Source organism: Bufo bufo, chromosome 10 (assembly GCF_905171765.1).
Source record: "Bufo bufo chromosome 10, aBufBuf1.1, whole genome shotgun sequence".
Classification (NCBI taxonomy): Eukaryota; Metazoa; Chordata; class Amphibia; order Anura; family Bufonidae; genus Bufo; species Bufo bufo.
The window spans coordinates 144,357,571-144,501,749 of NC_053398.1; the positions used below are offsets into that span (position 1 = coordinate 144,357,571).

General features: G+C 48.2%; 5 protein-coding genes across 7 annotated transcripts; 1 reads left to right on the forward strand and 4 right to left on the reverse strand.

Moving 5' to 3' along the window:
• The first annotated feature begins 2,699 nt into the window (after window positions 1-2,699).
• DBNDD1 (dysbindin domain containing 1) lies at window positions 2,700-16,119 on the forward strand. Of its 2 annotated transcripts, XM_040409534.1 has the most exons (4): window positions 2,700-2,864; window positions 12,106-12,258; window positions 14,051-14,191; window positions 14,938-16,101. In XM_040409534.1, the coding sequence occupies exons 1-4, from the start codon at window positions 2,834-2,836 to the stop codon at window positions 15,093-15,095; spliced, it is 483 nt and encodes a 160-aa protein (XP_040265468.1). In that variant the 5' UTR covers window positions 2,700-2,833; the 3' UTR covers window positions 15,096-16,101. The 2 variants fall into 2 exon arrangements, with proteins under 2 accessions (XP_040265468.1, XP_040265469.1); XM_040409535.1 differs by lacking the exon at window positions 12,106-12,258 and having other exon boundaries at window positions 14,938-16,119.
• Window positions 16,120-30,819: 14,700 nt separating this feature from the next.
• LOC120980426 (AFG3-like protein 1) lies at window positions 30,820-58,780 on the reverse strand. The gene is made up of 16 exons (XM_040409533.1): window positions 58,563-58,780; window positions 55,973-56,060; window positions 54,050-54,150; window positions 53,623-53,772; window positions 51,812-51,880; window positions 51,583-51,707; window positions 46,553-46,823; window positions 44,684-44,821; window positions 44,423-44,576; window positions 43,493-43,600; window positions 41,652-41,777; window positions 41,436-41,546; window positions 40,998-41,113; window positions 33,180-33,380; window positions 32,895-33,089; window positions 30,820-31,695 (listed from the first exon to the last, which is right to left on the reverse strand). Exons 1-16 carry the CDS (start codon window positions 58,659-58,661, stop codon window positions 31,498-31,500), a joined length of 2,250 nt encoding a protein of 749 aa, XP_040265467.1. The 5' UTR covers window positions 58,662-58,780; the 3' UTR covers window positions 30,820-31,497.
• Window positions 58,781-63,302: 4,522 nt separating this feature from the next.
• On the reverse strand, window positions 63,303-89,705 carry DEF8 (differentially expressed in FDCP 8 homolog). Its single transcript, XM_040409339.1, has 12 exons — window positions 89,547-89,705; window positions 86,661-86,786; window positions 86,361-86,452; window positions 75,952-76,101; window positions 74,465-74,606; window positions 69,190-69,354; window positions 67,818-67,945; window positions 67,177-67,290; window positions 66,996-67,076; window positions 66,762-66,902; window positions 65,158-65,267; window positions 63,303-64,466 (listed from the first exon to the last, which is right to left on the reverse strand). Exons 2-12 carry the CDS (start codon window positions 86,773-86,775, stop codon window positions 64,367-64,369), a joined length of 1,338 nt encoding a protein of 445 aa, XP_040265273.1. The 5' UTR covers window positions 86,776-86,786; window positions 89,547-89,705; the 3' UTR covers window positions 63,303-64,366.
• Window positions 89,706-101,124: 11,419 nt separating this feature from the next.
• On the reverse strand, window positions 101,125-110,142 carry TUBB3 (tubulin beta 3 class III). 2 transcript variants are annotated; one of them, XM_040410089.1, is made up of 4 exons: window positions 110,051-110,142; window positions 105,165-105,273; window positions 103,893-104,003; window positions 101,125-102,762 (listed from the first exon to the last, which is right to left on the reverse strand). In XM_040410089.1, exons 1-4 carry the CDS (start codon window positions 110,105-110,107, stop codon window positions 101,690-101,692), a joined length of 1,350 nt encoding a protein of 449 aa, XP_040266023.1. In that variant the 5' UTR covers window positions 110,108-110,142; the 3' UTR covers window positions 101,125-101,689. The 2 variants fall into 2 exon arrangements, with proteins under 2 accessions (XP_040266023.1, XP_040266024.1); XM_040410090.1 differs by lacking the exon at window positions 110,051-110,142 and adding an exon at window positions 108,992-109,132.
• A 13,417-nt stretch (window positions 110,143-123,559) lies between these two features.
• Window positions 123,560-133,342, reverse strand: MC1R (melanocortin 1 receptor). The gene is made up of 2 exons (XM_040410091.1): window positions 132,891-133,342; window positions 123,560-124,971 (listed from the first exon to the last, which is right to left on the reverse strand). Exon 2 carries the CDS (start codon window positions 124,956-124,958, stop codon window positions 124,002-124,004), a length of 957 nt encoding a protein of 318 aa, XP_040266025.1. The 5' UTR covers window positions 124,959-124,971; window positions 132,891-133,342; the 3' UTR covers window positions 123,560-124,001.
• Window positions 133,343-144,179: the final 10,837 nt, after the last annotated feature.

Sequence of the window (144,179 nt, forward strand, 5' to 3'; positions counted from 1 at the left end):
CATGGGCAGACCTTTAAAAATGTGAAAAAGATAAATACCGGATCCGTTTTTTCCGGATGACAACCAGAGAGACGGATCCGGTATTGCAATGCAAGTATCTGTTTGCATACGGATTGCCGGGTCCGGCAGGCAGTTCCGGCGACGGAATCCAGCAATGCAAGTGTGAAAGTACCCTTAGCTGTGTATTTTCCAGCTGCCTGGTCTCTGTGGTCCCAACCTGGCTTCTCAACAGGATGCAAGAGGTTAGGAAGTAAGAGCCGGCTGCTCGTGCTGCAGGCGCTCCCTCTCCATGCGGCTGCTTCGCGTCCCTATCGATGCCCTGACACGTTGGACCTCGCACCTCTACTACTAGCTGGCTGCATACAGGAGTATTGCTGGATCTGTCTCCAGCAGCTGCAGAAGTCAGTCACATGCTCCTGGCATTCAAACATGCATGGTGCCTGCAATAAACACATAAGGGCTCATTCACATGACCGTATGGTCGCCGTGCGCAAATTGCGGTCCGCAAACTCTGTGCTGCGGATGATGACCCATTGACTTGAATGGGTCCACGATCCGCAAGGTACAGCAAAAGATAGGACAGGTCCGATCTTTTGCGGTGCGGAGGCACGGACCCGAAAACCCATGGAAGGGCTTCCTCCGCTCTGCAACAGATAGGACATGTCCTGTACCTTGCGGATCGTGGACCCATTCAAGTCGATGGGTCTGCACTGCAGCGCGGAGTTCGCACGGCTGCTGCCCGTGTATTGCGGACCTGCTTTTTACGGCGTCGTGTGAATGAGCCCTAAGACACACATTGCTGGCATATACTACAGTGATTTCACATGCTGTAGTCACATGAGGTCAGATGCAGAGGTGGTTGCGTATGTACGAACGGGACTTCCGAAAATAGCTAAAAGCACCGCGTTTTAGTGTTATCTATTTCCGGGAAAACTTCTCCGACCAGTATGGCTGCCGCTGCACCTCCCCCGGGGGTTCTTAGCTATTCACACCCCTGAATAGAGGTGTCACCACAGCAGGACCTCCAAACGCTGGGCGGTGACCTCCACAATCACCCAGCTTTCCCAGACCCTTGGCTCCCTAAGTTGTTATAAAGCAGTGATGCCCAACCTGCAACCCTCCGGCTGTTGTAAAACTACAACTCCCTCCATGCCCTGCTGCAGGCTGTCCAGGCATAGTGGGAGTTGTAGTTTTGTGTATCCCTGTAAGGCCTCCTGCACGCGACCGTATGGCTTTTTCAGTATTTTGCGGTCCGTTTTTCACAGATCCGTTTTTTTGTTTCAGTAGTATTTCCACTTCCGTTCGGTTTTTCTGTTTGGTTTCCGTTTGTGATCCGTTTTTTGCAGATCTCAAACGGAAACGGAAGCATACAATAATTAACAGAAAGTACATAAAAAAATTGGGCCGGGCAATAAAATTTTTAATAGATGGTTCCGCAAAAACGGAACGGATACGGAAGACATATGGATGCATTCAGTTTTTTTTGCGGACCCATTGACTTGAATGGAGCCACGGATCGTTATTTGCGAGCAATAATAGGACATGTTCCTTGTTTGAACAGAACGGAAATACGGAAATGGAAGGCGTACGGAGTAACTTCCGTTTTTTTTTGCGGATCAATTGAAATGAATGGTTCCGTATACGGATCGTATATGGAATGCAAAAAAAGGAACGTAAACGTAAAAAAAAAAAAAACGTTTGTGTGCAGGAGGTCTTATAAAGCAATATGTGATTTAGGCCTCTTGCACGCGACCGTATGGCTTTTTTAGTATTTTGCGGTCCGCAAAAAATACGGATGACGTCCGTGTGCATTCCGTTTTTTGCGGAACGGAATAGCTGGCCCCTAATAGAACAGTACTATCCTTGTCCATTCTGCGGACAATAAGGCCTCATGCACACGACCGTTGTTCTGGTCCGCATCCGAGCCGCAGTTTTTTCACTTCAACGGGGGCCACAAAAGATGCGGAAAGCACTCCGTGTCGTGTCCGCATCCGCTGCTCCGCAAAAAAAATATAACACGTCCTATTCTTGTCCGTTTTGCGGACAAAAAATAGGCATTTCTAACAATGGGCCGCCCGTTCCGTTACACAAATTGCGGAAGGCACATGGGCGGCTTCCGTGTTTTGCGGATCCTCAAAAAATGGAACGGTCGTGTGCATGAGGGCTAATAGGACATGTTCTACCTAGGAACGGAACAGAACTACGGAAACGGAAGGCATACGGAGTACCTTCCGTTTTTTTACGGATCCATTGAAATCCATTGGTCCGTACACGGATGCAAAAAACGGAACGAAAAAAAGTTTGTATGCAAGAGGCCTTTTACAGGGGAGGGCCAAGCAAATGCTTGGGGCCCCAGACATAACTTTGCTTGGGGCCCCACAAATACAAAATTGACCGCACACGATTGCTGTCATATTGGGTGTTCGCACTGTAGACGGGCAGATACTCGGTATTCTCCTGCTCCTTGTAGTCAGGTATTCTGTCCGCAAAGACCTGCAGCCTCTGAGGAGATGGAGTTGACATCCAGAGCCTACCCCGCCAGTCTTGGCTCCTTGCCAATGTCTCCTACATTGCACATGCGGACACACACACACACACACACTGACACGCTGAGACACATCTCCTCCACCCTCCCCTCCGAGCCTCGCACGCCCTCTGCTCATTTGCAATGCGAGGCTCACTTATCGCGGAGGCTCTCAGCTTGGGGATGTGCGTCTGCGGTGCAGGTCCCTGCGCTCGCTGCCTGCTGCAGGGAGGAGGCTGCATCTGATGCTGCCCTATGCTCCGTCATCTCTTCCTGCTCAGCTGAAGGAACCCCTGAACCAGCATCTGGATGGAGACCCAGCCAGGGCCCGGTCCCTCAGGTGAGTGACTGATGGGCTACGTGCGGCTTGGGACGTGAGGTGCACGGCGGTCTGATGACGGAGTCGGTGGGTTTGCAAAGTAGGGAGTTGTAGCCGGGACGCTGTGACTTGCAGTGTGTGGACACAGTGCCGCATTGCACTGGTGATATTAATGCACGGGGTATGCCGGCATCATCAGAAGGGGGGCGCTCCTCCAGAAGACCAGATTTTCAGTTTATATTATGCATACTGGTCCAAACCACTTTTCAATGTATTGCATGTGGTCAGTCGCCCAAAGATTTCTCTGCTGGGTGCATTACCCCATGGATCACCCTTGCCCAGACTTTACATAGCAATGCTGAAAAAAAAATATATAAAAATTTGCAAAACTAATTGCAGCCGATCATTAGATAAGTGGGGGGGGGGGGGGGGGGGGTGAGACACAATTCAAGGATAAGTGTAAAATAAAGTCTTAAAGTCGTGCGAGCAGATACGGGGATTGAATGTTCCTTAAAAACCACAATTTAGGTTACAGAGCTAGTACTGGAATATGGGGGGGGGGGATCGGGGAATGCTGAGTATTTGCTGTAGAGGAGCAGAAGGACAGCTGCGGAAAAATGTAATACGGGGGTGAGATTATACGCGGGGAGGGCGACATCCAGACACAGGCGTCCGTCCCCCCCACGTCCCCCCACCAGGCGCTTACTGTAGTTTAAGTTTGCAAAGCTTTAAAGCCATTGCTGTAATCCCTAGAGAAGAGCCGGGTAGACAGCGGCAGAGCTGTGCGTCATGGGGGAGGGCAGGGACGGGTGCACAACCGAGGCCCATAATAAAGACCCCCCCCCCCCCGGGACCTTCTCCTCATAACGATCCAAATAGTAAAAAGCCAGTATCAGATTAGGAGGCGCAAAATGCGCATCTAAGGCCTAGTTCACACGTCCGTATAATGGGTCCGCACCCCGTTCCGCAAATTGCGGACCCATTCATTCTCTATGGGGACAGAATGTGCTCTCCGCATCCGCATTTCCGGAACGCGCCGCCAACCTTCCGGTCCACAGCTCCCGAAAAAAATAGAACATGTCCTATTCTTGTCCGCAATTGCGGAAAAGAATAGGCATTTCTATGGGGGTGCCGGCCGGGTGTACTGCGGATCCGCAACGCACCACGGACGCGTGAATGGACCCTTAGTCATTTTGTCCATCCACATTTCATTTTAATGCATTTGTGCGGTTTTTCTATTTCTGGATTTGTTTCCTCCATTTTTATTTTTATTTTTTGTTTCTTTTGATATTTTGCACTTTCTAGTTATGTATTTATTTGTTTTTTCTTTGCATTTTGTGCTCGATTCTTTATTCCCATGTGTTAAATCTTGTATTGTGCGGTTTTTCGATTTCTGTAATTAATTATTTTTTATCTTTTTTCCATTTATAGATTATTTCATTTTTCTAGTTACATAGTTATGTTTTTTATTTGCATTTTGTGCTGGAGTTTTTTTTATTTCTATGTTTTAAATCTTGTATTTTCTGTTTTTCTATTTATGTCTTGTGTTTTTTTTTTCTTTATTTGTTGATTTTGTTTTGACTTTTGTGTTTCTTTTGATATTTTTTGTTTTCTATTTTGTATTTTTTATTTATTTTTTTGCTTGTTATTTTATTTCTATGGTTTTATGTGTTGCGTTTGTTTAACTATTTCTTTTTTTTCAACCCCTTCACCCTGAACCTTAAATGCCCCTCCGTTACCCGGCTTTTCATATGCTAAATGATAGGGCTTGCCAACCCCGAGCACAATAACGGAGGAAGCCTGATGATAAAGAAGGCTCTGTCTGGCGCTGCCAGTGGTGACACAGCGCTGTGTGTCTCCGGAGAGTGGCATGTTAAGAGTCACCTGGCGTCTCATCCGAGTGTCATTACCCTCTGGGGCGAGCATCAGCGCAACTATAAATCACAGTAACTACCTGTGCCAAGGGCGGCATCAGTGCAAGTTGTGGGATGGAAGGACGGGTATCGATCCCGGTGTGGGCTGCACTGGAACAATGAGGGAGTCTGGCATGGTGCTGGATACAAAGAGATAGGTTCAGCAGGGAATTATAGGGTTAAAGCCGAGGATACATTGTATAGTCCGTTACATAAATAGTGACTTACAGCTTCCTTTCCCATTGATGGAGCATTTCCTGCAGGGATCATCCACATGGACATTCACCAAATTCCGGGGACACTTTTAGCCCCCTCCACGTCTCTGTATTCGCCGCACAGACCCTTTCGCCGGAGACTTCCGATTTCCCCCTGGAATATTTTTAACGAAGTGTTAAACATTTCATATTCTAGATACTTCCATGGCCCCTATGGAGCGAGAGAATAGACTGAAATAATCCGGGCTACAATTTGTGTGACATTCACAATTAGGGCTCCTGCACACAAACGTATTTTCTTTCCTGTGACCGTATGCGGAAACCATTCATTTCAATAGGTGCGCAAAAAAACCCGGAAGTTACTCGGTATGTCCGTTGCGGACAAGGATAGGACTCTTCTATTAGGGGCCAGCTGTTCAGAATGCACATGAACGTCATCCGTGTTTTTTTGCGGATCCGTGTTTTTGCGGAGCGCAAAATACATACGTTCGTGTGCTTGAGACCTTATTGAGAACTCCAGACCAGAGATCTGGTTCTCTAGCTATTAGGATACTACAACTCCCAGTATGTAGGAGAGGAGCAAGTGGCCCATCATTGCTCTAGCTCAGGGCTGGCCAACCTGCGACTCTCCAGCGGTTGTAAAACTACAATTCCCACCATGCCCTGCTGTAGGCTGATAGCTGTAGGCAGTCTGGGCATGCTGGGAGTTGTAGTTTTGCAACAGCTGAAGGGCCGCAGGTTGGCCATCCCTGCTCTAGCTGATACGATAGATCAGGCATCCTCAAACTGCGGCCCTCCAGCTGTTGCAAAACTACAACTCCCAGCATGCCCAGACTGCCTACAGCTATCAGCCTACAGCAGGGCATGGTGGGAGTTGTAGTTTTACAACCGCTGGAGAGCCGCAGGTTGGCCATCCCTGCAAAAGATGGTCTACTAAGGTACCCAAGTACATACCAGTTCAGGGCCTGCAAAAGACGTGTCCCCAGACATCAGGCTGGACTATGACGGGCGTCTACACATCTCATAGGGCCCCACAGCAAAGCTTAGTATGGGGCCCCTGCCTCAACCAGTTTCTGAGTTATCCGTCTATCAATCACTCCCATGCAATGCAGATTTCTGAGGAATTACGCTTTTAAGTTGAAGTCGCCCACTCCCATGCAATGCAGATTTCTGAGGAATTACGCTTTTAAGTTGAAGTCGCCTCGCCCCCTTTATTTAAGTTCTGTGTCCGTAAAGTGGAACAGGTGCTTCCAATATGTCACTCATTCTGAACACCATAGTTCCCAATGTATTGACAGCAGACAATAAATACATTGATTATTGATACATCTGTAGAATCCCATCTATTCTAAAGCTGGCTGCCTACAGCCACCACTAGGGGGAGCTCAGCGCATAGGATACAGTTACTGTAATCACCTGTTTGTACTGAGGGCCTCCTGGTGGTGCATTGCTTTTACCTCGGCTCAGGGACCCCCCCTCCCTCTGGGCCACATGGCAGTTGCATGGTCTGCCTTCATAGAAGGTTCACGGTCTACGGGCATGACGTTATAGGGCAGGAGGAGCTGAGTTTTATGGGAAGAGATTCAGTAGACCTTAACCCTACTTTTCTATCCTTAGGAGTCCAGTGGGCGGTCCTGGCAGCTGTGCACACAGAGATGCTGTCAATCACTGATAGGACCGCCCACTGGACTCCTAACCCTAAAATAAGCAGGGCTTTAATACTGAACCTTCCCCACTTATCCTGCTCGATAACAGGCGGCCTGCAGATCGGACTCCTCGCTCAGTGTCACAGCGTCCCTCTAAAGGTACCGTGTCCGAGGACTGTACCGAGTGCCACATCACATACATTATTCACTGCCGCCATTGGATACGCGCTCACCTACGCTCCCGGCCTCAGGGCTCCTCGATAAACATGAGTTCAGCTGTGGAAAGTTCCAGGAGTTCAGTCCGTGTTTCCAGGACTGGTGTTTGTCTTCTTCACTGCGAGGGTTTATGATGTAACTACTGCCCATAAGGGCTCCCGCACGCGGCTGGTGCTCGGCCGTTCCATGCATTGGGGGCCGCAATTTGCCGTGATCCGTCCGCACTGCAAAAAAATAGCGCTTGTCCTACTTTTCTTAGCGGTGCGGAAGAACGGAGAGAAACTCCACGGAAGCACTACGAAGTGCCGTTCTTCCGTTCTGCACCGCACCTCCTGGATTGTGCTCCCGTGCTCCCGTATTTTGCGGACCCCCAGTTTGCAGGCCACTATAGGAGCTGGTCGGGGGTCATAACCCATGACTGCGGCTATAGGGCGGCACTAACCACTGCTTTACACTGCACATTTCTCTGATAATTTATAGGGATGACATATAGGCGCCAGTTACTAATCCCCCTATATCCCATTTCAAGGGGCACAATCCCCCCAGCCGCAGTGATGGCGCAGTGCGATGCCTTTGATGCACTGTACAGAACGCCAGGCAAGAACTGGTTAATGATACCCACGAGCACCCGGGAGAATAAATCTGCAAGAAACATTCCAGACATAATCTCAATTAGTATGAAAAGACTGACATCTGCCATTACCGAAATCACTGGTGCCCGACCAGCTGCTGGAAAACTACAACCCTCAGCATGCCCTGCTACCCAAATTACTGGATAGTAACTTGCACTAGAGCCATTTATAAAAGACGTCTTTTACCTGTAGAATTAGAGGTTATGGCTGTGGCACAGGTAAAGGGGTTATCCAAGGCCTATATGCCCCCCCCTCGTGTGCCCGGGCCCCTCACACAGATAGTACTTACCCCGCTCCCCGGCACCCATGATGCTAGCAAGGCTTGTCCCCGTCATGGCCTGCTATTGGCTAACCCTCCCCTCCGTGCAATGGGGAGACGCAGCGGTGGCCGTACCGGCATCAGAAGCAACGCAGGTCCTGGGAAGTGAGGGGCCCGGGCATATGGGGGGCATTATACGTCTTGGACAACCCCATTAAACATTGCGTTAATGTAATCAGCTAATTACTTTTGTAATTTACTTTCTCTTACAAAAATGCCTCAGTTGTGAGATATTCTCTTTCCTTCATTATAACGATGCCCCCTGGTGTTTACTCTGTATAGTAATATGCACGTCCACCTACTGAAGCGGTCGCACATGCCCAGTTCCATCCTTTAACTGCCACCAGCCTTATCTACTGTTAGAAGCTGTGAAAGGTACTGGGAGAGAACTGCAGCAGAAAGGACATGCCCCCTGAGCGGTGATAAGGAGAGAGCTGCAGCAGAAAGTACCCCCCGAGCTGTAATAGGGAGAGAGCTGCAGCAGAAAGGACATGCCCCCTGAGCGTTGATAAGGAGAGAGCTGCAGCAGAAAGTACCCCCCCCCCCCTGAGCTGTAATCGGGAAAGAGCTGCAGCAGAAAGGACATGCCCCCTGAGCGGTGATAAGGAGAGAGCTGCAGCAGAAAGTACCCCGCCCCCCGAGCTGTAATAGGGAGAGAGCTGCAGCAGAAAGGACATGCCCCCTGAGCGGTGATAAGGAGAGAGCTGCAGCAGAAAGTACCCCCCCAGCTGTAATCGGGAAAGAGCTGCAGCAGAAAGGACATGCCCCCTGAGCGGTGATAAGGAGAGAGCTGCAGCAGAAAGTACCCCCCCCCCCCCGCGCCCCCCGAGCTGTAATAGGGAGAGAGCTGCAGCAGAAAGGACATGCCCCATGAGCGGTGATAAGGAGAGAGCTGCAGCAGAAAGTACCCCCCCCCCCCCCCCCCCCGAGCTGTATTAGGGAGAGAGCTGCAGCAGAAAGGACACTCCCCCTGAGCTACCAGCCTGAAGAAAATCTAGCAGGGCAATTGGAGCAATGAATGGGGAGATCTCTGGATCCATGTGAGGTCCAGGGCTGGTTCTAGAGGTTGTCATGTACTATATGGTATCTGATTTTCATGACATCTTCAGTGAGCAGGCTTGCCATCAGTGGTATCTGGCAGAATATAAGACTCTATTACAGATACCGACATTCAGGTCATTGCAGAACATGACATTGGGACCAGTGGTGGTCATCATTTCATGGCCAACAGCATACATACCATAGACACAGCCTATGTGGGCACATGATAAAGGAAGGCGTCAGGTTGGGTTGACCCCATTATCGCTCCACAATAGGTGGCGCCTCTCCAGAAACCTCAACATTTGCCCAAAAAAATAAAAATAAAAATTAGGTAAGAAAACCAAAGAATGGTGCGCTCCAAAGTATAAGAAGAGAGTGTGGGCCATGGAGATCTGAGCGTGCCACAGAAGAGGGGCCCTACCTTGCATCCAAAAATAAATCCATTGGTTGTACAAGGGTTTATTACTGAGCATGGAACCAGGGTGGATTTGATTTAAATCATAGTTTTCTACAGTCGTGGCCAAAAGTTTTGAGAATTACATAAATATTGAAAATTGTAAAAGTTGCTGCTTAAGTTTTTATAATAGCAATTTGCATCTACTCCAGAATGTTATGAAGAGTGATCAGATGAATTGCATAGTCCTTCTTTGCCATGAAAATTAACTTAATCCCAAAAAAACCTTTCCACTGCATTTCATTTTTGTCATTAAAGGACCTGCTGAGATCATTTCAGTAATCGTCTTGTTAACTCAGGTGAGAATGTTGACGAGCACAAGGCTGGAGATCATTATGTCAGGCTGATTGGGTTAAAATGGCAGACTTGACCTGTTAAAAGGAGGGTGATGCTTGAAATCATTGTTCTTCCATTGTTAACCATGGTGACCTGCAAAGAAACGCGTGCCGCCATCATTGCGTTGCATAAAAATGGCTTCACAGGCAAGGATATTGTGGCTACTAAGATTGCACCTCAATCAACAATTTATAGGATCATCAAGAACTTCAAGGAAAGAGGTTCAATTCTTGTTAAGAAGGCTTCAGGGCGTCCAAGAAAGTCCAGCAAGCACCAGGATCGTCTCCTAAAGAGGATTCAGCTGCAGGATCGGAGTGCCACCAGTGCAGAGCTTGCTCAGGAATGGCAGCAGGCAGGTGTGAGCGCATCTGCACGCACAGGGAGGCCAAGACTTCTGGAAGATGGCCTGGTGTCAAGAAGGGCAGCAAAGAAGCCACTTCTCTCCAAAAAAAACATCAGGGACAGATTGATCTTCTGCAGAAAGTCTGGTGAATGGACTGCTGAGGACTGGGGCAAAGTCATATTCTCCGATGAAGCCTCTTTCCGATTGTTTGGGGCATCTGGAAAAAGGCTTGTCCGGAGAAGAAAAGGTGAGCGCTACCATCAGTCCTGTGTCATGCCAACAGTAAAACATCCTGAGACCATTCATGTGTGGGGTTGCTTCTCATCCAAGGGAGTGGGCTCACTCACAATTTTGCCCAAAAACACAGCCATGAATAAAGAATGGCACCAAAACACCCTCCAACAGCAACTTCTTCCAACAATCCAACAACAGTTTGGTGAAGAACAATGCATTTTCCAGCACGATGGAGCACCGTGCCATAAGGCAAAAGTGATAACTAAGTGGCTCGGGGACCAAAACGTTGACATTTTGGGTCCATGGCCTGGAAACTCCCCAGATCTTAATCCCATTGAGAACTTGTGGTCAATCCTCAAGAGGCGGGTGGACAAACAAAAACCCACTAATTCTGACAAACTCCAAGAAGTGATGAAAGAATGGGTTGCTATCAGTCAGGAATTGGCCCAGAAGTTGATTGAGAGCATGCGCAGTCGGATTGCAGAGGTCCTGAAAAAGAAGAGCCAACACTGCAAATACTGACTCTTTGCATCAATGTCATGTAATTGTCGATAAAAGCCTTTGAAACGTATGAAGTGCGTGTAATTATATTTCACTACATCACAGAAACAACTGAAACAAAGACCTAAAAGCAGTTTAGCAGCAAACTTTGTGAAAACTAATATTTTTGTCATTCTCAAAACTTTTGGCCACGACTGTACATAAAGACTAATTCTTGCTGGTATAACTTATAATATGCAAGTAGATGAAGATTTTGTAGATGTAGCTCTTCTCTGAACTCTCTCCAAAGTATCAATATCCTTCTGGAGATATGGTCTCCAGTACTGAGCACAATACTCCAGATGAGGTCTCACTAGTGCTCTGTAGAGCGGCATGAGCGCCCCCCTCTGTCTACTGGTAATGCCTCTCCCTATACACCCCAGCATTCTGCTAGCATCTCCTGCTGCTCTATGACATGGTCTGCCTACCTTTAAGTCTTCTGAAATAATGACCCCTAAATCCCTTTCCTCAGATACTGAGGTTAGGACTGTATCACTGATTGTATATTCTGCTCTTGGGTTTTTACGCCCCAGGTGCATTATCTTGCACTTATCAACATTAAATTTTAGTTGCCAGATTTTTGACCATTCTTCTAGTTTTCCTAAATCCTTTTCCATTTGGTGTATCCCTCCAGGAACATCAACCCTGTTACAGATCTTTGCGTCATCAGCAAAAAGACCCACCTTACCATCGAGGCCTTCTGCAATATATATTAAACAATATGGGTCCCAGAACAGACCCCTGAGGTACCCCACTGGTAACAAGACCATGGTCTGAATATACTCCATTGACTACAACCCTCTGTTGCCTGTCCCTCAGCCACTGCCTAATCCATTCCACAATATGGGAGTCCACGTACAGCCTTATTCTACATAATTAAAAAACGAATCTTTATTTTATGATGGAATAACCTTATTTATATATTTTCCTCAAAAAGCATTTTATCTAAAAGAAAATCCGATTTTTTAATTTTTTTAAAAAAAATCATTGATTTTTATCCACCCTGCATGGTACTAGCGTAGAGTTCTTACATCCCGCTATATGGGCCCATTGTGACCCGCAGGGATGACACTACGAAGCATCCAGTATATGTCCCTCTAGGATCTTATCCTCATCTGCTATTGTTATTTGTCATCCAGCCAACACTAGATCCTTCATTGGCAGGGATTTATATGAAGGGTAAGGCAGGAGAGACACAGATAGTGTCTCCCCTGCACCCATGAACCTCGGTACAAATAGTACCGCCAAAAGTAAGGAAAGGTTTTGATTTTCAGGACAACAACATAAATCTGGTCGACCGTATTCTATAGTAATGTGTGTCATGCTGAGCCATTGATGTCAGTATTCCTCCTGCCATTGTGTTTCCTGTGCAGAGCAGACCAGAGAAGCAGAAATCCAGGTCGGCTCTCACCCTAGAGCCCCCGCTGAGGTGACCGTAGAAGAACCTCAACAACCCCTGGCGGCTGAGGTGGAATCAGGAGTCCTGGCACCAACGACGGGGCTCCTGCAAGTCACAGAAAGAAGACGTGAGTATCTCCACCATGGTGTATGAACCACTTTTTCCTGCCACTGTACCACCTTGACCATGCAAGGTCACTGGGCAAATCCTCCTTCCCCCTGGAGAGCATCATGGATGACTCCATATGCTTTTTTTTTATGGTCCAGATGTAAGCCATGTCCCGGGGTGGGCTCCCCGGGATACAGCGAAGTCACAGACGAAGAAAACAACTCCACCACCAGTTTTTGCCAAAACAGAATTTTACTTAAACGTGGTCATGAACACAACCACAAATGCTGGGAACATACAATAAATTTACATACACCCAGCCCAAAGGCTGAGAGCCTTGTCCTGCACAGCGCGGCGCCCTCCGATGGATGCAGGAGGAAAGCGTGGTAATTTACCTACTGGCGGGCACAACTAAACTGCCACACCTTACCTGTTATTACCCTAAAAAACATGAATAACTGTATGGGTGTGTGGTACGGGCTAGCCTGCGGTGCAGCACAACAGCTTACAATGCTCTACAGCAGGCATGGCCAACCTGCGGCTCTCCAGCTGTTGTAAAACTACAACTCCCACCATGCCCTGCTGTAGGCTGATAGCTGTATACTGTCCGGGCATGCTGGGAGTTGTAGTTTTGCAGCAGCTGGAGAGCCTCAGGTTGGCCATCCCTGCTCTACAGGATTCCCCCTCCCATAACTGGTCTTGTAGCACGTGCCTGAGTATTCCACCTGAGCAAAACGCCAACCTGGCTTGAGTTTGTGGGGAAGTTTATCAGCTCTTCGGTGTAAAAGGTCCCTTTAAATTATGGAGTCCTTGCAATGAACAACAGTAACACTTGTGGCCTGACACAGAGACCCTATCTAACTAACTACAGGCCTGGTCTCTCTAGGCGCCAACACTGTAATGAGGTGCATGCACGATCTTACCGATCTGGGTCTGCTGTGCCTCCGCTGGTGACTCTGACAGAACAAATGCCTCCCTAACAGGCATGCGGTACCGCAGTGTATGTCGCTTTGCTCCTCAGCATCCAATCAGAGTTCCAGAAAGCAATCCTCGTTCCTCTGTACAGGATCAGGGTCTTGGACACAATCAGCTTCACTTAGCTGCCTCTCTCGTCACTGAGGGATGCCCCCACACCTGGATGCCGTCGGATCCTCTGAATCACACAGCATTTTTTTCCGGTATTGAGCCCCCTATGACGGATCTCAATACCGGAAAACTAAAACGCTAGTGTCAAAGTAGCCTAAGATAGCTGCTTACTGTGCATGAAGTCAGGAGGATATGATGGGTGGTTAAGTTGTAGATCGCCCTAAGATATCAAGTCAACTCAAAATTACAGACTTGGTCTCATTTATGAAAGTAAGATAATGAACGACTGAGGAAATCAGAGGCCTAACTTAAAGTTCCTGGGGCCACCTTTCAAAATCGGTACCTACTCACAATACTGATGTCTTTTCATTTATTAGAGGGACATTTGGGCCCCCTCGAGCAAAAGGTCCTGAGTACGACTATTACTTCTGCACCCTCTATAGCAAGGTTCTCCAACCGGTTGCTCTCTGACTGTTGCAAAACTACAACTCCCAACCGCAGACTATCATCATAGACGTTGTAGTTTTGCAACCACTGCTTTAAATCTGCACCCCAGGATGATTTCTTCCATAAAAACCCAACGTTTTTAGGATTCATGGCTTTGGCCACCACCAAACCTTCAGGTTCTCCATGCCACCCCATAGAATACAACATCTGCGGTAACGTATATTCCCTACAGATGTCCACATTTTACATATATAACGACCCTCTTTCTCTCCCTCTAGAACCGCTCAGCAGCGTCTCCTCTCTTGAAGTGCACTTTGATCTCCTGGATCTGACAGAACTCACAGACATGTCCGACCAGGAACTGGCCGAAGTTTTTGCCGACTCGGATGATGAAAACGCGCACAATGAGCCGCCTCCAGGTGTGTGATCCTACCTTCTCAGGGGGGCGAGATTTTCGGTTACAGAATCCACAATCCATTTCTAAGTTGTGGTCCTCACCTTCTTCTCTGTGGTCCCAGCTTATGCTTTATTTTATCAAGGGTGACAAGTACTACAAAGGCCAGCATGCACCTCATTGCTCACTAGTGTGACCAGCTGCAGGGAACTGAGAGGAGCTCGAAAACCCAACTTCCCCATAAGACTGTTATCTGCAGGACCTCAATCATTCATTCCAAAAGGTGAATGTTCACCAGTCCCATGATGCACCAGGGCTAAAATGCTAAAAAAAAACAAAAAACAGCCTTCTTCCAAAAACAGCGCCATGCTTGTCCATGGGTTGTGTCTGGTATTGCAGCTCAGCTCCGTTAAAATGGATGGAGCTGAGCTGCAATACTGCACACAAACCTAGGACAATTGTGTCGCTCTTTTAGGAAGAAAGAAGCCCACCTTTCTACTCCTGTCCAACCCCCAGAAGCAGGAATAGGAAGCTCTGAGATGGTGCAGACTAAGATTAATGACCACTATTCCAGAACCCGCTGCGTATAACCCAAAGCTAATCAGCCTTTCATAAAGCCATTCCAGTGGGAGCGTGTCCTGAATGTCTATGCTTCGATTTCAGCCCTCAGCGGCAAACCATGACCTTGCTCTATGAGGAGGACAGAAGATATCAGTACTCAGGCTTAGGCCTTGTGTTCCTCCCTCTCTGACATCTCCTTTTCACCTACAGGTCTTCATTTACCTCCTCTCCCTAGAGCCGGGTACCTCCGTTCTCCATCTTGGACCCGATCAAGAGCTGAAAGGGAGAAGAAACATCTCAGCGACTCAGAGCTGCAAGGAGGACTGCTGGACACGTTCCTCGCTGCAGAGAGATCCAAAGAGAACTAACAACGAGAAAGCCTTTACCCCACCGAAACTGGTCCCCTTTGCCCTCTTATCATCCATATCAGGGATTGGAAAGTGCCAAGACCATAGCTCTCAAAACTGCATCAACCACGGTCGGGGCCACGTCAGTACTGAGTCTACTCTCTGGGACCTGCTTAGTAGAGGTCCTTATCTGTAGTAGAACCCTATCAGTAGTGGAGCTTGGAGGAACATCATCATCTTCTTGTAGAACTGAGAGGAACTGGAGATCTGGTTCGACCAGTCTGTACTGGGAATCTGGGATGCCACAACACTACCAGCTGTAGAATGAATATAGTAGATCCATACCTACATGGAGCCCCGGTCCAGGAACCACGACTGCCATCCCCACCCCTACAAGAGGTCCTACCTGGTGCTCGGATGCTCAGAGATATGATGGGAAGAAGAAGAAGCAGGCTTAGTAACTTAGGACAATTACCAGCACGTTAATTGGTTGCCGGAGGAAAACCCGCTCCATGAATGTAGAACCACCTGAAGATCTGGATGAGCGTTACCACCTCAGCAGCGAGGAGGACATTTTTGGGACACGGTCCAATTAACAACTTCATAAGCACAGAATCCCCCCGCCCACCCTCCGCCGCCTTAATATACCCCGCCATCCACCACCACCATCACCTTCTCCGGGGAAGCTGTGGGTCACGTTCTTGCCACCTAACCCTTACTGTGGAGCACTTTGATGGGGAGCTGCAGTGCACAAGCCCTTATTTTATCGTTCAGTCGTTCCATCGCCTCGCAGAAGCAGCGTTACAGTGTGTGTTTTCCGGTGACTTTTCTTTTGTTACTACGGTGACACTTTTGCACTTTACGATGATGTGGCTGTGCCCCCACAGCTTTGGGATTTAGCCCCTGCGAGGACTTTCTGGCACTTAAAAGGTCTGTCATGAGAGTTTGCGACATGACACATTAAAATCTTCCTGAACCGCGTGAAAACGTAGAATGTCACCGAGCTGCATGATTGCCCTCACCGAGGCCCAGCCGTGGACCGCTCACCTCTCCACTACTTGCATCCCCCAAGTAATAGTAATTCTGGAGCATTCTGGTGCCGTCCCTCTATTATTCCTGCTAGAAGTTATGAATGAAGGTCCAGATGGGTGTTACCAGTGTAGGGCGTGTCCCTGTACAGTCTGACACCGGCAGCACTGATTGGATAATGTCAGATAGTGCAGGGACGCATCCTCAACTGGTAACACCCAGCAGGACCTTCATTTCAAACTTCTGGCAATTTATTCATAACTTCTAGCAGGAATAATATGGGAACGGCACAACATAGAGTCAAAAGAATAGATGCTCCAGAATTGGCATTACATGTCAGGAGAGGTGACAGCTCCTCTTTAAAGGGATATTCAGAAGGGGAATGACAGATTGGTGGGGGTCCAACTGCTGGGGCCCCCACCCATCACAAAAACAGGGAAATAAACGGAGGGTCTGGTCGAACAGGTGCCCTGCTGTTCCATCCATTCTCTATGGGAGTTCAGCCCGCAACTGGGCCAATAGCTGGCTGCCATCAAAATATGGAGAATGGGAGTTGTAGTAGAAAAAGGGGGGAGATTCACAAGACTACCTAAAAGCCCCCCGCCCCCCAACGACAAGCTGATCACAGGTGCAGGGACCCCCAGTAATCAGCATTTTCCCTGCAGCGCCACCAGGGAATAAACAGAGAATTAAATATCCAGGTCATTTCTGCTCACAGGGAACCGTATTAGAAGCAGCATGTCGTGCAGACGGAACAGAAAAATCTATGCACCCCTTTTCTGTGTAAAGGTCATGATGCCAGAACCAGGAAGCACAGGATGAACAGTAATCCAGGTCCTTTATAAATCCCTTGCCCCCCGGGGGCTGGCTGTCTATCTAATGTGCCTGCAGAGCTCCCAAATTTTTTTTGGGGAAAAAAATAATTATGGGATGAGTTGGACTCGACGCCTGATCCTTTGGTTCTGGTAGAAGATAAGCAGCTGCCAGAGATGTTCGTCAGCGGCTTTATCCCATCTCACCACTGTAAACACCTTGTGTATTAGGCAGTCGGGAGGAAGATAGGAGTCTTCACTCAAAATCTAGGAACCAGGAAGCCCAGGATGAACACAGCATTTCTATGTAATGTAAGTATTCTTTGTAGATCTAGTTTGCTAATCATGCACCAGAAGGCCCAGGATGAACAGTATTACAGGTCACGTTTAAAGTGAACGGGATTGTAGGGGGACAGGAAAAAAATAAAAATCTAAATGGTAAGTAAAGGGCAATGGCATTGCTTAGGCGCCAATCTCTCCAGAGCTTCATCTGAATAGTGCAATCTTGCAGCTGATGTGGGGCTCGTTGGCAGGGCGCTCACGTATCCCTCTTCTCCCTCGACACTTACATATTTTTAGATGAAGTTATTAACTTGCAGAGCTCATTGCCGAGCGGTTCTCAGTCCTGATGCAGCCGCAGGATCAGGACAAGGGGGATTAGGTTCCAGTAGATTTCCATAGCTCTAGATGTGTGATGTGCAGCGCTGAACATTACGGCTCCAGGAGGATGAAATGGGCTGCTGCCCGGGGGCCTCCACCACCCATTTCCATCAAGCACTTCCTAGACACTCCCAGCAGCTCTGCTCCCCAACTAGAAGGGATCCAGTGGTCAAGAGTTCATGATCATTGCAATATGGAGAGTCGGATAAGCAGCCACCAGCCAGCTCTGCTCATCTCCGGACAAACAACGGAGCGGGAAGGACCTGCCCAACCGGATCCTTGTTTTTCCAACAGACATGGGGGAACAGTCAGGCTGAAGTGAGAGGCCCTCCCTATACACATTAGATTGCTGGCAGATCTTGTACACATCGGGCCACAGTAAAGGGATGGTGGCAATTCCCTGGAAAGGAGGAGGGTGACGGAGGGGGAAAGAGAGGAAAGGCGGAGGGGGAAAGAGAGGAAAGGCGGAGGGTGACGGAGGAGGAAAGAGAGGAAAGGCGGAGGGTGAAGGAGGGAAAGAGAGGAGAGGGGGAAAGAGGGAAAGAGAGGAAAGGCGGAGGGGGAAAGAGAGGAAAGGCGGAGGGTGACGGAGGAGGAAAGAGAGGAAAGGCGGAGGGTGATGGAGGGGGAAAGAGAGGAAAGGCGGAGGGTGATGGAGGGGGAAAGAGAGGAAAGGTGGAGGGGGAAGGAGGGAAAGAGAGGAGAGGGGGAAAGAGGGAAAGAGGAAAGGCGGAGGGTGAAGGAGGGAAAGAGAGGAAAGGCGGAGGGTGACAGGGGGAAAGAGAGGAAAGGCGGAGGGTGACGGAGGGGGAAAGAGAGGAAAGGCGGAGGGGGAAAGAGAGGAAAGGCGGAGGGTGACGGAGGAGGAAAGAGAGGAAAGGCGGAGGGTGACGGAGGGGGAAAGAGAGGAAAAGCGGAGGGTGATGGAGGGGGAAAGAGAGGAAAGGCGGAGGGGGAAGGAGGGAAAGAGAGGAAAGGCGGAGGGGGAAAGAGGGAAAGAGAGGAAAGGCGGAGGGGGAAAGAGAGGAAAGAGGAAAGAGAGGAAAGGTGGAGGGTGAAGGAGGGAAAGAGAGGAAAGGCGGAGGGGGAAAGAGAGGAAAGGCGGAGGGTGACAGGGGGAAAGAGAGGAAAGGCGGATGGTGACGGAGGGGGAAAGAGAGGAAAGGCGGAGGGTGACAGGGGGAAAGAGAGGAAAGGCGGAGGGGGAAAGAGAGGAAAGGCGGAGGGTGACGGAGGAGGAAAGAGAGGAAAGGCGGAGGGTGATGGAGGGGGAAAGAGAGGAAAAGCGGAGGGTGATGGAGGGGGAAAGAGAGGAAAGGCGGAGGGGGAAGGAGGGAAAGAGAGGAAAGGCGGAGGGGGAAAGAGGGAAAGAGAGGAAAGGCGGAGGGGGAAAGAGAGGAAAGAGAGGAAAGGTGGAGGGTGAAGGAGGGAAAGAGAGGAAAGGCGGAGGGTGACGGAGGGGGGAAGAGAGGAAAGGCGGAGGGTGACGGAGGGGGGAAGAGAGGAAAGGCGGAGGGGGAAGGAGGGGGAAAGAGAGGAAAGGCGGAGGGTGACGGAGGAGGAAAGAGAGGAAAGGCGGAGGGTGATGGAGGGGGAAAGAGAGGAAAGGCGGAGGGTGACGGAGGAGGAAAGAGAGGAAAGGCGGAGGGTGATGGAGGGGGAAAGAGAGGAAAAGCGGAGGGTGATGGAGGGGGAAAGAGAGGAAAGGCGGAGGGGGAAGGAGGGAAAGAGAGGAAAGGCGGAGGGGGAAAGAGGGAAAGAGAGGAAAGGCGGAGGGGGAAAGAGAGGAAAGAGAGGAAAGGTGGAGGGTGAAGGAGGGAAAGAGAGGAAAGGCGGAGGGTGACGGAGGGGGGAAGAGAGGAAAGGCGGAGGGTGACGGAGGGGGGAAGAGAGGAAAGGCGGAGGGGGAAGGAGGGGGAAAGAGAGGAAAGGCGGAGGGTGACGGAGGAGGAAAGAGAGGAAAGGCGGAGGGTGATGGAGGGGGAAAGAGAGGAAAGGCGGAGGGTGACGGAGGAGGAAAGAGAGGAAAGGCGGAGGGTGATGGAGGGGGAAAGAGAGGAAAAGCGGAGGGTGATGGAGGGGGAAAGAGAGGAAAGGCGGAGGGTGACGGAGGGGGAAAGAGAGGAAAGGCGGAGGGTGACGGAGGGGGGAAGAGAGGAAAGGCGGAGGGTGACGGAGGAGGAAAGAGAGGAAAGGCGGAGGGTGACGGAGGAGGAAAGAGAGGAAAGGCGGAGGGTGATGGAGGGGGAAAGAGAGGAAAAGCGGAGGGTGATGGAGGGGGAAAGAGAGGAAAGGCGGAGGGGGAAGGAGGGAAAGAGAGGAAAGGCGGAGGGGGAAAGAGAGGAAAGAGAGGAAAGGTGGAGGGTGAAGGAGGGAAAGAGAGGAAAGGCGGAGGGTGACGGAGGGGGGAAGAGAGGAAAGGCGGAGGGTGACGGAGGGGGGAAGAGAGGAAAGGCGGAGGGTGACGGAGGGCGGAAGAGAGGAAAGGCGGAGGGTGACGGAGGGGGAAAGAGAGGAAAGGCGGAGGGTGAAGGAGGGAAAGAGAGGAAAGGCGGAGGGTGACAGGGGGAAAGAGAGGAAAGGCGGAGGGTGACGGAGGGGGAAAGAGAGGAAAGGCGGAGGGGGAAGGAGGGAAAGAGAGGAAAGGCGGAGGGGGAAAGAGAGGAAAGGAGGAGGGTGACGGAGGGGGAAAGAGAGGAAAGGCGGAGGGTGAAAGAGAGGAAAGACGGAGGGTGACAGGGGGAAAGAGAGGAAAGACGGAGGGGGAAGAGGAAAGGCGGAGGGTGACGGAGGGGGAAAGAGGAAAGACGGAGGGTGGCGGAGGGGGATAGAGAGAAAAGGCGGAGGGTGACAGGGGGGGGGAGAGGAAAGGAGGAGGGTGATGGAGGGGGAAAGAGGAAAGGCGGAGGGTGACAGAGGGGGAAAGAGGAAAGACGGAGGGTGATGGAGGGGGAAAGAGAGGAAAGGCAGAGGAAGACGGAGGGGGAAGGAGAAGAAAGGCAGAGGGTGACAGAGGGAAAGAGGAAAAGCGGAGGGTGACGGGGGGAGAAGGAAAGTTGAAGGTGTTGGGGCGCAGTGACAGGTAGAGAGAGGAGAAGGGTACGGCCACATAGGATGTATTTTCCATGTTACTCACAAGAAAACAGATGGGGAGCAGTAAAAGGGGGAAAGAGGAGAAAATTTGGGTGAACAGCAACAGGAGATGTAGAGAGAAGAGAGCGAGGGAAGTAGAAGGAACTGGAAGGGAAATAGGTACACAGAAGAGAAACAGAGGAGAAGGGACAGGGAGAGACAGAGAAGTGAGAGAGACAGGGAGAGACAGAGAAGAGGGAGAGACAGAGAAGTGAGAGAGACAGAGAAGAGGGAGAGACAGAGAAGTGAGAGAGACAGGGAGAGACAGAGAAGTGAGAGAGACAGGGAGAGACAGAGAAGTGAGAGAGACAGAGAAGTGGGAGAGACAGAGAAGTGAGAGAGACAGGGAGAGAGACAGGGAGAGACAGAGAAGTGAGAGAGACAGAGAAGTGGGAGAGACAGAGAAGTGAGAGAGACAGGGAGAGACAGAGAAGAGGGAGAGACAGAGAAGTGAGAGAGACAGAGAAGTGGGAGAGACAGAGAAGTGGGAGAGACAGAGAAGTGGGAGAGACAGAGAAGTGAGAGAGACAGGGAGAGACAGAGAAGTGAGAGAGACAGAGAAGTGAGAGAGACAGAGAAGTGGGAGAGACAGAGAAGTGAGAGAGACAGGGAGAGACAGAGAAGTGAGAGAGACAGGGAGAGACAGAGAAGTGAGAGAGACAGGGAGAGACAGAGAAGTGAGAGAGACAGAGAAGTGAGAGGACAATTTTACAAATGTGATTTTACTAAACCCCGCTCTGCATGCAGATGATCTCCAAATCTCCAGCACATTTTGCAGATTCCAGCCTTTGCATTGCTAATGAACTAGATGGCAGAAAATGTACATAATCCTCGGGAAGAGCCCCGACCTCGCCGCGCACCTCTTGGCCTACTAGGTGTTGGAACGACTCTTGGATTACAGAACCATCTAGAGCAGGCATGCTCAACCTGCGGCTCTCCAGCTGTTGTAAAACTACAACTCCCACAATGCCCTGCTGTAGGCTGATACCTGTAGGCTGTTCGGGCATGCTGGGAGTTGTAGTTTTGCAACAGCTGGAGGGCCACAGGTTGAGCATGCCTGATCTAGACTGTGACTTAGCATCTGTTGGGACCCTTACGCCCGTTCTATAACCTTCAGCCTGTCATGGCGGCGTTGCCCTTTTAAGCCGCAGGAGAGGTTAATAACTCAGGAGACTTACATAACACCGAACCCACATCCACTTTGTAGATTTAGTTAAGCCGTGAGTCCAGCTGGTTAATTGGGTGGCTGGATGTCGGGAGGTAATTATTTACTGGCCGAGATACGAGACTTTAGAGAATACTGGAAGCCCGGGGGTCTCCGGAGGCGTCACATTCACGACTCCATTATCCCTGGTAGTGACGCATTTCGCCGCAGCAGCTTCACCGCGGGGATTTCGGACTTGCGTCAGTCTGACCTTCTTTTTGCCCGCAGCTGAAATGATGGGCATAAGAGGTGGAGGGGATGACGTCAAATCCATAGCAGTTTAACCCTTGCACAACTGACAGGGGTCCATTCCTTCCATCAGGGTCATGAACATCCATGTGCAATTCTCATTCAGCAAACCCAGTGGGATGACGGAGCTTCTATTGATCCGAGGCTGCTGCGGGCTGGAGGCAGCGCTTTGACCTGTTAACAAGCTCAGGGCCTGAATGTCGGGCATTTTCTGCAAATGGGAGAACCTGCTGAGGTGCATTTACCAGCACCGACCTATTCTGGGGCACAGTACAGAGACCGACACCTATACATATGGCTAACGACGTACACACGAAGTGTTGAGGCAGAGGTAGGTAGCCGTTGTTTCCGGGAAGGGTGTGGTGTTTCAGAAAATAGACCACCATATGCAGGGCACCAGATGGCATCGCATATTAAGCATGGCTTAGGGCATAGCGCGGTGCTGCAGTGATGCCACTGAAAAATGACTAATTAGATAAGTGCCATACATCCCAAATTGTGCACATCATTCTTCTCATAAGCTTGAAGCTCCTGGAGCCCAATGCAAAATCTGCAAATCTGTGGCCCCTAATCGTAGCACCACTGCCAGTATCAGGGTCCTTCACGCACCTGGATGACACTGCAGCCTTGGTACCCCCCTACTGATCACATCAGGCGGATAACCTACTTATTGGCACAGAGTAGTGGTTTCTAACATCGGCTCACCCGGCAGACTGGGAGTTGTAGTTCTGCAGCAGTTGCACAGCTACAGGTTACGCTGTAGTATCAGGAGTATCTATAAGAGTTTTTTTATTTTTATATATAGAATATTCTGGAAAAATGGTTGCCCACCAAAAGGGGGCGCACATTTTAGAGCCACAGCCAAGCGACTGAAGAGCAGGATAGGCTATGGGTAACTATAGGGCAAGTATGTTGAGTGCAAATAGATTTGCCCCAGGCATGCCAGAGGCTCAGCTTACAGATTGGTGCAGCCATAGGCACAGCTCTATTCTTACAGCTTATGTTCGTCAGAGTCCAGATGCTGCCGTTGGCCTGCCATCGGCAGTGGAAGTGGGAAAGTGAAAAAGTGTTTGGGGAACTCCAGGTAGCTGCTCTACAAACTTGGTCAATGGTGGCACAGCCCCTCTCTGCCCAGGAAGAAGCTACAGCTCTCGAGGAGTGGGCCGAGAACCCCGAAGGAACCTGAAGACCTGCTGAAGAGTAGGCCAGGCTTATTGCCCTCATTATCCACCTGGCAATAGTGCGACTTGTAACCTTTAGACCCTTGTTTGCACCCTGAATTTGAATAAATAACTGCGGGGCTTTTTGTCCACTCCTTGGTTGAGTCCAAGTATTTACACACACACCTCCTTACATCTAGTGTATGGAAGATCTCCTCTCCCGCATTTCTGGGGTTTTGGCAGAATGAGGGTAAAATGATTTCCTGGGACCGGCGAAAATCGGAAACCACCTTAGGGAGAAAGGCAGGATCTGGACTAAAAACAATCCTGTTATCCAAGATCGAGGTATAAGGAGGGGAAGCGGATAAGGCAGAAATCTTGCCTACCCGTCCACAAGGAAGGCTGTCTTGTAAGACAACATCTTCATAGAAATTGAGAGTCTAAAGGCTCAAAAGGACTTTGGGTCAGCATGGAAAGAACGATATTTAAATCCCAGGGAGATGATCTGGGTTTAATGGAAGGATTTAATCTGATAGCTGCCTTTATGGACCGTTTGATCCACGGATGGGCTGCCAAACTACAATCAAGCAAAACACTCAGGGCAGAGACTTGAACCTTGAGCCTTCTCTTTTGCCACTGAAGGGTCCACTCTAGGAACCTCCTGCCAGACCGAGATGTCTTGATCATTAAAAGGGTATTTTCTCTTAACTGACCTAGGAACAAAAAACTCCTTATCTGGTTTATTCCATTCCCTCCTTATCAACTCCTTAACACAGTCCTGAATAGGGAACACTCTCGCTTTTCTTGGCTTCAGACTCTCAAACATTAACTCCTGTCTTGATTTAGTCTCCTTTTCTTCTTCTGTCTCCGTAGTGGACCTTATCGCTTTTAATAGAAGGTCCGTGTCTTCTACTTTAAACCTTCCCGTTAGATCTTCAGAAGAGGAACCTGAACTTTCGAATACCCCTTCCTCCTCCGGATCTGACTCAGTAAAGTCTGATTCTGCCACCTGAGCCTTCCTCTGCCTACCAGAACCAGGAAGCGACTTCCACTGAGGAACGGACTTCCATCTCGAATAGATTATGAACATTCTGAAACCAGGATAGGGATTCCTCCGCTACCAGTCTATCCAGGCAGGGCATGACTTGGGGTAAGACGGAGTAAGCTTCTGTTTGCATATCCCACACTCTCTGCCTTTCGTCTTGTGGGTAGCCTTCCTCCGGGCCTCCTTAACTATCCCAAGTTCGGAGTGTTGCTCCCATTTTTCATTGCGCTGTTGTACTTCCCCCTTCTTCCAGCATATTGATTGCGCATCCAAGGGGAATCAGGAGGGAGTAACTGGTCGATCCTCTGAATCTGCCCACTGCTGCCACACTTCCCTCCGTATGGCTGGCTGGCGTTCCCTTTTACAGGCCACGCACTGCCTGCCATGTTCTCTCGGCCCCTCCCCTTCCTGTCTACCGTGGAACGCACGTGTCATTTCTGGCGCGCCGACTCCATGCACGCCAGAAACAGGGCCTGTAGGAACTTGCCGATCCAGGAGAGGACGCATCCCTTCCCCACCGGAACTTCCCCCGGCCTACAGGATACAGGGAACGAGGTGTCCATCAGGGATCCCCCACGGACTTGAACAACAGCTCCTAGTTAAGTCTTACGCCGTCAGGAACCTCCAATAGGTAAGGAAAAGAAAGACCCTAGAGGCCCTGCAGCCCCCTAACAGATCCATCCCCCTGGAATGAAGTATGGAGGACCCTTTTAAAGATCTGGGAAGTTCCCGTTTCCTGTCCGGAAGGGGGAGGATCTCTCACAGGTGCCGTCATGGGGCGTAATGGAAAGAAAGGGTTTTCTTGGAACTGGCATTACACGGCTTCTCAATGGACCATGAAGGCGCAAAAATCAGACCAGTAGGTGGAAGGATGAACAAGAAGTTTTGTTATACAAGTCTCAGTAAACACATTTTGGGAGGTGCTTGTAAATCTGCACCAAGTTTTATGTGCACCAGCTGTGCAAAAAAAAAAACACAACCCAAAAAGTAACAGCGCCGCTCTTGTCCATGGGTTGAGTCTGGTATTGCAGCTCAATTCAATTGAAGGAGACTGAGCTGCAAAACCAGATGCGGGCAGTGAAAAAAAAAAAGTGCCGCTGTGTCGGTATGAGAGGAAAACAAGAAGTGCCCTTTTACACACAATTGAAATGAACGACTCCGGGACTTCCATTTACTGGAAACCTTAAAGGTATATGACGCATTGCACACTTGATATGCTACTGGCCTTATGGACCCCCGGCAGGATACGGAGGCCCATAGCAATATACAGGGGGGGGGAGGGAATCAGAAGACATAGTGAGATCTCTCGCCGTCTCCTCCCGCACTGACTTGGCACCTTTTTCTCACGCGTTTTGAAGTGACGGTTTATATAAAAGCTCCTGCACAAAGTGTGACAATTAACAGCGAATAAATCATGGGCGCCGGATGGCGGCAGGAGCGGCCTGGGTCCTGCACAATGCCTGTGTTGTGGGGCCCCCGGCCTCCCCTCTTCCCTGTGAAAGCCTGGGATATCCTCCATTGTTTCCGCTCAGCCATCTAAAAAAAATAAAAGACAAGAAAAACCAGAGAGATTGGGTCTTATAAATAATTAGTGTCTGCGCGGCGAGGAGATTCTGGTGTCTTAGGGGATGGGATGATTTATTTATGACGGACTCAACAGGAGATGAAGGGCCCGAGCGACACCACGACGTGGGGCCAAGGAGTTATCAGAGGGAGGAGAAGGGTCAGGCTCAAGGCACCTGTACTATATGGGCCGTGTACCCCCCCCCCCCCCCCATACATTATAAAGGGGCTGTGGAGTGCAGAGATAATGATGAGCCATCCTCAGGAGCAGTCATCAGCATCAAATCTGTGTGCGCCTGGCTGCTGCAATGGGGGGGGGGGGGGGGGGGTAACGGGGTGAAAGGGATATTACACGGGCAGATTATTAAGATGATCGCTAACGTCACTCGTTAGCGATCATCTGGCAGTGTAATACTGACGCCGATTATCCAATCACATGTTAAAAAACAATAGTGAGTGCGGCTCTGGAGTATAATACAGGATGTAACGCAGGATCAGTACAGGATAAGTAATGTATGTACACAGTGACTCCACGAGCAGAATAGTGAGTGCAGCTCTGGAGTATAATACAGGATGTAACTCAGGATCAGTACAGAATGAGTAATGTATGTACACAGTGACTGCACCAGCAGAATAGTGAGTGCAGCTCTGGAGTATAATACAGGATGTAACTCAGGATCAGTACAGGATAAGTAATGTATGTACACAGTGACTGCACCAGCAGAATAGTGAGTGCAGCTCTGGAGTATAATACAGGATGTAACTCAGGATCAGGACAGGATAAGTAATGTATGTACACAGTGACTGCACCAGCAGAATAGTGAGTGCAGCTCTGGAGTATAATACAGGATGGAACTCAGGATCAGTACAGGATAAGTAATGTATGTACACAGTGACTGCACCAGCAGAATAGTGAGTGCAGCTCTGGAGTATAATACAGGATGTAACTCAGGATCAGTACAGGGTAAGTAATGTATGTACACAGTGACTGCACCAGCAGAATAGTGAGTGCAGCTCTGGAGTATAGTACGGGATGGAGGATCAGTACAGGATAAGTAATGTATGTACACAGTGACTGCACCAGCAGAATAGTGAGTGCAGCTCTGGAGTATAATACAGGATGTAACTCAGGATCAGTACAGGATAAGTAATGTATGTACACAGTGACTGCACCAGCAGAATAGTGAGTGCAGCTCTGGAGTATAATACAGGATGTAACTCAGGATCAGTACAGGATAAGTAATGTAATGTATGTACACAGTGACTGCACCAGCAGAATAGTGAGTGCAGCTCTGGAGTATAATACAGGATGTAACTCAGGATCAGTACAGGATAAGTAATGTACGTACACAGTGACTCCACCAGCAGAATAGTGAGTGCAGCTCTGGAGTATAATACGGGATGGAGGATCAGTACAGGATAAGTAATGTATGTACACAGTGACTCCACCAGCAGAATAGTGAGTGCAGCTCTGGAGTATAGTACGGGATGGAGGATCAGTACAGGATAAGTAATGTATGTACAAGGTTACTCAGCTCCTTATGAAGATTGTATCTGTAATAGTGGCTGCTTTTCCTTGGTTATGACTATGGACTAATGACTATTATTAACGGACTGTGGACAGGAGTCTCCACCATTTTTATTTTCAGTATCCAGGCCAATCGGGTCTATAACACCATCCACCACAATAAAGGGTGTCAGATTTTCTGGCAGATGATCGCTAACCAGTGCTCCTATGAATGAGCGATCATCTGGCAGTCTAATATGGCCTCCAAATGCCAATTGAGATTTTTAAGCACAATTAAAGATCACCATGGGGCCGATCTGCCGCCGGCACGCTGCTGCCCTGCATGAGGACGAGCAATTGCACAGCGATGCCACGGAGGAGATCGCTGTATGTAATGGCTGCGGTCTCCTCCACTAGCTTTCTGGCGATCCCCTCTCGGCAATCGTCTGCGGCATCGGGGGACGTAATACACCCTTAAGAGCTGGATGAAGGACAAGGATCGTTTTATTATCCAGTGATACTTTATTTCACATCTTGAGAAATGGGAATCTCCTGGCACTCAGAGGGCGCCTCTTGCCACCACAACCCTAATTAACCCTACGTGGAGTGAAAAACGTCAGCCCTTGTTAGTTGAACATCCTGCCTGGCGCGTAGAGACGTCTCGGACATCATGATATAGGAGGTCACCTTTACCAGACACGAAAAATGACCTGATGTTTCTCCCTAGAGATTTCTATTACACCTGCACCTGTCAGAGCATGCTGGGAGTTGTAGTCCTGCAACAGCAGGAGAGACTAGGTTATGCAAGACCTGTTTATATAACCAGCAGACCGCAGGTTTGAGGTTCAAGTGTCTTCTTTGATTTCATGTGTGGTCCTTATGACCAACACCAGCACCAGGATCAAGAGAAAAAGAAGAAGGAAAACCCGCCATCTACCTGGTATAATACTGCTCCCTAGGTACGGGCGGTTCTCACATAAATCATTTCATATTATAAGTGCTACGTGGCTAGTAGTAGCTGTTTTAATAGGATTTTCGGTGTTTCTAGCATTTTTTTTCTTAATTTTTTGCTCCCATGTATCCTCCTCGGTGCTGCTGCTAATAGGACCAAGACAAAATCAGTCTCCTTCCCCCTCTGGCAGCTAAAAATAGAGTCCCCTGCAGAAGACGTCCTCTCAGCTATGCTGCCATCTGCTACAGAGGTTATGCTCCTTTCCTGACAAGCCGGGCAGAAGGTGATTTCTATTGGCTGCCTGGCGGTGAACAGAGGGTCGCTAGGCGGAGACCACCAGGGTCCTGAGGCCGACCTGCAATACCCTCAGCATACTCTGTGCACCCTGCAAGAGAGGTCATCCTATAGAACATGCTGCCGATCGGATCATCCATTAGTACCGTGGCCCCATTACAATGGCCGCTCCACTATCAATTCAGACACTTTAACTGATGACCAGTCCTCTGGAGAGGTCTTCACTAGGGCTGCAGCTAACGATTATTTGAATAATCGATTAGTTGTCGATAATTTCATCGATTAATCGGGAAAAAACACCAAAATGACAAAAAAGGGGTTTATATGATTTTACTTGAAAAATTATTTTCAAAGGCCATATTAAAACAGATTGTGGATGACACTGTTATGGGGAGGGGGATCTGTGGATGGCGCGGTTATGGGGGGGGAATATGTGGATGGCTCTGTTATGGGGGGGGAATCTGTGGATGGCACTGTTATGGGGGGGGGGAATCTGTGGATGGCACTGTTATGGGGGGGGAATCTGTGGATGGCGCGGTTATGGGGGGGGAATCTGTGGATGGCACTGTTATGGGGGGGGAATCTGGATGGCACTGTTATGGGGGGGGGGATCTGTGGATAGCACTGTTAGGGGGGGGGGGGGGATCTGTGGATAGCACTGTTATGGGGGGGGGGGGGGAATCTGTGGATGGCACTGTTATGGGGGGATCTGTGGATGGCACTGTTATGGGGGGGATCTGTGGCTAGCGCTGTTATTGGGGGGGATCTGTGGATAGCACTGTTATGGGGGGGGGGGATCTGTGGATAGCACTGTTATGGGGGGGGATCTGTGGATAGCGCTGTTATGGGGGGGGGGACTGTGGATAGCGCTGTTATGGGGGGGTCTGTGGATAGCGCTGTTATGGGGGGGGGTCTGTGGATAGCGCTGTTATGGGGGGGGGGGGGGTCTGTGGATAGCGCTGTTATGGGGGGGGGTCTGTGGATAGCGCTGTTATGGGGGGGGTCTGTGGATAGCGCTGTTATGGGGGGGGGGATCTGTGGATAGCGATGTTATGGGGGGGGGGATCTGTGGATAGCGATGTTATGGGGGGGGGGGGGCCTGTGGATGACACTGTTATGGAGGAGATCTGTGGATGACCATGCTATGGGGGGGGGGGGAATCTATGGATGACACTATATAGCATCTTATGCTATATGTGTCATCCACAGATCCCCCATAATGGCCACGGCCCGGCAGTAACGTTTACTATAAATCAGCGCATCTTTATTACCTTACAATGAAGCTCCAGTAACAGGCAGAGCGGGCGGCGGCGTAACGTCACTTACTCACGTGACGCGCCTGCTCCGCCCACTTTATGAATGAAGCAGGCGCGTCACGTGAGTAAGTGACGTTACGCCGCAGCCCGTTCTGACCGTTACTGGAGCTTCATTGTAAGCTAATAAAGATGCAGTGATTTAAAGTTAACGTAAACCGCCGGCATAGCAACGAATCAGCCGATTATTAGTCAACAATGAATCCCGTTATCGAATATTATCAATAACTTTGATTAATCGTTGCAGCCCTAGTCATCAGTATCTGATCGGTGGTTACGACTAAGAACTACTGTTCGAAACGTGTCAAAGTTGCTACACTTGTGGGTGGATGTCCTGTCTAAACTGTCTACTGCCTGAATAAAAGACGAAGATTTTAGCTACCAAAATCGTGAGCGCTGGAATTTCATTGTGTTTTCATATCAAGGATATACAGGCTCACCAGCCTTTTCCGTGCACGCAGGTGTTTGGATAATTGGGTTGAGCTGGACTTTTCTTTGTGCATATTCTGATCGGTGGGGGTCTGACACCCAAGACCCCCGCTAATCAGTTATTTGAGAAGACACCAGGGCTCGCAGTAGCACTGCGGTATTCTCTCCGCTTTTTCTAGGCCACGTCACGTCACGTTCATCTCTCACATGGCCTAGGAGCAGCTCAACCCCATAGAAGTGAATGGGGCGGAGTGCGATACCAACCACGGCCACTATACGATGTACGGCGCTGTGCTCGGTGAGCATGGAGAAGGCAGCCGTGCTACTGCAAGCACCAATGCCTTCTCAAAGCGCTGATCAGCGGGGGTGCCGGGTGTCGGACCCCCACCGATCAGATACTGATGACCTATATAAAAGTCTCGGAAAACCCCTTTAACGCCTATCTTTTGTAGATGACATAATAATAATATAAAAACTGCTCGGATATGGAAATCAGACGGTAACAGAGCCTTTCAGGATTAGGTAAAATGATGGGTTTGGTTCCTAACACCCCAAAACCTCCAATAGTAACAAGAAGCATGAAGATACTGGAGTGTTTAGAGAGTATTCTGCACCAGAGACCTCTCCACAGGACCACCTCTTTGAGAAGACCAGATTTCTTGTGCCATAGATGATGCATGCTGGCCATCGTCACACCGAAGGCCACCCCATTCTAGGTGGTCATCTCAAAGAGGCTTCACTGCGTAGACTTACAGCGCCACCTACTGAGTGGAACCAAAGTGCGACTAGGTGCCCTCCGGTAGCCATGTTGGAAGGTGGCAGGAAACGACAAAAATAAATTGCACTTCCGATGTAGAGACTGAGCACGGAGGGCGCAGCAATCATTTATGCAAGTAGAGAAGCAAGTCTTCTGACCAAAATGGCTTCCTATACAGTCTCCCTGCTTGAAGTCCTCCGGATGTTGAGGCACTGACGGCGTGGTCCTGCGTAGTAGAAATTGGCCCATTGTTTTCTTGGTGTCCCCGATTATCTGAGTAATATACTCAGAGGTCAGAGAATGAGGTAAGTGCTGCTTTACGGCTTTGTCGTGTCCTCGGCCTTTTCTTGGTTCCAGTCTTTTAACCCTTCGGGCAATGACGTGTCCTCTTCAAAGCTTCCCGTCCCTTCTACAAACTCTTCGTAGGACGACTTCTCTGGGAAAGGCCTGGGACCCAACAGGTTGATCATGTCCGATTTTTCCAAGACTTCCTTTTCCAGCAGCAGCTTCCCAACCTGTTGGTGGCAAATAATACGACTGGTCGCTTGCGTCTTAAAAGGGGGTCCTTTCACTTCGGCAAGTGGCATTTATCATGTAGAGAAAGTTAATTCAAGGCGCTTACTAATGTATTGTGATTCTCCATGTTGCCCCCCTCGCCCCCATCACAGTATACACTGCTCGTTTCCATGGTTACGACCACCCTGCAGTGGTGGTCGTGCATGCACTCTACAGGAAAAAGTGCCGGCCCCTCTTCTGGTAGCCAGGACCGTCGTGGGAGCTCCCGGCCACATCCTATCTATGAACCGTGTATAATGCAATGGAAAAATGAATGGAGGCAATATGGAGAATCACAATACATTAGTAAGGGCCTTGTACTAAACTTTCTATACATGATAAGTGCCATTTCCTGTAGCGTTATCTACTAGGTGTGTATGATATATGGCAGTGATGGCTGACCTCTGGCACCCCAGCTGTGGTAAAACTACGACTCCCAAGATGGACACTTGCTTGGCTGTTCTCAGATCTCCATAGAAATGAGTGAAGCATGCTGAGAGTCGTAGTCTCACCAGAGCTGGAGTGCCGGAGGTTAGCCATCACTGCTATATGGGGCTGGAAAGGATTGTTAGAGCCATGGCTGGATGATTAAGGCTTGGTGTATATGGCTCCATTCACCCAACGACAGCCAGAAGCGCGTCCTTTTGGCTTTTGCGCGTCAGCTAAAATGGCAAACATTGCACAGTTCTACAGAGGGACATCTCTGGACTCAACGGGCAACATATGCATACAGTGACATATGTCGGAGCCTTCCATCAGAGGTATATGCCAGTAAATATACCGCCGATGATCTCCTCTCAACCAACCTCATCGATGAACTCTACCAGTCTCTTTCATCGCTTCTATTCAAGGGAAGCATGGTAATTATGCTTACGATGGATGATGATGATAATTATAGTTTGGAAGCGACATCAGCGCGCATGGCTCACGTATAGTGTTGAGCGAACTTGTGTTGAAAGTTCAGGTTTGGGTCATCGAAGAATCCCGTTATGGATTCCTAATTCCGTTAAGGTCCGTGGTAGCGGTATCCACAACGGGATTCTTCGATAACCCGAACTTTCGACACAAGTTCGCTCGACACCACTTACCTGGACAGCGATTACGCACAAAAACGCAGTTCTGCTCAATGCACAGAAGTGATGATGAGGAATCCCTTTACCTTTTCCACCTGCTCCCTGCACTGAGTGACCAGTTCCACGGTTCTCTCGTAGGCAGAATGGATGAGGTCCCGCGCCTCCTGGTCTATGAGCTCCGCAGTGGCTTCACTGTAGGGTCTATCTGCAATCATTTCCCCCTGACGTCCAAGGTCAAAGGACACCTGACCCACCTTCTTGCTCATTCCAAACGTCACAATCTGCAAGGACAAACAGCTAGAAGTTCCAGAAAATCTACAACTAGTGACACGGCGACATTTTGTAGACCTTGTCATTTACGTTGTCCGCACCTGTGCATACGCCGTCTGCGTGACCTTTTTCAGATCATCCTGTGCCCCGGTCGTGATGCGACCAAAGAAGATTTGTTCCGCCACACGGCCCCCCAGCATCATGCACATGCGGTCAAATAATTGTTCCTTGGTGTACAGATATTGCTCTTTGGGGAGGTATTGTGCATAACCCAAGCCTTTGCCTCGAGGAATGATCGATACCTAGTGGATGAAACGAGAGAGGATTGTCCGTGTGCTCATTCAACGGTTCTGGAAATTGTGGATGCTTATCATTTAAAACACAATTATGACACCAACTCTCCTTAACCACCTCCCGACCGCCTAACGCACGGATGCGTCCGGAAGGTGGTTGATTCATTCCTCCTGGACGCATCCGTGCGTCATCTCGCGAGACGCGAGATTTCCTGTGAACGCGCGCACACAGGTGCGCGCGTTCACAGGATCGGAAGGTAAGCGAGTGGATCTCCAGCCTGCCAGCGGCGATCATTCGCTGGCAGGCTGGAGATGCGATTTTTTTTTAACCCCTAACAGGTATATTAGACGCTGTTTTGATAACAGCATCTAATATACCTGCTACCTGGTCCTCTGGTGGTCCCTTTTGTTTGGATCGACCACCAGAGGACACAGGCAGCTCAGTAAAGTAGCACCAAACACCACTACACTACACCCCCCCTGTCACTTATTAACCCCTTATGAACCACTGATCACCCCTGATCACCACATATAGACTCCCTGATCACCCCCCTGTCATTGATCACCCCCCTGTAAGGTTCCATTCAGACGTCCGTATGATTTTTACGGATCCACTGATACATGGATCGGATCCGCAAAACACATACGGACATCTGAATGGAGCCTTACAGGGGGGTGATCAATGACAGGGGGGTGATCACCCCATATAGACTCCCTGATCACCCCCCTGTCATTGATCACCCCCCTGTCATTGATCACCCCCTTGTAAGGCTGCATTCAGATGTCCGTATGATTTTTACGGATCCACTGATACATGGATCGGATCCGCAAAACACATACGGACATCTAAATGAAGCCTTATAGGGGGGTGATCAATGACTGTGGTGATCACCCCATATAGACTCCCTGATCACCCCATATAGACTCCCTGATAACCCCCCTGTCATTGATCACCCCCCTGTAAGGCTGCATTCAGATGTCCATATGATTTTTACGGATCCACTGATACATGGATCGGATCCGCAAAAAAGTGTCACACATCTGGTATCCCCGTACTCAGGAGAAGTTGGGGAATGTGTTTTGGGGTGTCATTTTACATATACCCATGCTGGGTGAGATAAATATCTTGGTCAAATGCCAACTTTGTATTAAAAAAATGGGAAAAGTTGTCTTTTGCCAAGATATTTCTCTCACCCAGCATGGGTATATGTAAAATGACACCCCAAAACACATTGCCCAACTTCTCCTGAGTACGGAGATACCACATGTGTGACACTTTTTTGCAGCCTAGGTGGGCAAAGGGGCCCACATTCCAAAGAGCACCTTTCGGATTTCACCGGCCATTTTTTTACAGATTTTGATTTCAAACTACTTACCACACATTTGGGCCCCTAGGATGCCAGGGCAGTATAACTACCCCACAAGTGACCCCATTTTGGAAAGAAGACACCCCAAGGTATTCGCTGATGGGCATAGTGAGTTCATGGAAGTTTTTATTTTTTGTCACAAGTTAGTGGAATATGAGACTTTGTAAGAAAAAAATAAAATAAAATCATCATTTTCCGCTAACTTGTGACAAAAAATAAAAAGTTCTATGAACTCACTATGCCCATCAGCGAATACCTTAGGGTGTCTACTTTCCGAAACGGGGTCATTTGTGGGGTGTTTGTACTGTCTGGCCATTGTAGAACCTCAGGAAACATGACAGGTGCTCAGAAAGTCAGAGCTGCTTCAAAAAGCGGAAATTCACATTTTTGTACCATAGTTTGTAAACGCTATAACTTTTACCCAAACCATTTTTTTTTTTACCGAAACATTTTTTTTTATCAAAGACATGTAGAACAATAAATTTAGAGAAAAATTTATATATGGGTGTCGTTTTTTTTACAAAATTTTACAACTGAAAGTGAAAAATGTAATTTTTTTGCAAAAAAAAAAATATCGGTAAATTTCACTTAATAACAAAAAAAGTTAAAATGTCAGCAGCAATGAAATACCACCAAATGAAAGCTCTATTAGTGAGAAGAAAAGGAGGTAAAATTCATTTGGGTGGTAAGTTGCATGACCGAGCAATAAACGGTGAAAGTAGTGTAGGTCAGAAGTGTAAAAAGTGGCCTGGTCTTTCAGGGTGTTTAAGCACTGGGGGCTGAGGTGGTTAAAGGGGTTATTAAAAAAATAAAATAAAAATTATAATATATATATATATATATATATATATATATATATATATATATATATATATACACACATCTCTTACTCACCTTTAAAACGTTCTGCTCGGTGTCCCACCACTCTGATCCCCATTGGGCCTACAGTGATGACGTCACTTGACCACTGCAGCCAACCACTTGTCTGCAGCAGTGACAGAAATGATGAATGGCTCATGACTACAGCAGGCCCGGTGGGGACAGGAGCGCTTTAAGGGTACGTTCACACTTGCGTTGTGAAGATCCGGCAGGCAGACAGTTCCACACAGATCCAGAAATCAGTGTGCAAACGGATAGCACGGATCCGGATCAGTCTAACAAATGCATTGAAACACCAGATCCGTCTCTCCAGTGTCATCCGTAATTATTATTTTTTTTGCCTTTTTAACCACCTCAGCCCCCAGTGCTTAAACACCCTGAAAGACCAGGCCACTTTTTACACTTCTGACCTACACTACTTTCACCGTTTATTGCTCGGTCATGCAACTTACCACCCAAATGAATTTTACCTCCTTTTCTTCTCACTAATAGAGCTTTCGTTTGGTGGTATTTCATTGCTGCTGACATTTTTACTTTTTTTGTTATTAATCGAAATTTAAAGATTTTTTTGCAAAAAAATGACATTTTTCACTTTCAGTTGTAAAATTTTGCTAAAAAAACGACATCCATATAGAAATTTTGCTCTAAATTTATTGTTCTACATGTCTTTGATAAAAAAAAAATGTTTGGGTAAAAAAAAAAATGGTTTGGGTAAAAGTTATAGCGTTTACAAACTATGGTACAAAAATGTGAATTTACGCTTTTTGAAGCAGCTCTGACTTTCTGAGCACCTGTCATGTTTCCTGAGGTTCTACAATGGCCAGACAGTACAAACACCCCACAAATGACCCCATTTCGGAAAGTAGACACCCTAAGGTATTCGCTGATGGGCATAGTGAGTTCATAGAACTTTTTATTTTTTGTCACAAGTTAGCGGAAAATGATGATTTTTTTTCTTTTCTTACAAAGTCTCATATTCCACTAACTTGTGACAAAAAATAAAAAGTTCTATGAACTCACTATGCCCATCACGAAATACCTTGGGGTCTCTTCTTTCCAAAATGGGGTCACTTGTGGGGTAGTTATACTGCCCTGGCATTCTAGGGGCCCAAATGTGTGGTAAGGAGTTTGAAATCAAATTCTGTAAAAAAATGACCTGTGAAATCCGAAAGGTGCTCTTTGGAATATGGGCCCCTTTGCCCACCTAGGCTGCAAAAAAGTGTCACACATCTGGTATCCCCGTACTCAGGAGAAGTTGAGGAATGTGTTTTGGGGTGTCTTTTTACATATACCCATGCTGGGTGAGAGAAATATCTTGGTCAAATGCCAACTTTGTATAAAAAAAATGGGAAAAGTTGTCTTTTGCCAAGATATTTCTCTCACCCAGCATGGGTATATGTAAAATGACACCCCAAAACACATTCCCCACCTTCTCCTGATTACGGAGATACCAGATGTGTGACACTTTTTTGCAGCCTAGGTGGGCAAAGGGGCCCATATTCCAAAGAGCACCTTTCGGATTTCACTCGTCATTTTTTACAGAATTTGATTTCAAACTCCTTACCACACATTTGGGCCCCTAGAATGCCAGGGCAGTATAACTACCCCACAAGTGACCCCATTTTGGAAAGAAGAGACCCCAAGGTATTCGCTGATGGGCATAGTGAGTTCATGGAAGTTTTTATTTTTTGTCACAAGTTAGTGGAATGAGACTTTGTATGAAAAAAAAAAAAAAAAAAAAAAAAAATCATCATTTTCCACTAACTTGTGACATAAAATAAAAAATTCTAGGAACTCGCCATGCCCCTCACGGAATACCTTGGGGTGTCTTCTTTCCAAAATGGGGTCACTTGTGGGGTAGTTATACTGCCCTGGCATTTTCCAGGGGCCCTAATGTGTGGTAAGTAGGTAAATGACCTGTGAAATCCTAAAGGTGCTCTTTGGAATATGGGCCCCTTTGCCCACCTAGGCTGCAAAAAAGTGTCACACATGTGGTATCGCCGTATTCAGGAGAAGTTGGGGAATGTGTTTTGGGGTGTCTTTTTACATATACCCATGCTGGGTGAAAGAAATATCTCGGCAAAAGACAACTTTTCCCATTTTTTTATACAAAGTTGGCATTTGACCAAGATATTTCTCTCACCCAGCATGGGTATATGTAAAATGACACCCCAAAACACATTCCCCAACTTCTCCTGAGTACGGCGATACCACATGTGTGACACTTTTTTGCAGCCTAGATGCGCAAAGGGGCCCACATTCATTTTATGAGGGCATTTTTAGACATTTGGATCCCAGACTTCTTCTCACGCTTTAGGACCCCTAGAATGCCAGGGCAGTATAAATACCCCACATGTGACCCCATTTTGGAAAGAAGACACCCCAAGGTATTCAATGAGGGGCATGACGAGTTCATAGAAATTTTTTTTTTTTTGGCACAAGTTAGCAGAAATTGATATATTTTTTTTTTTTCTCACAAAGTCTCCCTTTCCGCTAACTTGGGACAAAAAATTTCAATCTTTCATGGACTCAATATGCCCCTCACGGAATACCTGGGGGTGTCTTCTTTCCGAAATGGGGTCACATGTGGGGTATTTATACTGCCCTGGCATTCTAGGGGCCCTAAAGCGTGAGAAGAAGTCTGGAATATAAATGTCTAAAAAATTTCACGCATTTGGATTCCGTGAGGGGTATGGGGAGTTCATGTGAGATTTTATTTTTTGACACAAGTTAGTGGAATATGAGACTTTGTAAGAGAAAAAAAAAAATTTCCGCTAACTTGGGCCAAAAAAATGTCTGAATGGAGCCTGACAGGGGGGTGATCAATGACAGGGGGGGTGATCAATGACGGGGGGTGATCAATGACAGGGTGTTGATCAATGACAGGGGGGTGATCAATGACAGGGGGGGGTGATCAATGACAGGGGGGGGTGATCAATGACAGGGGGGGGTGATCAGGGAGTCTATATGGGGTGATCACCCCCCCTAGAAGGCTCCAGGGAGACGCCTGTATGTGTTTTGCGGATACGACCCATCTATCAGTGGATCCGTAAAAATCATGCGGACATCTGAATGGAGCTTTACAGGGGGGTAATCAATGACAGGGGGGGTGATCAATGACAGGGGGGTGATCAGGGAGTCTATATGGGGTGATCACCACAGTCATTGATCACGCCCCTGTAAGGCTTCATTCAGACGCCCGTATGCGTTTTGCGGATCCGATCCATCTATCAGTGGATCCGTAAAAATCATGCGGACATCTGAATGGAGCTTTACAGGGGGGTAATCAATGACAGGGGTGTAATCAATGACAGGGGGGTAATCAATGACAGGGGGGTAATCAATGACAGGGGGGTAATCAATGACAGGGGGGTAATCAATGACAGGGGGGTAATCAATGACAGGGGGGGTGATCAATGACAGGGGTGTAATCAATGACAGGGGGGTAATTAATGACAGGGGGGTAATTAATGACAGGGGGGTAATCAATGACAGGGGGTAATCAATGACAGGGGGGTAATCAATGACAGGGGGGTGATCAATGACAGGGGTGTAATCAATGACAGGGGGGTAATCAATGACAGGGGGGTAATTAATGACAGGGGGGTAATTAATGACAGGGGGGTAATTAATGACAGGGGGGTAATCAATGACAGGGGGGTAATCAATGACAGGGGGGTAATCAGGGAGTCTATATGGGGTGATCACCACAGTCATTGATCACACCCCTGTAAGGCTTCATTCAGACGCCCGTATGCGTTTTGCGGATCCGATCCATTTATCAGTGGATCCGTAAAAATCATGCGGACATCTGAATGGAGCTTTACAGGGGGTTGATCAATGACAGGGGTGTAATCAATGACAGGGGGGTGATCAGGGAGTCTATATGGGGTGATCAGGGGCTAATAAGGGGTTAATAAGTGACGGGGGGGGGGTGTAGTGGTGCTTGGTGGGACTTTACTGAGCTACCTGTGTCCTCTGGTGGTCGATCCAAACAAAGGGAACCACCAGAGGACCAGGTAGCAGGTATATTAGACGCTGTTATCAAAACAGCGTCTAATATACCTGTTAGGGGTTAAAAAAAACACATCTCCAGCCTGCCAGCGAACGATCGCCGCTGGCAGGCTGGAGATCCACTCTCTTACCTTCCGTTCCTGTGAACGCGCGCGCCTGTGTGCGCGCGTTCACAGGAAATCTCGCGTCTCGCGAGAGGACGCGCCGGCGCATCCACCCAGAAGAGCAGGGCCGCCGCAAAGACGCAATCCTGCGTACGGCGGTCCTGAGGAGGTTAAAAAGGTCTGCGCATGTGCAGACCAGAAAACTGGATCCGTTTTGCCGGAACACTTGGTGCCGGGATGCTGCATTAATGCATTCCGGCAAGTGTTCCAGAAATTTGGACGAAGAAAATACAGCAGCATGCTGCGGTATTTTCTCCGGCCAAATACCGTACGAGTGACTGAACTGAAGACGTCCTGCTGAATCCTGAACGGATCGCTCTCCATTCAGAAAGCATTAGGATAAAACTGATCAGTTCTTTTCGGGTATTGAGCCCCTAGGACGGAACTCAATATCGGAAAACTGTTTAAGTACCCTAAAAGTGAGAAAGGTTTTTTACTGTCCCCTTTACTTTTTACACTGTCCCCTGCTAAATAAAATAAAAACACCTCACAGAATCCCTTTAAAAATGGAGACTGACAACACAATGAGAACAGGGATCCGGCTATCGGAAGATTGGCTGCAAAACCTTAGGAACTTACACCTTCATGATCTGTACACACAGCGTCAGAGCCTTAGGGCTCATGCACACGACTATGTATTTTGCAGTCCGCAAAAAATACGGACGACGTCCGCGTGCATTCTGCATTTTGCGGAACAGAACAGCCGGCCCCTAATAGAACGGTCGTATCCTTGTCTGTAATGCAGATAATAATAGGACTTGTTCTATTTTTTTGTGGAATGGAAATACAAAAAACAGAATGCACACGGAGTAACTTTTGTTTTTTTGCTGACCCATTGAAATGAATGGTTCCGTATCCAGTCTGCAAAACGGAACGGAAATACATTCGTGTGCATGAGCCCTTATGCTGGGAAAAGCACCCAGTAGATACAAACATATCCACAGGGCTCACTTCACCTGACGGCGCCAAAAAAAGGGGTCACATTCCTATACAATGAGCATCCACAGAAAACCAATGGCAAAGATCAGGGCCTTCCTTGTGAGGTTTACATCAAAAAACCCTCCTGTTGCATAACCTCCAATGAAAGGCTCAGACTCAGCGCGCACACAGCCTTTAATATGCATCATGAGGGAATCGGAGCATTCACAGTAAAGGGTTAATGAACGTGAAGAGGCGTCTAATAAGTCATATGTAAAGGTCACCTTGAGAAGAGGGTCTGCGTGCTCCAAGAACCAGCCAACCACTGCGTGTCCAGCCTCATGGTACGCCACTGTCCGCTTCTCGTCTGGCTGAAGGACCTGCGTCTTCTTCTCCAGGCCTGAAAGCAAAAGGATGTAACAAGGGTTGTCCGGGTCAGATGCCACGTGATGTATGTTCATGGAGAAGTTCTAAAAGTGCGCCAAACCCGCCCAGCAGTGACTTGCTACACTGGATGTTAACCTGCCACGGACTACTCATCGTCTCACAGCATCACTACCTGACATTGCGCTGAAAGTGGTCCTCATCGACACCGACTGAGCACAGAGAGCGTCTGCCACAACTATATCCGGGGGCGGCCATGCACAGGATCCACATCGCCGAGAGAGTCCGTAACCCTACTGGATTATTACAATGAATGTGGAATACAAAGGTTAGCTCACCTCCAATGACGCGCTCAATGGCGCTCTCGAAGTGCTTCTCCACCACATACTCATTCAGGTGTCTCGCTGCAATCAGAGCCGCTTCATTGCAGACATTGGCGATATCAGCACCTGAAACATCGGAAATCATAGGTGAGGAAGAAGGAGGAGGAGGAGGAGGAGGAGAGCGAATCATTCCACGAGATATTCTGGTCTCCAATAGGGTGATGTCCTCACCCGTAAATCCCGGAGTCAGAGCAGCCAACTTCCGAGACAAGTCATCCTTGTTGAGGCTCTCAGGCAACTTCAAAGGGCGTAAGTGAACCTTAAAAATGGAGGCCCGTCCTTTAATATCAGGGGGGCCTGGAGAGAGAGAAAAAAAAAAAAGACTTAAAGCCATGTTTAATAAAAAGTGGAAATCATCATTTTTTAGACAAAAAAAAAAAGAAAAATATTGGAAAAAATATTTCATACAAGATCAGCATAAGTAACATGCTACCAGGGGTGCACTGCCCACAGATCCTACAGGGAATGTTCCTGGTGGGCCACCTGAGCCCTGGCCGGGTATATACTACTGGGGACATTATTAGAGGAAGTCCAGGCGGCACGCTGACGGTAGGGCTGGCCTGGTGCTGTGGCTCACATCTCATCTCTTAAGCCCCCTGTGCCATATCTTAGAGACCACTGGAGGAGGAGGACAGAACGTGGCAGCTATTCATGGCCACCACAGAGGAACAGCTTCTGGGGAGGCATTTTGTGCTGCACGGTGGTACTTGGTTCTTTGGGATCGTATTCGGTGTCGCACTATAGTATTGCTGAGCCTGCCCTCAGCCTTCTGTCAATTTGGACCCACCTACAACATTGGGGCCACTTTTAAGTTTTTTCCAGGACCCTTTAAGTTCCCAGTCCGACCCTGCATGCCAGCTTTAATCTATGGGTTAGTACGATTAGGGCAATACCAAATACGTGCACGTTTATGTCCTACTATTTTTGCACAATAAAAACATGTAAAAAAATTGTTTTTGCTTGGCCCCGGAAATTTTTCTGTCAATGGAGCTAAATAAAGGACTTCTTTTTTGCTGGATGAGTTGACGCTTTTATTATTTTTTCTAAAACAGAAACTGGCGCAGCCGGCAGGTCCCCTCTCTGGCCGTATCGCAGCCGGCAGGCCCCCTCTCTGGCCGTATCGCAGCCGGCAGGCCCCCTCTCTGGCCGTATCGCAGCCGGCAGGTCCCCTCTCTGGCCGTATCGCAGCCGGCAGGTCCCCTCTCTGGCCGTATCGCAGCCGGCAGGCCCCCTCTCTGGCCGTATCGCAGCCGGCAGGTCCCCTCTCTGGCCGTATCGCAGCCGGCAGGTCCCCTCTCTGGCCGTATCGCAGCCGGCAGGTCCCCTCTCTGGCCGTATCGCAGCCGGCAGGTCCCCTCTCTGGCCGTATCGCAGCCGGCAGGTCCCCTCTCTGGCCGTATCGCAGCCGGCAGGTCCCCTCTCTGGCCGTATCGCAGCCGGCAGGTCCCCTCTCTGGCCGTATCGCAGCCGGCAGGTCCCCTCTCTGGCTGTATCGCAGCTTTCTGCATCTTTTGCGGCCCCATTTAAAATGATGGGTTCGTATCCGATACGCAAAAAAAAAAATCCAAATCGGATGCACGCCGAAAATACAGTCATGTACATGAGGCCTTCAGCTTAGATTCTTACCTTTGAAACAAGATGGCTCTAGTCTCCGGCTGCTATTGGGCTCCCCTGACTTCTGACTACAACAACACAGGGATTTTTTTTTTTGCTAAATTTGAAAAAGTGTTTCTTATAGTCTGGAAAATTCAGCATTTTAAAAGGGATCCCTCATTTTTATGGGTTTAAACTATTACGGTCTAGGGAGAAAAAAAAAAACAAAAAACAAAAAAAAAACACTACTAAAAAAGTTTTCCCTTAGTATTTATCGGAAACTATTTAGTTGTGAAATGTATAAGCCAAGGCTGAGTGATGTCCGATGTCCTTGCAGCATTTACTAGAGGAAAGTAATCACCGACATATTAGATAACAGATGTCTATAATCCGCTCGCCCTTCACGACTTTTCACCTACCGATGAAGATTTGCCGATCAAATCGCCCTGGTCTCATTAAGGCCGGATCCAGGACATCGGCGCGGTTGGTGCCTGCCAAGACCACCACATTTGTGTCAGAGTTAAAACCTAGAGAGCAGGAAAAAACTATGAGAAATCGGGAAAAAGTCTGGATAACTTACTGGATGTCTCAAACATGAGCCTCGCCAACTGTTGCAGAACTACAACTCTCAGCATGCCCTGACAAAGCAGATGCATACTAAAGTTCTACTGCAGCAGTTTTCCCGTCAGGAACCTACCCCTTTCTCGCCACGCTGGCGGTAAAGCCTGTATTGAGCAAGCGATTGTCGGGAGGGAGGTCGATTCCAGTCTTCTCCAACCTGTGGCTCTCTAGCAGCTGCAAAACCACAATTCTCAGCATCCCAGACTGCTGCAGGCTGTCCGTCACGTTTGGACATTGTAGTTTTGAAACGGTTGCAGAACCACAAGTTGGAGACTTTCACATTTAAGGTGTCCATACACCTTCCAAAGCCGTCGGCCGTCTCCCCCATACACATACATGCTCGGCGTGTTTTCAATGGGGAGAGAGGAGAAAGCCGCTGTCGGACACCTCTGGTGTGGGCTCATCTCCAAAGAGAACAGAAATGATTGGGTGCTGAAGTTCAAAGCATCTGATCCTTCTTTCCCCAGACAGAGTCAGGAACTCCTTCCTCACATTAGATTGCCCAAAGACGGTGGCCAACAATAGTATAATGTGTGGGGGGCCTTTAGGCTTAGCTTAATAAAACAAACACGGATACGTAAAACACACATTGTCAGTTTTAAATGGCCCATTCACTATTGCGGCTGCTGTATTGAAGGCTTTGCGGGGGGCTCCAAGCTGAGGAGACTTCACTGTTAGTTCCATCAATCCCACTGCAAGTTGCGCCAATCTATGCGATTATTACTTACCATCCATTTCTACCAGCAGCTGGTTCAAGGTGTTTTCTTGCTCACTGTTGCCTCCGAAGTTCCCTTGCCCTCGTTTCCTGCCAACGGCATCGATCTCATCGATGAAGAGAATACAAGGAGCATTCTTACGAGCCAATGTGAACATGTCCCGCACCTACAGAACCATGAGGAAAGTAAGAGGCCATTGTAAGTCAAACAGTCTGAAAAGGTTTTCGGCATGCCCCCCCCCCCCCCCCCCCCTCCCCTCAGCTATGAACTTACCCGGGCTGGGCCAACGCCAACAAACATTTCCAGGAACTCCGATCCATTCACAGTTATAAAAGGTACATTGGCTTCACCTGCAGTTGCCTTTGCAAGTAGGGTCTTGCCGGTACCAGGGGGTCCAGTGAGCATTGCCCCCTATTAAGGTTAATAGAGATAGCTAGGGTTAACACAGCTAGGCTAAACGCTTAGAATCTGCCACATATTCGTCCAAGCCTACCAAATGAATGGGCAACCACACAATCCTCTTCTCACCATTCCAGTTCTGGCCAGTAGAGGAGGTCCCTTTTTCTAATATACTTTATTTCAGGCATGCTCAACCTGCGGCCCTGCAGCTGTTTCAAAAAACTACAACTCCCAGCATGCCCAAACAGCCTACAGCAGGGCATTGTGGGAGTTGTAGTTTTACAACAGCTGGAGGGCCGCAGGTTGAGCATGCCTGCTCTATTTATTAATTTATTATTTTTCTTAGTCTTTTCCCTCCCTAAAGTGCAGCATTCACTCTGCACTTAAACTCCGTTCACCACTGACAGCTCGGCGGTGTACGGAGTGTGACATTTATGAATAGGGCCACAGCAGCGCTGCGAGTACGGGCAGGAGCCGACATTGCTGCACCTGCCAGTGCCCCCTGGAGGATTACTAACTCCTGGCATAGCGCTCTCCACACATGTACTATGCCAGGATTAGCCGAGCGGAGCGGCTCCTGCTTTTGCCTGCTCCGCTAAGCGCTGACATGCAGAAGCAGGAGCCGCTCCGCTCATCCTGGCATAGTACATAGTGACAGGGTACCCATGTGCTATGCCAGGAGTTAGTAATCATCCAGGGAGCACAGGCAGGAGCAAGCGACGTGCGCTACTGCCCCATTCATAAATTTCACACTCCGTACACCGCCGAGTTTTAAGCGCACAGTAGTGCACTTTAGGTAGGGAAAAGACTAAGAAAAATACCAAATTAAAAAATAAAATATATTAGAAAAAGGTTTTTTTAGGGCATTCGGGACATCATATTAAAAATTTGATGCAAAGGTTTAGTTACTTTTTAAATCAAGCCATTTCCACCAAAGCCCCGAGAACAGAAATGAGTTTAGACGATGTTTTAATGGGATGCGTTTCAGTACTGGGGGGGGGGGAATTGCACCTAAAACCCATCAATCATTAAAGAGGACCTTTTACGGGTCCAGACTTTATAAACCAAGTATCAGGGTGTGTAGGGCATACAGCGTGGATCTATTAGCGCTTAGTATTTTTTTTCTGGGGTGCCGCTCCGTTCGCCCCCCCGCTGTGGCCCCCCGTTACATTCTCCCGCCCTGTATGCTCATTTTTGCAGCGGTGCAATGAGGAGGAGACGCAGTCTCTCTCTGTGGGCGTCTCCTTATCCCTGGCTGCAGCGCTGTCCAATCGCAGCAGAGGAGAGTTTTTATTTTCTCCCTGGCTGTGACGCTCTCCGCTGCGATTGGACAGCGCTACAGCCAGGGGAGAAGGGGACACCCACAGAGAAAGACTGAGTCTCCTCCTCATTGCACCGCTGCAAAAATTAGCATACAGGGCGGGAGAATGTAACGGGGGCCACAGCGGGGGGGCGAACGGAGCGGCACCCAGAAAAAATGTTCAGCGCTATTAGATCCACGCTGTATGCCCTACACACCCTGATACTTGGTTTATAAAGTCTGGACCCGTAAAAGGTCCTCTTTAAAACGAGCGACTGTCTGAGTTATTCCACATTAAGGGAGGCCATTTAGGATCCGCCTCGCTCTTAATGCAGAATGAGAAAAACAGAGGCCAGAAATCTGTATCCATCGCCAAGAAGATTGCCGAGCGTGTACTGCTGTGCCCTGTATGGCGGTATTCCCACTTCTCCATGTTCTCTTACCCGAGGGATCTTTGCCCCTAAATTATGATACTGTTTGGGGTTTTTGAGGAAATTCACAAACTCCATTATCTCCAATTTCGCTTCCTCGCATCCAGCCACATCACGAAACCTGACATCAAGGTTTCCTTTCATCATCTTGGCCGTCGTCTCTCCCATGCCAAATATCCCACTACTTTTCCCTCCGCGGACAGAGCCCATGATTCCTCTCCGCAAGCTATAAAATATGTATCCTACGATGAGCAGCGAGGGAATGAGGCTCAAGAGGAAAGATCTGTAGAAGAACACAAGTCATGTTAGGCAGGAAAAATCCAATGTAGACGGCAGGTTTTAGGTTATGTTCAGACTTCATTTTTGAAAAAAAAAAAATCTGCTGTGGATCTGCTGCAAAATCAGCATCGGTTGCAGGTGGATTCGCTGCAAATTTCCCCCTCTGCATTGCAAAGGGTGAAATCCATGGTGGAATTCCACAGCATAAATTGACATGGTGAGGCGGTGTCTGAGCTGCAGGAGGAGCTGAGCAGATTGTATATAAAGAGAACCTGTCACCATGTAATCTGCATGGAGCATGTTATAGAGCAGGAGGAGCTGAGCAGATTATATATATATATATATATATATATATATATATACACATATATACAATACAAAGAAAAAGCAGCAGCACTTGTAGATGTAATCGGGTGCAGAATCCTCTGACCTTAGGCAATTCGGTCAAATATGGTTATAGAAACTTCAAAGAAGAGGCAGCACTCCAGAGTATCAGTAAAAACGACCCACTTTAATTCCCCTGTGCAACGTTTCAACTGCTCCTTGCAGTCTTTCTCAAGCATAACATTCAGTGTCACAGCATATATTTATACCCACAATCCTTAGTGAGTTGATTGACAAAGTGATTAACAATAACATGATCAATACCATATAAAACATACAAATTCTTTACAAGATCATCTGTGAAATCCTGACTTCATCTCATACAATAAAACCACCATTTTATACATCGTAAAATTTCATGAATCATATGTAAATAATACCATATTCATAAAGTGCCTCGTGCTTTCAATTAACATGATCACCTGCATGTGCTAATTTTGCGGTCAATAGGCCGCGTGGTTTAAAAACTTACAGCATGGAGTAAGATGATGGCGGCAGCCGTCTCCGCGTCCCCATACCTCCACCGCGCATGCTCCATATCTTGGCAACCGGTGTCCAAACTCCCAGGCCGCGCTCAATTGACGTCAGCCATGACGTTCGCACCAGCCGCCAAGCCCCGCCCCCGAAGCCTAGTGATGCGGGAGAGCGCATCCGTGTCCGGCCCCCGGGTCACATGACTAGTCATGGGAACCGTAGCCTGGCAACAGGAAGACGCTCACCCCTAATACACAACAGCCTCCAGAGTTGGGGAGAGCCGAGCGGTGAGGTTTGTATAAGGGGAAATGGAAGCCACATATGAGAAGTCATTGGGTTGTCAATAAATCCTAATTGAATTCTTCATACTAGTTGTCACCCTAGACCCTGTATCGAGTCCTTACCGCGCAGTCAATTACTGCGCGTGAAGAGAATCGTGCAGGATCCGGAAAACTTGCCTGTAAGATATGGACAGATGGTCAACAAATTCAGACAAAGAGGGTACCCACAAAGAAATCTCCAAAAACATCTAAGGAGAATACAGCTCCCACAGAAAGAGGAGGGAAATAAAGTGAAATTGAAAGCAAAACAGATCCCATTTGTATCAACATACTCAGAGCAGAGCAAGGACATAGCCAATATATTGAAAAAGCATTGGCCTATCCTGCAGAGCAATTTTCCCAAGATTGAATTATTAGCTAGGCCTCCACTCCTTTCATATAGACGGCCAACTAATCTACGTGATAGGCTGGTGAAGGCGGATGTCCCTACCAAGAAGAAGGTACAAACATTTCTAGGCACAAGAAGGACGGGATGTTTCCCGTGCCTCACATGCGTGAATTGTACGTATATGATGAAGGGTAATGTGTTCATACATCCAGGTACTGGGGTACAATATGATATTCGTCACTATCTCACGTGTGATAGCACGTATGTCATATATGTACTGAAATGCCCATGTGGCCTCCTCTATGTGGGGGGAGACCACATGTGACATGAAAACACGTCTGAATAACCATCGCTTCTCGATAAGACGTAAAAGACTGGATCTACCGGTTCCAAAGCATTTTGTAGAACTTGGTCATACGGAAAAAGATCTAAAATGTATGATCATAGATCAGGTCCAAAGAGGCAGACGAGGTGGTGACCGCACAGTTACTCTTAAACAACGGGAATTGCGATGGATTCACCGCCTACAGTCACTCAAACCACAGGGCCTAAATGTGGACTTTAAATGGAATATAATGTAGTTTGTTGGAGTTTTTTCTTTTTCTTTTGCTCATGATCCCCTGGGGGTTTACTTTCCTCTGGCTCTTTTGGTTATGTGATCACCCTTGGTGTCTGGCATTTTAATTAATTAATTTTTCTTTTTTTCTCTTTATACTTTTTTTCTCTTTATACTTTCAGAATGATTCTACTCTGAAAGGGATCCTATTATATTTCAAGTATATTATTGCGGCGGAAGAAGATGATGGCGATCGTTCAAGGAGGCCCCATGAGAGAATAGGGTTGGAGTTATGGCTTTACATCTTATGAAATGGATGAGTCATGAATGGAGGAATTTACGAATTGTGGAGATGTGGGGGGTGGATGTAGGCTACAGGGGAAGGGTGTGAAAACGCTCAGCACCCTGTGGTCCTGCGGGTCTGCATGGAGTATCACTTTGTGAGATGTCCATGTATGCCACACACCCTATTCTCCATAATAAGTAAGCCCTATATAGGATTATACCCTCCGATATTTATGGCTTGATATCCTTGTATTTACAATAATCACTTAGTATGAAGAATTCAATTAGGATTTATTGACAACCCAATGACTTCTCATATGTGGCTTCCATTTCCCCTTATACAAACCTCACCGCTCGGCTCTCCCCAACTCTGGAGGCTGTTGTGTATTAGGGGTGAGCGTCTTCCTGTTGCCAGGCTACGGTTCCCATGACTAGTCATGTGACCCGGGGGCCGGACACGGATGCGCTCTCCCGCATCACTAGGCTTCGGGGGCGGGGCTTGGCGGCTGGTGCGAACGTCATGGCTGACGTCAATTGAGCGCGGCCTGGGAGTTTGGACACCGGTTGCCAAGATATGGAGCATGCGCGGTGGAGGTATGGGGACGCGGAGACGGCTACCGCCATCATCTTACTCCATGCTGTAAGTTTTTAAACCACGCGGCCTATTGACCGCAAAATTAGCACATGCAGGTGATCATGTTAATTGAAAGCACGAGGCACTTTATGAATATGGTATTATTTACATATGATTCATGAAATTTTACGATGTATAAAATGGTGGTTTTATTGTATGAGATGAAGTCAGGATTTCACAGATGATCTTGTAAAGAATTTGTATGTTTTATATGGTATTGATCATGTTATTGTTAATCACTTTGTCAATCAACTCACTAAGGATTGTGGGTATAAATATATGCTGTGACACTGAATGTTATGCTTGAGAAAGACTGCAAGGAGCAGTTGAAACGTTGCACAGGGGAATTAAAGTGGGTCGTTTTTACTGATACTCTGGAGTGCTGCCTCTTCTTTGAAGTTTCTATATATATATATATATATATATATATAGAGAACCTGTCACCATGTAATCTGCAGGCAGCGTGTTATAGAGCAAGAGGAGCTGAGCAGATTAAATATACAGAAAACCTGTCACCGTGTAATCTGCAGGCAGCGTGTTATAGAGCAGGAGGAGCTGAGCAGATTATATATAGAGAGAACCTGTCACCGTGTAATCTGCAGGCAGCGTGTTATAGAGCAGGAGGAGCTGAGCAGATTATATATAAAGAGAACCTGTCACCATGTAATCTGCAGGCAGTGTGTTATAGAGCAGGAGGAGCTGAGCAAATTATATATAGAGAGATCCTGTCACCATGTAATCTGCAGGCAGCGTGTTATAGAGCAAGAGGAGCTGAGCAGATTATATATAAAGAGAACCTGTCACCGTGTAATCTGCAGGCAGCGTGTTATAGAGCAGGAGGAGCTGAGCAGATTATATATAAAGAGAACCTGTCACCATGTAATCTGCAGGCAGCGTGTTATAGAGCAAGAGGAGCTGAGCAGATTATATATACAGAGAACCTGTCACCGTGTAATCTGCAGGCAGCGTGTTATAGAGCAGGAGGAGCTGAGCAGATTATATATATATAGAGAACCTGTCACCATGTAATCTGCAGGCAGTGTGTTATAGAGCAGGAGGAGCTGAGCAGATTATATATAAAGAGAACCCATCACCATGTAATCTGCAGGCAGCGTGTTATAGAGCAGGAGGAGCTGAGCAGATTATATATAAAGAGAACCTGTCACCATGTAATCTGCAGGCAGCGTGTTATAGAGCAGGAGGAGCTGAGCAGATTGATCTATAGTTCGTGTGCATTATTTCTTAAAATGTCATCCATTTTGCTGGTACTGTAAAACGCTGCAGACTTGTCACATGCTCGCAATTGTGCAGCATTTCAGTCCCACGTGGCCATATTATTAAAGAACCTACACCTCAAAGCGCTCTGATACACATCGCTGCGCAGCTGAACATAATTCAAATAAGGGAGAGGTTAATTGTACTTTTCCTTTAAGGTGCATTCACATAACCGTATGTATTTTGCAAAATGTGGATCCACAAGAAATACGGATGATGTCCATGTTGCAAACCCATGGTAACAATGCCTATTCTTGTACGCAAAACGGACATGTTCTATCTTTTTTTTGCAAGACTACGGAATGGACATACAGATGCGGATTTTATGTTGGCCCACTGAAATGGGTCTGCATCCAATCCTCAATAAAATGCAGATCAGATGCAGACCAGAAATACAGTCGTGTGAATGGGGCCTTGTAGGCATTTATCCGTATATAATGATGCAGAATTGATATACACACACACTCAACCAGTCTATGAGCTCACCCATCACTCTCAGCGGTATACACAACAGCGATGCGCTCAGCCGGTTCGATCCCCAGATCCTGTTGCGCCATCTCCAGGTTGCGCTCAAAGCTGTCCACGCTGCCGATGTTAAACCAAGCTTGTGCCTGTAACACACGAGGACCGCGCAGTCACGCATTTTACTAGGACGCTTATATAAAGGGATTACGGAGCCAGTGTGGAGAAGGCAATACCGCGCGCCATCACTTACCTCCGCAGAGGCCCCATGTGCAGGAATCACTCGGACAAACTGCTTATTGACAATTTCTAGGCGATCAACCTGCAGTGAATAGAAAAACGAACGGCTATGAGCAAAAAGCGATCGTTTAAAAACTTGAACAAACCCTAGATTAGCTTAAAGGCTATGAACACCTTCGGAGGCTTTTAAAAAAAAAAAAAAAAAAAAAAAAAAAAAAAAAAAAGATTGCATGTTACTCATTTTAGGCTAAAAATCGATATTTCAATTGGCCTTTATTAAAAATATTGAGCCGTTCTGTCACAAAACTGTTTTTCTAGCTGTGTGACTGGTACTGTCACTTTGTGCCCTCATCTAATAACCCTTATCTCTAAATTATTGAGAGGTCATAAACACTCACGCGTTCAGACGAGCAAGTGTCACACTCCGAACTCGCAGTGCCGCTCCCGTCCTGACATTCCAGCACTGCCGGGTCGCACTGCATTATATTGATTTATGATGCTGTGTAACCCTTAGAGGTCTGGAATATATCGGATAACACTGACATAATGCAGCGCGACACTCGCTCATCTGAGAACGGCCTTACACCGGCCGATGGCCGGCCAGAACATCGCTAGCGACAGTTCGCCGTAACACTCGTTAGCAATGTGTGTAATACAGTACTAAAGCCTGTATTACATTATGCCATCATGCAGGCGATGGGAGGCAAGGGAAGTGGTTCCTTTCCGGTAACTGCCTGCTCGTCAGTGGAGAAGACTGCTGCTATTACATGCAGCGATCTCCTCCACAGAACGGGGAGCGGTGATCGCTAATGCCATTTGCTTGTTCCCATACAGAAGCGTTCCTTCCTGACAATACCCTGCTCGTCAGTGGAGTAGTCACATTTACATGCAGTGATCTCCTCCACAGTATGGAGAGCAGTGATCGCTAATGCCATTGCTTGTTCCCATACTGAGCATACTTAAAAATCATTGTTTGTCGGCGGCAGATTGTGCTGTGTAATCACGATCTGCTGCCGGCAAACAATGATTCAGAATGGGGACAAGCGATGGCATAAGCAGTCACTGCTCCCCATACTGTGGAGGGGATCGCTGCATGTAATAGAAGCCGTCTCCTCCGCTGACGAGTAGGCGATTGCCGGAAAGGAAGGCTTCCCTCCTGACAGTCGCCTGCCCGATCGCTTAGTGTAATACAGGCTTGAAAAATCTTGATTGCCCAATAAACGATCGTTTCAACGCTCTTTCATTGGGTAATCGGTGCCATTTTCAAACCACATTCTTACCAGTAAGATAAGGATTGAGCTATAATAAGTGTTTATAAAAAGGTCAGAGATCAGAGATATGGAGCCCGTCAGGTGAGCTGGCTGACGGAACAGAGAGAAAATTCAGATTCTGCTACTAGAACATCTCAGCCCTGTACAGGGAAAAGGGCTCCACATTTTTAATAAATTGAAAGATTATAATTATTTTTTTTTTTTTATGAGTACAATGCAATATTTAAAAAAAAAAACAATTGCCCCCAAAAGGTGGAAATAGCCTTTAATGTGCCAGTGGGAAAAAAAAATAAAAAATTTCCCTGTAGGGTCTATGGCCAGTCCGCCCATGCTGCTCACATAAATCAGTTATTAGAGGGTTCTGTCAATTTTAAAGATCGGCCAAAAATCGGATTTGTATTGCGACAGCCCCAAACAGGGGATGGGCGGGGGGATATTTTAATTTGTTTCTAGGAGAGGTAAATGGCGCAGTGCGTCTAGCAGCCGCTTATTTACATCTTTGCACAGGAAAATAGAAGCATACATCAACAACACATTTCACAAGGTCACATACCAGCCCCCTTTCCAGGTACAGATGGACAAACTCCTTCCAACTTATTTCCTTGCCTGAATCTTTAAAGTAAAACACTGCAAATCCAGTGACCACTCCGGCTGCGAGGACCATTAGGCTGCGGAAATCTTTATCATCCCATGGGAACTCACCCTATAGACACACAAGTCAGAGTGAAGAAAGGTTAATATACCCTGGAGAGAACACCCCTCTCCGCAATATCTCCTCGGGCCATCAACATCAGACAGACAGCGGTCCGACGCTGCGCTCGTTGTAGCTCCATCCATTGTATAGTGGAGGAAGCTGGTAACTGCAGCGCGGCTCCCAGTGACGTTAATGGCCACTTTGACCCCTTCTCTGACTCCCACCAGTGCACATCTATGCGAGTTTCTTTACACAGTATCCCGATAAGCTGCTTGTGGTCACGCACCTTCTGCACTCGCTGCCACCACTTGGGTTCTTTCCAGTTTCCATCCTTTTTCCTGTTGTTGTTCCCACCGCCGCCTTGGGAACCTGGTTCTTTTGCCTCGTCTGTAATGGAGATGCAGTCCAGTATTAAAGGACAATTTCAGAGTAAAACGAGAGCACGAGAAATAAGGCTGCAGGCAAACAATCCCGCGATCAGCAAGTAACTGCTGATCAGCTGCTTGAAGTTCCTTCTACTGGGGTAGAGCTTAGTGTGGAGCCAAGGAGAAGATTAAGGCCCCTTTCAGACGAGCGAGTGTCTCACTGCGGACTTGCAGCGAGGCACCCGGCCTGAACTTCCAGCACTGCCGGGGTCACACCACATTATATTGATCTATGATGCTGGGTAACCCTTAGGCCTATTTCACACGGGCGTTGCGGGAAAATGTGCGGGTGCATTGCGGGAACATGCGCGATTTTTCCGCGTGAGTGCAAAACATTGTAATGCGTTTTGCACGCGCGTGAGAAAAATCAGCATGTTTGGTACCCAAACCCGAACTTCTTCACAGAAGTTCGGGCTTGGGATCGGTGTTCTGTAGATTGTATTATTTTCCCTTATAACATGGTTATACGGGAAAATAATAGCATTCTGAATACAGACTGCATAGTGCAATAGCGCTGGAGGGGTTAATAATAAAATAATTTAACTCACCTTAATCCACTTGCTTGCGCAGCCCGGCTTCTCGTCTGTCGTCTTCTTATTTGCTGTGTGCAGGAAAAGGACCTGTGGTGACGTCACTCCGGTCATCACATGGTCCGTCACATGATCTTTTACCATGGTAAAAGATCATGTGATGACCGGAGTGACGTCACCACAGGTCCTTTTCCTGCACACAGCAAATAAGAAGACAGAAGAGATGCCGGGCTGCGCGATCAAGTGGATTAAGGTGAGTTAAATTATTATTTATTTATTTTTAACCCCTCCAGCGCTATTGTACTATGCAGTCTGTATTCAGAATGTTATAAAGGAAAATAATAAAGATCGGGTCTCCATCCCGATCGTCTCCTAGAAACCGTGCGTGAAAACCGTGCGATTTTCACGCAGCCCCACTCACTTCTATGGGGCCTGCGTTGCGTGAAAAACGTACAGAATAGAGCTTGCTGCGATTTTCACGCAACGCACAAGTGATGCATGAAAATCACCGCTCATGTGAACAGCCCCATAGAAATGAATGGGTCCCGATTCAGTGCGGGTGCAATGCATTCAACTCACGCATCGCATCCGCGCGGAATACTCGCCCGTGTGAAAGGGGCCTAAGGGTTTCAAGGCATCATAAATCAATATAATGCTACGTGACCCCGGCAGTGCTGTAAGTTCAGGCCGGTCAGCAGTGCTGAAAGGGGCCTCCGGTAAGCTGTTCCGTCGGGTGAACAGCCTGTCGGATCCGTCTTGCCGCTAGTGAACGTGTGCCCCTGGACTGCAGCTCCGTCCCCATTGGGGGTGGGGCGGAGTTCCGGCAGCACATGGCGAGAGGCTGCCGGAATAAATGTCGGACATGTCGTAGTTTTATTCCGGCAGCCTCACGCCGTGCCTCAGCCCCAATTATAGTCAATAGGGATGGAGCGGCAGACCGGGGGGCACATGTTCACTAGAGGCAGGACAGATCCGACAGGCTGTTCACCCGACGGAAAAACCTGCCGGAGGTCCGTGCCGCTAGTGTGAAAGTAGCCTTAGGGGTTGTCAAAGGTTTAAAAATACAGCTGCATTTTCTCCCAGAACAGCACCACACCTGTCCACAGGTTGTGTGTGGTACTGCAGAACGGCCACATTCACTTCTAAAGGGCTGAGCGGCATCGCCTGACCGTGGACAGCTGCAGCGCCATTTCTGGAAGAAAGCAGCCATGTTTAAAAGCCTCTAATATTTATCCGTCACCACAGGCCACCTACCTCTAGAGGGCTTGGAGCCCAAAAATGATAAGGTCGGTGACGGCCTCCATTGGAGATGCTGGTGTAATAGCAGGCTTCCTCTCAGAGACTGCAACAGAAGAAATAACAAATGGCAGAAAAATAAATAAATATAGGATTCCCTTAGAGCAGCAGTCAACTACAACTCTCAGCATGCCCTGAAAGCCTGCAACTAATATACTTCAGTTTTTCATTATTCAGCAATTCTAATATCTGTGCTTTTTTAGAACCCCCAGTCAGGTCGTAAAAGAAAATGAAATGGGGATCCAACCTTCGGTAGCTATAAGGGGCTCATGCACAAGAACGTATTTCCTGTGTCCGTTCTGTTTTTTTTTTTGCGGGCCGTAGGCATTCAGTTTCCGCACGGTCGTGTGCATGAGCCCTAACTTTGCTGAAAGTAAAAGGGCCCTAAATCCCAGTTTTTAGGCAGATATCAGGAGGAGTATGTACTGCCTCTCTGGATGGGGGGGGGGGGGGGGGGGGGGTCAGAATTAGAAAGAGTGCACATTGCGTCCAAGCTCTACGTCTACCGTATTTGCTGGACAAACAAATCGACCGGACCGAGGTGAAAAGCTTGACACCTGTTGGTCCGGTTTGCATCAGACCACTATATCATACAGCAGACCGCTCCCGTACAGAGGGACGCCGCATCATACAGCAGACCGCTCCCGTACAGAGGGACGCCGCATCATACAGCAGACCGCTCCCGTACAGAGGGACGCCGCATCATACAGCAGACCGCTCCCGTACAGAGGGACGCCGCATCATACAGCAGACCGCTCCCGTACAGAGGGACGCCGCATCATACAGCAGACCGCTCCCGTACAGAGGGACGCCGCATCATACAGCAGACCGCTCCCGTACAGAGGGACGCCGCATCATACAGCAGACCGCTCCCGTACAGAGGGACGCCGCATCATACAGCAGACCGCTCCCGTACAGAGGGACGCCGCATCATACTGCAGACCGCTCCCGTACAGAGGGACGCCGCATCATACTGCAGACCGCTCCCGTACAGAGGGACGCCACATCATACAGCAGACCGCTCTCGTACAGAGGGACACCGCATTATACAGCAGACCGCTCCCGTACAGAGGGACACCGCATCATACAGCAGACCGCTCCCATACAGATGTAGTGTCCCACTAGGTAAAGCTGGGCACTGCACAAGGGTTAACACGTCTATTGCATTAATGTGATGTTTAATGTGCATTTCCCTGTGTTATCTGGGTGTCAGGCCTGTTAGGGTGTAGTTCAGCCTCCTAGACGTTAGAGGGAGCTAGAGAGCCCTGAGTACAAATAGGTAGGCCCAGACAGGGGAGAGTTAGTTCAGTCTAGGTGGCTAGAAGTGTAGCCTAGTCAGCCTGAAGTTCCTGAGTCTAAGTTTAGCTCTATACCACCTGTGTACCTCACTTATTGCTACTGGAAACCGGTGTGCCACCGTTACAGGCACTGGCGTCACGATCCTTAAAGGGACCTTTCCCCAGGCACTCAAAACACCCGCAACATCCAGGGCACCTCATCCACCATCAGGCCTGGTCCCTACATACAGAGTGTGCCCCAGAGGAACTTTGTGTCAGCCTCTCCTTCACTGTCGCATGCCTGCCCAGGGTTCTCCTCCAGTGAGTGAGTAACCCTCGATTGTCCATAACCGTGACCTCACTGCCCCATACAGTGCAACGCCTCCCTCATACGGTGCAACGCCTCCCTGTGGCCTCCCTCATACGGTGCAACGCCTCCCTGTGGCCTCCCTCATACGGTGCAACGCCTCCCTGTGGCCTCCCTCATACGGTGCAACGCCTCCCTGTGGCCTCCCTCATACGGTGCAACGCCTCCCTGTGGCCTCCCTCATACGGTGCAACGCCTCCCTGTGGCCTCCCTCATACGGTGCAACGCCTCCCTGTGGCCTCCCTCATACGGTGCAACGCCTCCCTGTGGCCTCCCTCATACGGTGCAACGCCTCCCTGTGACCTCCCTCATACGGTGCAACGCCTCCCTGTGGCCGCCCCCTTACGGTGCAACACCTGCCTGTGGCCTCCCTCATACGGTGCAACACCTCTCTGTGGCCTCCCTCATACGGTGCAACGCCTCCCTCCCCTACAGTGGAATCCTTCAAAAGAAACCTGAAAACCACCTCTTCAGACAAGCCTACAACCAGTGACCCTGCTGCCTCTATACCGCCATGACTCGCTTCACCTGCACCTACGGTGTCCTTCTCCCATACCATGTAGATTGTAAGCCTCGCGGGCAGGGCCCCCTATCCTTCTGTAACTCGTCTTGTTTATGATTAGTGCAATTGTCTGTATTATGTATGTGCACCGCTTATCATATGTACAGCGCTATGGAATGAATGGCGCTTTAATAATAAATAATAATAACTGTAGCAAACCCTCAGCTGTACAAGTTTCAGCTTCTGGACCTAACTTAGAACGTTCCCATTCAATGACAGCAAGCAGAGATCGCTAGACTGGTGGGGAGCTGAAACACACAGTATGTCAGAATATTGTATACACGAAGTCTGTCATCCTGAGCAGTCCGGCAGGAGGCAGCACACACCCCACCCCCTCCTCACCTGACGTGCCCCGGCCCCGCAGGACAGACCCCGCCACCAGCCGGCCCGACAACATCGCACAACCCCGGAGGAGAACAGGCGTCCGAGCCCGGCACTCATCTCACTGCAATGGGGCTGAGGCAATGTCACTGAAACTAGCAGCTGCTCGGCTCCTAAAGGCGCCTGTCAACTTCCAGCCAATCGGAGAGCAGCATTCCGGACAGGCAGCGAGTGGACACACCTTGGGGGCCTTCAAAGCCGGTTCTTTAGTGTTCCCCACATGATGTCGTACCGTCAGGAACGAAGTATCGATTGTTTGGTTCCTAGGTGTTTATGTAACCTTTATATAACTGTAGGAGGCAGGGCCTGGTTGAGGACTGTGTGCAGACTCACATTTATTCGGCCTCTACACGCCTCCCAAGTGTCCCTCTGATCCTTAAAGGGGATAGCCCATGAGTAATGTGAAAAATGAAAACCAGACAATATATAGTACATGATAACCTCTTTCTAGGGGCGCATTCACACGCAACTTGCGGACTGCACATGGCCGGCACTATCATAGAAAATGCCTATTCTTGTCCCAATTGCAGACAAGAATAGGACATGCTGTATCTTGCGGGGCCCCTGAACGGAACTACGGATGCGGATAGCACACAGTGTGCTACAGTAGTTCTGGCCGAGTCAGTAATTAGGCTTTGGGCGGAGTTTGAGGCGTGGCCTAGTATAAGAAAAATTGCCGCAATGCGTGCCAGCATATATTGTCCCTCTTTGTGACTTTCAAAAGTTATGGGTTGTTTGTACGCAGTTCCTGTCCCTCACAGCCTGTGGCAGTGGTCTGAAGCCTGTGGTAGTGGTCTCCAGCCTGTGGCAGTGGTCTGCAGCCTGTGGCAGTGGTCTGCAGCCTGTGGCAGTGGTCTGCAGCCTGTGGCAGTGGTCTGCAGCCTGTGGTAGTGGTCTGCAGCCTGTGGCAGTGGTCTGCAGCCTGTGGCAGTGGTCTCCAGCCTCTGGTAGTTTAGCTGTTGCAGAAGTACAAATCACAGCATGTCATGCTGGGAGTTGTAGTTGTGCTACAGCTGGGGAGACACAGGTTGGCAACATGTACACACACCCAGACTCAGTAATCCGGACATTTGTTCCATCTGATTCGTGTACAGACCTGAACTCACAGCATTGTAGGGATCGATGATGCTGGGAGTTCAGGTCACTAAACAAGTGGTCAGACCAGGAAACGTGCAGAATCTGTGTGTGTAAATCCAGCCTTAGGCCTCATGCACACGACCGTTGTTGTGTTCCGTTCCGCAAAATGGGGTTCCGTGATCCGTTTCCGTGTGTCTGCCTTTATTTTTGGAGGATCACCAGACATGAAGGAAAGTAAAAAAAAAAAGTCTAAGTCAAGTTTGCCATGCAAATGATAGGAAAAAAACGGACGCGGATGACAATCTTGTGTGCCTCCGTGTTTTTTCACGGTCCCATTGACTTGAATGGGTCCGTGAACCGTTTTCCGTGAAGAAAATAGGACAGGTTATATTTTTTTGATGAACTGGAACCACGGATCACGGACGCGGATGACAAACGGTGCATTAGCCGAGTTGTCAATGGGTCCGCAGAAAATCACGAAAAATGGAACACAACAACGGTCGTGTGCATGAGGCCGAACAGGGCCTTCACACATATTTTTTTCCTGCAATTTTGTATTTTTTTTTTTGTTTGCTGGAAAACTACCAGCTCCAGATGTTAGCTGAAATAGGAAATAAGAACCGTGGACACACAAGTTTTTTTTTTTCTATTTGCAGCATGCTGGAGCTGCTGGTGTTTTTTCATGCATTTTCACACCACCTTCGCTGTAGGGGAAATATGTGCCAGCGTTAGGCCTCTTTCACACAAACAAGTTTTCCATCCAGGTGCAATGCGTGATGTGAACGCAGAGCACCCGCACTGAATCCTGACCCATTCATTTCTATGGGTCTGTGTACATGAGCGTTTTTTTTCACACATCAGTTCGTGAAAATCGCAGCATGTTCTATATTCTGCGTTTTTCACGCAGCCCTGGCCCCATAGAAGTGAATGCGGATGCAATGCGTTTTTCACGCAGCCCCAAGCAAGTGCGGGTGCGATGCGTTTTGCAAACCTTGAACGCAATCGCAGAAATTTTTTTTATTGAACTTGCGTGAAAAACCATCAGTTTTTCCCTGAACAGATCCTGTTTGCGGACCGCAATACGGGCGCCACGGCCATACGGTCGAGTGCATGAGCCCTGAATGGGACGAGCAGTTGTCATTACACTGTGCTGCTGCTGCAAAGGAGTCCCTTCCTGGTGACCACTTCCTTTTGAATATTAATCACATTATACAGGGCTTGTATCCAGGGGTTACGACCACCCTACAATCCAGCAGCGGTGGTCATGCTTGCACACTATAGGAAAAAAGCGCTTTTTCAAAGGTGTCACGGCAGGGCTCTGTTCACATCTGCACCACCTTTGCTGCAGATTCCATCATATGGCGCTGCATGCTTACTATATATCATCTTAATTTCAGTTATCTGGCTTGCATGACCGTAATGCACTGGCTTCGTTGCCCCCACTGTTTTCACTGCTGTGCAGCTGAACGTGGCTTGGACGGCAGAATGATCCGAGCTTGGATTTTGCCTTGTGGCGACAGATTACAGCACACGGTCATCCGCACTATACATTGTAGGTTTCTGTTTTCATGACTGTTGTTAAGTCAGCTTTACGAACTATAACAAAGACAACTCCTTTAATGAAAGGGATTGTCCAGTATTAGAAAAAAGCTTCCTTCTAAAAACAGTGCCACCCCTGTCCACAGGTTGTGTGTGGTATTGCCATTCAACCCCATTCACTCCAAAGTAACTGAGCTGCAGTACCAAGCACAAGCCATGGACAGGTGTGCTGTTGTATTTGGAGGAAAGCGGCCATGTTTGTCCAGTCCTGTACAACCCAACAACTTCGGGAAGTAACATTCAGATATCTATAATTTTACAATAAGCATGCCAGGCCTTGGCAGCCCACACATATACGTCTCTGGGGGTCCCCAGAAAGAAATGGATGGGCCACTCCCTCAGCTAATAATGTTGGAGATTCCCTTTAAAAATATCTCCATCACTTGAGCAACATCATGAAAAGCTCCGCCAAGTCCCTCGTGGTAAAGCCTTACTTCCCCGTTTCTCAGACCACAGTTCTGATACAACTTCCGATCGTAAGTGCCGCTAAAAAGGAAAAAAAATGTTTTTCTGTTTTTTTTGCACCACACAGAGATTTCCATCACCGAAATCATCAGAGACGTCTAAATGATGTGGCATTTCGCGCAATGTGCTGCAGCCAATGACTGACTTTGTATGGTCCGACATGGCCGGCGGAAGCTGAGGGCTGTCACACATTTCCCCTGCAGTGTAGGATAGACGACCATATGACTTTTTTGGGGTCCTACAGAGGGGCGCTCTGCATCTCTCTGCCCTGGTTATTAAAGGGGAATCTTCAACAGGTTCTCCAAGCTTTTAATATCCTCAGGGTAGGTCATCAATATCAGATCGGGGGGGAAAGCACACGATCAGCTGTATAAGGACACGGCGCACGCAGTGTGCATGTGCCGTCTTCCTGCTCGCTGCTGCTTTGCCATAGAAAGCAGCAGCGTGGTTTCTAACCATGACCACATAGGTCTGCAAAAGGAGGTGCCTACACAAAACGGCCAATTATTTGGGGTACATTGGAGCAAATAAAAGTTGAACAGGTTTTGATTAATGATGACCATTAAGGCTCATGCACACGTCCGTTGATAGGCAGTTCTGTGCACTGGGGAAAGTAATTTGCGGTCCCCAATGCACGGACAACATCTGTGCGGATTCCGCAGACGGATACAGACCCATTCAACTTGAATGGGGCCGTTGGTTCCGTCCGCACCGCAAAAAAGTAGTGCCTCAGTTCCGCTAGACCTTCAAGATTGCGGACCCATTCAAGTGAATGGGTCCGCATCCGTGATGCAGGGTGCACACGGCCGGTGCCTGCATACTGCGGACTGCAATACGGGCACATGAGCCCTTAAAGGGGTTCTCTGGAATCTGCTATTGATGGCCTATCCTCAGGGTGTTGGGAATTTGACCTCCGCTGGTCAGCTTTATGAAGAGGCTGCGGTGCTCTGTGAGCACTTAGGCCTGTGACATTACCATACTTCGTCACGTGGCCTAGGTGCAACTCAGTTTCATTCAAGTGAATGGGGCTGAGCTGAAATACCAAGCACGACCTCTATACAATGTACAGTGCTGTGCTTGGTAAGCTGTGGGCTCTTCAAACAGCTGATCGGTGGGGGTGTCGGATATTGATGACCTGTGCAGAGGATAGGCCATTAATATCAAATTCCTAGACAACCCCTTTAAAGTTTTTTCTTCCGGTAACACCAGCCACAGTGTCTGGGACCTCTGTTTTTGTGATTGCTGAGGGTTCCTAACAATCAGACCCCAGGCGATTACAAAAAAAATAGGGGTCCTTTGTGAATGGAGCCGTGGTTCTATGGAACTGCCGGAGAAAACACCGGTGGGACGGGCGAAATCCACAGCATTAATTGATATGCAGTGGATATTAAATCCGCACCTAAGGTTAATTTACGCTGCAGATTTTTTCACAGCCTGTGGAATAATTTCCGCCACTTACTGTAAAGGCCACGTGGACATACCATTAATGCTCGGACTATTGCATCCACGTCCTAAACGAATGAAAAGAACTGTTTGTGTTGAACTAATGAATAGCGTTAATTTTATTCACAAAATCACCTTTAATGTACAAGGGGATAAATAACAGCAATAATTCTCTTAATAAATAGTAGCTGCACTCTGGCACCCCCCGTTATGTACGGGTTTCACTTATCTTCAACGATTGAGTGGTTTCAAATAATGCAGAATAGAACGGGTGTCCAAGGCTCGCCATGATAAGGCCAAGAGTCAGGCTTCATTCAGACGGTCATATTCCAAATATAACAGCCGGCCCCCGGCTCAGATAGCGCTATACTCCCTATGGCAGGGATGGTCAACCTGTGGCTCTCCAGCTGTTGCAAAACTACAACTCCCAGCATGCCCAGACAGCCTACAGTAGGGCATGGTGGGAATTGTAGTTTTACAACAGCTGGAGAGCCGCAGGTTGGCCGTCCCTGCCCTATGGGCTGTCTGAATGAAGCTGTACAGGGTCAGCATCTCTCAACATCCATTGCACGTCCTTATGCCTTTCCCTCCCAGCAATGATGATCCAAACATTAGTGGACGTCAGGCTCTAGTGGTCTGAAAAGCTACGTTTCATGTGCAATAACCTTCTCTAGCCTATGCAAACCCATAGGGTGAAAATGGATAAATATAGTTCAACACCTTAGAGGGAAGAGACGCAGTGAGGTACTGAATATTGCTATAGCGTTTTACCAATTAGAGATGCCAGAGACAGTACATTCTATATACATAAGGTGCGGGAGGCCTGCGGAATAGTACTAAACCTGCTTCCAATGATGTTCTCCATGGCAGTGCCTGCAATTGAGAGGACTGAGTCTTATTTATCAACCCCCACCCCCCCCAAAAATCAGTACTAGATCACCACGTATAATGCGGCAGTAAGGCACCACATGAGATCTACATACGAGGAATAGTCTCTTGTAGAGAGGTAAGGTCTCTGCAGGAATGGTGGGCGTCTATTCGTCTGGAACGTCTCAAAAGTTCTTTAAAAAGGTTCATTCCACGGTCTCCCACCGGGCACAGTGGGTGCCATTGCTGTCTCCCAGCACCATACAAGTGTCTCTTTCCCTGTACAAAGTAGTGCCATGTGTGGGGTCTCTTCCTCACTGCTGCCACGTGCCCTCTGCCGGCTCTTGTGCCTGTTTCCGGAGATTTAGCCGCATACAGCGGGGGCAGCTTGTTGAATTATCATAATAGCAGTCCCTGGTATAGAAAATATATTTAGGAAACAAAAAGGATTATTTTTCATAGGTCACCTCTACATACAATGTAGATTTAGAGCATACACTGCAGGTATGACCACTGGGAGCCTCACCTATCAGGAGAACGGGGGTCCCTAGCCCCCTGTTTGAATGGAGGAGCGGTCAGGCAGGTGCACTACCGCTCCATTCACGGTCTACGGGACTGCTGGAGTTAGCCGAGCGCCGTACTCTGCTGTCCCACAGACACATGCTTGACCACCACTCCGTTTAAATGGGGGATAAGAACCCCTGTTCTTAGGATTGGTGAGGGTCTTAGTGGTCAGACCCCCAACGATCATGCACTTATCACCTATCCCTTGGACAGGTGATATATGTTGTTTGTCGGGTAAGCCCTCGAAACCAACAGAAAACGGGATAAAAGGAACAGAGGCTAAATGAACCCAATCAGAGTCTATGGGGGAATTGATGGAATCATGTCTCTATATATAATAAGGCTGCATTCACACAGCTGTGTGAAACGCGGTCCGTGCGTCAGGTGCAATTCCCAGACCGACTGCGGCTTATCTGACCACGTTCATCATAGAAGGTCTGGTCGCACGCTCCGCATTTCACAGACCAAACACAGCCATGTGAAAGCATCCTAATGCAGAAAAGCGCACACAGCCATTCACATGTAGTATGGAGAATCTCACCTGTGAAACACAGCGGCACAATCCTGGCACACAGATGTGTGGCTGTCAAATGGAAATAAAATGTCTCCTTCCTTGCACAGTTCACACACAAAGCCTTTAGCCTGGCAGCGCTGCAAATGTAAAGATTGCATCAGAAACTGGCCCGCTCGTGTCGTGGGCTCCTCAAGAACATCCCCAGGATCCAAACTCTTGTAGTTGCTTTGACTCATTCTCGTCTTGACTACTGTAATCCACTACTAATCGATCTCCCCCTTCAGTCTGTCCTAAATGCAGCAGCCAGGCTCATCTGTCTGTCCACCCGCTACACCGATGCCTCTTGCCTGTGCCAGTTACTTCAATGGCTGCCCATATACCACAGAATACAGATCAAATGTGCCACCCACAAAGCTCTGCCCGATGCTGTATCTCAGCCCTCATTCCTGTCTACTGCCCTACTCACGCTCTCCGTTCTGCCAATGATCTAAGACTTAAGCTGGGCCTTCAAGGGGCGATGCAGCAGCAGCAGCCAATTGTCGGGAAGGAAGCACCTGTTCGCAGGAACGGTCGTTCCCGATAATCTGGGCTCGATCCTCTCACTCTTGTCTCCAAGACTTTTCTCAAGCGGCTCCTGCCCTCCGGAATGCACTGCCCTGGACAATCAGATTAATTCCCAACTTCCATAGCTTTAAATGTCCCTTAAAAACACATATTTTTAGGCAGGCTCATCACCTTCCTTATACTGACTCTTCCCCGTTCCCCCACCCCCCGCCTCTCATTCTTCAGAACCAAATGCCGAAGTTGGTTATTCACGAAGTTGCGTGAGACTTTAAAACTTGAAACCGCACTCGGCTCCGGTCTGACTAGTACCGCGGAACCGAAGCCAAGTTCGGTTTCACGTTTTAAAATGGTTTTCCACTCTAAAAATCAACTACCGAAGTTATTCAATGAAGTCACACGCAACTTTGTGAATAACTTACTTTGGCTCATCGATGCCCATACATTCTAGACGAATCTCCGTGCAGTATTATTCCGAAGTTGTGAATGAAGCGACTTCGGATGTAGCATCTGAAGCGCGTGTCGCTCAACACTAATTAAAAGAAATAAACACTTGAAATAGGCCACTCTGTGTGTAATGAATCTATATAATGTACGAGTTTCAAGTTTTGAACTGAATTACTGAAATAAATGAACTTTGCGATGATATTGTAATTTATTGAGATGTAGAGGTGTCCAAGCATCTCCATTCACTTCTAGGAGAGATCCAGAGTGAACAGAGACAGCCATCTCACTATTCATTCTCCGAATAGATATGGGGTCCAGGAGCGCTGGGAGACCCCCTACTCTAAATAGGTGCGAGTGGATATGCCATAATTGTCAGCGTTGGGAACAGCCCTTTAAGGATATGTAAAGCTGTCTAATCATTGTCTGTGTGACATATGAATGTAAAGTAAAGAGACTGCAGAATGGAAAAGGAGCAGCCATAATACTCAACTCTCCCAAAACATCAACTTGCTGTAGACCCACCACCAACATTTAAGGATTCCACCTTTAATACCCTACATTTTATTTAAAAAATCAAAATGACAGATTTCACCTTTAAAAGCCCACTTCCCTGCCCTACGAACCTCACAGTCCAGTTTAATGTGCTTGGCAAACATGGTGTGTACGTCAGTGAGGGAGGCCCCCAGCCGTCCACTGCTGACATCTAGGAGATCCTGCAGGGAGTACATGTCATCGTTCTCCACAAAGTGCTGACGATCCTGGAGCTGTAGAGAGAAGACTTTGTCAAACAGAAAAAGAGAAGAAAAAAAAAATCACAACCCACCATACGTTATTTGCTGGGCAAATGAAATCCTTACCTGCAGCAGCAATCGGGCCTCCATTGCTTCTTTGCATGTGATAAAGTATGGCTTCATGAGGAGGATATCCTGACGTAACTTCTATGGAGGTAGCAAGATGGCAAAAGACCATTCACCTGAGACTTTCTGTAAATGGCACTGAAGCAATACACTCAGTATGTAGGATACAACCAGCTCTTACCCGAATCTCTACCAGCTCTTCCACATAGTTAAACAGCAAAGGGTTAATTTCCCGCAGCTTCAGCACCGGACGGCCCAGCATCAGGGCAAGATACCGCATACTGCAGCGAGACACCTGGAGGTGGAAACTGCACTTTAGGTCTAAATTCGCTGATAGTCGGGTTTATAAGCCAGGATCCTCCTGGCGAAGTTTCTTAAGATGCTCATACATGACGTGGCGGCCAGCCGACTCCATCATAAACATGCACGCTCGGCTTAGGGTGCATGTGGGGAATAATCAAGTGCCGGGCACCTGTGGCAGCGGCTTATCTCCTGCAGGAACAGATGAATGGGCATGCTGAAGTCTAGCAAGTCTGATCTGTCTTATGGCTGCTGATAGGGATCGGTGAGATCAGCCAAATTCTGGAGGGAGGGGGGGGGGGGGGGGGGGGTCACGTGCGCCACTGCAGCAAATGAATGGCCTCAGTGGTGACTTGACCCTAGGGAGCTGCAATGGAGTGGCGGGGAGGGGGCGAGCATGCTTTTTTGTCTGGGGTTGACAGTTAAAAAAAAAGTCCATGTAGCCTTTAAAGTGCACCTCCACGTTTATCCATCCTCGGACATAAAAGCGGTGGTGCACTTGTAATTGCAATCCATGCCTACCTTGCGTGGTTCGAAGTCCCAGTTATGAATAACCCGGGCTGGTATGACAGCAAGATCATTCCAGTGGCAATTGCTGCAGTAGTATTGCCCAGTGTAATCACACTGCCGGGCCTCGCTGGGGACAGCTCCTGCAAAAGGCCCATCAGTCAAAAAAAAAAACATGGAAAACCAGAATATTGATATTTAAAGAGGACCGGTCATTATTTTAGTACAAATTAAGAAAATATTACCACCCTACTGTACTAAAAGGTGCTGCACCACTAAGTAACAACTTAGGTTAAAGGGGTTCTCCACGTAGGATATCAATATGGGATCGGTGGAGTTTGACTCGCGACACCCCCACTGGTCAGACGGTTTGCAGGAACTCAGACGCCGGAACTTCACAATTCCATCCATGGTCATGCCTGGTTACTGCAGCGCTGCTCCTATGTAGTTCCGGTGGTGGAGCGACTGCAAACAGATGATTGGATGGGAGTCAGGCCCATGCCGATCTGACACTGAATACTTACATCCTGGAGAACCCCTTTAAAATTATTTTATTCCAGAGTTCCGCATTGCTTTTTACTATATACAGACGCAGGGTCACACTTCCAGGATTTAGACTCAGCTCCAGAAGATATGTGGTGCCAGAAGTCCCTGGCAGCCACTGATCTCTCTCTGATCATTGCGGAGATTGCATAGTATTTGGTAATTTTACATGACATCTTATAGGAAGACTCTGGACAAAACATATACACTGTTTTATGCCTAGTGCATGGCGGGGGTAGGGTGACGAAACGGTATTCAGCCTTGTGCTACACGGCGACTTTGGCGTAAGGGCGCAGTGCACCACCGCATACATAGCAATTATTGCAAATAAGTTAAGTGGACAGAAACGTGTTGCTGCTGAATTTCTTGCAAAGGTTGTGCCGCAGTCGTGGCAAACTGCAGGTCGCAACGCTATCCTATTCACTTTCATCAGTCGCGATGGAGCATGCAACGCTACAATGCAATCGTTGACCAATCGAAATGTGTCGGGGGGCAAAGTCGCCATGTAGGCCCAGCCTTAAAGAAAAGAATCATGTTATTCTTATGGAACAGCTCTGACCAAAGGAAATTCATTCTATCATCAGCCATAACAGGCGCAGGGATTGTTCCAAATTCTTCTCCGTCATTACTGATTACATGCGACAGTTGTACTGTTCAATCATTGTGTGAGGACATACTGGGGAATATTAGCTACAGCATTCGTATCATTTGTAGCGTCCGGCCGTCCCAATGGGAAAAAAAGTAGTAGTTGGGAAACTGCTACTACTATAACTACTATCAGGTGGTAAGTGATGGAAGCATAGAAAGCCACGGACTACTGCGTATATTTTCCTCCTATACTTACGCAATGAGATGGGTGCCCTGCACTCGGCACAGCGATAATCCTGACTGTCCAGTCCAGCCTCTGGGCAAATGGTTAACTCGTACTCGGACTGATGACTGACCTTCGACCTCACGCAGGGTTTAGTAATAAGGTTCAGACATTTGCTGTGACAACGATAGTAACAACCTGAAAAAAAAAAAAAAAGTGTGAACGGTGGTCAGGACACGTATACTAGAAGATATGACTTAGGCCAGTTCCCCATGTACTAATGTACTGCAGGCTCTTCACAGCGACCACGAGCCACCCCAGAAAATCCTCAACTAGCATGGTATTCCAGTAATGTTATCTGCTTCCCACTCTATTATGTGGTTACTGTTCTCTCTATTAGCTGGGAAGTAAACATGGAAATTGGGTTCTTACCAGGAAGCAGGTCTTATTCTTGTGTGAATAGCATTGTCTGGAGGGAAGCGTACCTTCCCAGCAATCACCTGCTAGCTATTACATGCTGCGATCTCCTCCACAGTATGGGGGGGATGCGATTGTTATGCCGTCGCTCTCCCCCATGCTGTCTAGTTATTTTCCGATCATCATTAGACAGCACGATCTGCCACCGGCAAATCATGATCTTTCAGCACGATGAAAGATCATGATTGCCCGATGAACAAGCTTTGCTCATTCATTGGTAAACGGCGGCAGATGATCGCTAACGAGCGTTAGTACGAACGCTGACAGAAAATCTGACAGTGTAATACAGGGTTTAGTGTAGGGAGCTATTTGATATTGTGCCTGTAGCACATGGCTGGACAAAACATGGCCACTAGAGAAAAAGGGAACTGGTCCTTTGTGTATTCAGCAGCTGGATGCTTCTACCCAATTACAAAAGCATAGAGCTGGATACAGTCAATGGATGCAACTACTAGGTTAGTGACCGAAAGACCTGCCGTGCCTACAGAGGAAGCAGGAAAGGTTCTGCCGTGCCTACACAGAGGAAGCAGGAAAGGTTCTGCCGTGCCTACACAGAGGAAGCAGGAAAGGTTCTGCCGTGCCTACACAGAGGAAGCAGGAAAGGTCTGCCGTGCCTACACAGAGGAAGCAGGAAAGGTCTGCCGTGCCTACACAGAGGAAGCAGGAAAGGTTCTGCCGTGCCTACACAGAGGAAGCAGGAAAGGTCTGCCGTGCCTACACAGAGGAAGCAGGAAAGGTTCTGCCGTGCCTACACAGAGGAAGCAGGAAAGGTTCTGCTGTGCCTACACAGAGGAAGCAGGAAAGGTTCTGCCGTGCCTACACAGAGGAAGCAGGAAAGGTCTGCCGTGCCTACACAGAGGAAGCAGGAAATGTTCTGCCGTGCCTACACAGAGGAAGCAGGAAAGGTCTGCCGTGCCTACACAGAGGAAGCAGGAAAGGTTCTGCCGTGCCTACACAGAGGAAGCAGGAAAGGTCTGCCGTGCCTACACAGAGGAAGCAGGAAAGGTTCTGCCGTGCCTACACAGAGGAAGCAGGAAAGGTTCTGCCGTGCCTACACAGAGGAAGCAGGAAAGGTTCTGCCGTGCCTACAGAGAGGAAGCAGGAAAGGTTCTGCCGTGCCTACACAGAGGAAGCAGGAAAGGTTCTGCCGTGCCTACACAGAGGAAGCAGGAAAGGTCTGCTGTGCCTACACAGAGGAAGCAGGAAAGGTCTGCTGTGCCTACAGAGAGGAAGCAGGAAAAATTCTGCCGTGCCTACACAGAGGAAGCAGGAAAGGTCTGCAGTGCCTACAGAGGAAGCAGGAAAGGTTCTGCCGTGCCTACACAGAGGAAGCAGGAAAGGTTCTGCCGTGCCTACACAGAGGAAGCAGGAAAGGTTCTGCCGTGCCTACACAGAGGAAGCAGGAAAGGTTCTGCTGTGCCTACAGAGGAAGCAGGAAAGGTCTGCCGTGCCTACGCAGAGGAAGCAGGAAAGGTTCTGCCGTGCCTACAGAGGAAGTAGGTGTCACAAATCAGTAGAAGTGTACCCACTGTGCTACAGACTGGTTGTACCCTGGAGGAACGTGACTAAGCAGCTACCTGGTCTTCGCTAGAGCCTCTGGTGGTGAGGATAGACTTGGGCCGTTAGGGTAGCTGCCAGGTACCACTCCAGGGCAGTCCCAGAGTCAAAAGCAGCTGGTCCAGGCGGACCAGGAGGTACCTGCGACGGTACAGACAGTATAGACGTAGTTAGACAGGCAGGGCCGTTACCAGCAGCAACCAGACAGGACCGGTGGACGAGGCAGAGACATAGTCGAGACAAGCAATGGGTCAGGGCAGGCGGCACAGGAACGAAGTCAGACAATCCGGGTCGGCAACAGGAGGAGCGATGCAAGCAAGCAGGGATCAGACGAAGAGCGTAGTCTAGGAACAAGGCACGTAGTCAGGAACACAAGCGGTAGAACAGAGGAAGCAGGAAAGGTCTGCTGTGCCTACACAGAGGAAGCAGGAAAGGTCTGCTGTGCCTACACAGAGGAAGCAGGAAAGGTCTGCTGTGCCTACACAGAGGAAGCAGGAAAGGTCTGCTGTGCCTACACAGAGGAAGCAGGAAAGGTCTGCTGTGCCAACACAGAGGAAGCAGGAAAGGTCTGCTGTGCCTACACAGAGGAAGCAGGAAAGGTCTGCTGTGCCTACACAGAGGAAGCAGGAAAGGTCTGCTGTGCCTACACAGAGGAAGCAGGAAAGGTCTGCTGTGCCTACAGAGGAAGCAGGAAAGGTCTCCTGTGCCTACAGAGGAAGCAGGAAAGGTCTGCTGTGCCTACAGAGGAAGTAGTAAAGGTCTGCTGTGCCTACACAGAGGAAGCAGGAAAGGTCTGCTGTGCCTACACAGAGGAAGCAGGAAAGGTCTGCTGTGCCTACAGAGGAAGCAGGAAAGGTCTGCTGTGCCTACAGAGGAAGTAGGAAAGGTCTCCTGTGCCTACACAGAGGAAGCAGGAAAGGTCTCCTGTGCCTACACAGAGGAAGCAGGAAAGGTATCCTGTGCCTACACAGAGGAAGCAGGAAAGGTCTCCTGTGCCTACACAGAGGAAGCAGGAAAGGTCTGCTGTGCCTACACAGAGGAAGTAGGAAAGGTCTGCTGTGGCTACACAGAGGAAGCAGGAAAGGTCTGCTGTGCCTACACAGAGGAAGTAGGAAAGGTCTGCCGTGCCTACACAGAGGAAGCAGGAAAGGTTCTGCTGTGCCTACACAGAGGAAGCAGGAAAGGTTCTGCCGTGCCTACACAGAGGAAGCAGGAAAGGTTCTGCTGTGCCTACACAGAGGAAGCAGGAAAGGTTCTGCCGTGCCTACACAGAGGAAGCAGGAAAGGTCTGCCGTGCCTACACAGAGGAAGCAGGAAAGGTCTGCTGTGCCTACAGAGGAAGTTGGGGTTTTGTGACGATAACTGGGGAAAAGGGAGAAAGCGAGTCACAATTTTAATTATTTTGGGAGCAGCACTGCCAATAAAAGGGGTGACTGACTACAGGTGGGGGAAGGCAGGCAAAACTTCAACTGACCTGTAAAGGCTTTCAGTGCAGACCTGGCGGTACAGTACGTGGATGCTGGTTGTTAACTTTTGCATCTAGTAAGATTTGACCAGTCCTGCTTTTACCAAGATTTCTCTAGATAGCAGACATGACCTGGCATCAGGAATAACAGGCACGCATCCATTTTGTACATTTTGGATGAAACTTCTAGCCTTGTTGCTAAACCTAGACCGTTTTTGCTCTAACTGATAAAGAACCTTCTCAGGAACACTGGCCGTCCGCCCATAAACCAAGGTGAATAAGTGCACTGAGCTGTAACGCACACGGCCGTGTTCCTGCCAGACTTATGTATAATGCAATCTAATGGAATGTGGAAAGTCATTATTTAAAAAAATGTGCAAATACGACCCTGAACTATTTTTGGAGCCATGATTTTAAGGGCTCATGCACACGACCGTTGGCGTTTTTGAGGTCAGAAAATCGCGGATCCACAAAACACAGATACCAGCTGTGTGTGTTTGAGGAACAGAACGTCCTGCCATCTATAGAACAGTAACACGGACAAGAATAGGACAATTTCCATTTTTTTTGCCGGATGCCACGGAACAGACACGGTGTGCTATCCGCATCTTTTGCTGCCCCATTAAAGTGAATTGGTTCACATCCGACAGCTACAAATGCGGATCAGATGCAGAAAAAACCCACAGTCGTGCGCATAAGCCCTAAATTAAAGTGGTTGTCCAAGAATTGATGACATTAAAGGGGTTTTCCGAGGGGTCACCAGTATCTAATTGGTGGGGGTCCAACACCCGGGACCCTCGCCGATCACCAGGTCGAGAATGCAGCAGTGTTCACAGTAGCGCTGCAGCCTTCTCTCAGCTTTTCCTAGGCAATTCTCTCAGCTTTTCATCGGTCACTTGGCCTAGGCTCAGCTCAGCCCCATAGAAGGGAATGGGGCAGAGCGCGATACCAAACACAGCCACTATACAATGTACGGCGCTGTGCTTGGCAAGAGAGCCGGTACCTTCTCAAACTGCTGATCGGCGGGGTCCCAGGTGTCGGACCCCCACGATCAGATACTGATGACCTATCCAGAGGGGTGGCCGTGCGGGTATCTGGAGGGACGCGAGTGCCGGGTAAATATCGTCTATAGGAGGGGCCCAGGCATTGTGATTGGATAACCCCTTTAAGCATATCTGAAAACCAGGAGTCTCATAACATTGGTCTGAATGGATGCAAAACCACACTATATGACCGTGGCCTGAGGGATCGGCAACCTCCGGCTCTCCAGCTGTTCTGAAACTACAACTCCTTTGTCTTCTATGGGACTCACCAGAACAGCCGAGTAAGGCCTCTTGCACACGAACGTAAGGGCTCCGTGCCCGTGCTGAGGGCCGCATACGGCGGTTCCGCAATACACGGGTCACCAGCCGTGCGCATTCCGCATCACGGATGCAGACCCATTCACTTGAATGGGTCCGCAAATCCAGAGATGCGGTGCGGAACGGCAAGGGAAGCACGGAACGGGACCCCACGGAAGCACTACGGAGTGCTTCTGTGGTGTTCCGTTACGCAAAAAGATAGAACAAGTTCTATCTATTGGCGGAAAGGACGGATCGCGGACCCCATTCAAGTGAATGGGTCTGCGATCCACATGCGGCTGCCCCGTGGTCGGTGCCTCTGCATTGCGGACTGCAATTTGCGGCCCGCAGCACTGGCACGGAGCCCTTACGTTCGTGTGCAAGAGGCCCAAGTGTGCATGCTGGGAGTTGTAGTTTCACAGCAACTGTAGTGCCGAAGGTTGCTGATGCCTGATGTAATGCCTCTTACCTGTGCACGTATACCATGTCTGGATCAAGCCCCAGATAAACGTGCTGCACTTGTCACACACTTGCTTTACGCTTTTACTCTTCTCTTTGTAGAATCGATGTTCTAATATAATCCGCATATTAGGCTCATCCTCGTGTGGGTCCTGGATAATGGGAGAAAGATGATGATGATGATGATGATGATGAGCACCGAGTACTGGAGCAGACAAATCAACCCGAAGGCCTTTCACATGAGCAATACGGATTGAGGGTAAAACTGATGGTTTTGCAAGTTCAATCAGTTTTTTCTGCGATTGCATTCTTTCTGTCCAGTAGGTATCCGGATTGCATGTGTTTTTGACATCTCCCAGCAACTATCAGTAAAAAACGCTTTCCGTTTTTCACAAGCCCCATTCACTTCTATAGAACCAGAGCTGCGTGAAAAACGCACAATACAGAACATGCTGCGATTTTTTTCTGAACGCGAATATGATGTGTGAAAAACTAAGCTCATGTGCACGGACCCACTGAAAAGAATGGGTCAGGATTCAGTCCGAATGCTATGCATTAGCTACACGCATCGCATCCAGACGGAAAAGTCGCTTGTGTGAAAGAGCCACACATTTATCATGTACAGAAAGTTAAAGGGGTTCTCCGGGCTTTTAATATTGATGACCTAAGCTGCATGAAGAGAAGGTGCGCGCAGTGCGCACGCGCCGTCTCCCTTCTCTCTTGCTGCTTGCTCCTGCCATGTCTATGACGAGCAAGAAGAGAGAAGGGAGACGATGCACTGTGCACGCCTTTCCTTCATACAGCTGATTGGCGGGGATGCCGGGTGTCGGACCCCCTTCCCCCGCTGATCTGATATTGATGACCTACCCTGAGGATAGGTCATCAATATTAAAAGCCTGGAGAACTCCTTTAATGCAAGGCGATTACTAATGTACTGTGATTCTCCATGTTGCCTCCTTTGCTGGCTGGATTCATTTTTCCATCACATTATACACGGCTCAAATCCAGGGGTTACGACCACCCTGTAATTCTGCAGCAGTGGTCGCTCTTGCACACTATAGGAAATGGCACAGGCCTCTCTGGTGGCCGGGACCATGGGTGCGCGCATAGGAACGCCTTGTAGCGGTGGCCGTAACCCCTGTAAACGAGCAGTGTATGATGCCATGGAAAAATGAATCCGGCCAGCACAGGAGGCAATATGGACAATCACAATATATTAGTATTAACCTTCTCTACATAATAAATGCTATTTGCTGAAGTGACAATCCCCTTTAAAATATTGATGGCCTGTGCGTCCAAATCACCAAATACAACAACATCTACTCCCTTCCTGCTTGAATAATTAAAGATGTGCGAGTATACGTGAGGGCGTTGACGTAGACGCTGCATTGAATCCTCGGTGATAACCAGACAGCACTTGACAGAACAAGGGCAGATGTCAGTAGTGCAGCCTCAGGCACAGTTTGGGAGAGCAGACACGTAAAAACCAAAGCCTACCTTCAGCTCCTGCAGCTTGAGTCGGAGATGAATGAGTCTCACCACTGCGTCCTTCTGCTTGTCCGACTGCTCGGGCAGCTCGAGGATCACCTGCTTGCACTCCTCAATCGCCTGTCTTAACTGCTGGATGTCGGACGCCAGAAAGAGGCCCTTGAGTCGGAAACAAGCAGACAGATATTACGACACCCGCTCTGTGCCTGCTGGTTACACATGGCGTGGTATGAGATCACACCCGCTCTGTGCGTGCTGGTTACACATGGCGTGGTATGAGATCACACCCGCTCTGTGCCTGCTGGTTACACATGGCGTGGTATGAGATCACACCCGCTCTGTGCCTGCTGGTTACACATGGCGTGGTATGAGATCACACCCGCTCTGTGCGTGCTGGTTACACATGGCGTGGTATGAGATCACACCCGCTCTGTGCCTGCTGGTTACACATGGCGTGGTATGAGATCACACCAGCTCTGTGCCTGCTGGTTACACATGGCGTGGTATGAGATCACACCCGCTCTGTGCCTGCTGGTTACACATGGCGTGGTATGAGATCACACCAGCTCTGTGCCTTCTGGTTACACATGGCGTGGTATGAGATCACACCCGCTCTGTGCGTGCTGGTTACACATGGCGTGGTATGAGATCACACCCGCCTGCTGGTTACACATGGCGTGGTATGAGATCACACCAGCTCTGTGCCTTCTGGTTACACATGGCGTGGTATGAGATCACACCCGCTCTGTGCGTGCTGGTTACACATGGCGTGTTGGTTACACATGGCGTGGTATGAGATCACACCCGCTCTGTGCCTGCTGGTTACACATGGCGTGGTATGAGATCACACCAGCTCTGTGCCTGCTGGTTACACATGGCGTGGTATGAGATCACACCCGCTCTGTGCCTGCTGGTTACACATGGCGTGGTATGAGATCACACCCGCTCTGTGCCTGCTGGTTACACATGGCGTGGTATGCGATCACACCCGCTCTGTGCGTGCTGGTTACACATGGCGTGGTATGAGATCACACCCGCTCTGTGCCTGCTGGTTACACATGGCGTGGTATGAGATCACACCCGCTCTGTGCCTGCTGGTTACACATGGCGTGGTATGAGATCACACCAGCTCTGTGCCTGCTGGTTACACATGGCGTGGTATGAGATCACACCCGCTCTGTGCGTGCTGGTTACACATGGCGTGGTATGAGATCACACCCGCTCTGTGCCTGCTGGTTACACATGGCGTGGTATGAGATCACACCAGCTCTGTGCCTGCTGGTTACACATGGCGTGGTATGAGATCACACCCGCTCTGTGCCTGCTGGTTACACATGGCGTGGTATGAGATCACACCCGCTCTGTGCCTGCTGGTTACACATGGCGTGGTATGAGATCACACCAGCTCTGTGCCTGCTGGTTACACATGGCGTGGTATGAGATCACACCCGCTCTGTGCCTGCTGGTTACACATGGCGTGGTATGAGATCACACCCGCTCTGTGCCTGCTGGTTACACATGGCGTGGTATGAGATCACACCAGCTCTGTGCCTTCTGGTTACACATGGCGTGGTATGAGATCACACCCGCTCTGTGCGTGCTGGTTACACATGGCGTGGTATGAGATCACACCCGCCTGCTGGTTACACATGGCGTGGTATGAGATCACACCAGCTCTGTGCCTTCTGGTTACACATGGCGTGGTATGAGATCACACCCGCTCTGTGCGTGCTGGTTACACATGGCGTGTTGGTTACACATGGCGTGGTATGAGATCACACCCGCTCTGTGCCTGCTGGTTACACATGGCGTGGTATGAGATCACACCAGCTCTGTGCCTGCTGGTTACACATGGCGTGGTATGAGATCACACCAGCTCTGTGCGTGCTGGTTACACATGGCGTGGTATGAGATCACACCCGCTCTGTGCCTGCTGGTTACACATGGCGTGGTATGAGATCACACCCGCTCTGTGCCTGCTGGTTACACATGGCGTGGTAGGAGATCACACCAGCTCTGTGCCTGCTGGTTACACATGGCGTGGTATGAGATCACACCCGCTCTGTGCCTGCTGGTTACACATGGCGTGGTATGAGATCACACCAGCTCTGTGCCTGCTGGTTACACATGGCGTGGTATGAGATCACACCAGCTCTGTGCCTGCTGGTTACACATGGCGTGGTATGAGATCACACCCGCTCTGTGCCTGCTGGTTACACATGGCGTGGTATGAGATCACACCCGCTCTGTGCCTGCTGGTTACACATGGCGTGGTATGAGATCACACCAGCTCTGTGCCTTCTGGTTACACATGGCGTGGTATGAGATCACACCCGCTCTGTGCGTGCTGGTTACACATGGCCTGCTGGTTACACATGGCGTGGTATGAGATCACACCCGCTCTGTGCCTGCTGGTTACACATGGCGTGGTATGAGATCACACCCGCTCTGTGCCTGCTGGTTACACATGGCGTGGTATGAGATCACACCAGCTCTGTGCCTGCTGGTTACACATGGCGTGGTATGAGATCACACCAGCTCTGTGCCTGCTGGTTACACATGGCGTGGTATGAGATCACACCCGCTCTGTGCCTGCTGGTTACACATGGCGTGGTATGAGATCACACCCGCTCTGTGCCTGCTGGTTACACATGGCGTGGTATGAGATCACACCAGCTCTGTGCCTTCTGGTTACACATGGCGTGGTATGAGATCACACCCGCTCTGTGCCTGCTGGTTACACATGGCGTGGTATGAGATCACACCCGCTCTGTGCCTGCTGGTTACACATGGCGTGGTATGAGATCACACCCGCTCTGTGCCTGCTGGTTACACATGGCGTGGTATGAGATCACACCCGCTCTGTGCCTGCTGGTTACACATGGCGTGGTATGAGATCACACCAGCTCTGTGCGTGCTGGTTACACATGGCGTGGTATGAGATCACACCCGCTCTGTGCGTGCTGGTTACACATGGCGTGGTATGAGATCACACCAGCTCTGTGCCTGCTGGTTACACATGGCGTGGTATGAGATCACACCCGCTCTGTGCCTGCTGGTTACACATGGCGTGGTATGAGATCACACCCGCTCTGTGCGTGCTGGTTACACATGGCGTGGTATGAGATCACGCCAGCTCTGTGCCTGCTGGTTACACATGGCGTGGTATGAGATCACACCCGCTCTGTGCCTGCTGGTTACACATGGCGTGGTATGAGATCACACCCGCTCTGTGCCTGCTGGTTACACATGGCGTGGTATGCGATCACACCCGCTCTGTGCGTGCTGGTTACACATGGCGTGGTATGAGATCACACCCGCTCTGTGCCTGCTGGTTACACATGGCGTGGTATGAGATCACACCCGCTCTGTGCGTGCTGGTTACACATGGCGTGGTATGAGATCACACCCGCTCTGTGCCTGCTGGTTACACATGGCGTGGTATGAGATCACACCAGCTCTGTGCCTGCTGGTTACACATGGCGTGGTATGAGATCACACCCGCTCTGTGCGTGCTGGTTACACATGGCGTGGTATGAGATCACACCAGCTCTCAGTGCTGGATCCGTTTAAAGCGGACGACCCAGGGGCCTATACCTCCGATTGTTTACGTCTGGTAAGGTTCTGGTTAAAGGGGTTATTTGGGGATGAAGTTGAGGGGGCGTGGCTTGTGAGTGCATGGAGTAAGACGCACGGTTCACTGCTCCTGCTAAGATCCTGCTCATTTACACTGGAAGCGCACTCAAACTGCCTGAAATTACTTTACCTGGGGAGAGGAAGGTGTCCGGTGATTGCGGTGACAAAATCGGGAGCCTGAAAATGCCGAGGAAATCGTCCAAACTGGCGAAACAAGACCGCATGGAGAAAGACCAAGATGGCGCCGGAAGTGGAGAGGGGTCGGCGCTGCAGGAGACGGTGAGCCAGAGTGCGGCTGCTAAACTCAGTAAATATGCCAGACTGGACGGTGGAGTGGGCGATTCGGCCAGCGATAAAGGGACTGATATACCTACCTCCTCTGATCAGGAGGACGGATCCATGGACGGCGATGACCCGGTTTTCTCCGGTCAGCCGGTGCCCAATTCTGCGGTCCCTGAAATAGTTCCAGCAGACCTGCGGGCTGATTCTACAAGGGAGCCCACACTGAAAGATATAATGGTGGCAGTGGCAAGCTGCAACAGTACTCTCAAAGTGCTCGCAGTACAAGTTGGCAGCCTGAGATCAGATGTGTCCATAATCAGGCACGACCTGCACAAGATTTCTGAGCGCACTTCAGATTTGGAGAAGAGGGTGTCCTCACTGGAAGATGTTATTCAACCTCTGCAAATGGCGGCAAAAATGAATGGGAAAGATATAGCTGCCTTATACGCCAAAGCGGATGATTTAGAGAACAGATCGCGGGGAAATAATCCGAGAATTGTTGGAATGCCAGAAAAAACAGAAGGGGCCAATGCTACAGAGTTTGTGGAGAAATGGCTGCACCAGTTATTCCATGAGAAGGGCCTATCTTCCCTGTACGCGGTTGAGCGGGCGCACAGAGTCCCTTCGCGGCCGCTCCCGCCAGGCAGGCCTCCTCGCCCCATACTGGCGAAGATTTTACACTTTAAAGATTGGGACACTATCCTACGCCAGTCAAGGGACAATGATGAGATGGTCATGAACGGGGTCAGAGTGTCCATTTATCCGGATTATTCCAATGAGGTGCAGCGGAGGAGGAGCAGATTTATAGATATAAAGAAAAGGCTCAGAGCGCTACAAGTTCCATACGCCATGTTGTTTCCGGCCAGATTGCGAGTGGCGGCATTGGGATCCACCAGATTCTTTGAGGACCCGGAAGAAGCAACACAGTGGCTGGACGTCCACGAGCGGCATACTGAGAAGTGGGGCCCTGGACACTTGAAGGAAACAGTTTGCAGTTTGTGCTCACTTTATATGCATAGGACTGCACCCTAATGTCACTTTAATGTTACTCCTGTTATAAAGTGTATTGAGTGTTGCTACCACACGGTAGATCCTGATGCAGGAGTAGGAAGTTGGGATGAGAAATGTATTTCCCAGTTGTGGAGAGGATTCTCTACCTGAGGGAGAGTGGTGGAATCAGGAGTGAGTTTTGTTCAGCATTGGGCATGGAGCTTACAGATTGCCCTGCGTTAGAGTTGGATGTTGGGGAGGGGGGGTTGGGGTTACTGTTCAAAGTAGCCTGATTACTGGGGAGGGGGAGGGACTGGGGGGGAGGGGGACGGGTCAGAGATGGGTGAGGGGCGTGAATTATGAGAGAGTGACATTAGTATGGGGTGTGAGATTCAAACATGCCGTAATCTTTCATCATGACACAGGTGATTAAAGTGTTGAGCTGGAATGTGAGGGGAATGGCTGATGCACGAAAACGACAATGTATATTTCAATACTTGGGTCGGTTTCAGCCGGCTATCTGCTGCCTGCAGGAAACGCATTTGTCCAATGATAACGTGCAGTGGCTGAACAAGAACTGGGTAGGACACGTGGTAGATGCAATCCATTCCTCTCACTCCAGGGGCGTAAGTATGATTGTGCATAAAAGTATAAGGTATGAACATCTGAAGCAATGTGTGGACGCTGAGGGCAGGTATGTGTGTGTGGTGTGCAAGATTGATGGGATCCAGGTGGTGTTGGTGTCAGTGTATGTGCCTCCACCTTTTGCTTCCCCTTTAATACGGGATATTATGACCTTTGTGGCGGACTTCCCTGGACTGCCGTGGCTGCTAGTGGGGGACTTCAATTGTACGTTGGATGACTCCATAGATAGGTGTCGGGTAGAAGGTGCCAGTGGATCACCGGGGAGTGTGGCTCTTAAGAATATTATGAGGGAAACAGGATTACTTGATGCTTGGAGGCTGCGCAACCCGGATAAGCGGGTGTTTTCATGTAGATCTGCTACGCATCATTCACTATCACGCATAGATCTGGCTTTGGTTAATGATGTTATGCTGCCATTGATAAGAGATGTTATCTATCACCCTCGGTCGTTGTCTGACCATTCCCTGGTGCAGGTTGATTTGTGCCTGGGCGTGCTTAGGCAGGGACCGAGGTTGTGGAAATGTAACCCGCATTGGCTGAATGTACTGGGGGATCTGTCTGAGATTACTAGGGAGATCAGGGAGTACTTTTCTATTAATGGAGGGACGGCTTCAATACACGGAGTCTGGGATGCCATGAAAGCGTTTCTGAGAGGGGTATTGATCAAAGAAATAAGTAAGCATAAATCTAAATCCAGAGAGGCGGATGTTAAAGCTCATGTACAAGTGACTGAGGCTGAAAGGGAGTTTGGTAGAACCCCCACCATGGCTAATAGTGAGGCGCTGGAGGTGGCTCAGGAACAGCTGAGGTGTCACCTACTACAGGCTGCGGATAGGAAACGTAGTTTCTACCGCCAAAGATCTTTTGAGGAGGGAGAGAAAGTTGGGCATTTGCTCTCAGTGGTTTCTCAGGCACAGAGGGGTTCGTCTTGTATACAAGAGCTGATGGATGGTAACGGAAATAGTAGCCAGGATACAAAAGGGATATTAGATATTCTAAAAGGGTTTTATGTCTCTCTCTATGCTTCCAAGGCGTCTAGCTCGGAGGAGGCCTTGTCCGCCTTTCTGGCTGAGGCTCAGCTATCAGAGGAGGATAGAGAGAGACTGGAAGAGCCGATCACGCTGGAGGAGTTGGAGGCAGCTCTTGGGGGGATGGCGAATGGTAAGGCGCCGGGGGCAGATGGAATACCAGTGGAGGTGTATAAAAAATTGCAAGGGATACTTCTCCCTGAATTACTAAAGGTTCTTGAATATTCTCTGGAGACGGGTTCGCTACCACATTCTATGCAGGAGGCTATCATTGTAGTTATTCCTAAGCCTGGGAAAGATCCCAAAGTTCCTGATTCCTATAGACCAATTTCGCTATTAACAGCAGATGTGAAGCTCCTGGCGAAGGTGTTGGCGAACAGGCTGTCCAGGGTAATACTAACTATAGTGCACCCGGATCAAACGGGCTTTATGCCTGGGAAATCGACTGCTATAAATATCCGTAGAGTATATGCCAGTCTGAATATTCCAGCAGATAATGGAGGAGATAGGGCCTTACTTGCGTTAGACGCCGCCAAGGCGTTCGACAGTGTTGAATGGAACTACCTATGGGAAACCTTGAGAGTCATGGGCTTTGGTGCTCGATTTATTCAGTGGGTGAAAGTGTTGTATTCAAGCCCAAAGGCACGGATCAGAGCTAATGGGGGGCTGTCAGATAGCTTCTCTTTGGCAAGAGGCACCAGACAGGGGTGCCCATTGTCACCCTTGTTGTTTGCGTTAGCAATTGAACCACTTGCAGCCCTTATCCGCCTGTCACCTCATATTGTGGGGTTTAGATATGGTGAGACGCAAAATAAAGTGGCAATGTATGCTGATGACACTATGTTATTTCTGGGTGACACTGGGGGCTCTCTGGATGCGGCCATGGCTTTAATAGATAGATTTGGTGGCTTCTCTGGGCTTCGGATAAATTGGCAGAAGTCTGCCTTGATGCCGGTAGACGGACAGGCACTCTCTGGTGCGCAGGCAGATAGTTTGATTCCCTGGGTGGGCAAGTTTAAATATCTGGGGCTATATATAACACCTAGACTGCTAGATTTTGAAGAGCTTAATTTAACTCCTTTGCTAAATATCTTTAGGTTGAAGGCAAGGACATGGAGTAGACTCTTTTTGTCGGTGGTGGGCAGAGTGAATCTCCTAAAAATGGTAATGATGCCTCAGTTATTATATATATTGAATAACGCCCCTGTATGGATCCCAGTGGAGAGATTTAGGAAAATACATTCGATATTTAGAGACCTTATCTGGAAATATGGTCAAGCTAGGATTAAGCTGGAGACGCTGCAGTATCCCAAGTCTGAAGGTGGCTTGGCTGTCCCTAACGCCTGGATATATTTCTTAGCCTCTCAGTGTCAACATTTCAAGGGTTGGATGGAATTTCAGCTACCAGATGTGACGGGGAAGATACTGCAACACTGGTTGGGTAGTAGGGATCTTATGGGTATTCTGGAGGGTGCAGGGATGCATGGGGGGAGAGAGAAAGTAACGCTTATAGAGCTTATGAAAAAAGTGTGGGCAAAGGTGAAATTGATCAGGGGAGTTGGTGGGGTAGGAGAGCTTTCCCCAATATGGAACAATAACTTGATGCCAGAGTTCATTTCTCTATCAGGAGTCCGAAATTGGGAATCCCATGGAGTAATGAGGATAGGTCAATTGATCGAGACTAAGGTATTTAAATCATTTCAAGGCCTACAGCAGGAATTCAAAATTCCTAAAGTGTGGTTTTATCAATACTTGCAACTGAGACACGCCTATGATGTCACGATAAGGAAGGGATGCACTATTGCAAAAACGGATGTGGTCCATAAACTGGTTCTCCCAGCTGGAGGAAAGAGAGGTTTGATATCACAGGTGTATACTCTGCTTCTAGACAAATTCTTGATAGAATTCCCTCTTACAAGGATGAGAAAATGGGAAAAGGATTTGGGAGACATCCCTAAGGAACAGTGGGAAGATATATTGGAGGCAATTCCGAGAGTGTCTGTAAGTGAACAGGGCAAGTTGTCACAACTATTTGTCATCCACAGAGTCTACAAAACTCCAGTGTTTTTACGGAAAATTGGGGTTAGAACTGATGACAATTGTCCAAAATGTATGGCGGAAGGTGCAGACCTGTTTCATATGCTTTGGGCTTGTCCAGTGCTAAGTAGTTTTTGGGATGAGGTGTTGACTTTGATTAATCGTAACCTGGAGTTGAGGGTGCAGAAGGACCCAAAGATCTGTGTGCTGGGATATGTGAAGGAGATTGGTGGGGGAGAGGCGGTCAAGGTGGCAGTTGGGAGACTACTGTATGTGGCCAGGAAGCTGATCGCTTTTAGGTGGATCCAGGGGAGTCCGCCAACGGTGGAGGAATTTGTGAGAAAGGTGCATGATATGTTGACTTTAGAGAAGGGAGTGTTTGTTAGGAGAGGATGTCCTCAGAAGTTTGAAAAGTTGTGGAATGAATGGTTGTCTCACACTCATGTCGTAATATAAAAAGGTCTTGAAAATTCATGCTCTGATTTGGGGAGGGGGGGGGGATGGTAGTTGGGAGAGGGGGGGTGGGGATTGTTGGGTTTTAACAGTCAAATAACTCTGTAACTGTTTTGTCTTTTTATTGGTATATTCATTATGTACATTGACAGTGGAAGATGTATCAAATATTTGGACATATGATAATGTTGTATACAATTCTGTGTATATGTGATGTGGAGGGGAGAAAATCTCAGAAAAACTGTAGACGCAAATTGTCTTGTGATATGCCAATTTTATTTGAATAATAAAAACGATTTGATTGAAAAAAAAAAGGGATTATTTGGATCTTCAAGGCGTTCCTGTACTTTGGGAAAACTTTTGATATGTCAGGCTGACAAATAAAATCGGTAGGAGCCCCGCCGATCGCTGGAAGGAGGAAAGAGAGCCCCCTCTCACTGCAGGAGATGGAATCGAGGTGCCTCCATAGACTTTGTATTGAGGTAGTCACCTGCAGCGCGCGTGCTATGTGAGGGGTTCTGTCTCCTCCTTCCAGCAATCGTGGGGGTCTCAGCACTCAGACCCCCACAGATCAAAACTTTTGATATGTCGCTAGTACAGGGGCAGTTTAAAATCGATGTGCTATTTATCAATATTAGATTGATGAGGCATCTGACCCCTGTATCCCGCCAATCAGCTGAAGGGGGTGCATTGCTCCGGCAAGCGCTGCTTTCCCTTACCGTTCACCAGGCGCGGGTCCATAACGTCTGGGACTGCATTCACTTGAATGGAACAAAGCTGTTGTTTAAACTATGGAGCTGCAATGACAGCGGAATATCAGGGGGGCCGACGGTCTGACCCCCAGCGATTTAAAGGTCATCTGTCATCACATACCGCAGCTGTCCATCCGCACATGTAAGACAAGTCCCACGTCCCTTCTGGCATCTTCATGCGTTCCGTCAATTGTAAGAGAAAAAAAACTTTTCTTAATATGTAAATGAGGTGCAACGAGAGCATTGCCGTTGCACCCAGAGGGCCCCCCCCCCCGTGATGTACACAGAATCGTGTTTTGCACATGGAGATGGGCAGAATGCCATCCTGTGAGACTTCTGGAACTGCCTGGCAAGTACATCACAGAGGTGGGGGCGTGGCACAGAAGACTGGGGGAGGAGCCTCTGGGTGCAACCACACTGCCCTCGTTGCACCTAGTGGGTTTTTTTCCTACGCATTAAGGGAACATATGAAGATGCCAGAGAGGACACGGGCGTGGATGGACAGCGTTGTATGTCAGCTTTCATACTGATGCCCTATCTCCATCCTCCTGGGGGCTGTCCTCTACACCCCCTCTAGTGTAGTATGAGAACTCACCACCGGCCGGGAGAAGTGGTCTTCTGACACACCCAAATCCATCACTCGCTCAGGGAATTCTGGCACACGCAGGGGGGATCCTGGCGGAGAGTCTGAGGGAACAAAAAGGTGTAAGAGAACCTGTGGCAAACACCAGCCAGGTGGAGGCCAAAAGGACATCTTCTGGCCTCCATGGGGTGAACAGGGGCCTAGAGATGGATCCGACGTATACGCTGCCATGTGCATGCTGATACAACAATAGGGGGCGTCTCCAGGACCTATGTCCGAGGATAGGCACCTCCTCATTCATGGAATACGAACCCTTGGAAGACTCCTGTTCACCGTCCTCCCGGGGGCGCTCCTCCTCCGCTCTTGGTTTATTGAATGGGTTGAGATGACCCTGACGGAACCTGGCCAGCTTGTCATTGTATTCCATATCCAGCCACGCTGCAAGAGAGGAACGGATATATGACCGTAATACACACATATATATATGCACTAGGGTTGCACCGGGTATTGAACTTTCGATACCCAATTGATACTTTTGTACCCGGATCGTTACGACACCGGGATTTGCTATTTTCCGATATTAGGCTGCACTACTGCCCTCAGTGTGCACCATGTTCTCCTGAGCCGACTCAGTGGAGGAGGAGGGAGTCCCTCCCAGCTGTGACGCGGCCCCACTGCCACCAATGCCTATAATTAACCCCTAAATGCAAATGTAGCGGCGGGTGCCACCGTATCACACAGCCGGCACCCGGCCTCAATGACAAGGATCCCACCGAACCGCATCAATTAAACTCCTCATTTGTATTTAGGGGGTTCAAAAATATCTCTTAGGGCTCATGCACACGACCGTATGCATTTTGCAGTCCGCAAAAAATACGGATGACATCCGTGTGCATTCCGAATTTTGCGGAACGGAACAGCCGGCCCATAATAGAACGGTCCTATCCTTGTCCGTAATGCAGATAATAATAGGACATGTTCTATTTTTTTGCGGAACAGAAATACGGACATGGAATGCACAGGGAGCAACTTCCGTTTTTTTTTGCGGACCCATTGAAATGAATGGTTCCCCATACCGTCCGCAAAAAAAACAAAAAACGGAACGGACACGGAAAGAAAATAAGTTCGTGTGCACGAGGCCTTATGTGGTGAACGTCGTAGGAGAAAAAAAAACAAAAAAACACGCGATTTGTCATTTTTTAGTCGCCTTGTCCCTTCAAAAAATAGGATCGGACTGTTCTCTTATGGGCCGGACGTTCCATAAAAGGCAGAATGCGCGCGGCTTTTTCCGCGTGGTATTGAATGGTATGGAGTACATCTCACAGACGACAGATGTGCGGCGTGCCTCTCTGTGAAATATCATACGATATCGGCAGATAGCATCGTCGGGGGCACGGGTCCAACATGGCGGTTCAGCAGACTAGGGCATTTCTAATGAAGTGTTAGTGAAATTTACATGCAATAAAAATATCATTTAAAAAAAAAATGTTTTAACTTTCCATTGTCCTGTCTGGTAGCGCCCCCTGCTGTCTATCCTTCTGGTCCACCGTCTCCTGCATTCAGCGGTGGACGCACGTGGGCAGCAGCTCCTCGGGAAGCAGCCGACGCCGCTCTTTCCTTCATCCATAGAAGTCTATAGATATATCTCTCTGTAGGCAGCCAACAAAGACGCTGGGGGGCACGGCGCGCCCCATGTATCTCCGCGGCTCTATGTGAGGGCGAAATAAGCGCTGACCGCAAGGCTTCCCGGGATTGTCTCATGTGCGCTGTCGCCCACCCACAGCAAGGGAAGAAAGTCCCCGGACAGGTGAGTAACAGGAGTCTTAAAAAGGGGCTAGCCCACAGATTTAAAGGGGCCGTCAGTCCTCAGGATAGACCATCACTAGCTGATGGCCAGGGGCCCGACTCCGCCGATCAGATGGTCTGTGTAGCTCCGTCCACACCGGAGCAGCGGGGGCCCGACTAGTTTAAGGTGGTTGTCAGACGCCCCCACTTTTTTCTCTCTTATGTCCAGCAATAATGGATTCTGCTGACAACTGCGCGTGCCTAACCCTTCCCCCGCAGACGGTACACGATTGAGATTTGGGCTCAGAGGCCAAGTCTAAGGGCTCATTCACACAAACGTATTTTCTTTCCATGGCCGTTACGTTTTTTTTTTTGCGGATCACAAAATACATACGGTCGTGTGCATGAGCCCTAAGATAAAGGCATTCACAAGACATGTACATTATAGGAAGAAGCACACTGCCTGCTTTCCTCACTCATCCCTTTAAGGTCTGCTTCCTGTCACTGAATAGAAACAGGAGCTGAACACCTGTCCAGAGGTAATACTACTCCCAGCGGATACATTCTACCTACACTGATACACTGTAACAAACCGCGGTGGCATAGTTATGGACCGTGTTATTTGGGACCGTGCCGCCACAATGGTCCAGAACGTCCAATAATCCAGAACACTGGGGGCCCCAGAGCTGCTGGATCATATGACACAGCTACACCGGGGCACACACGGGGGGCTACGGCTGGCACACACACGGGGGGCTACGGCTGGCACACACACGGGGGGCTACGGCTGGCACACACACGGGGGGCTATGGCTGGCACACACAGGGCTATGACTGGCACACACACAGGGGGCTATGGCTGGCACACACACAGGGGGCTATGGCTGGCACACACGGGGGGCTATGGCTGGCACACACAGGGCTATGACTGGCGCACACACACAGGGGGCTATGGCTCACACACACACGGGGGGCTATGGCTCACACACACACGGGGGGCTATGGCTGGCACACACAGGGCTATGACTGGCGCACACACACAGGGGGCTATGGCTCACACACACACGGGGGGCTATGGCTCACACACACACGGGGGGCTATGGCTCACACACACACGGGGGGCTATGGCTCACACACACACGGGGGGTTATGGCTGGCACACACACAGGGCTATGGCTGGCACACACACAGGGGGCTATGGCTGGCACACACACAGGGCTATGGCTGGCACACACAGGGGGCTATGGCTGGCACACACAGGGGGCTATGGCTGGCACACACAGGGGGCTATGGCTGGCACACACAGGGGGCTATGGCTGGCACACACAGGGCTATGGCTGGCACACACACATGCCCGGTGCCCCCTTGTCACTGTTGTAAACACTTCAGCTGTCACACCGTCCTCATGGCTCACCTCGGCATGTCCGGCCCGTCACTCTGAGGCCTCCCCGTCCAGGAGCGGCCTTCCTCCGGTCCCCTGCCGGCCCGGTGACCACTGACCCCCGTCCTGGTCTCTCCGGTTTGTCAGACGGGGCGGGGCCACCGATATCACCGGGGCTCCAGTCATCAGACGATGATAGCTCCTCCTATGTGGCCGCCATGCTGCCCTCTGGCGTCGGGATGCGGGTACTGCAGGCCGCTCCCTGCGCTCTCCTTTCTTCGGGCATCCTGCCCACGGCTGACGGGTGAGCGGCCAACATCCATTTTCATTTTATTTTTTCCGGACAATTTAACAAAAAAAATATTGCGGACAGTCAGACAAATTGGAAAACTATAATGAACTATAAAGATAATAAATAATAAATGTAGTCTATAGATCAGACACTAAGGGCTCGTTCACACGACCGCTGGTGTCCCGTTCCCGTATTGGGGACCGCATTTGCAGATCCGCAATACACGGACACCGTTCCGTTGTCATTCTGCGTCACGGATGCGTACCCATTCATTTCATTGGGTCCGCAAATCCGGAGATGCAGAACGGAAGCACGGAACGGAGCACTACGGAGCGCATTCTGGGGTTCCGTTCCGTGCCTCCGCACCGCAAAAAGATAGAACATGAATGGGTCTGCGATCCCCATGCGCCTGCCCCACAGAAGGTGCCCGTGCATTGCAGACCCCAATTTGCGGTTCACATTACGGGCACGGGACACCAACGGTGGTGTGAACGAGCCCTAATACTGAACACGTCGCCAGCACTTACTGTCAAGTATAAAATGCTGAGACACGTCGAATTTTTTTCACGGACACTGCAAAAAAAAAAGTCCCCTATTTGTACAGACTGTCCAGGCGGTGAGGCGTCCGGTGACATCATTGGTCCAGGCCGATGTAGAAGAGGCGTTTACTGCGGTTTCATGGCTGCGCTGGTTCTGAAATGCAGTTTTTGGGTTCACAGAAGCAGAAACTTTCAATTCCTAAGGCTAGGATCCGGCAGAGGATACCGAAATTAAATGGATCCCCTTTGATTTTGCACATCAGGATGCGTCAGATCCGGTTGCATGAAATCAAAACGGAAAAAAACGGATCCGTCACTAAATACATTGAAAGTCAATGGGAGACAGATACATTTTTTTAGGTTCCTATAAAGAACTGATCCGTCACCATTGACTTGCATTGTTTTAAGTGCCGGATCCGTTTTTTCCGTTTTTATGACCGGACATAAAATCGCAGCTTGCAGTAAGGCTACTTTCACACTAGTGTTTCTATTTTCCAGTATTGAGGATCTCAATACCGGAGAAAAACGCTTCCGTTTTGTTCCCCTTTATTGTCAATGGGGACAAAACTGAACTGACCTAAATGGAGTTCTCCGAAATGCAGTCCGTTCCGTTTGGTTGCGTTCTCATACCGGAGAGCAAACTGCAGCATGCTGCGGTCTTCTTTCAGTCATGGGATGCGGAGCAAGACCCACAATGCAAGTCAATGGGGACGGATCCGTTTTCTCTGACACAATAGAAAACGGATCCGTTCCCCATTGACTTTCAGTGGAGTTCACGACGGATCCGTCTTGGCAATGTTACAGATAATACAACCGGATCCGTTCATAACGGGTGCAGACGGTTGTATTATCAGTAACGGAAGCGTTTTTGCTGATCCATGACCGATCCAGGAAAAACTCTAGTGTGAAAGTAGCTTAAAACGCAATGCTGACAGAAAGCGAGACGTCCTGATGCCTCCTGAACGGATCTCTTTCCATTCAGAATTCCTGAGGACTAAACGGAAACGTTTTTTTTCAGTATCCTCTGGAAAAATACCGGAAAACAACAACGCAAGTGTGAAAGTATCCTAACCCTTGGACGACAAATGACTTGTGGAAACAGGAAGCGCCGCATTCCTTTACGTTACAGCCACACGAGGCGTAAACGGAATAGAAAAACAAAAAAAACGGCAGCAAAAATCCAGGACAAATCTGCTGCTAAAATCCACGTAAAAAATTGTCAAAATCCCCAAAGGTTAGTTTTTTTTCCGTCTGGAGGAGAATTGGTAAGATTTCACCCACTTTGCTGCTAGTGTAAAACGATGCGCATTTCTGTTTACAAAATCTGGGTGGAAAATCCGTAATTTGCGTTACGGAACAGGCCGCCCATTATAGAAATGCCTATACTTGTGTGCAAATCGCACAAGTATAGGACATGTTCTATATTTTAGCGGGGGCCGCGGAACGGACGCGCGGATGCAGACAGCGCACAAAGTGCTGTCCGTATGTTTTTCTGCGGATCCATTGAAGTGAATGGGTCCACATCCGAGCCGCAAGAAATGTGGCTCAGGTCCGGAGCAAAACAACGGTCGTGTGCATGAGGCCTAAACGCCAGAATTTTGTCACGGATTCCGCACCAAATATCTGTTGGCCGCCGTCCACAGTCGTCGCCCCATTGTCTTCAGTGCTAGGCTGACATTTGGGCACGTCTTTTCTTGGGGCGGCGTCCGGAGAGATGCCGCTGTGTGGCCGGGGCGCAGCAGGGAATGGAAAGGAGCCCAAAAAAATAATAATGATTTCTACACAGTGGGGGCCAAGACCATCACAAAGCCCTGACGAGCGCACATCTGGCTTGTATGTTGGATATGTACCTATGCCATACCTGGGGACAGGACTAGGCCCGGATATTACAGCGGGCGTCACGCCAATGGCCCCTGATTTGGCACCGCTGGGTAGTGTTTCAGCTCATCTCTTTTAAACACGTTTTACTTACGCTCCTGCTTTAGACACTGAAAGGGGTTCTCGGGGCTTTTAATATTGATGACCTCTCCTCCGGCGCCCCCGCCGATCAGCTGGATGAAGGTAAGGCGCACGCCGTGCACGCATTCCGTCTCCTGTCTCTCTTCCGGCCCGCCATAGACATAGCAGCAGTGAGCAGGAAGAGAGAAGGGTGCCGGGTGCTGATCAGCCCTATGAAGGGAAGGCGTGCGCCATACACACGTGCTATCTCCCGCCTCCGCAGCGAGCAGGAAGAGAGACCGCACGTGCCTTCCTTTTATACAGTTGATCGGCGGGTGTCGGACCCCTGCTGATCTGATATTGATGACCTGTCCTGAGGACACTATTTGCAAGATAACGTCGTGGCCCCCTGCTTGATTATGTCGCTACTGGATGTCGGGTTCCCACCCCGTTATATCAAATGATAGAGAACTCCAGCAATATGCGATGCAATAAGAAGGATTTTTTTAATTGAAGGTGCGGCAATTTTACACGTGACGTTTCGGCCATAAACATAGGCCTTCATCAGACTGTAATATACAGAATAAACAAAGAGCAGGTTACAACTTGTATCTAAGTAAATAGATTACATGATCAGTGGTTTCACGTAGTTACAAATACAGGGAGTGCAGAATTATTAGGCAAGTTGTATTTTTGAGGATTAATTTTATTATTGAACAACAACCATGTTCTCAATGAACCCAAAAAACTCATTAATATCAAAGCTGAATATTTTTGGAAGTAGTTTTTAGTTTGTTTTTAGTTTTAGCTATTTTAGGGGGATATCTGTGTGTGCAGGTGACTATTACTGTGCATAATTATTAGGCAACTTAACAAAAAACAAATATATACCCATTTCAATTATTTATTTTTACCAGTGAAACCAATATAACATCTCAACATTCACAAATATACATTTCTGACATTCAAAAACAAAACAAAAACAAATCAGTGACCAATATAGCCACCTTTCTTTGCAAGGACACTCAAAAGCCTGCCATCCATGGATTCTGTCAGTGTTTTGATCTGTTCACCATCAACATTGCGTGCAGCAGCAACCACAGCCTCCCAGACACTGTTCAGAGAGGTGTACTGTTTTCCCTCCTTGTAAATATCACATTTGATGATGGACCACAGGTTCTCAATGGGGTTCAGATCAGGTGAACACGGAGGCCATGTCATTAGATTTTCTTCTTTTATACCCTTTCTTGCCAGCCACGCTGTGGAGTACTTGGACGCGTGTGATGGAGCATTGTCCTGCATGAAAATTATGTTTTTCTTGAAGGATGCAGACTTCTTCCTGTACCACTGCTTGAAGAAGGTGTCTTCCAGAAACTGGCAGTAGGACTGGGAGTTGAGCTTGACTCCATCCTCAACCCGAAAAGGCCCCACAAGCTCATCTTTGATGATACCAGCCCAAACCAGTACTCCACCTCCACCTTGCTGGCGTCTGAGTCGGACTGGAGCTCTCTGCCCTTTACCAATCCAGCCACGGGCCCATCCATCTGGCCCATCAAGACTCACTCTCATTTCATCAGTCCATAAAACCTTAGAAAAATCAGTCTTGAGATATTTCTTGGCCCAGTCTTGACGTTTCAGCTTGTGTGTCTTGTTCGGTGGTGGTCGTCTTTCAGCCTTTCTTACCTTGGCCATGTCTCTGAGTATTGCACACCTTGTGCTTTTGGGCACTCCAGTGATGTTGCAGTTCTGAAATATGGCCAAACTGGTGGCAAGTGGCATCTTGGCAGCTGCACGCTTGACTTTTCTCAGTTCATGGGCAGTTATTTTGCGCCTTGGTTTTTCCACACGCTTCTTGCGACCCTGTTGACTATTTTGAATGAAACGCTTGATTATTCGATGATCACGCTTCAGAAGCTTTGCAATTTTAAGAGTGCTGCATCCCTCTGCAAGATATCTCACTATTTTTGACTTTTCTGAGCCTGTCAAGTCCTTCTTTTGACCCATTTTGCCAAAGGAAAGGAAGTTGCCTAATAATTATGCACACCTGATATAGGGTGTTGATGTCATTAGACCACACCCCTTCTCATTACAGAGATGCACATCACCTAATATGCTTAATTGGTAGTAGGCTTTCGAGCCTATACAGCTTGGAGTAAGACAACATGCATAAAGAGGATGATGTGGTCAAAATACTCATTTGCCTAATAATTCTGCACGCAGTGTATATGATCAAGATCGTTTCCGTATATTTCCTCCCGGAATTCTGTGACTGAAGTCATAAAAACATCTCTACGATCAAAAAAATTAAGGCAAACGACATATCTCATAGTATGAACATCAAGATCAAGTCAGACGTACATTAAATCTGTATCTATGGTGTCACAAAGGGGAATAAAGGGCAAAAAAATGGACAAAAAAATTTTTTTTTACTTTGATACAAGTTGTAACCTGCTCTTTGTTTTTTCTGTATATTACAGTCTGATGAAGGCCTATGTTTATGGCCGAAAAGTCACGTGCAAAATTGCCGCACCTTCAATTAAAAAATCATTCTTATTGCATCGCATATTGCTGGAGTTCTCTATCCTGAGGACACGTCATCAATATTAAAATCCCGGAGAACCCCTTAAATAAATCTGGTGCATTTTATGACCACGCCGACCCGCTAGATCAGGGATCAGCAACCTTCGGCACTCCAGCTGTTCAGAAACTACAACTCCCAGAATGCTCCAGTCACTTCTATGGGAGCTAGAAGAACAGTTCAGCATCTTTGCATGCTGGGAGTTGTAGTTTCACAGTAGCTGGAGTGCCGAAGGTTGCTGACCCCTGCACTTCAGTCAGCCGGTGTACAGAGTCTTCTGCTTCTGCTCCGTACACTTTTACCACCCGATGCTGCGGCAGCCTGAAACAGCCGATGGGGGGGTTCCGGGTGTCAGATCTTCACCGATCTGATATCGATGACCTGATATCTGTAGCTGGAGATCCCCTTTAACCGTAAAACTATTGCACACTGAGGAAATGGAGCTAAAGATAAACCTGGTTTTGGCCTTTTTTTTTAACGACATTTCTAGGAAACTGCTGCCTATTGAGAAACTCGCTGTGGTTTTTACATGCGGTTTATCTAGAATTTCTTGCTACCATCGAAGTCAATAGGCACAGTGTGCAAACATGGCAGTCATGCTTATCATGGGCAGAGTGGAGGTGCTTAGGTAAAAAAAAAAAAATTGCTGGGGCCCCCAAAACTACTCCCAGCCCCATCTAGGAGAGATGGCTGTGCGTGCAAGTGGAGACTATAGGCGTTGGGGCGACTTCACACGTGGCAGATTTTGTTGCAGAAAATTCCTGCGACTGAAAATCGGTTCCATTCCTCTGAATGAGACTTGCAGAAATCCATGTGCTTCCCGCCAAAACGACCCCGTCCAGATGACCGGAACTGAAATTCAGTCGCAGAAATTTTCTGCAACAAAATCTGCCACGTGCGAATGCGATCTTATCGAGACAGCCGAGTAAGTGAATCCCTAAAGATGACGGAACGCGCTCCTGACCTGTGTGCAGAGAATCCGCATGAAATCTGCACTATACCCGCACTATTTATTGTGGTTTTTTTGGGTGGATTTTCTGCAGATCTCACCCCTCCATTAAAAAGGGTGAAATCCGCTCAAGAAAAACGCAACAACAATTGACATGCTCCCGACTTCTAAATCCACGCGTCAACTCAGTTTCCGGACATGAGATGCAAAGTGTACATGAGATTTGTCTCTCCTACACCTTGCTAGTACTGTAATACGCTGCCGTTTTTCTGTATGAAAGTACGCGTAATTCGCATTGTGTGCAGCCACAACTAGATTTCGGAAGGAGGTCGCACCCATGCTTGTGGCGTAACTAGAAATGACTGGGCCCCACAGCAAACTTTTGAATTACCCCTCCCCCCCCTTCCCCAGTAACTTCTTCACAACCCCTCCTTTCTTGCAACCCCCATTCCTGTGGCTAGTAAAGATCGCTCTCTCTGACCGGGCCCGGCAGCTGCTCCATCCGTTTCCCACACTGTATATACTGTTGAGGGGCCCCTGACAATAAAATCTTTTAGTCCTCCTCCTGGGTGGGCCCCAAAGCAGCCACTTCCCCTATAGCTACGCGAGCAAGTTTTCCGCGCGCGTGCAATGCGTGACGTTAAAGCATAGCACCCGCACTGAATCCTGACCCATTCATTTCAATGGGTCTGTGCAGATGAGCGTTGTTTTTCACGCATCATTTCTGCGTTGCCTGAGAATCGCAGCATGTTCTATATTCTGCGTTTTTCACGCAGCCCTGGCCCCATAGAAGTGAATGGGGCTTCAGTGAAAAACGCATCGCATCCGGAAGCAAGTGCGAATGTAATGCGTTTTTCACTAATGGTTGCTAAGAGATGTTGTTTGTAAACCTTCGGTTTTTTTATCACGCACGTGAAAAACGCATCAAAACGGATTGCATCCGCGCTGAATAAACTGAAACACTGAACGTCATTGCAGACAAAAACTGACTGAACTTACTTGCGAAATGGCGCGAGTTTCACTGAACGCATCCGGAGCCAATCCGTATCGTTCGTGTGAAAGAACCGGCCTGTTTAACCCCTTAGATGCCAGTTATTGACCAGGGCACCAGTGGGTCACCAAGGCCTGGCATGTCTTCATGCCTATTAGGTTATGAAAGATCGCATTGGGAAGTCATCTAGAATCATTAGAAAATGTTTACTAATTAATAATAATTAACAAATAATCTGAGAGAAAAAAAATCCATAAAAATTGGTCATATATCCGGCAAAAAGAATAAATTTATTTGATGGGAAAATGAAAATGTTATTGTTCTTGCAATTTAATCACATAAAAAACTATTTTCCCATAAAATATGCAACATGTCTGAAAGTTTTGAAAAAAAAAAATTGGAAATACATAATTGGTATCACTGAAATCGAGGTGGTAATAACTAGTCGGCAGAAGAAAAACCGACCAAGCAAATATGCCACTCTAAGGGCGCATTCAGACGACCGTATTTCTGGGTCCGCATCTGTTCCACAATTTTGTGGAACGGGTGTGGACCCGTCCGTATTTCCGCTCCGCTGCCCCGAAAAAAAGAGTATGTCCTACTTTTGTCCCCAAGAATAGGCATTTCCATATAGGGCTGTCCCTGTGCGTTCTGCAAAATGCGGCCGGTATCCGTGTTTTGCGATTTCGCAATTTCTTGAACCCAAAATACTTACGGTCGTCTGACTGTAGCCTTATTGAAAGACAGACGATCTTGATAAATGTGCCCCAATAAGTTAAAGGGGTTTTCTAGGAGTAAACAGGGGTGCACCTATCCTTTCTGCTGCCTGAGGCGAAAACTAAAACGGCGACATCCCTCCCCCCCCATGCCAATTTCTTAACCTAACCCCTTTGCCACAATGAAAGCACTCATTGCCCATGGCCCTTCTGCTGCCCCCCTCTTGCTCCTACCCGGTGCTTCCTGAGGCGATCGCCTCACCTGGCCTCATTGGTGGTGCCCCCCTGGGAGAGAAATATTGGTGACCTCTCCTCAGGTTATCAATATGTGATCAGCAGGGGTGCCGAGAGTCAGACCCCTCCACCCGCCCACCGTAAGTCATCAGAGCGTGCGCGCCTGGCGCTATTGTAGGGTGCTCGCCGCTGCAGTCTTGGAGCACTGCTAGTGGCACTACTTTTTTTTTTTTTTTTTAAAGGGGAATTCTAGTGATTAGGGGGTGTGGGGGGGGGGGGGGGATAAATAGGGATTGGGACTAGCCTCATAATGGAGGATTATTACTGTGGGCACTTAAGCGGTGCCTGCTCAGAGGAGTAGTTCTAGTAAAATCCTCATGGAGCTGCTGTGCAGACTCCATTTAGGCCCCCACAGTATTAACTCCGTAATGACCATTGCTCCTGCAACCTACCAGGCGCGGGTCAGTGACAGCGGGGACCCCAAGGAGAAGACAGAAGTGGTAATTAACGCTCCTGCCTTCTCCTTTGCCCGGTGCATGGCGCTCAATGGGGGAGAATTATAAAGGAAAACTTAGTTACCCATAGCAACCAATCAGATTCGACCTTTTGTTTTCCTAAGGAGCTATAAAAAATAAAAGGTGGAATCTGATTGGTTGCTGTGGGCAACTCAGCCAGTGTTCATTTACACCAGTTTTGATGAATCTCCCCAAATGATTATTGTGAAGTGAATCTGAGGGGCCCCAACGATCACGTGATCACTGGGTGTCTCGGGGGCAGACCCTGATCAGCTCTGCCTTTGTAAAAAAGGGGCGTGTCTACAGGTTAGGGGGCGCAATACTTGGCAACCCACGCTGCGCCACTGGAAAACCCCTTTAATTTTGCCTTTCTGTATCTCCAGTGGGGTCCATTAGCTTTCATGGCAGGTGCCTGACTTCTTCTGTGTGAACAGCGGCGCATATCTTGTGCCAGTTACCGGCTTCGGCCGGTGCCAGGGGTCAGACTGAAACAATTAGGAGGAATTATAGTAAATTGGATCAGGTCGTTTGGCAATTACTGAGCCTCAAATAGACTGCGGGGAGGGTGGCCGTAGTCACGTTCTTCACAGGAGGACTAATAATATGTCTCTTGGTAACCGCTTTGGGGCTTATTTCAGTTTCGGGCTTTCAGTCTTATACAGCAAAGCGGTTTTTCACTAAAAGCAGCCATGTTGTTTGTAGCAACCAATCACGTGGCTGCTTGAGAGCTGGAATCGGATTGGTTGCTATGGGCAACGGCTTCATGCTATGTCTGGACTACACTGTATACCCGTGCTTATGGTAAAGTGCGACATTTTTGACAATAGCAACTAGGGATGAGCGAATCGACTTCGGATGAAACAACTGAAGTCGATTCGCATAAAACTTCGTTCTAATACTGTACGGAGCAGGAGCTCCGTACAGTATTAGAATGTATTGGCTCCGATGAGCCAAAGTTATTGCTTTGCGAAGTCTCGCGAGACTTCACGTAATAACTTCATAAATTAATTTGTACTGTAAAAAAACAATGTTTTTTTACAGTACAAATTCAGGTACATTCCGGGTCCATATTGAACTATTTGCAAAAAAAAACCAAAAAACATTGAATCAGTTCTGCCTAATTTGAGGGGGTTTGCCGTGATTTTTATATTGATTGCCCATCCTCGATATCAGATTGGCGGAGGTCGGACACCCAGCACCCCCTCCCACCAGCTGTTCTGCACTAGCTGTGGAAAGTGGTCCCAGGAATGACTGCTCCGTCCATTGTGTAGTGGACAGAACAGGGCAGCGCTGCAGTACCTAGCTCCGTCCACTACACACTGGATGGCGCTGTGCAGTTCTGCCACCTATCCTCTGCGCGGGGTGAGAGGAAGGGGGGGGGGTGCTGGGAATCGGACCCCAGCCGATCTGATATTGATGACCTGTCCTAAGGAAAGGCCATCAATACAGACCTCTGAAGTGAACATCCTCCGTTCATTATGCATATAAATTAAGTGATCTGGAAATGACAGGGTTAAAAATTAGTAAGGCCAGAAAACTCAATATATGATGGTGCCATGTAGGATGGGTTCTGTGAGAAGCTACCCCTTTAACCCTTTCTGCTGTGGATCGTCTGGACACGAGATGGCAATAACAACAGCTTCGGGGACAGAGCCCAAAACAGCTGACCAGTGGGGCTGCCGGGTGTCGGACCCCCACCGGTCTGATATTGATGACTTATCCTGAGGATACACTATCCATATCTAAATCCTGAAAAAAACTCTTTAATATTTAAGGGGCTGTGTGTGAATACAGGTCTATAGCGTTGTGAACATTTATGCACTGGATTCACCCTCCCCCTGGTTGTTTTTTTTCCCTCATACTATTTCTCAATTTTTTTTATTTATTTTTTGCTTTCCTTTTTTTCCTGTACTTGAGCAGGTCTTGCATAACAATGTAGCATTCCATTGTAATAGGCATTGTTTAAAGGGCATCTGTCAGCTGTTCCTATGACACTGGCTGACCTGTTACATGTGCGCTCGGCAGCTGAAGGTCCCATGTTCATATGTGCTCGCATTGCTGAGAAAAATGATGTTTTAATATATGCAAATGAGCCTCTAGGAGCAACAGGGGCGTTGCCATTACACCTAGAGGCTCCGCTCTCTCTGCAACTGCCGCGCCCTCTGCACTGTGAATGACAGGGCCAGGAGTGATGACGTTTTCACTGCTTGGCCCTGTCAATCAAAGTCAGAGGGTACGGCAGTTGCAGAGAGAACGGAGCCTCTAGAACAGGGATGGCCAACCTGCAGCTCTCCAGGTGTTGTAAAACTACAATTCCCACCATGCCCTGCTGTAGGCGGATAGTTGCAGACAGTCTGGGCATGCTGGCAGCTGGAGAGCCGCAGATTGGCCATCCCTGCTCTAGAAGTAATGGTAACGCCCCTCTTGTTCTTAGAAGGAGGATAAATGTCCCCTTTAATGTTTAAAAAAAAATCTATGAAAAAAATTAAACCGGCTTGAAGCCCAAAATATAACTAAATACAAGGTTTATTGTACACCCGGGGAGAGCCGCTAGCCAGCCTCGTGTTGCATAAGACATAAATAATGGCCTCTTACAAGCGGATTTTCCTACAGAACCTGCAGGCGAACACTTGCATAAGAGACTATTTCCAAGTATACCCACAGGGTCATGGCCTTACTACAAGGGCACCTTTATTCCAGGGCCCCTCAGTGCACGCAGACTTACATAAATAATGCTCCTCTGACGGCGCGCAGGCTCTCCGCGGCGGCCGGTGCTGTAATTGAGAGGCTCACGCTCACATGTTGGACAGCAGGACGTTTATTTGTCATTTAAAAATAAATAATCCAATAAAACCGACGGTTAAAAAAAAAAGAAAAAAAAAAAAAAGAATCAGACAGTACATGAGAAAGATGAGAAGACACAGAACAAAACCCAGGTCTCGGCCGCTGGACGTCCACAGCACTTTATTCTCCCTCCGTTCCCTAGCGCGGCACATGCACTTCACCAGGACACATTCACTTCTTTTATCTGCTCCTATAACCACTGCCAGACTCTATCTGTTAATCTGAATTATTTTTATTTTAGGCCATTTGGTTCCTTCCTGTGCTCCTCCACCCCTGACGTTGGTTCACTGTCGCAGAGGCCCTCAAGGTGATGCACGTCGTGCGCAATATATCACAAGACTCTGCCAGCAGAAGGCTCCGTGTTTCCCTCGGCAAGTAACATACTGTTGCACATTCAATTCTGCAGGATCCTTTTGGCAGCGGAGAGCAAAATAAATAAGGGAGATGGAAGGTACAGGTTGAGATCCTGATCGGAACTATGATCCTAACTCAGAAGCGAGATGTGATGCGGTTAAGAGTGGGATTCCGAATCCTTGGGGGGGCAAGGGGGGCACTAATCGGCAGCTCTCAGATGGGTTTCTTACTTTCCTTGAGCTTCAGATTCCTCTTCATCGTCTTCGTACATCTCGCCCTCCTCCTCCGCTGTGGCGTCCTGGTACTGTTGGTACTCAGACACCAGGTCGTTCATGTTGCTCTCGGCCTCGGTAAACTCCATTTCGTCCATGCCCTCACCCGTGTACCAGTGCAAGAAAGCCTTACGCCTGAACATGGCAGTGAATTGCTCGGAGATGCGTTTGAAAAGCTCTTGGATGGCTGTGCTGTTGCCAATGAAGGTGGAAGACATCTTGAGGCCACGCGGTGGGATGTCACAGACGGCGACTTTGACGTTGTTGGGGATCCATTCTACAAAGTAGCTGCTGTTCTTGCTCTGAATGGCCAACATCTGCTCATCCACTTCCTTCATGGACATACGTCCACGGAAGACGGTCGCCACTGTCAGGTAGCGTCCGTGGCGTGGATCGCAGGCGGCCATCATGTTCTTGGCATCGAACATCTGTTGCGTGAGTTCAGGTACAGTCAGTGCCCGGTATTGTTGGCTACCGCGGGCGGTCAGAGGGGCAAAGCCTGGCATGAAGAAGTGGAGGCGAGGGAAGGGCACCATGTTGACGGCCAATTTGCGAAGATCAGCGTTAAGCTGTCCAGGGAACCTAAGGGAAGTGGTCACCCCACTCATTGTGGCACTGACAAGGTGGTTGAGGTCTCCGTAGGTCGGAGTGGCCAGTTTGAGGGTGCGGAAGCAGATGTCGTATAAAGCCTCATTGTCAATACAGTAGGTCTCGTCGGTGTTCTCCACCAGCTGATGGATGGACAAGGTAGCATTGTACGGTTCAACCACTGTGTCGGACACCTTTGGAGAGGGGACTACGCTAAAAGTGTTCATGATACGGTCGGGGTACTCCTCCCTGACTTTACTGATGAGCAGGGTGCCCATGCCAGAGCCAGTGCCCCCACCCAGGGAATGTGTGAGCTGGAAGCCTTGCAGACAATCACAATTTTCACATTCCTTCCTCACCACGTCTAGCACAGAGTCCACTAATTCGGCCCCTTCTGTGTAGTGTCCCTTGGCCCAGTTGTTACCAGCGCCGCTTTGTCCTGGGAGGAGAAAAAAATAAAAATGACAAAGGCGTGAGTAATTTCATAAAAGGTAGCCCACACACAGATCTACAGAAGTATAATGGGACCTCACTGATTATAAGGCCTTGTGTCTTACAACATAAAGGGCAAGTGAATGGGAGCAAAGCTGCAGTGACAGGGCACGACCACTATACAGTGCACGGCGCTGCGTAGGTCCGATTGGCGGGACTGCTGGGGCCCCATTAATCTGATATCCGAAGAATAGGTCATCCATATTAGTGCCCATACACCTTAGATGAACGACGGCAGATCCTTCACATCTCTGTGGAACCGGATGACCATGCAATGTTTATGGAGGGTGTCTAACTCTCCTTTGACAGAAGATGTCTGATGAAAGAAGGATCAGGCATGTTGTGATGTCAACATGTCCAGTCCTTTCCTAACATAAGAGATAAGCCTCTGCTGGAGGTGTCTGGCAACAGCTTAATCCCCTCTCCCAATAGAGAACACATGCATGCCGGGCCAAACCGAGCATGCCTGTGTATGGGGAACGGAAGGGAGGGAGTTCAGACGGAATAGCTGTCGGCAGGACAAGCATATGGCTAGCTTTAACCCTAGCTTTCCTGGGCTGGGTACCCACAATGCAGCCCGGGGGTGCGTACTGAGCGACACATGTATATATACCTACAAAATCAAGGGCATCGGGCCTGTCATAGTAACATATCAGAAGCTTGGTGGTTGGAGTCCAGGTGCTGAGACCCCCACAATCACTAAAAGGAGGGGGCAGAGGCGCTCAGCTGAGTGGTTTCTGTTTGGCCGTCCATGGAGAGAGGAGCAAGTGGTAGACGGAGTCTATGCACCTTCTGTGGATTGCTAGGGCTTCCACCCCTTGTGTCACCCTGTTACCCCTCTCCCGCAAGGAGCACTTGGTCAGATGTAAGTGACTACAGGTTTTCGGAGCTTTAATGGCTGTTTCTGTGCTACAAACCGGCAGCTCCTAATGCATTGCTGACAGCAGGGGCAGTAAGGGGTGGTCTGGGTGATCTGCACCCGCTAGCCTAAAATGATGAACCTCATGTTTATGATGGAAGTGAGGGCAAATATATTATCAGTATCAGCGAAGTGGAAAAGCTCTACGACAACACTACCAAAAATGAAGTTATCTGGTCGGAAAAGGTGTCCAAAAGCTCCGGAGCGGACGCTGTCCATGGTTCCTGGTTCCAAATCCACTAAGATGGCTCTAGGCACGTACTTGTGTGCTGAAAAGAATGAATATTATATATCATTTTAGTTTATCCTTTGTAGAGTTTAGTATTCTGCAGCATTTGATTTCTATTAGTTTCCTATCCCCTGGAGGGAAAAAATATAATTAACTACTAACTCCTTCCACTAGGGGGAGACTGTCAGTCACATAACTGGTCCAGGGATGGAGGCTCCCAGTATGAACAGCTACTAAACCAGGGGTCGGCAACCTCTGACACTGCAGCTGTTGTGAAACTACTGCTCCCAGCATGCTCCATTCACTTCTACGGGGATCCCAAGGATAGCCGAACACGATGGGAGTCGTAGTTTTACAACAGCTGGAGTGCCGATGGTTGCTGACCCCTGCACTAAAAACTACGATTCTGTAATGCAACCAAAATAATTACTCCCTTGAGCCCCTTGCATGAGCAGAGATAGTCGCTCCTCACTTGATGCAGAAGGACCTGTGCTCCCAACAGGATGATGTCACCATGCTCTACTGGCATGATGACGTAACCGCTGGGAGAGCATGGTGACATCATCATGTCGGGAGCACAGGTCCTTCTGCATCAAGTGAGGAGCCGCTGTCCCTGCGCATGCAAGTGGATGGCACTAATGGGGACATATGCTATACTGGGGGGCATTAATAACCCTAAGGGGCACTAATGGAGGCATTCTTTATATTGGGGGTACTATGGGGGGCCATTATTCACACCGGGGACACTATGGGAGCCATTATTTATACTGGGGGGCACTATCTGGGCCATTATGCATTCTGGGGGGGCCCTATGGGGGTCATATGATGTTCAGGGGCACTAGGGGGGATATTATGTATACTGTGAGGGTTGCAATTAAAAAAATAAGCCAAAAAAATTCAGCCATGTTTCACTGTGTGGATGCTGCCTTGCAGTCTGCAGGGTGTTTGCCCTTTTATGTTTGCTCTTCCTATTGTCGTTTGGTCGCCCAGTCACTCGCCTGCACACAATTGTTCTCCTCTCGGCGTCTTGGCATGGTCCTATGCCTGCTTGTACAGAAGGGTAAGCCGCCCTGCACTGACATGAATCCTGGCGGGGAGGGCTGCAATCCCCTCTATGAGGGGTTTCCATTCACTTCAGTGGAAGGAGCAGCCGTGGAGTACATATGGACACACAATGTAATGTCCGCCTCAGGGCACTTACAGGACGCCTCATTGTAGTAGACACTGATCCTCTCCAGCTGCAGCTCCGAGTCCCCAACGTAGTTTCCAGTAGGGTCAATTCCATGTTCATCGCTGATCACTTCCCAGAACTGGGGAGAAAACAGAACAAAGAAGACATGTCACGATACATGGGTGCTATGAGATCCCAGCTTAGAGGAGAATATGAAGGGTTTCCAGAACCAGAATTACTGAAATATCATACAAAACACACAGTAACTCCGAACCGGCACCGGTAACGTCTCAACAATCGGCATCATTCAGGCACTGGAGGTCACAGCAGGGGAGTGCGGCGAGGGGTTAATTGTCCCCTCAGGCAGTACGGATTTTACACATGAAGACCACGACTGATGCTGAGGGGCCCCTTCTGGGAAGCAAATATATATTGTGCACATCATGGTGATTTTACAGTCCCAGCGTTGACCATATACCGTCAGGACACACATCCTTCACATCTATAACAGGGGGTGTCATATGGAGCCAGAATTACGGTACAGATGCCAGGGATCTTCTGCTCATCTGATAGACCAGAAGCGGACACCAGAAATTACAGCCACTCATTGGTGTACTGAAACCAGCCTATGGCCATCGTATGTGATGGGAAATACAGCTTCATATCTACCATACATGATAGAACTAGTAGGTCCACCTCTACCATACATGATAGAACTAGTAGGTCCACCTCTACCATACATGATAGAACTAGTAGGTCCACCTCTACCATACATGATAGAACTAGTAGGTCCACCTCCATTATACATGATACAACTAGTAGGTCCACCTCCACCATACATGATAGAACTAGTAGGTCCACCTCCATTATACATGATAGAACTAGTAGGTCCACCTCCACCATACATGATACAACTAGTAGGTCCACCTCCACCGTACATGATACAACTAGTAGGTCCACGTCTACCATACATGATAGAACTAGTAGGTCCACCTCTACCATACATGATAGAACTAGTAGGTCCACCTCTACCATACATGATAGAACTAGTAGGTCCACCTCCATTATACATGATACAACTAGTAGGTCCACCTCCACCATACATGATAGAACTAGTAGGTCCACCCCCATTATACATGATAGAACTAGTAGGTCCACCTCTACCGTACATGATAGAACTAGTAGGTCCACCTCCACCATACATGATAGAACTAGTAGGTCCACCTCCACCATACATGATAGAACTAGTAGGTCCACCTCCACCATACATGATAGAACTAGTAGGTCCACCTCTACCATACATGATAGAACTAGTAGGTCCACCTCCACCATACATGATACAACTAGTAGGTCCACCTCCACCGTACATGATACAACTAGTAGGTCCACCTCTACCATACATGATAGAACTAGCAGGTCCACCTCCACCGTACATGATAGAACTAGTAGATACACCTCCACCATACATGGTACAACTAGTAGGTCCTGATCTACCATACTTGACAGAACTACTAGGTCCATATTTAATGTACACAATAGAAGTAGTAGATCAACCTCTACCATAAATGACAGAACTGGTAGGTCCATTTCCACCATGCGTGATAGAAGTAGTAAGTCAACATCTACTATACATGATAGAACTAGTAGGTCCACATCTACTATACATGATAGAACTAATTGGCTCACGTCCACCATACATGATACAACTAGTAGGTCCACGTCTATTTTCCATGATAGAACTAGTAGGCTCACCTCCACCATACGTGATAGAACTAATAGGTTCACCTCCACCATACATGACAGAACTAGTAGGCCCATATCTACCATACATGATAGGACATATATATCCAGTATCTGCAACTACCTTGATACATGATAGGTAGTCCCACAACTACCATACACTATAGGCCTTGTAGTTCTATAACCAGGATGGGATCAGTGTCGTATATTTCTGCCTATCATGCATCAGATTACATCAGGTTTATCCTTGATTTTGAAGAAAACCAGACCCAAGGCTATCCACTATGTAGGAGTGACTGTGGACGCAGAGGGAGCTGTCCTTTGTACTGATCTCCTGACAGCCCCTCCAGCCGCCCCCCCGGATATCTCTCACTGGATCCCAATGGTTTGGGTGGCATATTTCAAGACTTCTTGACGGTCATCTTACTGACGGACATTACAGCCGCTCTGAGATGGCTGATAACAGAGAACACCAGACTGCACGGTAAAGCTGTGAGCGAGCTCCTGACTCCCACCGTGGCCCCCTAACCTTTACCCGTCCTAGACCCCGCGGTCGGCGACTACATTAACCAGACAGGCCGCGGCCTTGTTTGTCTGCAGGGAAATCCCTGGATCATTACAGTACAAAGCAACAAAGCCCGGCGACACCCAGCGAGCACATTCCAGCGCTAGTAGGGCGAGGGCGGGAGGGTGGGGCACCCTGGCAGCGGAGGAGGCAATGATGAAAGGAGCTAAAATGACAACAAGGAGACAGGAATCAAAGGAAGGAATCCACTGGGATTAGGATATGCAGGGTTCAGGATAACCCCCCCCCCCCCCTCCCCCTGTCACCTTCAGGACGCTGTAGTAATCCATTCCAGACCATTGTAACCACAAAGCAGGCGTACGTTATAAAGTCCAGGCTCAGCGCTATGGTTAGTATACCGCAGCTGGACCCCCCCAACCACCAGTGGATACCTAGGAGGAGGGGGGGCAGCAAAAAAGGAGATCCTGCCATGAACGTGAAAGCCCCATTGAGTCATATAGCTTAGGGTTCATGCACACGGCCGTATGTATTTTGCGATCCGCATTGTGTGCATTCCGTATTTTGCGGAACGGAACAGCCGGCCCCCAATAGAACAATCCTATCCTTCTCCGTAATGCGGACAATAATAGGAAATGTTCTATTTTTTTGCGGAACGGAAATACGGAAACGGAATGCACACAAAGTAACTTAGGTTCTTTTTGCGGACCCATTGAAATGAACGGTTCTGCATAGGGTCCGCAACAAAAAAAACGGAATAGACACAGAAAGAAAATACGTTGGTGTGCATGAGCCCTAATAAATAGTGTCGTCCATGTTCCCTTAAAAAAAAATGTATTACAATTATATAGTAAATTCTATAATAAAAAAAACATAAAATTAAATGTTTGATATATATATATTCCAGATAAACTAAATTTAAAGCGATACTCCATCAGTCGTGTTGAATTAGGGCATGCCTGATCCTTTGTTCTCAAGAGGGTAAAACCCCTGGCCTGTTCAGAAGACATGCATGCAGCGGAACGAGCATGCATGTGTACAGGGGAGAGCAGAGGGATTGTGGCAGGAATAGAAATGCCGTATTTGCATGCTAAGTATTGTCCCCAGTCGTCAGTGGCTGACAAAGCTGAGACGACCGACAAAAAGTAAAAAATAATAATAATTCCCTGACCCCCCCCCCCCCCCGATGCTTTTCGCAGCTCACCTGCACTTTTCTTTTGGAGTACTGGCCCTTTAAGAAGCACCGTTCTCATGCGGTTATAGTAGATCCGACATGAAGTCCTTCGGTCCCCGCCTGTCGGCCGAGCTGTCGGTCCCCGTGCTGCAGCCATGGTGCCGCCTGCTGTAAAGCTGCCTAATTAATCTAATAACCCTAATGTCTCCCGACAGCTGCTCCATTCCCCCCTCCGGGACCATAGAAGACCGGCTGGAGGAGTGAAATTGTCGCCTTCTGACTCCTGGGACCTGCCGATGTCTACAGGGCGAGCAGAGCATCTGTCTGTCACACACCACAGACGTGACGTCACTCCTGATGACATCACACGGTCCAGGATCTGTACACGTTTATTGTTATGACCCCCCTTGTTTTTTTTACCATTGGTATCCTGTGACATCACCGGCGAGATACGTTCCCGGCGGTCCATTCTTTGTCTGTCAGTATCTGTCATTCTGATGACGTCACCGCCGTAACCTGCTGCGGCAGGGAGGGAGTGGCACCGTAGGGCTGAACAATACGTGAATCAGCAGCAGTCCAGCACCGCACGGGTTAAACCGCGCAGGATCTTAGCGAAGGTGTCACCATCACACGGAAACTAATCGCCCCCCTCCCGTCCTGCCTGATGGCGCTGACGCCTTCCCCTTTGCCTGCAGATCCCTTTAATTAAACAGGATTTAGCATGCCGGGCCCTATCAAAGGGAATGAAGTCACCCGCTGGGTTAACCCTTGCTGGACATGGAGAGGCCGGGTGTTAACCCTTGAAATGCCTGCTGGAATCCAAAACAGCATATTATAGCGGGCACAGCTGGTTCCATTGAAATCAACTGCGAGGCCTGTGATGAATGAAACAGGGGGGGGGAGGGGGGATCCCCAAAACAAAGGTGGGGGGGGGGGGTGGAAAGAGGAGTCCGGGCAGCCATATGAAAGGCTGGACACAAAGGGAGAATACACCCATCATTGTACGACACGTGCCATGCCCACGGAGCACGTGCCCCCTGCCTGTACATTAAAAGGGACGACATTGAATTTGGCTAATTACAGTGTGCGCTGCTCATACCGCCACGTAGTGCCCCCCACCCCCAGGTAGTGCCCCCCTGTCCTGCTGCAGTGATGGGTGTGGTTCTGCAGCAATGGGCTGCTTCCGCCGCTACGCCCACCCAGCCTCCGGGGTGACAGACACGCCACAGACACCCCAAATTCTACCCCACCCCTCTAGGGGGCATCAGCCATCAAGGTTAGGCGGTAGTTCAAGGGCACCCGGCATGTCATTCCAGCAGGCTAGACCTACAGACCTAATATTCTCATGGCTTAAAGGAGACAGTCAGCAAGCAGGTGGTCAATGCAAAAATATATATATATATAAAAAAAAAAGATGCAAAAGATGGGTGGGCACTCGCCTAGCTACGTGCACGTGGAGGGCATGAACAGGGCACCTACCTTGGCCCCGATCTGGTTGCCGCACTGGCCGGCCTGGATGTGGACGATCTCCCTCATAGTGGCTCAGGTCTGGCTTGGGATGCGGGCACTGGAGGTGGCAGCTGCGAGGACGGCGGCTTATAAACGAAGGGGCGTGACGTCATCGGCCCGCCACAGCCAATCACGAGGCGCCTGCGACAACGCCGCAGCATCTCTGCAACATCAGCACCGTCGGCGGGCGCGCGCGCCGGACACGCCCAGCGGCGGGCACGCGCTCCACTGTGTATATAGACTATGCGCGCGCCCTGAGCCGCCGCGATGAAACTGAGGCGAGGAGGAGGAGGACATGCTGGGACTTGTGGTACCACAGCGGGTGGCAGCATCCCCCCACCCACCGCTTTGCTCATGAATACACCACACTGTGTGAAGAAACTGTGTCAGAAATGCTTCAGCTTTTGAGGTGAAAATTTAAAAAATTCGACCAGTATGAAGAAAAATGAGCTTAATATTGATGGTATCATTACTGTGGCCATAAAATGGCCGCTTCCGGCCTAAAAGCTTCTGCCGTTTGAAACTGAGCAGCGCAAATTATAATTCGGCATAACGTTGACCGTTAATGGGGCGGGTGCAACCGTTTATTGCTTCCCCCACCATTATGACCAGAAGTCTCACCCCCGGGACCAGGGGCTACCGCTTCCTGTCAGAGCGGTCATGCTCCGTCGCGGTGAGCGCGCCCGCACCTCTGTGTCTGCGATCTACAGCGACTGAACATCATCTTCCATTGGGATAAGTGGCAATGGACCCTGCTTATCTCTCAGACAAAGGGTTGGCGGGGTAAAAAAAAAATCACAACTTTCGTCCGTCTCCATGCAGAATGCTATCTAATGCGTACGTCCGGCTTTAGGCTAGGACCACCCAGCCATCGTCACAGCCCCTCAGAGTCTGTATTACCGCTGAGGTTCGGTGACGTCATCAGGCCACATTTTATCGCATCCATTTGCCCATTTTTATGGATGCCGGTCCTTACCGTAGGCGCCGCTCACGTGCTGCAAGGCAGCCGGACGGTATACAGTATATAAGTGGTGAATCGGGAGGGACGGAAACAGTCAGCAGGGCACTGAAGGGTCCGAGGAGATCCAACTACATTACGGCTTCCTAATATACCCTAAGTGTTTTCAGGATATTGGCGGTCCTAAAACACGCAGATCTTTATACATAACGTATATATGGCGGCATATTCTCCAATCCGCCATAACCGTAAAGGGCATCTGTCAGCAGTTTTGTCCCTTTGACACTGGCTGACCTGCTGCATGTGCGCATGTTATATGTTGGTCCCGTGTTCATATGTGCCCGCATTGCTGAGAAAAAATGTTTTAATATATGCAAATTAGCCTCTAGGAGCAACGGGGGCGTTACCGTTGCTCCTAGAGGCTCCGCTCTCTCTGCAACTGCCGCGCCCTCTGCACTTTGATTGACAGGGCCAAGCAGTGTAAATGTGATCACACCTGGCCCTGACTTCTAAAGTGCAGAGGACGCGGCAGTTGCACAGAGAGCAGAGCTTTTAGGTGTAACGGTAACGCCCCCGTTGCTCCTAGAGGCGAATTTGCATATATTAAAACATGCAATGCTGGCCCATATGAACACGTACCTCCCCCCCCCCCCTACCTAAATGTGGTACAGACAAGTACCCCCCTTCATGGCATTGGCTCTTTCAGCAAGTATGAGGAACATGACAAAGAGTTCAAGGTGACGACCAGATTCCCCAGATCGCCATCCCATCGTTATCTGTAGGATGTGCTGGAAAAACCAGTCCGATCTATGGAGGGCGCACGTCACCACTTACAGGATCTACTGCCGACGTCTTGGTGGCAGATACCACCGGACACCTTCAGAGATCCTGTAGGGTCCAGGTCAGAGCATTTTTGGTGGCTCAAGTGGGACCTAAGCAATATTTAGAAGACATGCATGCTCAGCCGGGTCTGATCTGTGCATGAGGATGGAGATGGTAGTTTTGGATCTATTTTCTTAATTACGATTGGATCCATGAGCCTTTAATGCGCTCATCTCGCTAAATGACTAACCGTATGGATGCGCCTGCAAATATGGAGGATTCAGTAGAATTTTTTTCAAGATACATCAAAGCTTAAGAGCATCATATATATATATATAGAGTTTCAAAAAGACCACAAGGAGTGCATGCAGTCATCTCCACTGATTACTGTACAGTCACTGTGTTGTATGGAGAGCGCCGCCGATGATATTGTACCAAACCCTCCCTGTATAAGTGCACAGGGCAGCAGGCGGACATTATACTGTTACTCAGTGTTATTACCAGTAATCATGGTTACTATTTCATTATACCAGGGGGGGGGGAGGGGGCGTGAAAGAGGCTCCCGTGAGGTGACACACCCCGCGCAAGACAAAGCATCCCTCTCTGGGGTGTAGGGATGGGAGAATAGAGGAGGGCACAGATAATAGGACCTGTTCTGTGAAATCGGGACATCCCTTGGGTCCTAAAATAGGGGCATACATGAGTCACAGATTTGGGAAGAGGCAGATGTGTCAGGGGGGATGGGAAGGAGACGGCTGAGTCATGTTGCTGTGCAGACAATGGCCTGCGGCCCCCTCCTCTCCAGCACGGCTCCTCTTTCCTTCTTTACGTGATGGACGTGCACGCGGGTCCAACCACTTGTTATATTTCCGTGTAAATCCCCGGTTTACAGGGCGGAGATCTCTTTCATCGTGGGGATGGGAAGTGGCTTTCATACGGCGCCAAGACTTTCAAACCAGTGCATCGACAGAGAAAGTGTATATACAGTAACATTCCTGTAATCTGGGATTGATAACAAACTGATCTAACAGGTGCCAGATTATCAAATATTCTGGATTATTGGATAGCCATTGAAAAGAAGAGATTAAAATCAAGTGCTAACATCCAACTACTATATCTATGTATATGCAGCAAAATTCCTAAATTCCAGCATCCAATAAAAAAAAATATATATATATACAGATGTACTAGCAGATGACCCAGCTTCACACAGGTACAGTGTACTTCGACTATTACATTTATTTAATGTTTCTGTGTGTCATTAAAAGATATCGACAGCGTCCCCCATAACAGTGACCACTACAGTACCCTGCCCCCTTAACAGTGACCTCCACAGCAGCCTGCCCCCTTAACAATGACCTCCACAGCAGCCTGCCCCCTTAACAATGACCTCCACAGCAGCCTGCCCCCTCAACAATGACCTCCACAGCAGCCCACCCCCTTAACAGTGACCTCCACAGCAGCCTGCCCCCATAACAGTGACCACTACAGTACCCTGCCCCCTTAACAGTGACCTCCACAGCAGCCCACCCCCTTAACAGTGACCTCCACAGCAGCCTGCCGCTTAACTTTGACCTCCACAGCAGCCTGCCCCTTAACTTTGACCTCCACAGCAGCCTGCCCCTTAACTTTGACCTCCACAGCAGCCTGCCCCTTAACTTTGACCTCCACAGCAGCCCACCCCCTCCACTTTGACCTCCACAGCAGCCCACCCCCTTAACTTTGACCTCCACAGCAGCCTGCCCCTCTAACAGTGACCTCACCAGTGCCCCACCCCATTAACTGTGACCTTCTCAGCCCCCACCCCCATTACAGTTTTCCCACAGTGGCTCATCCCCTTAACACTGACCTCCACAGTGGCCCACCGCCTTAATTTTGACCTTCACAGCAGTCCACCCCTTAACAGTGACCTTCACAGAGGCTCGCCCCCCTATTAATGAACCTCCACAGCACCTTGTCCCCTTAACAATGACCTCCACAGTGGCCCGCCCCCTTAACAGTCACCCCACAATGCCCCGCCCCTTAAAAGTAACCTCTACTGTATCCCGCCCCCTTAACAGTGACCTGCACAGTTATACTTAACAGTGACCCCCTACAACACTCGTCCCCTTAACAGTGTTCTCCACAGAATTCCGCCCCCTTAACAGTGACCCCCACAGCACTCACCCCCTTAACAGTGTTCTCCACAAAATTCCGCCCCCTTAACAGTGACCTCCACAGCGGCACGCCCCCTTAACATTGACCTGCACAGGGCCGCTCTACTTTAGGAGTGACCCCCCCCTCACTGCGCCACGCCCCCTTAATATAAGACTTTCACAGCAGCCCACCCCCTTAACAGTGACCTCTAACAGTGAAGATAAATGGCTGATGTAACTGTGTATGTCCAGACTGAAGGATCTGCCAGACTCTATTGGATAATAAGGGTCATGTGACTTTGTGAATGGCAATAAGGCTACATTCACACAACCGTATGTGTTTTGCGGTCCGCAAATTGCGGATCCGCAAAACACGGATACCGGCCCTGTGAATGTAGCCGGCCCCATGATAGAAATGCCTATTCTTGTCCGGATAGGACATGCTCTATCTTTTTTGCGGGGCCGCAGAACGGATCTACGGATGCGGACAGCACATTGTGTGCTGTCCGCATCTTTTGCGGCCCCATTGAAATGAATGGGTCCGCACCCGTTCCGCAAAATTGCGGAACGGATGCGGAGCCAAAAATACGGTCGTGTGAATGTAGCCTTAGAATGTGAGTGAAGCTGCGAGCTCCTATTGGCTAATACATTTTTTGAGAACATCTCAAGAATGGTGCGTCCTATGAAAAACCTTCCCGGACGCCTGATGTGCCTACGGTATGTGCCGGATTTGGTGCAGAACGGTCTAATCGTTTGGCCGTAAAGAACAGACAGAAATCAATTTTTTATATATATATATGTACGGCTGGTATAAGTTATACATCTTCTTGTATACAGTGATATGGAGCATGCTGGTATAACCTGGGTATCTCCTGTATATAATTATATATGTACAGCTGGTATAACCTGAGCATCTCCTGTATATAATTATATATGTACAGCTGGTATAACCTGGGCATCTCCTGTATATAATTATATATGTACAGCTGGTATAACCTGGGCATCTCCTGTATATAATTATATATGTACAGCTGGTATAACCTGGGTATCTCCTGTATATAATTATATATGTACAGCTGGTATAACCCGGGCATCTCCTGTATATAATTATATATGTACAGCTGGTATAACCCGGGCATCTCCTGTATATAATTATATATGTACAGCTGGTATAACCTGGGCATCTCCTGTATATAATTATATATGTACAGCTGGTATAACCCGGGCATCTCCTGTATATAATTATATATGTACAGCTGGTATAACCCGGGCATCTCCTGTATATAATTATATATGTACAGCTGGTATAACCTGGGCATCTCCTGTATATAATTATATATGTACAGCTGGTATAACCTGGGCATCTCCTGTATATAATTATATATGTACAGCTGGTATAAGTTATACATCTTCTTGTATATTGTGATATGGAGCATGCTGGTATAACCTGGGCATCTAGTATGTAGTACTAATGTGCGCCACTGTGCCCGGTACGATGTCCTCCTTTTTGGGGTTTGATGTCCTCCTTTTTGGGGCTCTGCAAGTGGCCACCCTAGACATTCCTGTGACTGATATAATATTCGCGCCCCCTCATGTCCTGCCAGGTGGACCAGATCCTAATTGCACACGTTGCTGCCTCCAGCAGATGGATGACGGGTGACATATGGGGCAGGGTCTGGACATTACGCTCTCTAGCACATCTTCCTAATGGAATTTTATTTTATTAGTCTCGCTCTGGTTTAAAGACACACTTTTCCCCGTCCAGACACGGCTGCCGGCCACAGTGCGACCACTTTTACCATTTTGCTCCCCTGAGACCCATCAAAGCAGCCTCCTGCCCATCAGTAGAAGGAAATCAGATTCTCTGCTGCAGCCCCGCAGACGGTGGATGCATAAAGAACTCTCCATCCTGTGTTAGAGCGCTCTCATATCATAGGCAGGGGTCTCTTTCCGGCACAACGCAGAGTTCAGCTACATGCTACCACCATATGTATTTTGCAGTCCGCAAAAAATACAGTTGACATCCATGTTTACATCTGTTTTTTCCCCGGATACATTGTAACAATGCCTATGCTTGTTTACAAAACGGACAAGAATAGGACGCGCTCTATATTTTTTGCAGGGCCACGGAATGTACATAGAGATGTGGACAGCACACTGTGTGCTGTCCGCATTTTTGCGGACCCATTAAAATGAATGGGCCCACATCCTATCCGACACGGAAACAAAATACATTTGTGTGAACGGTGTCGCACACATTTGGCAAAAAAACAACAACTGTGCTTCTGTGTCTGAAGAGGTGAAATATAAAATGCAATCCTATGTAATAATGTGTAAGTAATGACAGCTGGGGATCAGCTTTATTCATGTAAGGGATTGTTCAATATGTATCAGATGTACTGTATCTTATATGTCAAGCCCTGTCAATTTGTCATACTATTGTGACATGTTATTGGAATGAAAAATGACAAAAGCTAATAAAGATTATATTTAAAATGCAATCCATAATTAACCACCTCCGGACCGCCTAACGCAGGATCGCGTTCCGGAGGTGGCAGCCCTGCGCAGAGTCACGCATATATGCGTCATCTCGCGATGGGCGAGATTTCCTGTGAACGCGCGCACACAGGCGCGCGCGCTCACAGGAACGGAAGGTAAGAGAGTTGATCTCCAGCCTGCCAGCGGCGATCGTTCGCTGGCAGGCTGGAGATGTGTTTTTTTTAACCCCTAACAGGTATATTAGACGCTGTTTTGATAACAGCTTCTAATATACCTGCTACCTGGTCCTCTGGTGGTCCCCTTTGTTTGGATCGACCACCAGAGGACACAGGTAGCTCAGTAAAGTCCCACCAAGCACCACTACACTACACTACACCCCCCCCCCGTCACTTATTAACCCCTTATTAGCCCCTGATCACCCCTGATCACCCCATATAGACTCCCTGATCACCCCCCTGTCATTGATCACCCCCCTGTCATTGATTACCCCCCTGTAAAGCTCCATTCAGATGTCCGCATGATTTTTACGGATCCACTGATAGATGGATCGGATCCGCAAAACGCATCCGGACGTCTGAATGAAGCCTTACAGGGGCGTGATCAATGACTGTGGTTATCACCCCATATAGACTCCCTGATCACCCCCCCTGTCATTGATTACACCCCTGTCATTGATCAACCCCCTGTAAAGCTCCATTCAGATGTCCGCATGATTTTTACGGATGCACTGATAGATGGATCCGATCCGCAAAACGCATCCGGACGTCTGAATGAAGCCTTACAGGGGCGTGATCAATGACTGTGGTGATCACCCCATATAGACTCCCTGATCACCCCCCTGTAAAGCTCCATTCAGATGTCCGCATGATTTTTACGGATGCACTGATAGATGGATCCGATCCGCAAAACGCATCCGGACGTCTGAATGAAGCCTTACAGGGGCGTGATCAATGACTGTGGTGATCACCCCATATAGACTCCCTGATCACCCCCCTGTCATTGATCACCCCCCTGTAAAGCTCCATTCAGATGTCCGCATGATTTTTACGGATGCACTGATAGATGGATCCGATCCGCAAAACGCATCCGGACGTCTGAATGAAGCCTTACAGGGGCATGATCAATGACTGTGGTGATCACCCCATATAGACTCCCTGATCACCCCCCTGTCATTGATCACCCCCCTGTAAAGCTCCATTCAGATGTCCGCATGATTTTTACGGATCCACTGATAGATGGATCGGATCCGCAAAACGCATCCGGACGTCTGAATGAAGCCTTACAGGGGAGTGATCAATGACTGTGGTGATCACCCCATATAGACTCCCTGATCACCCCCCTGTCATTGATTACCCCCCTGTAAAGCTCCATTCAGATGTCCGCATGATTTTTACGGATGCACTGATAGATGGATCGGATCCGCAAAACGCATCCGGACGTCTGAATGAAGCCTTACAGGGGCGTGATCAATGACTGTGGTGATCACCCCATATAGACTCCCTGATCACCCCCCTGTCATTGATCAACCCCCCTGTCATTGATCACCCCCCCTGTCATTGATCACCCCCCCTGTCATTGATCACCCCCCTGTCATTGATCACCCCTCTGTAAGGCTCCATTCAGATATTTTTTTGGCCCAAGTTAGCAGAATTTTTTTTTTTTTTCTTACAAAGTCTCATATTCCACTAACTTGTGTCAAAAAATAAAATCTCACATGAACTCACCATACCCCTCACGGAATCCAAATGCGTAAAATTTTTTAGACATTTATATTCCAGACTTCTTCTCACGCTTTAGGGCCCCTAGAATGCCAGGGCAGTATAAATACCCCACATGTGACCCCATTTCGGAAAGAAGACACCCCCAGGTATTCCGTGAGGGGCATATTGAGTCCATGAAAGATTGAAATTTTTGTCCCAAGTTAGCGGAACGGGAGACTTTGTGAGAAAAAAATTAAAAATATCAATTTCCGCTAACTTGTGCCAAAAAAAAAAATTTTCTATGAACTCGCCATGCCCCTCATTGAATACCTTGGGGTGTCTTCTTTCCAAAATGGGGTCACATGTGGGGTATTTATACTGCTCTGGCATTCTAGGGGCCCCAAAGCGTGAGAAGAAGTCTGGTATCCAAATGTCTAAAAATGCCCTCCTAAAAGGAATTTGGGCACCTTTGCGCATCTAGGCTGCAAAAAAGTGTCACACATCTGGTATCGCCGTACTCAGGAGAAGTTGGGGAATGTGTTTTGGGGTGTCATTTTACATATACCCATGCTGGGTGAGAGAAATATCTTGGTCAAATGCCAACTTTGTATAAAAAAATGGGAAAAGTTGTCTTTTGCCAAGATATTTCTCTCACCCAGCATGGGTATATGTAAAATGACACCCCAAAACACATTCCCCAACTTCTCCTGAATACGGCGATACCACATGTGTGACACTTTTTTGCAGCCTAGGTGGGCAAAGGGGCCCATATTCCAAAGAGCACCTTTAGGATTTCACAGGTCATTTACCTACTTACCACACATTAGGGCCCCTGGAAAATGCCAGGGCAGTATAACTACCCCACAAGTGACCCCATTTTGGAAAGAAGACACCCCAAGGTATTCCGTGAGGGGCATGGCGAGTTCCTAGAATTTTTTATTTTTTGTCACAAGTTAGTGGAAAATGATGATTTTTTTTTTTTTTTTTTTTCATACAAAGTCTCATATTCCACTAACTTGTGACAAAAAATAAAAAGTTCCATGAACTCACTATGCCCATCAGCGAATACCTTGGGGTCTCTTCTTTCCAAAATGGGGTCACTTGTGGGGTAGTTATACTGCCCTGGCATTCTAGGGGCCCAAATGTGTGGTAAGGAGTTTGAAATCAAATTCTGTAAAAAATGACCTGTGAAATCCGAAAGGTGCTCTTTTGAATATGGGCCCCTTTGCCCACCTAGGCTGCAAAAAAGTGTCACACATCTGGTATCTCCGTAATCGGGAGAAGTTGGGGAATGTGTTTTGGGGTGTCATTTTACATATACCCATGCTGGGTGAGAGAAATATCTTGGCAAAAGACAACTTTTCCCATTTTTTTATACAAAGTTGGCATTTGACCAAGATATTTATCTCACCCAGCATGGGTATATGTAAAAAGACACCCCAAAACACATTCCTCAACTTCTCCTGAATACAGAGATACCAGATGTGTGACACTTTTTTGCAGCCTAGGTGGGCAAAGGGGCCCACATTCCAAAGAGCACCTTTCGGATTTCACAGGTCATTTACCTACTTACCACACATTTGGGCCCCTAGAATGCCAGGGCAGTATAACTACCCCACAAGTGACCCCATTTTGGAAAGAAGAGACCCCAAGGTATTCGCTGATGGGCATAGTGAGTTCATGGAAGTTTTTATTTTTTGTCACAAGTTTGTGGAATATGAGACTTTGTATGAAAAAAAAAAATAAAAAAAAAAATCATCATTTTCCACTAACTTGTGACAAAAAATAAAAAATTCTAGGAACTCGCCATGCCCCTCACGGAATACCTTGGGGTGTCTTCTTTCCAAAATGGGGTCACTTGTGGGGTAGTTATACTGCCCTGGTATTCTAGGGGCCCAAATGTGTGGTAAGGAGTTTGAAATCAAATTCAGGAAAAAATGAGGAGTGAAATCCGAAAGGTGCTCTTTGGAATATGGGCCCCTTTGCCCACCTAGGCTGCAAAAAAGTGTCACACATCTGGTATCCCCGTACTCAGGAGAAGTTGAGGAATGTGTTTTGGGGTGTCTTTTTACATATACCCATGCTGGGTGAGATAAATATCTTGGTCAAATGACAACTTTGTATAAAAAAATGGGAAAAGTTGTCTTTTGCCAAGATATTTCTCTCACCCAGCATGGGTATATATAAAATGACACCCCAAAACACATTCCCCACCTTCTCCTGAGTACGGAGATACCAGATGTGTGACACTTTTTTGCAGCCTAGGTGGGCAAAGGGGCCCATATTCCAAAGAGCACCTTTCGGATTTCACTGGTCATTTTTTACAGAATTTGATTTCAAACTCCTTACCACACATTTGGGCCCCTAGAATGCCAGGGCAGTATAACTTCCCCACAAGTGACCCCATTTTGGAAAGAAGAGACCCCAAGGTATTCGCTGATGGGCATAGTGAGTTCATAGAACTTTTTATTTTTTGTCACAAGTTAGTGGAATATGAGACTTTGTAAGAAAAAAAAAAAAAAAAAAAAAAAATCATAATTTTCCGCTAACTTGTGACAAAAAATAAAAAGTTCTATGAACTCACTATGCCCATCAGTGAATACCTTAGTGTGTGTACTTTCAGAAATGGGGTCATTTGTGGGGTGTTTGTACTGTCTGGGCATTATAGAACCTCAGGAAACATGACAGGTGCTCAGAAAATCAGAGCTGCTTCAAAAAGCGGAAATTCACATTTTTGTACCATAGTTTGTAAACGCTATAACTTTTACCCAAACCATTTTTTTTTTACCCAAACATTTTTTTTTTATCAAAGACATGTAGAACTATAAATTTAGAGCAAAATTTCTATATGGATGTCGTTTTTTTTGCAAAATTTTACAACTGAAAGTGAAAAATGTCATTTTTTTGCAAAAAAATCGTTAAATTTCGATTAATAACAAAAAAAGTAAAAATGTCAGCAGCAATGAAATACCACCAAATGAAAGCTCTATTAGTGAGAAGAAAAGGAGGTAAAATTCATTTGGGTGGTAAGTTGCATGACCGAGCAATAAATGGTGAAAGTAGTGTAGGTCAGAAGTGTAAAAAGTGGCCTGGTCTTTCAGGGTGTTTAAGCACTGGGGGCTGAGGTGGTTAAGAGGTGCACATCGCCTAATAATTTTGCGCACAGATTTATAATGGACTCCAGGAGAGAGCTGGTGTATGAGTTCAGGTATAATCTATGCGTAGAGTATAATAAATGTGCCTCGCCGCCTCCCCCGCTCCGTCCACCTGGGGCAAGCAGAAGCAAAACCCTAAAAATTGTGAAATATTGCTCAAGCGGGGCATGTGCCAAATTTTGTGACTTTTTGAAGCCAGTTGTCTGGGTAAGGCCCCATTCACACGACCGTATTTTTGCTCTGCATCCGATCCGGATTTGGATGTGGACCCATTCACTTTAATGGGGCAGCAAAAATCTGGACAGCACACCATGTACTCTCCACATCCGAATATCCGTTACGCAGTCCCTCAAAAAAGATAGAACATGTCCTATTCTTGTCCGTTTTGCAGACAAAAAACGGCATTGTTGCAACGGGTCCGCCAAAAAAAAAACACGGATGCAACACAGATGTCATCCATATTTTTGGTGATCGCAAAATACATACGGTCATGTGAATGCACCCTAAGGGCTCATTGTCCGCATCCAATCCGCATTTTTTGTGGGCGGGATGCGGACCTATTCACTTCAATGAGGGCTGCAAAAAATGTGGACTGCACACTGTGTCCTGTCTGCATCTGTATGTCCGTACGGACAAGGATAGGACTGTTTTATTATGACCCGGACGTTGTGTTCCACAAAATGCGGAATGCACGCAGCTGGTATCCGTGTTTTGTGGACCGCAATACAGACAACGGTCGTGTGTATGAGCCCGTAAAAGGGGTTGATAAATTTCCCCCAAAGCATGGTTTGGAGTTTCACAGCACGCGTGCCCTGGTTGGTTACAGTATTTTTTTCCCCACAATGCTGTTTTTTGTCTGCAAAACGGACAAGAATAGGACATGTTCTATCTTTTTTGCGGGACTGCGTAACGGACATTCGGATGCGGAGAGTACATGGTGTGCTGTCCAGATTTTTGCGGCCCCATTAAAGTGAATGGGTCCACATCCAGACAACTGGCTTCAAAAAGTCGTCAGAAAACACCCGCGTGAACGCTTGAAAATCATAATGTTTTAGAGTTTAAAAAACTCTTATTTTTGCTGTCATATAAACAACAGACGGCCGTCGGCACAGAAAAATAATGACTCATCTCTGTTAACGTGGCGCGGGCATGTAGGCAGAATGACTATGGCATGTGCTGCCCTCTTCTGGGTCACACTAATCGTACTGTTCCTCTTACAGATGCCTGCTGTCCTGCTCCAGCCGATACCAAGGATGTTATACTCCAGCCGTCAGGTCATACTCTGCAGGTAGGATGTTTATGGTACTTTAGACTGGGGCTACACCTCGGTCTTGGCCGTGGCACCAGCCGTGAGACCAAGGATCTCTGTGTAGCACTAGGAACAGTAAGATAAAGACTGCTGGGACGGCTGACTTCAGAGGCAAATAGAATAAACTTTGTTGACAACGCGTTTCGGGATTGAACTGATTCCTTCATCGGGCAACATACGCCATACTCCTCCTAGTGAAGTCCCGGCCGTGGCCACCGGCAGGACGGCACGCAGCCACGGGCTTGTTTCCACTACCTAGTGCTACGGTCGGGGCAAATTGTCATGCTACGACACCAGCCAATGCACCGCTACGCAGCGATTCTTGGTCACGATATCTGTGTTTTATTTGGGCATCGAATAAGTAAAAGGGACTTTTGACAGCCTAACACTATTAAAGGGAGTCTGTCACCACATTTTGACATGATAGACCGCTTACATAGCGCTGTAGCATCACTGTAGATGATTCAAATGGTACCTTCGTTGACTTCTTGTGAAGTTCACCCGAGGCAAAAACTGACTTTTATTCGTATGTCAATGAGGGCTCGCAAGTGCGCGGGGGCGGCGTTCACTTCGTTGGAGCCCAGGCTGCTCTGCCTCTTTTGCTCATATCCCCGCTCCAGCCAAAGCCCGCCCTTCTCTTCCCTTGCATCCTCCTTCTCTCCCAGCCAAAGCCCGCGCCTGCGCTCTCCCTTGCTGGGCCGGGGCATGCGCACTGCGATGCCCATTGTGGGCACGGCATCACTGTCATAAGGGCGACCTGCAACAATGTTCTGTGGGATAAAATCTCTATAGGTCAGCGTCTATCCGGCATGTCGGAACTCATGAGAAATGCGATCTCCACACGGAGTGACACAATGTCGGATCACAGGATCCAGGTTTCAGATAGTTAATAACTGCAAAATACACTTTTGTGATTGCTTTTATTACAATATTACGGTAAGCGACGGCTCCCAGTCTATTACATGACATTAGATATTATGTGACTGTCGCGCTTTCATTCCAGTGATTCAGATGGTCCCTCCCAACCCTAAAATATGATCAACGGGACACCCATAGCCACGGACAGGTCAGTTTATTTCCTATGTACAGGGGACTCTTCTCCCTCATACTGGCATCTGCTGGAGTCCAAAAAGGGGTTTCCTTCTAGGCAGATGATGGAGCAGAATGTCGGGCCAACCATGATCCTCAGAAGTAACTTTATCTCTGTCCATAGTTGAATTGATGCCCAGTGATAATGGTTATTTACCCGCTGTCTCTCTGTGACCTCAGAAAAGTCAATAGTACATTTTTGGGGGAAGGAGAGGTGAAGAAGTTCAGATGTCCCCTCCATCCCCCTTGTACCGTCATTGGGAACAGCACAGCACAATGTCCTTCAGGGTTTTTCTCAGCTCCCGGCTTCGAAACGCGTAGATGATAGGGTCAATAATGGAGTTAAATATCATAAGGACGAAGGTAATGTTGAAGTACTTGAAGTATTCACGGCAGATGGGGTGCTTAGGACAGGACACAATTAGGGTGAGGTGGAGGAAAAAGGGTCCCCAGCACAGAAAGAAGATGCCAAGCAGCATAGTCAGGGTGATAGCTCCTCGGAGTTTGGCGACGGCTTGATGCGGAGAGAATCCCCTTCGCACTCCTTTTTGCTGGGCCATAATGATCTGGGAATGTTTTCTTGCTAGAACGAACATGTGGATGTAGAGACCCAGCATTAAGAGGAGCATGGCGATAAAGAACGCAATAAGACACAAGATGACAATGTGGCTGTCCGAAAACACTATGAACGTAATGCTGCAAGCCATGCTGGCCACCCAGATCCCAGTGATGGCGCTGACCACCCTACATTGGGTTATAATGCTATGGTATCTCAAAGCGTAGAAGATTGTGACGTAGCGGTCCACCGCGATAGCCCCCAGGAAGGAGAGCGACGTCACCAAGGAGCAGAGAATCATTGTGTCCACAACGTTATCCATCATTTTCACCATGGGTTCGTTATACTCGATGACGGCGTGGCGGAGAAGGATCAGGATGAGAGTTTCTATAAGGTTGCTGATACTGACTAACATGTCGGACGCAGCCAGGCAGCAGATAAAATAGTACATAGGAGAATGGAGGTTGTGGTTTTTTGCAATAGCCACGACTACCAAGATGTTCTCCAGCAGGCTGAGCAGGCACAGGAACAAGAAGACCCCCTTAGGGACCTCTATATGAATGATGGTGGTCTCATTAGGCTTCACCTCTAAGGCACTCTGCAGGGTGAAGTTGGTGATATTGACGTCTGACTGTAGACTGGTCAAGGAGATCATACTGAGCCGCAGTCTGGAGAAGAAAAGAACAGACAGTAAGACACTTATGAATGAGACCCTACATACAGGACAATACTTGATGGACATTGTCATACATCTACCCCACGACCTCACGAAGATCAGATTTTTCCATCATCAACATCTAGGATAGGTGATAAATGTATGATCACTGGGAGTCTAACTGTAGGGTCTGCAACAATCTCGAGGGTCGTCCCCTATTCCCTCTTCTGAATGGATGGATTCTGTGCATGCATGTCCACCACGCCATTCAATGTCTAGGGACCAGGCGCTGCAGTGTCATAGGAGTGAATGGAGCGGTGGGCATGCATTCACACCGGGGAATTGGGGACCCCAGTAGTGTGCATGTTTGACCACCGCTGTATTGGTGTTGGTGCACTTGTCACGGTGCTCCTACCTGGATATGCTGGACCCTAGGTGTTGGCTCTGCAGCAATGAAAAAGGGGTTTGTTGATGAAGGGGATGATTAAATAAATTGAGTCCAGACCTTGTGATGAAGTTGGAAACAGCTTTACTCTGCATAAACGTTTCTCCAAACAGTTTCAGGCTTTGTCTTGGTTCCAGCAGGCTTTGGCATTAACTGTGGCAGGCAAACTCCTCTCTGCTATGTCTTTTGCTCTCTGGCTCTGCTGTGCTGACAGGATAGCTGTATAATTTAGTTTTTTTCTGGGTGCTGCAACTTCCCTCTTGTAGTCTGACTTTCCTCCTGACTTCTGAGGCTCCAAGCTTCTGCCTCCATATCCAGCTGAGCTGAAGGTGCTCCAGCTGGCCTGGGCAAGGCACGTCCAACAGGGACGTGCACCTGCTTCCTTCCCCTAGCAGGGGGTAAGCTAGACTGATTAGAACTGGTCTCCGCCCTTTCTGCAGCAGGTGGGAAACGCCCATCACACCACAGAATGGAAGGAAAGCTCCATTCTCTGTACCTCTGCCATTTATGCTGCCACCTACTGGTGAACCAGGCATATTACACGTGAACATAAACAGTTGCAAAATAGGAAATGCACATTATATAGGACTTGGAAATTAATACACAGTGGTAATGCCACTCTGGGGCGTTACACATGGCACATTTGATATTGGTTGAAAGTCCTGTGTGTGGTGCCCATAACACGTTATTAGTACAGAGAACCCAATACTGCACCATGTACAGTATAGATTGTGGCAGCGCTGATCTACCTCCTGAATTATATCCCAGAGATGCATTTACAGTGGAAACAGTCAGCAGGCTGGTTATCAGACTCACCCGTAAGAACTCTGCTGAGCTCCTATATTCTAGTGGGTGAGGTTTATTTTTTTTATTAATTCAAAATCTGTACAATCTGCTGTATAAGGGCCGTACAGACTGAGCCGGTGTAAGACGTGGACGTTCAGAAGCAGTACTAGAGTCTCAGCCTGATAATGAACGTTAAAACCAAAAAATATATATATTTTTAATACACTAATGATTACAAATAAAACTGGGGCACAAAACCCACAAGTTATGCCAAAAAATAGGCTGTGGGTGCAAACAGGGGTGAGCGCAGTGTGCCGACAAATATCACCCTCAGTCCAATTGCTCCCCCACCATAAAGGTTTGTTTGGGGTAATAATAACACAGCCAGGCCGGATCCACAGAAATGGGAACCACGGCTGCTGCTGAAGGCTCAACAATCAAAGCCAGCCATAGTGGAGCGTGTGCAGATGGGGTCCTGTTATAGCAGTCAGCCAGCGCTCTGCACAATAGTGTCTGTGCTATTGGGTGTCAGTGTACACCCTCAGTACTAACTGATTGCCAGTGTCCAGTAAGCCTGTGGATGCCTAAGCTGCTCGACGCGTTTCTACAAAGGGGATAGTACCCCTGTGTCGTCAGGAGCAGATAGATGGCTGCTATCAGCAAGTTCTGTCCGCCGCTGATGGTGTGCGGGCAGTGTCTCCGGCACTAGGATGGCCGTACTTTCCCAGAATGCAAATCACCATGGCAAGCTCTGTGTAGACACTTGATCTGCAGAATAGTGAGTGCAGCTCTGGAGTATAATACCGGATGTAACTCAGGATCAGTACAGGATAAGTAATGTAATGTACACAGTGACTGCACCAGCAGAAGAGTGAGTGCAGCTCTGGAGTATAATACAGGATGTAACTCAGGATCAGTACAGGATCAGTAATATATGTACACAGTGACTGCACCAGCAGAATAGTGAGTGCAGCTCTGGAGTATAATACAGGATGTAGCTCAGGATCAGTACAGGATAAGTAATGTATGTACACAGTGACTGCACCAGCAGAATAGTGAGTGCAGCTCTGGAGTATAATACAGGATGTAACTCAGGATCAGTACAGGATAAGTAATGTATGTACACAGTGACTGCACCAGCAGAATAGTGAGTGCAGCTCTGGAGTGTAATACAGGATGTAACTCAGGATCAGTACAGGATAAGTAATGTATGTACACAGTGACTGCACCAGCAGAATAGTGAGTGCAGCTCTGGAGTATAATACAGGATGCAACTCAGGATCAGTACAGGATAAGTAATGTATGTACACAGTGACTCCACCAGCAGAATAGCGAGTGCAGCTCTGGGCCGGCCTGTTGTGCTAGCCCCGTTGTCCCTTGTACTACGTGACATAGACCCAGGCATATGTTAAGGCCCTTTAAGGTAAGTATTTACAATTAGTCATATAGACTACTCTACTATTTGCCTTGTTTTTACATATGTCTTTACAGTAGATGATACTTGTAAAACTTAACTTTTAATATCAATTGTTGTAAAATCCATATCTAACCATTGAATAAACTATATTAAAAATATCCGTTGTGTGGCTTCTTTAATTATCGGAGTAAATTGACAGCACTGTCAGGGGCACAGTGCTATTATATCATGGTGAGAGGTAGGTGCGCGCTCGCTCCAGACTCTTCTCACACTGTCCCACCACCTAATGCTTTCTATTTGGTGCTTATCCTGATAGAAGCGTCAGTACTGCGCTAAAACTCTCCCTGGGGATCGGGCAGTGAGTGTTTGATGGGCGTGGTGCGGATCATTTATAGCCTCCTTCTCTGACATCACTACTACTCTGGTAGGCGACCGAAAAAGTTATTCAGTTGCCCACATCCCTTCTTCAGCCGACCTGGGGAGGGAACGTATCCTGATCTTCTACCAATTATCCGAAGCTCTGTCACAGGCGCGGCGACCCCACACACTTCAGTGCAAGCTGCACTGTACAGAAGTGTGCATTGTGGGGATGTCGGTCATCTAACCACATCCTGTGCAGGTGTCTCCTGTGTGGTGACTTCAGTCACCCATTCAGCCATTATCCTCGTTCCTTCGCCAATGTGGTCAGGACCCGAGTAGGGGACAGCCTTGAGGTTGCTTTTGCTGGGGAAGGGACTATTAGAGGTGGAGAAAGTGAGCTGCCAAGGATGGAAAACAATAAAAAGAGGCCAGCCCAACTGGTGTCTCGATAAGCTCCAAAAGGATAAGAAACTGGAAGAGTCTCAGGTAACTGGGGCATCCCCTGGCCCTGTCCTGGAGGCCAATCATGCTGCTGAGGCCCTGAGGGATGACGTCCTGGATGAGGAGGTCAGGAGGATCCAGGCTGAGGAGGTCGCCACATTCTCAGAGTCCTCCCGTTATGAGAGTATGGATGAGGAATCGGATGATAGGAAGGGGCTAGAGGAAAAGCAGGGCGCCAAGAAAATGAAGAAGAAGGGAGATGTAAGATCTTCTCCCACTCTGGTCCAGGTACCAAAGGAAGGTAACACCGACAGCCCTCTGGTTGATCACTCTAACCGGTTCCTAGCCCTTGATAACATCTCCTCCTCTTCTTCGGATGAGGGGCGGAGGGTCCAGAAGTAGCGACGACAGGGCCTACAGGGGGCGTCAAGTCTTTCCCTGAGGGTGAAATGCCCTCAGAAGGGGAGACTGGCCTGGAGTCCGGAGATAAGGATGTGGAATCAAAACGGGTGGTGGGGACGGATATCTCTGTGTCATAGAAAAGGGGGGAGGGTTCTTGTTCAGACACAGAGGGGGGTCTGGGACGTGGGAGATCAGGAAACTCATTGACCAAAGGGTTCTGTTGACCCATTCCCAGAAACCTCTGGCCCTTAGGGACTTCCCAAGTCGGGATCTGGAGGTTGGGTTGCAACTTTGGAATTCCATCAGGATCCCCTTCAAGTTTTTGGGACTTGGCTTGCGTATAGTATATGAATAGTTGTATATATATGGCGTAGGGTGGGTGTATGTATATAATATCATGGGCTTCTGGGTGGGGACGGTGTATGTATAGTATTAAAAAAACCGATGTGGTGTAGGGTGGGTGTATATATGTAAAGTTGGTGTATGTATATAATACAGTACTAGTATTGGAGTGAGTGGCTGGACCAGTATTAGTTTTATTATTTACTGTTGTGTTTGATATTTTATGATGATTATGTTTGTTATTATTAATATTGTTACATTGTTTTATTGTTATGTTTTATTATAAAAGAAATACAGGATATGATGCAGGGTCCATACAATAAAGTAACACTTTGCATCATCCCTATTTATCTGCAATGCCCCGTTTTCCTGAACTCCATCGTGGTCAGGTGACATTTTCCACTGTGGTGGTTCCCTTATCCGATGACATCAGGTCTACATCTGAAGCGTGGAAAGGCTTGTGAGGCTCTGCCCTGGGGGCACAGGAGCATCAATGACCTTGCCTCTGAGGGCGGTGTTCTGCTCATTCTCCTGGACCCTGCCCTGTAGATATGATGTCAGCAATCATGTTGTGGGCGGGTTTTTCCAGCAGGGCTTCAAGCAAGCTTGAATCTGGCGCTGCCATCAGTAATTTCAGGGCTCCATACCGGCCCCCCGATTGCTCCCCCCACCTTATTTGTATTTACACTGTTTACCAATCACCATAAATAATATGTTCACTATATTGTGTACGGTTATTATGATTACAGGAATACCAAATACTGTTTTGTGATAGTTATAGTAATACTATAAGGCATAAAAAAAATCCTATTGTTACAGCAGAACTTTTCTATAGAGCAGTGGGGAAGGCAGCTGTTTACTGTACAGAAGGTCTGGGCTTTAAATCCCACCAATATATGTCCTATAGGTTTTATTGTAAAAGTTATGGCAGAAAAATAGAAATTTTACTTTCCAGCTTTTTTCTTTTATTAGCAAAAGTTACAATTTTCAGCAAATATATTGTTATAAAAAAAAAGTTTTTGTAACATTCTTAGTACGAAATATCATAAAACAGTATTTGGCATCCCTGTAATCATAATAAGTGTGCAATACTGTACAATACAGTGAACATATCATTTATGATGATTGGTAGACGGCACATTTTGTTTCCTTTCATTTCAGTAAAATGCTATTTATTTAGGCTACTTTCACACTAACGTCTTTGCTGGATCCGGCAGGGTATGAGAACGGAACGCAATGCATTTTGTAGCGCTCCGTTTCGTTCAGTTCAGTTTTGTCCCCATTGACAATGAATGGGGACAAAACGGAAGCGTTTTTTTTTTTTTTCCGGCATTGAGACCCTATGACGGATCTCAATGCCGGAAAATATTAACACTAGTGTGAAAGTCGCCTTAGTGTTACGCCTGTGAAGAAAATAGCACTGAGAATTCAGCCCTTCCAGCAGAGCAGGTCTGTAGTGTAATGGTAACTTTTCTACCTGCCATACAGAAGGTTTGGAGTTAATTTCTTTAGTAAAAGTCTATCTGCTGAAGTGAATACTAACGAGGCTGCCAGGCCCGGCTTGTACCTGTGACATCGGTGCTGGGAGGGCAACGAGAGGCAGAGATCTGATGCTACAGACAGTCCCTGGGAGTCTTGCGCTGGGATGTAATCACAGGGTCACAGATCACAATTAGGTTGGAGGAGCCGACATGCGCACAAATTGTCATCATCTGACTAATATTATGCAGTAAGTTTCAACGCTGGTGGAAAAGGAAAACCTCTTTAATTAAAATGTCATTTCATAGTTTGTCTTCCGCTGCCTCCACGCGTTCTCGTACTATGCAGGCTGCTCGGTATCCTTCAATCTGTCAGGTGACCTCTTTTTGATTTAAGCCTATTTTGCTTGTTTGTAAAAATGTCAGCTTAGATGATGACCCTTCAAGGTGGACTTCAGGGGCGGACTGGGAACCTAAAGTGGCCCTGGAAAAAAATATTAAAAGTGGCCCCGTCTTGCAGTTGAGTCCAAATTGATGGAAGGCAGGGCTAGCAATACCATAGTGTGACACATTATACCACCCCAACAAAGCCAAATACCACAGTCCATCACAAAGTACTGCCCCAGCAGACACAAAATGCATCCCCAAAAACTTCCACTGGCTCAGGAGGCCCCCTGGGCATCGGCCCACCAGGAAATGTCCCTGTAAGGTCTAAGGCCAGTCCGCCCCTAGTGGAGTTAGACATGCAGATTGTCCGGAAGGAAGCGTGCTTTACTGACAGTCGGCTGCTCGTTACGTGGATCACCTCCACAATATGAGGACGAAGGGTCGCTATATCACTCATCCCCATACAGCTGCACTGTTTCTGGGCAGCAGATCGCTGTTTAGATCGCACGATCTGCTGCCCAGAAACGACAATTTAGGTGCCTGCGAACTACAGGATCACCCGATGAACGAGCGAAACGCTGATCGGCTGCAGATTGTCTGGAACGAGCGTTCCCAATAATCTGCTCCATTATCTGGCTGTCTAAATCTACAGTCAGGAGGGCAGAGATAAGGGCTACAGAGCAAACCTTCAGACAGCTTGTCCGATGGCTTTCACTCTGAACGGGAATGAGGAGCCTGCAATGTATGAGAAGACTTGTTGAGAATTTTTAATCAAAGCTAATTGCAGAAATTATTTTATGATGCAATCGAATTAAACAAAACTGATGGAAAGGTGGGATTATGGGATACTGAGTGATTAGCCGACAGGTTAGCAGACTAGCCCCATAGACATAATGAACATGGTTACTAATTGGAGTTTAGTCAGATGATTGATTATTGCTACATCTATGGCTGAGATCCATTCTTTACCAGGTGGGAAGAATATCTGTGAAATAGCACACAAAACAATATGTTAAGTGATGGATAAGCCCCTCTTGGTATATGACCATCTGATCACATAGTTGTAGTGATCGGATCTCCATGAATCATGTACAATGGTCTGGATGATCTGTATCAATCACATGTTTTACTCCCTTTATGGAAATTTTCCCATAGATTTCAACTCTATTGAAATATCCCTGGGGACATCTGGCTAAAATCTCTGGACAAACCACTCTTAACACCTCCGTACCATGAATATCTACAGGTCTTCTACGTAAATTCTTCAACACTTCTGATCCAGATCTCCTTCATCTTGCAAATTTCCATAGTCTACAAACCGGTTGCATTGACACAAATATAGCTTATGACTGACACTAACTGTGCTCCAGCTTTTTAGTGTATGTTCAGGTTAGGCCGTGTCCGGACTCAGCTTGCACATAAATGAACATAGCTGTGCATTCAACAAACATTACAGCACAAAGTCTATCATATGAGGGTTTGGTTATAAAATCTCCAGCAGAATCCATTCCCAAAAATTGGAAATGTGTGCGTCCACTTTTATGGGGGATATTGTGGAAGAGGGAATGGTAGTAGGGTATTGCATCCAACCCAATACTGACACAGTTCTGCGTAGAGTCCACATGGGGAGACTTATCAAAACTGGTGCAAAGGTAAAAGTGGAGCACCGTCCGTAAAAACCAATCAGGTCGCTGCTGTCGTTTTCCAAGAGCTGGAGTCTGATTGGTTGCTTTAAGAGGCCACACTCCCTTCTAAAAGTTTTGATAAATCTTCCCATATGTCTTCCAAAGTTAGATTTGATATTAGATGGCGCCGTGTTGTATTAGATGGTCTCCAGCAATGACATATTATCTGTAGAGGACCTCATTACTTACCAGCCGTCCTATGTAGGTATTCGTATTGTCCAAATATCACCCCTGTTGATCAAAAACACCTCGGCAGTAAACCAGTGTTGGCGTCTTCTTCCAATTGAGATCTCGCTCAAGGTTTGTGGGGATCAATTCTTTTAGTTCTCTCGGTTCCCCTTGAACATTTTGAAGCCCTGTCAATTGCAACCGTTTTTATAGTTCTGCGTTGAGTGTAATCGCTTGTGCGCAGGGCAGATTCCCACTGTGCTTCTGACATACCAGGCTGATGTCCTTCTGCTTGGGTTGACTCACAGTAGATGAAGTCTCCAACCTTCTTCTGTTGACAGCAAGTCCAGATGGTGGAGAACACAAGCAGCGCCTTGAGATTTCTCCCAGCAGGACTCATTCATTTGACGTACCTTTTGGCTCCCTCTCTTCTTCCGCACCGTCTAACGCTGGGAAAGATCAGCTTCTTCAGATGAGACGAGGACAAAGTGCATCTTTCTCTCTGTGTAGAGTCCTTAAAGGCTTCTTCTGAGCCCCTCCTAAAATGCCAGGACAGACACACATGACTGGGGTGGCCAGAGGCAGCGGAAAGTTATGAAACCATGAAAACCATTCAACAAGCATCCACCACTCTTTAATTAAAGTAAATGGGTCATCAGCATGTATATGTATGAACTTATTCTGTAATTGGAAGTTATGCCTGACAAGTACGTCTCTGTCTTTACCCATCACAGCCATAAAATCTTCAGTTACCGACCCTTGTATGATATAATTACCCAGACTTTGCAGTTAACCACCATGTAGTTCAGTGTTTTCCCTGTAATATTTTTTTCTTTTTACCAATATCTCTTAAAATCCAATTATTGGAACACAAAGATCTTATGTGATTCTGGACTATATTGGCCTTAAAGTTCTGAAGTTTACAACCTTTTTTTTATTAAAATGCTTACAACATTGTAAGCCATGGTCCATGACGATAGATCTTCTACCATGTCAGCCATAACGGTTGTCGGAGCTCTTGTGTCACACCTGTGACAGGTGTTAGAAGGTCTGAAAGACTGACTGCATGAGTGATCTGACAGCATCTTTTGGTTTTACTTTGTGTGTTGCTGGTATGTCCACACCCCCTGTTCAGGTTTGGATCATGTGACCTTTACCTCTCCCTGTTTAGTCTGACTTTACCCATCACTCCTTGCTCTGGATAGCTTTATTTGGTTTTGGAAGAGCTGGAGTGTGGTTCTTGTTGTTTACTAGGCCTCAGCGAGACGCTGGTTCCTTCACCAGGAATGGAACGGGTTGTATCTGCCCTGTCATTACCTTTAGGGCATCCAAGGGTTACCAGGGTTTTCCAGGTTCCTGTGTATGGGCATCTCTACCATTGAGAGGTGCCCATACAGATAGGAGTTAGGGCCAGGAGCAGGGCTTTATAGGTGGTGACCCTTTTCCTTCCCTAGCGGTGAGGTCTAGTGTCTTTCCCCTTCCTTCTTGTTGTCTTTTGGTTTTCTCCCCTACTACATCCGTGACATCTTTGTAGCTGAAGGTGCTCAACTTGCCATTTGTATCTCATTACCTAAAGGGGTTGTGTCATCTGAAGCACTGGTGGCTTATTGCATAGGCCACCTCTGGGCAATTGTTATCATAGGCATTTTTTATTTGTTCTTGCTCCTGATGAAGGGGTTTGCATACCCCGAAACGCGTTGAGCCTTTTATGTACCAATTTTCCACATTAAAGAAGCCAAAGCCTTCAACAACAATACTGAGGTGAAGCCTTTTTCTTCCTACTGGGCAACTATCAGTTTTTGAAGACTCTACAGGCGCTCCTGGCTGGGGGGTTATTGGTCCATGCTGGTGTCTTGAGTTTATCCAGCTGGCCACCCCCCGTGAAGTGAGTTGATTATATTCTTTGGCTACTTCAATATACCGTCATATTGCTAATATATGTGATTATTTCCACATATTGTGACTCTAGGTATGCTATAGTGGTGTGTCTATTGTCCACTCACTCTCTTTCTTTTGGTCACCCTGAATAGGGGAAATGTCCAACTTTATTTACAGCTAATCAGCTTTTAATCATTCTATTATATACAAAATATTTCTTTGTTATACACTTTGGGTTTTGGCGCTTCTCATAGGGGTGTAACCTCCTTGACTTGTTAAGTCTTTTCTGATCAGAGGCGGACTGGCCATAGACCCTACAGGGAAACTTCCTGGTGGGCCGATGCCCAGAGGGCCACCTAAGCCCTCCTCTTGGCCAAAAGCCAGGTACATGAAGATCTGATGCTCTCGGCATTAGATAATGTAGGCAGTATTTTGTGCTGCGCGGTGGTATATCAAATAATGAAATAATATAGAAGACGGGTCTAATATACAGAGAGGAACCAGGAAAACACTTTCTGGGTCAATATTGTCAACTTAACAATGCGAATCTATACCTCAGATAAAAAAGAGGGACAGAGGGACTTGGGTCAAAAATAGGGACTGTCCCTCCGAAAGAGGTATGCGGGACCCCCGAAGTGAGCGGAGAGCAGCATGTGCGGCCACCTTCCACTCATTTCTATGGTAGTTCCTGAATAGAGCTGAGCGCTGACTCCGGCAGTCTTGTAGAAGTGAATGGAGCGGTGGCCGCACTTGCTCTGTGCACTTTCCATTTATTTCTATGGGACTTCCGAAAATAGCCTTGGCTTTTTTCAGAACTTCCATGGAAATGAATGGAGAGCACATCACGCGGTGCACTCTTCTTCAGTTTTGGGGGCCGGTTTTGGAGACTTGGGTGTCAGAGGTGGGACCCGCACCTAACTATCTGATCCTAGAGATATGCTATCAAAGTCCCAGGTGACACAACCCCTTTAAAGGGGTTGTGCAGTGCAAAGATAATGAAGACATCCTCAGAGACCGGTGGGGATCCACTGCGCCCCCCACCCCTTCAAACAGCTGCTAAGTCACCAATATCTTTGCACTGCGCAACTCCCTTAAAGGAAATTTGTCTCCGTTAAACTGAGTGTTGAGTGAGGCACAAGGCCTTGTAGGACCAGCTCTGCTGAATGCCATCATACCTTTCACTTAGCGATCCATTTCTTCATTTTGGAGAATTTTTTTTTTTTTTATCCGTATGCAGATGAGTAGATAAGTGCACTGAGGGCGGGCCCAAGCCTCTCTGTGCACCCAACTCCTCATTTATAGTAAGCATCATGGTGGGCCTAGAACAACTACTACTCATTCTACCGCGGTGAACAATTGCTCATACGTTGTAGTAGATAGTTTCCACGTAAAGGGGTATTCCAGTTAAAACAAGTTATGGCAGTGCACACCGACTGTAGCTTTCTCCAACAGTCCCGTAGAGATCAATGGTGTGGTGCATTCTTGAGCAGTGCTCCAGTTGCCCATTTTCATGATCAGTGAGGGTCCCAGCCGTCGGACCCCCACCGATCTAACAGTTATCCCCTATCCACCAGATTAGGGATAACTTGTGCTAGCCGGAATACCCCTTTAAATGCCATGTAGTAGGTGTCCACAGAAACCCACCAGAGCAAGATCCACTTTTTGTTGGTGCCACAAGGTGCTGAGATTTTGGTAATTGCTGCAGGGAGTTGGGGGCAGGTGGTAGTCAAATAATCCTCAGGAAAATGAGAGCCTAGAGATCCGCTTTATTCCTCGTTCACAGTTCCGTGTCCATTTGACGTCTGTTGTAAATCAGTGCGTGTTTCCGTGAAGGATCCATATTCGTTCAGGGTGTCTGTTTTTCCCTCTGTGCGTCATCTGTATTCTACGGACACCGCTAGGCTGAATTCATTTCCAGAGCATCACTTACTAATGGTCCGTGAAAAACCACGGACGCCATCTCTTGTGTGTCAGTGGTTTTTCACAGACCCATGGATTTCAATGGTCGTGTTTAGTCTGCATCATGGACCAAAGCGGTGCATGCCTCGGTCAGCGGAAAGCCACTAATATGTGAACAAACACATTGAAACCAACTGGTACGCGTGCGGTCTTTGGAGAACACGGACAGCGCCTCCACCTCTGTGATTTACTGAAGTGTGAACAAGGCCTTAGGCTACATACACAGAACATGTCCTATTTTGTTCGTTTTCATCACTGCCTGGCAGCCCCCATGCAATTGAAGAGGACCGTTTTTTAATGGCCGTTTTTCAGAAAGGCGTCAATGTAAAAACGGCCAGTTTTTTTTCAATGTTGTGTAAATGTACAGGCCTTTAGTTGTATTAGGCCCCTTTCACACGAGCGAGTTTTCCGCGCGGGTGCAATGCGTGAGGTGAACGCATAGCACCCGCACTGAATCCTGACCCTTTCATTTCGATGGGTCTGAGCACATCACTTGATGCGTTGCTTGAAAATCGCAGCATGTTCTATATTCTTTCTATAAAACTTTCGTTATTTTCGATGTTCGGAGAAGAACAACGGAAATAACTAGCGGTGATGTGAACGCACCCTAAGCCTCCCATATGTGAGCTGAAGGCTATACACAGGCTCTTTATTTTTTGCTAGTCTGCAGTTCATCCATATTCTTCAGCCATTAATAGAATCAATAAGCCCCCAACAGAACACCAGGCTCTTGCTGTGTGCTCCGGTCCGGCGGGTGGTGGGTCGTAAAACCCCCTACGGGTTATTGATGCAGCATCTGACGTCAGCCACATTCTCTCCCACCCTCTGAACACAGGGCTTCACGTGTGTCTGAATTTATTAATATTAAGGAACCAGAGCCGCTCAGTTGACTGCTGCTTCCAGCTGTGAGAATCGATGCCTGGTTATACGGCGAGACGGGAGCTGGTCAAGTATCTGTCGCTCCGGATACAACTGTACGAACTCAAGAAGGTAAAGATGCGGAGACTGCTGGACTAATTTCACATAGGAACCAAAATGGAATAAAAGGTCCTTTCGATCCACACATGCGCTATGATAAAGCTGGACACAGGGCCGATCCTAGGGTCACAGGCGCCTGGGTGCAGAAATATTTCTGGCGCCCCCACATGGGCGTGGTTATCTTACTAACTCCTCCCCTTTACAATGTTTCTATGGCAACAACTTCAGCCCCCAACTTCAGCCCCACCAATTTGCTTTGACAATAACTTAGTCAACGGCTTTGACAAGTCAAAATAAATGTTTTATTTATTGACAAATCTGTGTCAAGTGCATGTAAATCAAATAGTGCAAATAGTACAAATAGTGTACTTGGACTATAAATATGAACTGATCAGCCACAACATTAAAACCACTGACAGGTGAAGTGAATAGCATTGATTATATTATTACAATGACACATGTCAAGGGGTGGGATATATTAGGCAACTACAATGGGGTCTAATGGATCCTGGAGGGGGGGCGTTTGGACGGGCACAGTGGCTGCGTTTGGACGGGCACAGTGGCTGCGTTTGGACGGGCACAGTGGCTGCGTTTGGACGGGCACAGTGGCTGCGTTTGGACGGGCACAGTGGCTGCGTTTGGACGGGCACAGTGGCTGCGTTTGGACGGGCACAGTGGCTGCGTTTGACGGGCACAGTGGCTGCGTTTGGACGGGCACAGTGGCTGCGTTTGACAGGCACAGCACAGTGGCTGTGTTTTTATGGCCACAGTATGTGTTTTGATGGGCACAATAGCTGCATTTTGATGGGCACAGTAGCTGCATTTTGATGGGCACAGTGGCTGCAGTTTGATGGGCAGTGCACAATGGTTGCATTTAATGGCACACAGTAACAGTATTACTTACACACAGGGTGCAGCCAGGGAAGCCAGCCAGGTCAGGTGCAGTCAGCACCCACTTCGCAAGGCACTGCAGCAGCCAGCAGGCAGATGATCAGATCGATGGCACGCCACTCAGTCTGTCTAGCCAGACCAGGCAGAAGGCATTCAAGGCACTGGGCAGGCTCAATCAGCTCAGCTGAATCAGGCAGCAGCAGCTTTAAAATGCTCCGCTGTCCGCTCGCTCCAGTCCCTCCTCTGCCTCCTAGCTACCACGCTGTCTGAAGATGGCAGAGATGGGTGGAGCCGAGCGGAGCTATATGATCTCCAGCCGCAGAGGCGGCGCGCCGCGGGCTCTGACGTCACGTCGTCACTGACATCCCGCTCGGCTCGCAGATTCCTCGGCGAATCGGCGGCTCGGCTTAAAAAAAAAAAAAAAAGTCAAAAAAAAAAAAGTCCCGGCGGCTCGCTCGGCGCCTTTCGGGTGACAGCGCTGGGGTGCGGGGCACCCACTGCACCCCGTGTAGGATCGGCCCTGGCTGGACATACATAGAGACATTTCACCGCTATGGTAGGGATCCTCTCCACCAGTGTCAGCCACTCAAGCCTTTAAACACAAAAAAGACCCCTATGGCCCAGAATATCTTAAATCAATATAATGGTTCCAATCGCCTTAAATATAACGCTTTTAAATATATTGTTAATTATCTAACTCCCCGTGCTGCAAAGGAAGCTACAATCCTTCTCTATAAATCTAAATAGGTTCAATATCATGTAACGGTAATCAGAACGTTGCTCCAAATCCTCTGCAGACTGAAACAATAACATGCTCACTACCTGCAGCCGCCACTAGAGGGAGCTTACCGCAGACATTGGAGTGAAGTCTGCAGTAAACTCCCTCTAGTGGTGACTGCAGGCAGTGAGCACGTCATCTTTAAAATCTAGGTCTTTCAAGCTTTTTACATTTTAATTCTCCGTACAGGATTAAAACGAAGTTGATGCTCGCCGGCTGCCGACTTCCTTACTACGTCCCAGTGCACCCTCTCCTCTTCAGTGACGCCAGCACCGCTCTTCTTTTGGGTGTACTGTGACGTATGCGGCGCAGGCACAGTAAGGAAGTCTGCAGCCGGCGAACATCCTTACTTGACTACGCCAGCGACGCATACTAAATTTCTCCTGAATGACGTGAACACTGCCTGGCCCTGTCAATCAAGTCTAGCAGGTTGTGGCCGGAGGTGGGAGAACAGAGCCTCTAGGAGCAACGCTCCGCCCACCCTGCTCCTAGAGGCTCATTTGCATATAATAAAAGTTCTTGTTTTCTCAATAACGGCGGCATGTAGTGAGATAGGACTACGATAGCTGACATTACCACATCGCTATATCATCCAGCCCTTTAAGTTCCCAGTCCACCCCTGTCCAGCGTGGTGCTCCACCTGTATCTATGCGCAGGAAAAATACTAAGCACCCCCTTCTGAATGGTAAGTGTGTACGGGGTCGTTTTAACACATCGGTGGTCCTAGAGGAAAGCTTCCATTAGCTGAACCCCCTGACGAACATTGCTAATTATTTTGTGCTACATGCTACCCATTCTGGTGGGTTGCAGCAAAAATTTGGACTGACATGTACGTAACACCTTCTCTGATTGTAATTTTTCCACTTTTCCTTTTCTTCTCTCTCCTGCCCAGACCACCATGATGGCTTCTTCCAGCCATGACTTAATAGTGCCCCTGAAAACAACAGTGTCATAGATGGTAATAGTGTCCCACACAGTAGAAGTACCTGTATACCTGTGCACTGTATAATGGCCGTGCCTGGCATCACAGCCCAATCCCATTCACTTGAATGGCACTGAGCAGCACAAAGTCAAGGGGGTAGAAATGACACTCGGAGCCTCTGCCCTTTCGTTTTATCAATTGGTGGTGGTCTCCGCTCCGGGACTCTATGATCAAAACGTCCGACATGTCACAAAATGCGCACATAGATTTAAAGGGTTAAGCACCGGGGTGCTGTATGTGCCAAGTACGGGAACAGCCTGGAGTGTCTTCTTTGGGATGTTTACTAACTTTTCCCATCTCTTTCTTGTGGTCTTGGGGCCGTAACATAAAAAAATCCTCTCACCCATGTGAAACATCAGTTCTGGCACTTTTAGCCGGTATCACAAAGGCTTCTTTATTACGCTGGTAAATATAGAAATCTATGTCTCCTGGAGCCAAACGTGGAGAGACGTGTGAGCTTCATCCTGACCTCGCTGGAATGACATGGTCTGATCACTAATCTATCTATAGCTGTCTTTTTATATCTATGATTTAGGCTCCGTGCATACTGCGTCCGTCCATCAAGGCCGTACATCACTATGATTTTCTGACGTATATCTCTATAGGCATCAGTGTTAGAAAATAGTTTACTTTTTTTGTGGGATGCATCTGCGTAGAACAGTAAAACAAAGAAAGTATACTTACGTAAACCAGCCCGACAAAGGTCAAAATGGCCTCTATCATGTTAACAAAGCCTTATGAACAGAGCCTTAAAAAGCATCATGATCAACCCAACTAAATCAGGTATACAACCTGGTAGGGTTGATCATGCTGATAAAATAAATACCCTGATTATGACAGTATGTTTCCCCTTTTATTTATATGCGAATAAGCTTACTGGAGCACCCAGGGGTAGGCCACAGCCCTCAGAGCACCAGATTGTTACACCTCTTGAGCTTTAGTCCCTCCCCCTTTCCCTGGATTAAAAGGGCTAGACTTCACAGTCTTCTTATGTCTGGTCTCAGCACTTGTGCAGTGCATCCTCCCCTGATCTCAAAGCAGCGCAGATTCCCACTGAGCAAGCGTCGAGACCTGTCATCTCATGACTGCGCTGTGTCTCCCAGTGGATCTTCTGCTGCCGTCCAAGCAGTGCTGAGACCCGGAGACACAGTGCAGGTATAAGATGACCAAAATGAGTGCCTGCTCAGTGGGAATCCAGTGGAAGGGACTAAAGCTCCGGCGGTGTAAAAATTCGGTGCACTGAGGGTTCTGGCCTACCCCTGGGTGCTCCATTAAGATTATTTGCATATGAATAAAAATCCAGTTTTCTTATCAAAGTGGCAATGTATGGTAACAATTAGGGTATCGTTTTCATCAGCATGATCAACCCCAGCAGGCAGTATGCCAGGTTTAATAGGGTTGGTCATGTTGACAGTAAGCCATTAAAGCGTGAAGAAAAATTGACTCTACCTACATGGGCCTTACATGAACACGCAGACAAAAACACAATGCAACAGCACTCTGCAAACACAAATAAAGTTCAATTAATGCCATAGTTATAGAAAATATTCTGGTGCTAATGCTACGCTTATTTTATAAATTTGAGATTCTTGGCAAATACATTTTGTACAAAATTATTTGGGACCGTCAGCCGGCGTCAAGGCGATCTCTACAGGACAGGAACCTAACACTAAATGCTATCTATTATGTGCCATACTGGCCACTATAGAATACAGGGAATGCAGGTTCCACATGCATGCTGGGTCCACTCTGCCTCCATGAAATCCAGGAAATGCAGGTACCAACATGCATGCTGAGCCCACTCTATACCTCTATATGAATGCAGGGAGAGCAGGCTACAGCTTTATACTTATACAAATTAAAATCAGCCTATAGGGCAGACAGGCTGGTCAGGGGTGCAAGACCAACAGGAGTCAGCCACACCTCCAGCTCAGTACAACTGCAAAAAAAAAAAAGGGGGTCAGTCAGCACATCCCAATGGGCAGGTGCACGCCGCCATGGCTAGAAACATGAAGAAAAAAACACAATGCAACAGCGAACACAAACACAAATAACATATAATAATGCCATAGTTATAGAAAATATTCTGGTGCTAATGCTATGCTTATTTTATAAATTTGAGATTCAAAATTATTTGTGCCTGTCCGCAGCCGTCAAGGTGATCTCTATAATACATTAACCTAACACTAAATTCTACCTGTTATGTGCCATACTGGCCACCATAAAATACAGGGGATGCAGGTTCCACATGCATGCTGGGTCCACTCTGCCTTTTACTGCTTTTGGTGCCATAATGGCCTCCATTAAACCCAGGGCTATATGGGGCTTACATGAAAACGCAATGTTGCACTGTGTGACCACAGCACCACTTACTGCCACATGACATTGATGGTTATGGTAGAGTCTGCAGCGTACGGCCAGCTCCAGCAAATACAATTCTTTGTGGCTACACAGGATTAGAAAGAGAAAAGAAGCCCACATTCATAAGTTCTTATGCATGCTGACTCCAATAAGGTAACGCATAGGATGTATAAATGAGACCCTTTAAGAGACATTAGAATAGCAGAGTCAATGGCTCCTCAACCTGAAGCTCCATAAATACAGGCATTGTACGACCGTGAAGCCGGACAATATTGGGTCTATTCAGATGTGATGAGGATGAGAACTACACATTTTGAGCGATATAATAAAATCTTGCGTTAAGGACAATTGACCTGTTCTTCTCCTTCCGATTGCACGCAAGGCTTTTCTGGCTGTACGGAGAAGTCACGTAGGGCTTTTAACGGGTTACATAACGGCAGCTCCCCACAGACAAGACTGGATAGTAGGTAATGGTCTTATATTCCTTGACCCAAAGCATGCTGCGCATTGACGAAAAAAAAAAAAATACTAAAAACGCACAAAGGCAACATTAAATAACGCCCTGTCCGTAGTGAACTGCATGATTCACTACAGACGTGAAAGGGATTTCCCAAGGTTCATTTAAAAAGTCAACATGTCGCGCAACACTTTATGTAATGTACGTCTATGGTGTTGCGACATGCTGGATTGTATTGCAAATCACTCCCGACATACCTGTCTCACCTCTGGGACCTACACCGAGAACGGAGCCCTGAAAGTCTTGGAGGGCACACTGCGCATTCGCAACCGCCCTCCATTCATTTCTATGAAGTCGCCACAAATAGCTGAGCGCTGGCTCGGTTATTTCCATTGGGCCCATAGAAGTGAATGGGAGCAGTGGCCAGTCGTGTGCAGTGCGCTCCCAATCACTTCTATGGGGAGAGCGTTTCGTGGTCCTCCCCCCACCACCACCACCTTCCCCAGTCCGTTCTCGATATAAGTGCGGGTCCCACCCATCAGACAATGGGGACATGTCCTAGCGATATGCCATCAGTGTCTCAGATGGGAATACCCCCTTTAACTTCAGTATAAGTCACGCGCCACACGTGACTCGCCGACAGCAGGTGTAGTCCTAGACTTAAAAACCCTTCACTAACCTTTAAAATTTCTCACCACTCCAGTCCCTGCCAGGCCTGCAGCGATCCCGTGAACGATGAACGGCAAGTGACTGCTGCAGGCCTGGCAGGGACTGGAGTGGTGGTGCAGGAGCGGCGGGACTTTTAGGCTCTGTTCCACACAGGTGCGATGCGCGAAGTGAACATATATAGCGCCCGCACTGAATCCTGACCCATTCATTTCAATGGGTCTGTGCACACGAGCGTGGTTTTTACGCATCATTTCTGCATTGCGTGCGAATCGCAGCAGGTTCTATATTCTGTGTTCCTTTCACGCAGCCCTGTCCCCATAGAAGTGAATAGGGCTTCAGTGAAAAAACGGAAGACAT

Excerpts from the sequence above, each read along its gene's own strand:
- DBNDD1 (XM_040409534.1), top strand. The coding sequence starts at position 2,834 with ATGGAGACCCAGCCAGGGCCCGGTCCCTCAG. Across the intron at positions 2,865-12,105 it reads GCCAGGGCCCGGTCCCTCAG|AGCAGACCAGAGAAGCAGAA; the intron begins GTGAGTGACTGA and ends TTTCCTGTGCAG. Across the intron at positions 12,259-14,050 it reads GCAAGTCACAGAAAGAAGAC|AACCGCTCAGCAGCGTCTCC; the intron begins GTGAGTATCTCC and ends CTCTCCCTCTAG.
- LOC120980426 (XM_040409533.1), bottom strand. The coding sequence starts at position 58,661 with ATGAGTGCCGGGCTCGGACGCCTGTTCTCCTCCGGGGTTGTGCGATGT. Across the intron at positions 46,824-51,582 it reads TATACCGCTGAGAGTGATGG|ATCTTTCCTCTTGAGCCTCA; the intron begins GTGAGCTCATAG and ends GTTCTTCTACAG. Across the intron at positions 41,114-41,435 it reads CATTGAGCGCGTCATTGGAG|GCCTGGAGAAGAAGACGCAG; the intron begins GTGAGCTAACCT and ends TTTTGCTTTCAG.
- DEF8 (XM_040409339.1), bottom strand. The coding sequence starts at position 86,775 with ATGGAATACAATGACAAGCTGGCCAGGTTCCGTCAGGGTCATCTCAAC. Across the intron at positions 76,102-86,360 it reads ACCACTTCTCCCGGCCGGTG|GGCCTCTTTCTGGCGTCCGA; the intron begins GTGAGTTCTCAT and ends TTCCGACTCAAG. Across the intron at positions 66,903-66,995 it reads AGGCCCGATTGCTGCTGCAG|CTCCAGGATCGTCAGCACTT; the intron begins GTAAGGATTTCA and ends TTCTCTCTACAG.
- TUBB3 (XM_040410089.1), bottom strand. The coding sequence starts at position 110,107 with ATGAGGGAGATCGTCCACATCCAGGCCGGCCAGTGCGGCAACCAGATC. Across the intron at positions 105,274-110,050 it reads GCAACCAGATCGGGGCCAAG|TTCTGGGAAGTGATCAGCGA; the intron begins GTAGGTGCCCTG and ends TTTTCTCCCCAG. Across the intron at positions 104,004-105,164 it reads CTACTACAATGAGGCGTCCT|CACACAAGTACGTGCCTAGA; the intron begins GTAAGTGCCCTG and ends CATTCTTTTCAG.
- MC1R (XM_040410091.1), bottom strand. The coding sequence starts at position 124,958 with ATGATCTCCTTGACCAGTCTACAGTCAGACGTCAATATCACCAACTTC.